Genomic DNA, 127630 nt, shown 5'->3' with positions numbered 1-127630 from the left:
ATTGCTCCTGGCAGGCTCTGGGGACCATATGGGATGGCGGGAATCAAACCCAGGTTCATCCTGGGTTGGCTGTGTGCAAGGCAAATTCTCTACCACTGTGCTATCCCTCCGACCCACACTCATAAGTCTTCCAGGAGTCCTGCATTGTGAGGGCTGGTCTAATCAGTGGCTGTGAATGAACTTGTTCTATCCTATAGATCAAATCCCAAATTGGTAGAATCTTGAGCACAAGTCTAGGAGAAAGGTAGCCAGCTGGGGGACAAAGAAGGACAATGCTAAAATGAGAGTCTACAGGAGAAGGTCCCAAATTTATTTGGCCTTGAGGTCTGGAGTTCAGTGGGTTGGGGGCTTGCCTTACATGAACCTGACTCTGGTTCTATCTCCAGTGTCCTACATAATCCTTTGAACACCTTCAGAGTAAGTTCTGTGTGCAGAGCCAGGAGTAAACCCTGGACATCACCCAAAAATAAAACCAAAAAAATTTATTTGGCTTATTTTTTTTGACGGGGAGGGGGGGCCACACCCGGTGATGCTCAGGGGTTACTCCTGGCTATGCACTCAGAAATCGCTCCTGGTTTGGGGGACCATATGGGATGCTGGGGGAGGGTGGTGTCAAACCGAGGTCCATCCTAGGTTAGAGCTTGCAGGCAGACGCCTTACCACTAGAGTCACCTCTCCGGCCTCTTATTTGGCCTATTGGCCCTCCCTTCAGAAAAAGAAATCACTTAGTGCCCTGAAATCGACCAAATTTTAGTAAGTAAACAGAAAGACCAGTTATATTTGTCCCCAATAAACAAAACAAAAAAACAAAGAACAGCTGGAGAGATAGCACAGCGGTAGTACTGTGTGCCTTGCACGCAGCCGATCCAGGACTGTGGTTCGAATCCCGGCATCCCCTTTGGTCCCCTGTGTCTGCCTGGAGCAATTTCTGAGCAGAGAGTCAGGAGTAAACCCTGAGCGCTGCCAGGTATGACCCAAAAAAACACAAAAAAATACAAAAACAAAAACAGGGCCGGAGAGATAGCATGGAGGTAGGGCATTTGCTTTGCATGCAGAAGGACCGTGGTTCGAATCCCGGCATCCCATATGGTCCCCTGAGCTTGCCAGGATCTATTTCTGAGCATAGAACCAGGAGTAACCCCTGAGCACTGCTGGGTGTGACCCAAAAACCAAAATAAAATCAAATAAAATCAAAGTTAGATACACTTTCTTTGAATGTTTGCTCAGGAAAGGAAAAATTTCACCACTCTTCCTAAAGATAGAAAAAATATATCTGGTTTTGTTTTGATTTTTTTTTTTATTTGTGTGTCACACCCAGCAATGTTTAGCTTACTCCTGGTTCTGTACTTAGGAATCATTCCTGTCAAAGATCAGGGAACAATATGTGGTGCCAGGGATTAAATAGAGCCAGTCATGTGCAAAGCAAGTTCCTGCCTGGGGTACTATCTCTCTGGCCCAGAAAAAAAATATATCTGACAAATATAACTAGTGTGCTTGGAAAAAAAAAAGCCTTTTTTGGTTTTGTTTTTGAGTCACACATACAGTTATACTCGGGGCTTACTCCTAGCTCTGTGATTAGCAATTGCTTGCAGACAATATAGAGTGCCAAAACAATATAGACAACCTAGATTGTCCACATGCAAGGCAAGCACTCTAACTGCTGAGCTAGCCCTCTAGCTTTCTAGCTTTGAATCAAGAGTCTGTGAGTCTTTCTACTTTTGATTATCTCTAGTACAATAAACACTATTTGTTTTGTTTGGTTTTTGGAGGGCGGACACACCTGACCCTGAAGAAGGGTTTCTCCTGGATCTATGCACAGGAATAATTCCTGGGAGGGTTCAGTGGAATAAAGTGGGATAAAGCCCATGCCCGTTGCATACAAAGAAGTGTCCTTACCACTATATTATTACTCTGGCCCCAACTTCACATTTCATTATTTAGTTTCTTCTTTCTCTTCCTTACTAGACTAGGTAGCTAATTCAGTTTCACTGTATGCATGCATGTATGTGTGTGTGTGTGTGTTTATGCCACATCCAGCAATATTCAGAGCTTATGCCTAGCTCTGTACTCAGGGATCATTCCTGACAGTTTTGGGGGACTACATAGGGGACCAGAGTTCAAACCCAGCTCATTATGTTCAAGGCAAGAGCCCTGCCCACTATATTATCACTCTGGTCCCCTGCTTCACATTTCTACTAGTGTTTAACTGAGGGGTCTACTAGAGTAACAATAAACATTTAAGTCTGTGGGGCCAGTTGATGATTAAAAAGGACTGCTGAGGTAGCTTCAAGATGGAAATTGATCCCCAGAAAGATGAAGACATAATTGGAAGCTTGAAACTTTTAGCTTCACTTCCCACCCCAGGGACAGAGAAGGAAGAGGTGGAGTTAATAATGGGCCAATAGAGAATACATGTGTAATGAAGCCACAATAAAAATTCCTTCAACTGGGGCTGGAGAGATACCATGGAGGTAAGGTGTTTGCCTTGCATGTAGAAGGTCAGTGGTTTGAATCCTGACATCCTATATGATCCCCTGAGCCTGCCAGGAGCAATTTCTGAGCATAGAGCCAGGAGTAACCCCTGAGCGTTGCCAGGTGTGACTCCCTCAAAAAAATTCCTTCAACTGAGGCCAGAGAGATAGCATGGAGGTAGGGCATTGGTCTTGCATGCAGAAGGATGGTGGTTTAAATCCTCGCATCCCATATGGTCCCCCGAGCCTGCCAGGAGCGATTTCTTTTTTTTTCTTTTTCTTTTTTTTTTTTTTTTTTTTTGGTTTTTGGGCCACACCCAGCGGTGCTCAGGGGTTACTCCTGGCTGTCTGCTCAGAAATAGCTCCTGGGGGCCCCGGAGAGATAGTACAGCGGCGTTTGCCTTGCAAGCAGCCAATCCAGGACCAAAGGTGGTTGGTTCGAATCCCGGTGTCCCATATGCCTCCCCCCCCCTGTGCCTGCTAGGAGCTATTTCTGAGCAGACAGCCAGGAGTAACCCCTGAGCACTGCCGGGTGTGACCCAAAAAACCAAAAAAAAAAAAAAGAAAAAAAAAAAAAAAGAAATAGCTCCTGGCAGGCACGGGGGACCATATGGGACACCGGGATTTGAACCAACCACTTTGGTCCTGGATCAGCTGCTTGCAAGGCAAACGCCGCTGTGCTATCTCTCCGGGCCCAATGATTTCTGAGCATAGAGCCAGGAGTAACCCCTGAGTGCTGCCAGGTGTGACCCAAGAAGAAAAGAAAAGAAAAATTCCTTTAACTATGGGTTCAGAAAACTTCTCTGGGTGAATGAACACATCACAGGGCTGGAGGAAAATGGCCCCAAGTTCATGGGAAAGGAGCTCTTACACTTAGGCTTGTACCTATAGATCATTTTACTTCAGTCAACTGTTAATTTTTTTTTTTATTTTGGCATCCGGCAACACTCAGGGGTTTCTCCTGGCTCTGCACTCAGAAATTGCTCCTGGGAGGCTCAGGGGACCATATGGGATGCCACAAATCAAACCAGGGTCTGTTTGGGGTTGGACACATGCAAGGCAAATGCTCTACCACTGTGCAATCACTCCAGCCCCCATGTTCTTAATTATAAAAAATTGGGGGCCATGGGGCAGGAGTGATAGCACAGTGGTAGGGTGTTTGCCTTACACAGGGTTGAGGACAGACCCGGGTTCGATCCCTGGCATCCCAAGTCAGGAGTGATTTATGAGTGCATAGCCAGGAGTAACCCCTGAGCATCACCAGGTGTGACACAAAAACTAAAAAAAAAAAAAAAAAAAAAAAAAAAATGGGGGCCAGAGAGATTTATAGCAGGTAGGATATTTACTTTGTGTGGGGCCAACCTGGGTTTATGCTTGGTATTGCATATGATCTCCCAAGCCCCATCAGCAGTGATTCCTGAGCACAAAGACTGAGCACTGCCAGGTGTGGTCCCAAAACCAAAAATAATGAGCAATAAATAAAACAAATGGTATATTTATTGAATTCTGGGAGAATTCTGCACATGGCTGATCCAAGTTCTAACAAGAATGTGAGGATGCTGATTTGTAGTCAGACAGAGTACAAGTTGATATTTACATTTGGCATAAGAAATGAAGGAGCGGGCCCGGAGAGATAGCACAGCGGCGTTTGCCTTGCAAGCAGCCGATCCATGACCAAAGGTGGTTGGTTCGAATCCCGGTGTCCCATATGGTCCTCCGTGCCTGCCAGGAGCTATTTCTGAGCAGAAAGCCAGGAGTAACCCCTGAGCACCGCCAGTGTGGCCCAAAAACCAAAAAAAAAAGAAAAAAGAAATGAAGCAGCGGGGCTGGAGAGATAGCATGGAGGTAAAGCGTTTGCCTTTCATGCAAGAGGTCATCGGTTCGAATCCCAGCATCCCATATGGTCCCCTGTGCCTGCCAGGAGCAATTTCTGAGCATGGAGCCAGGAGTAACCCCTGAGCACTGCCGGGTGTGACCCAAAAAAACCACAAAAAAAAAAAAAAAAAAAAAAAAAAAAAAAAAAAGAAATGAAGCAGCAACAGAGACTGGCATACATCACAAAGAACAAGAACAATCAGTGCTGGTGGGGATGTGGAGAGAAAGGAACTTTTTTTGGGGGGGATGGTTTTTGGGCCACACTTGGTGATGCTCAGGGGTTACTACTGGCTATTGGCTCAGAAATCGCTCCTGGCTTGGGGTACCATATGGAATGCCAGAGGATCAAACTGCGGTTCGTCCTAGGCTAGCATGTGTAAGGCAGATGCCTTAACCCTTGTGCCACTGCTCCAGCCCAAGAAAGGAACTCTTATTCACTGCTGGTGTGAATGCTGTCTAATCCAGCCTTTATGGAAATTAATATGGAGATTCCTCAAAAAATTGGAAGTTGAATTCCCACATGATCTAGATATACCACTCCTGGGGATATACCCTAGAAACACAAAAATACAATTCAAAAATCCCTTCCTCACACCTATATTCATTGCAGTGCTGTTTACAATAGCCAGACTCTGGAAACAACCAAGATACCCTTCAACAGATGAATGGCTAAAGAAACTGTGGGGGGCCGGGCGGTGGCGCTAAAGGTAAGGTGCCTGCCTTGCCTGCGCTAGCCTTAGACGGACCGCGGTTCGATTCCCCGGTGTCCCATATGGTCCCCCAAGCCAGGAGCAACTTCTGAGCACATAGCCAGGAGTAACCCCTGAGCATTACCGGGTGTGGCCCAAAAACCAAAAAAAAAAAAAAGAAAATAAAAAAAAAGAAACTATGGTACATATACACAATGGAATATTATACAGCCATCAGGAGATGAAGTCATGAAATTTTCCTATACATGGATGTACATGGAATCTATTATGCTGAAATAAGTCAAAGGGAAACAGATAGAATAGTCTCACTCAACTATGGATTTTAAGAAAAATTAAAGACATTATTGTAGTAATGCCTAGAGATGAGGGCCAGAAGGTCCAGCTCTGAAACTCACCACAAAGAGTGGTGGGTGCAGTTAGGGAAATAATTACAATAACAACTAACATGACAATGTTAATGAGTGAAAGAAGTAGAATGTCTGTCTCAAATACAGGCAGGGGTGGTGGAGGGGGAGAGGGGTATTGGTGATGGGAATGTTGCACTGTTGAAGGGGGATGTTCTGTTTATGACTGAAACCCAACTACAATCATACTTGTAATCATGGTGCTTAAATAAAAATTTATATATATATATGTATATATATGCATACATATATATCAGAGAACTGGTAGTGTGAGAGGAAGCCCCCACCCAGCTGCTCATAGGAGTGTCGTAAATATTAGAGGATAGTGTAGGGGTTAGGCACTTGCCTTGCACATGGCTGATCTGAGTTCAATTCTTGGCACTACATATGGTTTCCCCTAGCATTCCCAGGAGTGATCCTGATCACAGAGCCAGGAGTAAGTCCTAAGCACTATCAGGAGTGGTTCCAAAACTAAATGTATGTTTAAAGGATAAACACAAAAAATTGTTCTTTTTTTTTTTTGCCACATATGACAGTACTCAGTGTTACTTCTGACTCTATGCCCAGGAATTACTCCTGGTGGGGCATGGACGACTACGTGAAATGCCATGAATTGAACCTAGGTCGGCCACTTGCAAGGCAAGCACCTTACCCGTGTTATATTGTGTGTTATAGGCAAGCAATAGCTATACTATTGCTCCAACACCCAAAACACAACTATTTTTTATCACACTTCCTTCAGTGGACAGTCATGTCTCTGTGAGGAAAAAAAGGCAAGTCATTTCTGAAGAAACACCAAAATAGACCTCTTCCCATCCTCCTGCTTGAGATCACTTCCTACAAAAAATTAAGTTTGATGAAAGAATAGTTGGGATTGAGACAGGAAGATAAATAGGTAAGGATAACGATAAATATTTTCTAAATGCTTGCCATATGCTTGGTGCTATATTAGTAACAGAAATGTAACACTATGGGGCTGTAGCAGTGGTGCAAGCAGTAGGACATCTGCCTTGCATGCGCTAACCTAGGATGAACTGCGGTTTCATCCCCCAGTGTCCCATATGGTCCCCCAAGCCAGGAGTGGTTTCTTTTTTTTTTTCCCCCAGGAGTGATTTTTGAGCACAGAGCCAATAGTAACCCCTGAGCGTCATTGGGTGTGGCCCCAAAACAAAAATATATGTAACACTAAACAGAACAAGCCTTTCTCTTATCCTTGGGAAGCTTAGAATCTAGTAGGAGAGATAAGCATTAACAATCCTGGGGGCTGGAGCCATAGCACAGTGGTAGGGGGTTTGCCTTGCACGTAGCCAATTCAGGAGAGATGGTGGTTCGAATCCCAGCATCCCATAAATAAGTACAAGTGTGTGCTTACCATCTGTAGTAACTATATGAAGAAAAAAAATGCAGTGCAGGGAGCTAAACTAATTTACAGGGTTAAGGGAGGCCAGTTCAAAAGAAGGACATTTGAGCTTGGATCTTAAGGACAATGCTTGTTAACTCTGGGATGATAGTTTGGGTTAAGAGTTTACTAGGAAAAGAGGCCATTCGTGGCCAAGGCCCTGAGGCAGGATAAATTGGAGGACTTGAAAAGCTACTGAGAAGGCTAGATACATAGGGGGATCAGACCAGTAAAATATGAGAAATTATGCAAGTGAAGCAGATTCTGTAGAACTTAAAAGACCTAAAAATTTAGGGATTTGGGGGCCAATGAGGTGGCGCTGGAGGGGGTCGGTGAGGTGGTGCTAGAGGTAAGGTGTCTGCTTTGCAAGCACCAGTCATGGAAGGACCGAGGTTCGATCCCCCAGAGTCCCATATGGTCCCCCCAAGCCAGGGGCAATTTCTGAGTGCTTAGCCAGGAGTAACCCCTGAGCATCAAACAGGTGTGGCCCAAAAAAGCCAAAAAAAAAAATTTAGGGATTTTTAGGTGGGGGATTCTGGAGGTCACACTTGGGTAGTATTTGAGTGAGGGACCATGCAGCCACCTCCCTCTTGTTTTTTGTTTCTTGGACCATCCTCAGCTATGTGTAGGGGTTTCTCCTAGCAATGTTTAGGGGAGTACATGTTGCAGGAGCTGAAACCAGTCACCTATATGCAAACCATGTGGTCAGCCTTTTGAGCTAGTTCTTTGACAACAAATGCTTTGCTTTATTTTATTTTATTTTTATTTATTTTGTTTGAGGGGCCACACCTGGCAGTCCTCAAGGATTGCTCTAGACTCTGAACTCAGGAATTATGCCTGGGGATGCTCAGGGGACCAGATGGAATGCTGAGGAAAGAACCTAGGTTGACCACATGAAAGACAAACACCCTACTTGTACTATAGGACTGTCCCGTTTTATTTCAATTAATGACTTAATTTTGGTTTGGAGCCATACTCACCAGTGACTTACCTCTGGCTTTGTGCTCAAAGATCACTCCTGGCAGTGCTTGGGGGACAATATAGGGTACCAAGGAAAAAAAAACTGAGTTGACCTTGTATAAGGCAAACACTTTAATCTCTATATTAGATCTCCAATTACTAATGCTTTTTATTTAGGTATTTTTGTTTTGTTTTGTTTTGGGGTCACACCCAGTAGCGCTCAGGGGTTACTCCTGGTTCTGCGCTCAGAAATCGCTCCTGGCAGGCACAGGGGACCATATGGGATACCGGGATTCGAACCACCATCTGTCCTGGATCGACTGCTTGCAAGGCAAATGCCCTACTGCTGTGCTATCTCTCTGGCCCTTTAGTTTTTGTATTTTAGGGGAGGGGCTATACCTAGTGATGCTCAGGGTTTTTTTTTTCCTATGTGCTCATCATCATCTGAGATGATGGGGGTCAAGCTCAGGTAGGCTACATGGAAGTCTAGTACCTGTTGTACTAACCCCCATTGGATTGTAATTTGTTTGGGTGATGCCCAGATGCTCAGGGGTTACTTCTGGCTCTGCACTCAGAAATTGCTCTTGGCTTGGAGTACCATATGGGATGCTGGGGATCGAACTGCGGCCATTCCTAGGTTAGCACATGCAAGGCAAATGCCTTACTGCTTACTGTGCCACCGCTTTGGTTGGGTAGCATTTTTTTATTTTTTGTTATTGTTTGCTTGTTTGGGGGCCACAAACAGTATTGCTTGCTGTATTATTGCTCTGGTTCTGCATACTTTATTTTCTAGGTATGAGAAAAATTTTTACTACTGTACTTTCATCACAACTTATGATCTTGTCTTTCTTTCTTTCCTTTGTATAAGGCCAGAAGAGAGACATTGGCTACTTCGACCATCTTTTTTTTTTTTTTTTTTTTTTTTTTTTGGTTTTTGGGCCACACCCAGAGGTGCTCAGGGGTTACTCCTGGCTGTCTGCTCAGAAATAGCTCCTGGCAGGCATGGGGGGACCATATGGGACACTGGGATTCAAACCAACCACCTTTGGTCCTGGATCGGCTGCTTGCAAGGCAAATGCCGCTGTGCTATCTCTCCGGGCCCTTATTGCAGTTCTTGATCAGCTGAATTCAGACACACTTCCTAATAGCAGAATTTGGCTGTTTGGCCTCAACTCCAACTTTCTCCAGCACAATTCCCTTTGCATGGAAAGCGCCTCCAAAAGGATTGGCTTTTAAAGCTGTGCCCAAATACTCTTTCTTGTACTGCTTGTTGTGCTATTTCTGATCTCATCGGTGACTGTGGAGCTTTTTAGCTATATAAAGACCGCAATACTTCTCTATTTGGCCGGCAGCACGAGTCCAAGCCTCTGCATACATTTTCTTGCTTGGTTTGGCTGTGGTGAGTGCAAGGTAAACACTCTATCTGCTGTGCTATTCTTGTGTTGAGATATGTGTAATTGTAATTATAGGAAGCTTTTCTATGATTCTACCATGTTAACAAATCATTTAGAAGAGGTCTCAGCAGGTTTGTGTTTAGCCCACCATCACTGTAGTCATGTCATGCAACTAGGGTGAAGTTAAAAATCAACTAAAAGCCATTTGCAAGAAGTATTTCCAGGCTTGTTATTAGCCTATTATTAATATTTATATGAAACTGCTTTTACATATTATTTTTAATAATTTCAAGTAGTTATTCGTGCTTTATTTTCAACTAAGTGCCTAAGATTCTATAATTTGAATTAACATAATTTTAAACTTCACTTTCTAATGAACTTTATTTTTTCTAATAAACTTTATTTTCTAATGAACTTGTGTCCCATGCTCCAGCAATTTTTATTTTATTTTAGGTTTTTGCGTTACACCGGCAGCACTCAGGGGCCACTCCTGGCTCTACACTCAGAAATCACCCCGGCAGGCTCGGGGGACCATATGGGATGCCGGGATTCAAACCACCGTCCTTCTGCATATAAGGCAAACACCTTATCTCCATGCTATCTCTCCAGCTCAATTTTTAAATTACTTTATTTAAACACTTGTGGTTTACAATGTTGTTTATGATACAGTTATTTTATTACCCCCAGTTACATAGTTGTTCATAATTGAGTTTGTCATACAGGATACAACACCCTTCACCAGTGCACATTTCTTCCTAATCAAATGAATTAGTGGCATTCACACATAAGCTCACCAGGGGCCTTCCTTCCTTCCTGGCTGTTTGCTGGTCAGACATTTTTTCTTTCTTTTTGGTTTTGGGGCCACACCTGGAGGTGCTCAGGAACTCCTGGCTCTGCACTCAGAAATAGCCTCTGGCAGGCTGGGGGACCATATGAATGCCAACGATTGAACCCGGATCCATCTTGAGTCTGTGTGCAAGGCAAACACCTACCACTGTGCCATCAATCTGGCCCCTGTTCACTTTCTTGTGCTACTCCAGTGCTCTCTGGGGGGTTGTTGCACTACTCTTCTAGTAGTGCTCACACAGAAGTCACTGGAGTTTATCCAGAAATCATTTGTGCTTCTAAGGCTCAAACAATAGAGCTACCAGGACATCAGATGCGGGACACTGAGCATTTTGTACCCATGGCAATAGCTTTCTTTTTTTTCTTTTTTTTTTTTTTTTGTGGTTTTTGGGTCACACCCGGCAGTGCTCAGGGGTTACTCCTGGCTCCATGCTCAGAAATTGCTCCTGGCAGGCACGGGGGACCATATGGGATGCCGGGATTCGAACCGATCACCTTTTGCATGAAAGGCAAACGCCTTACCTCCATGCTATCTCTCCGGCCCGGCAATAGCTTTCAAGGCAGATGCTCTAAGACTCTGTGCTACTGGTGCCCAGGGTTTCATTTGGGTTCTGGCCCTAAATCTGCCTGAATTTGAAATATCCTCTACCCTCAATATAATAAAACTTATTCTCAATATTATCTCAGGGAGGCCTATATTTTGTTCGTTTGAGGGCTTACTCCCAGCTTTGTATTCAGGAATCATTCCTGGAGTGCTCAGGGCATGTGGGATGTCCAGGATCAAACTCCAGGTTGGCCATGTGCAAGGCAAGAGTCCCACCTGCTGTACTATTGCTTCAGTCCCTCTGTGAGGTCTATTTTTAATAACTTGCTTATTTAGGGGTCATATCCAGCAGTGATCAGATACTACTCTTAACTCTGTGAGGGAGGGCCATTCCCTGTCGTGTTGGACCCTGTGATATAGGTGATCCGACTTAGATCATGCAGCATGCAAAGCAAGCATCTTCAAGTTCTCTCTCTTCTCTCCTCTCTTTTATTGTTTTTGTTTGTTTGTTTGTTTGTTTTGGGGTCACACCTGGCAGTGTGTTCAGGAGTTCCTCCTGGCTCTACACTCAGAAATCACACCTGGCAGGCTCATTTGGGGGGGCCATATGGGATGCCGGAATTCGAACCACCATCCTTCTGCATGCAAGGCAAACACCCTACCTCCATGCCATCTCTCTGGCCCCATGTGAGGTCTTTTTCCTCGGTCCTTCCTTGACTAGCGCTTGCAAGGCAGACACCTTCCCTCTAGAGCCACCTCGCCGGCCCTGCGAGGTCTATTTTTAAAGCTTACTTATTTGGGAGTCATATCCAGCTAGCTGGATATGTCAGGGGCTAGCTACCCTTAGCTCTGTGACTGAGGGCCATTCCCTGTAGTACTGGAGGACTCTGTGGTATAAGTCATCCGACTTGGATCATGCAGCATGCAAAGCAAACACCTTCAAGTGCTCTCTCTCCTCTCCTCTCTTTCTTTTCTTTACTTTTTTCTTCTTCTTCTTCCTCCTCCTTCTCCTTCTTCCCTTTCTCTCTCTCTCTCCCCCCCCCAGTGCTCTCACGTCAGAAACTTATCTCATTCTCTTAGAAACAGTTTCACAAGGGCTGGAGAGATAGCACGGAGGTAGGGCGTTGGCACTGCATGCAAAAGGCCGGTGGTTCGAATCCCGACATCCCATATGGTCCCCCTAGAGTCTGTCAAGAGCGATTTCTGAGTGTAGAGCTAGTACTGCTGGGTGTGACCCAAAAACCAAAAACCAAAACAAAAAAAATAATAAAAACAGGCTTACACTCCAGAGGCTTGCCTGCACCCACGCAGAGACTTTCCCGAACTTGGGGAGAGAAGTTCCAACGTGGAATTGAAAGTCATCCATACCCCAGTGGATCGAGGATGGCTGTGACAGCCCGCGTGCGGCCCAGGAGGCGTGGCTAGTCTCTATGTCGTCGTGACCACGCCCCTTTGTGGGCGGGCCCGCGTCCGCGCCTGCGCTGTAACGACCGCTTCGCTCCCGGAAGTGGCGGCTCCGGCAGGCGAGCACGGCTGGCTGGGTCTGAGCGGCCGGAGGAGACGCAAGCCCTCGCGGATCTCGCCCATCGCCGCCGTTCGCCATGTCCTCCTTCGACACCAACCCCTTCGCGGACCCCGTGGACGTGAACCCCTTCCAGGTACAGCCCCCCCAAACTCTTTAACTGAGCCTTCCCGGGTGCCCCGAGCCGCCGCCCGGGCCTCTGGCCCCGGAGCCCCGAGACGTGGCGTAGTTGCCTGTCCAATGGGCGAGCGGGGCCTGGAGCAGGTGGAACCGCCGGGGGCGGGGTTCGGTGGCCTAACTTCCCTGGGACCCCCCCCATTCTTCGGGTGGGACTTGGCTGTAATAGGAAGCTCCTGGAATCCATCCACCCTATCAGGGTCCCAGCATTTGCAGGAGGAGCACACACACACACACACACACACACACACACACACACACACACACACACACACATCATGGGGGGTATGGGGGAGAGTCAGGAAAGTGTGGGTGCCCCGCAGTCTTGGGGAGACCAAAAGTGCCCGAGTTCCCTCCCCTCCTCCTTAGGAGGTAGTGAAGCAACATCTGGAGGAAGTGGAAGCAAGATGGAGAAATGTAGGGGAAATCTCTACCCCCCCCCCCTTCACTCCCAAACAGCCAGATTCGCCTGCAAAAAAAGTTTATGGAGAATTTCAGAGTTTTTTTGGGGGGGGTAGGAAAGGGGGTGAAGGAAAATTGCTGAGGGAATCTGAACTGAAAGGTGACCTTGATTAGAAGTGTGCATGTCCTCCCCCCACCCCGGGGGTCTTGCAGGGTGTTGTGTTGTGTTGGCCTTGGTTGGTGTAGGATGGCAGGAGCTTGGAGAGATACTGCCGAGTTGGCCCGACCTTCTGAATCTAATTAGAGGGAGAACCCCAAAGCCAAACCTGTCTCCCTTTGCACCGAGAGCACATGATCAAGATGACACTTCCTCCTCCCTCCAAAGCTCTTGTTTTACTTTGGCTCAAAACCAGTTTGTAGGACGCCTGTTTGTGCCAACTAGTCGTTTATGGGCCTGAGGTTTCTACTCTATCAGAATGTTGCCAGTCATGTGAGTTCATCAGCTAGTGCTTGATTTAAGTTTTGCAGCCTTTCACTTTATTTATTTATTTATTTATTTATTTTTGGTTTTATTTTGGGTCACACCCATAGGCGCTCAGGGGTTACTTTTGGCTCTGCACTCAGAAATAACTCCTGGCAGGCTCAAGGGACTATGTCGGATGCTGGGATTCAAACCAGAGTCCATCCTGTGTTGACTACGTGCAAAGCAAACACCTTACCACTGTGCTAGTGCTCTGGCCCCTTGGTGGCTTTTTAAAAGTTTCCTTGAAGGAGTCCTTCTGGCTCCTCACAGCTTGAGTTTTTCCATCTCCAATCCTAGGTGAAATTTTGTTTACACACACACACACACACACACACACACACACCCCACACACACACACACCCCACACACACACACACACACACTACATCCTTAATGTTTCTTGACAGTCTTTGTAGGGATATTGTTTTATCTAATGCAATTATCTGTATTAGTTCATTAAATAAGAAATATTTGCTTTTCTATTATAATCTGGTAAACTTTTTTTAAACTTCTTTTGGAGGGGGCCACACCCAGTGGTGTTCAGGGGTTACTCCTGGCAGGCTCAGGAGACTATATGACAGGTGGCAAACAGAGGCTCTTTGCCTCTTATCATTATTTTGTATACTGTGGCTCTTTGTCAAGTTTGGATTTTGTTCTGCTGCTTCTGAGGAAGGACCTCTGAGGAGAGATCTCCGAGCGCATAGTCTGTCTCTCATCCCTTGGAAACAACTGCATGGACCAGCGAGTGGGGGGGGGATGGGGGACCCATGTATCACATGTTGTGTCACATCATTGTTAAAATTATATGCTTTTGTGTGAGTGTTTGTCTGTTTTGGCAGGTCACTGCATGGTGTGGCTCTCTGACTCTCACAGTTTAAAATCTTGGCTCTTTGTGTTGAACTTGTTCGCCATCCCTGCTATATGAGATGTCGGCAATCGAACCCAGCCAGGTTGGCTGCATGCAAGGCAAATGCCCTATACTATGCTATCGCTCTGGCCCCTCCTGGTAAAAGTTTTACCTGGCAAATTTCTTTTTTTGTTTGTTTGTTTTAGTTTTGGGGCCACACCCAGTGGTTCTCAGGAGTTACTCCTGGCACTGTGCTCAGAAATCTTCCCTGGCAGGCTTGGAGCACCATATGGGAAACCGGGAATTGAATCACCATCTCTTGGGTTGGCCACGTACAAGGCAAAAGCCCTGCTGCTGTGCTATCTCTGGCCCCTAACTACAAAATTTCTGTCTAACCCTGGAATTGGACTTGGACTGAGGATTGAATAGTCTTTTGGTGTGTGGGCTGTGTGATGATTGGCCTTTATTTTTTGAATGTTTTTTTTTTTCTCTGTCAATCAGAAATAAAATGTCTAGTGCTATCTAACAAGAGGCAGGGAGCTTTGCCATAGTGCTTGTAGCAGGCAAGAGAATTTGCCTGAGTTCTGCCTTAAATTGCTAGCAGCCTGAAAGTCATAAACCGCATCAGCAGCCCCAGAAATGATGGTACAAACTGGGGTGGAAGTCACTTCTGCATTCCAGCCAGATAGCATGTCCCTAGGGCAGCCTCTAGGATATGGGAGGACAGGAAGTAGTTGAAGTCCTGGAAAGAGATACATCTTGTGAAAGGTCCTACACAGGCCAGAAGGCTTACTGGACATAATTCAGGTTCTCCATATCCTGCGATTTTCTTCTTTGTACTTAGCTGTGGGGGAAAAATGTTCAGAGTTTGACTGTGAGACCTCCAAACTCTCCCACCTTGACAGTTGCCCTCCCTCTCCTGAGATGACAGTGTTTGTCTGATGCCTGCCTTGGTTGGCTTATTGGAAGTGGATACCCTTGGGATGACTGTCTGTGAGGGTAACTTCAAAGTCTGTTGCCAGCCTTCTGTGGGGTTATTTTCCATCACTCCAAGGTGGTGGCAAAACTAGACTGGATGCTCCAGGTCTGTGGTGAACAACAAGTAGGACACAGCCTAGAAATCTGAGGGGCCAGATCGATAGTACAGCAGGTAGGGTGATCGCCCTGCACATGGCTGGCCCTGTTTATTTGTTTGTTTGTTTTTCGGACACACCCAGCAATGCTCAGGGTTGCTCCTGACTACACTCAGAAATCGCTCCTGGCAGGCTCGAGAGACCTTATGGGATGCCAGGGATCAAACCCAGGTCTGCATGCAAGGCAAAGGCTCTACCACTGTGCTATAGCTCCAGCACATGACCCAGTTTAATCCTGTGCATCCCATATGATTACCAAGCACTTCCAAGAATTATTATTATTATTTTTTGTTTGTTTGTTTGTTTTGGGCCACACCCTGTGACGCTCAGGGGTTACTCCTGGCTATGCGCTCAGAAGTTGCTCCTGGCTTCTTGGGGGACCATATGGGACGCCGGGGGATCGAACCGCGGTCCGTCCTAGGCTAGCGCAGGCAAGGCAGGCACCTTACCTCCAGCGCCACCGCCCGGCCCCATATTTTTTTAAGAGTTATTCTTTTTTTTTTTTTTTTTTTTTTTTTTTGGTTTTTGGGTCACACCTGGCAGTGCTCAGGGGTTATTCCTGGCTCCAGGCTCAGAAATTGCTCCTGGCAGGCACAGGGGACCATATGGGGTGCCGGGATTCGAACCGATGACCTCCTGCATGAAAGGCAAACGCCTTACCTCCATGCTATCTCTCCGGCCCCAAGAGTTATTCTTTTTATTTGTTTTGTTTTTTGTTTTTGGGTAACATCCAGTGATGTTCAGGATTACTCCTCGCTGTGGTGTTCAGGTTACCATATGGGCAAGGCAAGTGCCCTACCCACCATTCTATGGTTCCAGCCCTCAAGAGTAATTCTTTTTTTTTTTTTTTTTGGCATTTTGGGCCACACCCTGTGATGCTCAGGGGTTACTCCTGGCTATGCACTCAGAAATCGCTCCTGACTTGGGGGACAATATGGGACATCGGAGTTCTAACCGCTGTCCGTCCTAGACTAGTGCATGCACGGCAGATGCCTTACCTCCTGTATCACCACTCCAGCCTCACAAGAATAATTCTTGAAAACAGAGCCATGAGTAACCCCTGAGTACCCACTGGGTATGTTTCAAAACAAATCAAAAACAGAAAAGGTGGGCCCGGAGAGATAGCACAGCGACGTTTGCCTTGCAAGCAGCTGATCCAGGACCAAAGGTGGTTGGTTCGAATCCCAGTGTCCCATATGGTTCCCCCCGTGCCTGCCAGGAGCTATTTCTGAGCAGACAGCCAGGAGTAACCCCTGAGCACAGCCGAGTGTGGCCCAAAAAAAAAAAACAAAAAAAAAACAACCCAGAAAAGGTCTGTTCTGACTCTTTACTATAAAGATGGAGAAATCGACACCTGAGGGAGGGTGGGTGGGACATGCTAGAGAAAGCAGCTGGGGCACAGCAGACAGGGCCCAGACCTGGCTCCATTCCCAGGACATGCTTCTTGGGAGATGTTGGAAATGCATATGTGTGTGTGTGTGTGTGTGTGTGTGTGTGTGTGTGTGTGTGTGTGTGTGTGTGTGGTCTTCCCTGCTAGGGTCATTTTAGGACAGCTAAGGAAAGCACCCCCACATTGAAGACATACTTTTCCTGGAGGGGGGATTTGGGACCATACCCAGGGTTCTCATTACAAGTGTTCTCTGTAGTGGTGGAAGTAATAAATTAGCATGATCCAGTGTACTTATTTTTCCCATGCAGAGATAAAATAATACAAATGATGTGCCTATATATATTTTTTTTTTTGGTCACACCCGGCAGCACTCGGGTTACTTCTGGTTCTATGCTCAGAAATCGTTCCTGGCTGGCTTGGGGGACCATATGGGATGCTGGGATTCAAACCACCGCTCTTCTGCATGCAAGGCAAATGCCCTGCCTCCATAATATCTCTCTGGCCCCTGATACTGTGCTTTTTAATTTTTGCTTTGCCAGAGTTGGACCCAGGCCCTTCACACTTATCACACACACACACACACACACACACACACTCTCTCTCTCTCTCTCTCTCTCTCTCTCTCTCTCTCTCTCTCTCTCTCTCTCACTCTCTCTCTCTCTCTATCACTGAGTCATCTCTGTATCTCTGGCATGTATTCTGCCTTTTTTGGGGTGGGGGTTGGTTTTGGGTCAACCTGGCAGCACTCAGGAGTTACTCCTGCCTCTATGCTCAGAAATCATTCCTGTCAGGTTTGGGGAACCATATGGGATGACAGGATTTGAACCACTGTCCTTCTGCATGCAAGGCAAACACCCTACCTCCACGCCATCTCTTCAGCCCCATGTATTCATTCTGCTTTTATTTATTTTGGTTTGGGGGGAATACTTGGTGATGCTCAGGAATTATTCTTGATAGTGCTCAGGGAACCATATGAGATACCAGAGATTGAACCAGGTGGAATGTATACAAGGCAAGTGCCCTACTTTCTATATTATTGCTCTGACCCCAGTAATATAATTTTATTTATTTGGGGAAGGTTTGGCCACACCCAGCAGTGTTCTAGGACTGTTCCTGGCTCTGTGCAGAGGTCACTGTTGGTGTGTTCAGGGCAACCATATGTGGGGCTGGTTTGGAACAGGAGTCAGCCACATGTAAGGCTTAACCCTGGTATTGTCTCCAACCCCTGTACTATCCATTTAAGATAAGACTTTTTTTTTTTTTTTTTTTTTTTGGTTTTTGGGTTACACCCAGCAGCGCTCAGGGGTTACTCCTGGCTCTATGCTCAGAAATTACTCCTGGCAGACTCAGGGGACCATATGGGATGCCAGTATTCGAACCACCAACCTTCTGCAAGCAATACAAATGCCTTACCTCCATGCTCTTTCTCTGGCCCCTAAGATAAGACTTTAAGTGTGCTTGAGTCATACCAGTTGTGAAAGGTGCTCAGCATTGTGGTCAAAGAAGGAAATAGGGGCCTGGTATGTGGTTCAAGGATAAAGCACATTCCTTGAATGCATAAGATCTGGGTTTGATCCCTGGGACCACCCAGAAAAAGGGTGGAATAAAGAAATTTTGTTTTGTTTTCCTTGGAGGTATATAAAACTTGTTAATCTGAGCCAGAACAATAACACAGCAGGTAGCATTTGCCTTGCTTACAGTTCCAATTCCTGGCATCCTGTATGGTCCCTGGAGCCTGCCAGGAGCTATTTCTGAGCACAGAGCCAGGAGTAACCTATGAGCACTACTGGATATGGCCCAAAAAAACAAGGAAAAATAAAACTTGTTAGTTCTAGTAGTCTTGAATTTTCTTACCTTGTCCCTGTTCTTTGCCATACCCCCCCCCCCACACTTGTTATTTCCAACCCACTCTGATGCCTTTTATGCCTCCTTCCTGTTTGGGTTTAACTTCATTGGGATCATTCAAAAACCTGCTGTAAGAGCTGAGGCTAGAAAGTGAACTCACCTAATGCAGCTAGGGTTTGGACAATTCTATGGAGGAAGCAGGAAACACCACATAGTGTGTTTCTTTACACAACCTCTGTTGGACTCTTGAACCCCAACTCTTGAATTGGGGTGTGTCTGCATTACACATTCTTTATATGTGGGTTCCTATTCTGGACTGATTTAGAAAGCTACTCCCAAAGATTCTCTGAAATGGGCCAGAGAGATAACACAGCGGTAGGGCGTTTGCCTTGCAAGCGGCTGACTCAGGACTGACGGTGGTTTGAATCCCGGCATCCCATATGGTCTCCCATGCCTGCCAGGAGCTATTTCTGAGCAGAGAGCCAGGAGTAACCTCTGAGCACTGCTGGTGTGACCCCCCCTCAAAAATACCAAAAACATAGATTCCCTGAAAGTCTTCTCCAAGAATGAGGATGTGGAGGACAATTTCCTCTTTTCTCTTTTCAGTGGTCTTCTACAAAACTGATGGGCCAGGCTAATGCCAGGACTGATTGGCCCCAGTGTCTGTTCCAAGATTCCTTAGGCAGGGGCGGGAGAGATAGCATGGCGTTTGCCTTGCATGCAGAAGGACAGTGGTTTGAATCCCGGCATCCCATATTGGTCCCCCCGAACCTGCCAGGAGCGATTTCTGAGCGTAGAGCCAGGAGAAACCCCTGAGCGCTGACAGGTGTGATCCAAAAACCAAAAAAAAAAAAAAAGATTTCCTAGGTAGACAGATGACCAGAGTCTGAAGGAAGTTTAGACTGGCTGCAAGGCATCTCTGTAGTTTTGAGCCACCCCACCACATATGATCACTTGCACATACTAACCCCTTTTAGCTAAAAGATAATCTCAATGGGGAGGCTCTGAAATATTGGGGATAGCCAAGATGTGTTCTGATTTCTAGCAGAACTACTTAAAGTCCCAGGGCTTTGTCATTTGCCAAAGAGGGTGACTCCAGCTTGACAAAAATGCTGAACATTCTTTTTTGTTTGTTCTGGCTTGGCTTTGGGATTGGCTTTGTCATTCCTGGCAGTCATTCTAGGACCAGATGCAGTGACAAGGAGAATTGGGGTCTGCCACAGATAATGCCTGCCCTTCATCACTGTACTATCACTGACACCCTAACTGAATTTTGACCCTACACTTCTGTTAAGTTCACTTGGGAGCTGAATGGTATAGGATCATCTGTTTTCAGAGAAAAGGAATTGTTTAACTCAGGGGTCTCAAACTCAATTTACCTGGGGCCGCAGGAGGCAAAGTCGGGGTGAGGCAGTGCCGCATAAGGGATTTCGCGTACCGAATATTCGCAATAAAAAATCGCATTAGTAAGAAAAAAAATCGCAAAAAATCACATTAAACATTTGCATACCCTGAGCAGTTCCATTCGGGGTATGCAAATGTTTATTGCGATTTTTTTCTTACTAACGAGATTTTTATTGCGATTATTCGATAAGCGAATAATCGCGAATACTGCGATATTTGAAGGCCGGCCTCGGGCCACAAAATGTTGTATGGAGGGTTGCAAGTTTGAGACCCCTGGTTTAACTGGAGTGAATGGGAGGTATTTGCAGTCTACTAAGATGATCTGCCCTGAGATAATAGAGGGTGACCAAGACAGCAGGCCGGTTTTGAGGTTTTGAATCCCGAGCCTCTTGCTGCTCTTCCACCTGGGCAGGTCCCTGGTTAATTGGACCTGTGGTTCACCCCAGTTTCTGAGGCCTGGGAGCACTGCTCCCCCCTCAGGATCAGCGGTTGCCTCTGTGGCACAGCAGAGCAGGTCCCATGTATGGTAGAGTGCTAAGGTAGAAAGGACAGGAGCCAGGCAGATGCGGGAAGAGTTTTAGGGAGAGTCCCACCATCACAGCAGAGACCTAGGGGTCTCTCAGGAGACCCTGGGTGTTGCATCTGCCTTTGTTGGGGTACTTGTTTGGTGAGTTTATCTGGGAACCTTTTTGGCTACTTTTTTTATTTATTTGCTTTGGGGTCGCACCTAGTTGCCTAGGTGTCACTCTTGTCTATGCTTGGAGGCTCAAGTGGTGCCTAGAACAGAACCAGGTGTGCAAGGCAAGACCAACTCTGGAGAAATCCCCAGTTCTGTTTCTCGGCTGCTTTGACTTTCTCTGCTTTCTGACTTGTGGGTTTCGGGATGTCCTAGAGTTTAGTTATTTTGTGTGTGTGTGTGTGTGTGTGTGTGTGTGTGTGTGTGTGTGTGTGTGTGTGTGTGTGTGTGTGTGTGTGTGTGTGTGTGCGCGTGCGTGCTTTTGGGTTTGGGTTTTTTTTTGGGGAGGGGCACACCAGGTGGTGTTCAGGGCTTACTCCTGACTGCACTCAGGGATCATTCCTGGCAGTGCTCAAGACTATATGTGGTACTTGGAAATCAAACTCAAGTTGGCCATGTTTTTGTGAGCCATACCCAGCAGTGCTCAAGGATCACGCCAGTGGAGCTCAAGGGACCATGCAAGGTATGGGGATTAAACCAAGTTAGCTACTTAGAGATCCCGAGCACTATACTGTCTCTTCAGCTTGAAGTTCGGTTCTTGATCTTTTTTTTTTTTTTTTTTTTTTTGGTTTTTGGGTCACACCCGGCACCGCTCAGGGGTTACTCCTGGCTCTACGCTCAGAAATCGCTCCTGGCAGGCTCGGGGGACCATATGGGACGCCGGGATTCGAACCGATGACTTTCTGCATGAAAGGCAAACTCCTTACCCTCCATGCTATCTCTCCGGCCCCTCGGTTCTTGATCTTAAGCTCACTTTAGTCACTATAGTGACTTCTTCCACTTCTGGTTCCAAAGCAGCACTCACATACCTCTAGCATCCATTCTATAGAGCTCTTCTCTCACCCTTTCTCTGTGCTGGCAGCCAGCACATTCGTTCCTGTCTCTCTAGTGTGACTCAATATCTTCTCAGATTCACACCGTTCCCGAAATACCTGTTTCCCTTCTGCCTTGTTCACTTACCTATAATTTTTTGACTGGTGCTAGGGATGGAACCCAGGGACAGATACTCTGCCACTGAGCCATATCCCCAGGCACTTGTGATTTCTTACCTTAATGGTCCATGTTGGCACTGATCATCCATCACCCATTCTTGGCATCCCCAGTCACTCATCCTTCCTTCCCTCTGTGCTTCCTCTTTGCCCTAAGAAGGAGCTCTGAATCCATCCCCTTCTTTGCCTCCAGCTGCCACCTGCAGATTCATCCTCCATTGGATTGTTAAATTTCAGCCAAACCAGTTTGCCTTCAACCTTCTCTACACCTTGTTGCCTTGCCTACCTGCTGGCAGAGATAGATGCCTCTGGCACTTCTCCCTTCCTAGATGTCCTCTGGCCCTACCTCCTCAGGCCAGTTCCCTGGAGCCCCACCTCTTTTAGCTCTACAAAGGCTTCTGGAACCTCCAACCATTCTCTTATCTCCAACCTGTGGTTTCTCCTTTCCATGCATATTTTTTTTTTTTGGGTCACACCCGGTAGCGCTCAGGGGCCTACTCCTGGCTCTGCGCTCAGAAATCACTCCTGGCAGGCTCCAGAGACCATATGGGATGCCGGGATTCAAACCACCGCGTCCTTCTGTATGCGAGGCAAATGCCTTACCTCCATTCTATCTCTCCGGCCCTTCATGCATATATTTCGATGTATGTGCTCTAGCTCAAGAGCCCTGACCTACAACTTTATTTTTGTTGTTTTGGGGTTACATCCATTGGTGTTCACAGTTTTCTCCTATCTCTGCTTTCAGGGATCACTTCTGCTGGGAGTGACTGTAAATAGTGTAGGAAATCAAACCAAGGTCTATTTCATGCAAGGCAAGTGCCAAAATCCCAATACTATCTCTCTGGCCAAAAGAAGTCTGTTCTGGAGTATATGGAGTTAGGGAACAGTCAGAGAGATAGTACAGAGGTTAAGGTCCTTACCTTGTGCGTGACCTATCCCAATTCCATCCCTAACAGGCATGATGTATGATCCCCTGAACACCACCCAGAGTGATACCTGAGCATAGAGCCAAGAGTAAGCCTGAACATGGCCAGATATGACCCAAAACCCTCCTTCCCCAACCAAATATTTTTCCTTTCTTCCTCCCCCACAAAAAAGTAATTACTCCCAGCTCGGTGCTTAGTGAACTATGATATTGAGAATCAAAGCTGGACCTCTTTCATACTAAGCTTTCTACTCATACTAAACTTTCTACTCAGCTCTGGCCCAAGTATGTTGTTGGGTTTTTGTTTTTGTTTTTGTTTTTTTGGGCCACGCCCATTTGCTCAGGGGTTACTTCTGGTTAAGCGCTCAGAAATTGCCTATGGCTTGAGGGGACCATATGGTACTTCCTTGGCTAGCACTTGCAAGGCAGACACCTTACCTCTAGCGCCACCTCGCCAGCTCCTGTTTTTATTTATTTTTTAAAGCTCATTAAAATGATAAAGTTCAAAATCAGTTACCATTTTTTTTTCTTCCTGGTTTTTGGGCTACACCTGGAGGCACTCAGGGGTGGTTAATCCTGGCTCTGTGCTCAGAAATTACTCTTGGTGGGGCTGGAGAGATAGCATAGCAGTAGGGCGTTTGCCTTGCACAGCAGATTAGGATGGAGGATGATTTGAATCCCAGCATCCCATATGATCCCCCATGCTTGCCAGGAATAATTTCTGAGTGCAGAGCCAGGAGTAACCCCTGAAAGCTGCCGGGTGTGACCCCCCACCAAAAAAAAAAAAGAAATTAACTCTTGTCTGGGGATCTAACCTAACTGGATCTTCCGCTTGCCAGGCAAACACCTTCCCCGCTTGCTATCACTCCAGCCCAAGATCAATTACCTTTTATTCCCTGAAGACTCATTCTTTCAGAAGGTTCAGTAGCATGATTACTAATATGCCTTAGATATTTCTCCATAGTAAAGGAAAAGCTGTTTTTACTTAAAACTCCTTGTTCCTGGGGCCGGAGAGATAGCATGGAGGTAAAACATTTGCCTTTCATGTGGAAGAATTGTTCGAATCCCGGCATCCCATATGGTCCCCCGAACATGCCAGGGGCGATTTCTGAGCATAGAGCCAGGAGTAACCCCTGAGCACTGCCGGGTGTGACCCAAGAACCAAAAAAAACAAAAACAAAAACCTCGTTTTTTCATACCTTCTTAGTCTTATCACCACCAAAACTCCTTATAGCCGCCTTGCTTTTCATGAGGGTGTATTCTTCATGCTGTTCTTTCCCTCTCTCTTCAGTCCTTACTAAATTCCTTTCATTTCTCAAGCGGCAGCTCAGCTTCCACTTCAGCAGAGCCTGCCTCTGGCTACCTTGGGCATTTTGCCACCTGTTTTCTGGTCTCTGCTGCCTGGCCCTCCTCTAGCCCAGACTTCATCAAGAGCTGTCACTTCAGGGGCCGGGCGGTGGCGCTGGAGGTAAGGTGCCTGCGCTAGCCTAGGATGGACCACGGTTCGATCCCCCGGCATCCCATATGGTCCCCCAAGAAGCCAGGAGCAACTTCTGAGCGCATAGCCAGGAGTAACCCCTGAGCATCACAGGGTGTGGCCCAAAAACCAAAAAAAAAAAAAAAAAAAAAAAGAGCTGTCACTTCTTACCTTGGTTTCTGGGTCCACCCTCTGTGCTATTTCCTCTTTCAGGGCCAGGCCATGACTTTTTTCTCAGTGCCCTCCCCTGGGTGTGAATGGTTTGTAGAGAGTGTGAACAGATGAATGTGGAAGGAAATGGCAAGTGGCTGAGCCCGCCCAAGGACCAGAAGGAGTGTTGAAAGGAGTCTTGGCAGCCCTCAAATGCCAGGCCAGGTACTTTCAGAGCTGCTTTTCTAGAGAGTTCTGGACATGACTGCAGTAGTGGGGAGAGGCTTAGGTGTGCCACTTAATCATGTGGTGAGTTCTCAAGCTTTATTTTTGGTTTTGGGCCACACCCAGTAGTACTTAGGATTTATTCTTGACTGTGCTCAAGGATCATATGGAATCCTGGGGATTGATTTAGGGTTGACTGAAAGCAAGACAAGTTCCCTACTCACTGTGCTGTTGCTCTGGTCTTCCCTTTACACTTTTGTTTATTATTTTTTTGTTGGTTTGTTTTGGGGCCATAACCAGTAGTGCTCAGGGATTACTTCTGGATAAAGATTTAGAAATTACCCTGGCAGGCTTGGGGTATTATATGGGTTGCCTGGGATTGAACCCTGGTGGGCCACATGCAAGGCAAATGCCCTATCTGTTGTGCTATCATTCTGGCACCTTGACACTTATTTTTGAAGAGAGCCTAAGGGCTGTAGCAATAGTACAGTGATAGGGGCCGGCGAGGTGGCGCTAGAGGTAAGGTGTCTGCCTTGCAAGCGCTAGCCAAGGATCAGGACCGCAGTTCGATCCCCCGGCGTCCCATATGGTCCCCCAAGCCAGGAGCGACTTCTGAGTGCATAGCCAGGAGTAACCCCTGAGCATCACCAGGTGTGGCCCAAAAACCAAAAAAAAAAAAAAAAAAAAAGTACAGTGATAGGGCACTTGCCTTACCCATGACTAACCCAGGTTAGATCCCTGGCATCTGATGTGGTTCCCTGAGTACTGCCAGGAACTTGAGCATTGCTGGATGGACTTCAAAAACAAAAATTAATGATAATAAAAATAAATGTCGAATGGACCAGAACTATAGTTAGCAGGCAGGGCATTTGCCTTTGCACAAAGCTGACCTAGGTTCGGTCCCCTAAGTATAGTCCCCTAAATTCCAGGTCTGATCCAAAATCAAAAAATAATTGTTGAGGGTTGGGGAGATGTTCCAAGTGGTAGAGCATGTACTGAGTTGGAGTTCAGCACATGCCAGCACAGAGAGGTGGCACCCTAGTGGTGCCTCTCCCACATGTGGACAGAAGCCTGAGCCTTGTTCTCTGAGCACTGCACCAGGAGTAGCCCTTTTCATTGCTGGGTATGGTCTCCAAACAAAAATTAAAGTTTTGGGGCCAGAGAGATAGCCTTGCATGTGGCCCACCCAGGACGGACCTGGGTTTGATTCCCGGCATCCCATATGGTTCCCAAGCCTGCCAGGAGTGATCTTTGAGTGTAGAGCCAAGAGTAACCTGAGTGCCACTGGGTATGGCCGCAAAACTAAAAAATAAAAGAATTGGGGGCCGTAGAGATAGCATGGAGGGTAAAGGCGTTTGCCTTTCTTGCAGAAGGTCATCTGTTCAAATCCCGGAGTCCCATATGGTCCCCGAGCCTGTCAGGAGCAATTTCTGAGCCTGGAGCCAGGAATAACCCCTGAGCACTGCCGGGTGTGACCCAAAACCACACACACACACACACACACACACACACACACACACACACACACAAACAAACAAACAAATAAATAAATAAATAAAAGAATTGAAAGTTCGTATATATTTGAGAGGGGGGAGAGGAAAGGGTTGTAGCAGAAGAAACTGTAGCAGCAGGACTGAAGACTACTAGTTTTGTGTTCTTGGTCCCTACTGGTAGACCTGGGCTGATGGAACGCCCATCACAGATGGAACCCAGGTTGAGGCATGACAGGTTGTCTGCTGGGGCAGTGGTCACACCCTGTTGTCTTAACGTGTCCCCACGCCAGGCGTGACTGTTTGCTGAATAACGAGAACTGAGCTGCGGCACTTTATCGGTAACAGAGTCGGCAAAGGGCCTGAGTCACTCAACAAAGGAGAGAGTTTTAGGTTTCTCCTTCAGGGTGAAACTGATCTCTTGCCTTTGAAACGCTTGTGTGGCCCACTTATGAGCCAGTCCATGCTCTGCGAATGGGAAGGCCGGCAGCTGCCCTTGATACCCTCCTGCAACTTGTAACTCCAGTTCTTTTCTGGCCTGCCATGTGGCTTTCGCAGTCTGCGTGTTGCCTGCCCTGGGGACTCTCCTCAGGAATCTACTCTACTGCAGAGGGACAGAGAAAGGCACAGAAGTAGCTGTCCTGATCACATGGCCCTAGTCAGTCAGCATAATTTACTCGGCCACACAGCAGTGATGACAGGTGCTGGGATGTGCTGCTGATGAAGCTGTCTGGATCTGGTCCTCCCTGTCTCCCACCAGCAAATCTGGAGACAGACTTCGATTCAGAATGGAACTCAACAACCCCTGTCCAGATGTTAAGCTACACAATTTGTTGCTTTGTCTATATGGTAGGAGTCCCCACATTGCTGCCTCCAGGCAAGGCAGGGAAGCCTGCAGAGGGATTGACCTGTGCAGAAGCAGGACTGAATTGGGGATTGGGTGCCCAGCCCAGAGCTTGTTCACCCCTCGGGTATGCATAAGAAGGACCTCTTTGAACACTAACTCCACACTCCCAATTGGCCTGGCACAGCATCTCTTACCTTTCCCCCTTAATGCAGTGGGTGAGTGTGGGAAGTAGTGCAAATAGTGAAATATGTAGGGGGCTCCCCAAAATCCATCCTCCACATAGCCTGGCTCCTGAGCATAGTTGGGTGTGGCCCTAGTGCACCCCACCTACACTCATAGACACCAGCACCAAGCCAGTAACCCCACATTGTGTGGCCGCACATCACCCAGAGTGGCCCCCAGGCCCCTGAGCTTCACGGATGTGGCCCCTTTAAAAACAAAGGAGACAGGGTGTTGGAGCATTATTACAGTAGTTAGGGCGCTTGCCTTGCATGCAACTGACCAGGGTTCAAACCTGGCTTCCTGTATGGTACCCCAAGCACAGCTAGGAGTAATTCCTGCATGCAGAGCTAGCAGTAAGCCCTGAGCACAGCTGGATGTGGCCAATAAATAAATAAATAAATAGATGCGGCAGACCAGGGCCAGAGTGATAGCGCAGTCAAAGGGCGTTTGTTTGCCTTGCGTGCAGCGAATCCAGGACGGAACTCCTGGTTCCCCAAGCCAGGAGTGATTTCTGAGTGCATAGCCAGGAGTAACCCCTGAGCATCACTAGGTGTGGCCCCAAAACAAACAAAAAGAGACAGGCCACAGAAAGTCTTCCTGGACGAAAATGGCAGGGCCTTGTCTTCCAAACGAGTTCAGATGGAAACTACTGGGTTCTGAATACATTGTATTTTTTTTGTTTGTTTTTTTGTTTTGTTTTTTGGTTTTTGGGCCACACCCTGCATTGCTCAGGGGTTATTTCTGGCTGTCTGCTCAGAAATAGCTCCTGGCAGGCACGGGGGACCATATGGGACACCGGGATTTGAACCAACCACCTTAGGTCCTGGATGGGCTGCTTGCAAGGCAAACACCGCTGTGCTATCTCTCCAGGCCCTGAATACATTGTTGTATTTATTTGAAAAGGATCAAAAAAGGAAGGAAGGGAGGGAGGGAGGGAGGGAAGAGGAAAAGGGAGGGAAAAGAAAAAGGAAAGGGAAGGGAAGGGAAGGAAAAAGGGAAGGGGAAAGGAAAGGGAAGAGGAAAGGGAAGGAAAGAAGAAAGGAAAGGAAAGGAAAAGGAAAGGAAAAGAAAAGAAAGACAAAAAGCACAGGGGATGGGACCAGAGAGATGGAATGGAGGTAGGGTGTTTGCTCTGATGCAGAAGGATGGTGGTTCGAATCCCGGCATCCTATATGGTCCCCCGAGCCTGCCAAGAGCAATTTCTGAACGTAGAGCCAGAAGTAATGCCTGAGCGCTGCCGAGTGTGACCCCAAACCAACCAAACAAGCAAAATACCAGGGGAGCTAAAGCTGGTAGGGTACTTGCCTTGCATGTAGTTGGTCTGGGTTTGATCCCCACCATCCTATATAGTCCCCCAGCCTGCCAGAAGTGATCCCTGAATACAGTGTCAGCCCAGAACACCATTAGATGTGGCCCAAAATACAAAATTAAAAACAAAACAAAACAGAAGAATAGATGCTGTCTGTAAAATTGTTTAAAAAAAAAAAGTGGCTCAGAAAGTTTATCAAGCCTTCACTTATAACCTCTCTCCCTCCTTTGAAGATGAGAGCCTGCTTCCTAGAGCTGAAAGTCTGGGCGCCTTTGAATTCATAAGGTCTTTTCACAGGCCCTGGGGTGGAGCTTGCACAGTCTCATTTGGGATTCCTCTTCCTTTCCAGAAAGAGGAACCAGAGAGCAATTGGCTGTGGCCTGGTTGGGTGCAGGATCTTCCACGGAGGCTCTTCAGAGCTTGGTGGAGCTGCCGTGGCTGCCTGTGTTACCTATGTCCCTGGTATCACTGCTAGACTTGGGACAGCTGGGTGTCGAGGGTGCGCACACTCACTGAAGTTGTCTCCTTCCTAGGACCCATCTGTGACCCAGCTGACCAGCGCCTCACAGGGTGGCCTCTCTGAATTCAACCCTTTTTCTGAGGTGGGTAAACATGTTCTCCTCCTGGGTCCCCTGCTCTATAGGCTAGACTAAAGTCTCAGAGGCATGGAACCTTGATGGAGATAGCCCTGAGACTGTTGTCCTCTTAGGGACGGTTCTGTTGTGAATTTAGGGAAGAACAGGAAGTCACTGATTCCCTAGGCCCTCCCTGAAAAGAGCAGTTGATGTCCATGAGTTCTGGGTTTAGCAAGGCCAGGGATGCTGGCAAGGGTGTCACATGACACTGGCTGTCCTGGAGTTGCACAGGAGCCCAGAAGGTAGTCCCCCACCAAATGGGCTATGTTCACCTGTCCCCACGTGGCCGACAAGGGGTGCCACTCACTTCCCTTCTTTGGTCCATCCCTTACAGACAAATGCAGCAACAACGGTTCCTGTCACCCAGCTTCCTGGTCCCTCACAACCTGCTGTCCTCCAGCCCTCTGTGGAACCAACTCAGCCAAGCCCCCAGGTACCGGTTGCAAATAGTCTTTGGTCGTCTCCTTTCCAGAACTCGCTACATACTAGTAGTGTTACGATCTGAGTTGACACCCATGTTGGCGCTGAAATTCAAGGACCACCTTTGATAATACAAGATGCAAAAGAGAGTTTATTCGGCTAGCCGGGGTCCAAGTGTCATCCAACTTAGGGAGTCTTGACAAGGGCCCTGTCAAATCTTCAAGCGGTTTATATAGAAATCTCAAGCATTAACAGAACAGTTATTTCATTGTATAAATGTCTTAATTCATCACTGACTTTTCTGGCTCAATTTAGTTGTCTAGGGATACTCTGATTCAAACTTTGGTTATTGAGCCTTATCAGATAGAACATTCCAAGTTCACTCAACCTCTAGTTCCTCGTTCCTGGAGGGAACCAACTTTGGCCCCCTGGGTTCAGTAGTTGAACCAAGTAGAGGGAAGGTGGCAGGACACAGGGCTTTAACCCTTGACACTCCTTCAGGGGTCCCCTTGCTCGTCTTTTTGAAGCTGAGATGAATCTTGCAGAGTATAAGTAAAGTCTCAGCCTCCTGGCCATTATCACACCACAAGCTGGGCCTTTGCTTTTTAGACAGCATTTGCCTTTGATGTGCCAATCAAGGTTTACTTGGTTTACTCTCTCGTGCTCCTCAATCTACCCACCTGTCTACGTTCCTACCCACTCTTCCACTCACCACCCATTTTCCCATTCATTCACCCATCTATTTACCTATCCACCCTTACTTATCCATTCCTCCATCCTTCTGTTCATCTGTCTTTCCATGCAACTCCAGGCAGGCTCAGGAGACCATATGGGATGCTGGGGGTTGAGTCCAGGTTGGCCGCATGCAAGGCAAACATCCAACCCTGTACCATCTCTCTAGCCCCTTCACCCAACAAGTCTAGTACTCATCCCTCTACTCTTCTGTCAATCCACTTATCAGCCACCCACCTATCTGTCTATATCTTCTCTCTTTCTCTGCCTACCCCTTCGCCCAACACTAGGGATTTTGTCTGCTCTTCATACCATTACCTTATTGCCTTACACTTGTTCCTTGCTGGCCTGGAGGCACATGACCACAGTGAAGTTGTAGATTGCAACTTCCTGGACAGGCCAACGAGTTCTTGCCTATCTGATTCCTGGCAATGAGCAAACGAGTGCTCAGAGAGGCAGAGGCTACTAGAAGGAGATAGTATTCTCAGAGACAGCTACATGCAGAAACTTTCGATGGTAGGCAAAAGTGAAGCAGTAAGAACCAGCGCCTAGAACCTTTGAAAACAAGAGAAGGGTGCTGGAGCATTATTACAACAGTTAGGGTGTCTGCCTTGTATAGTCTGACCACAGTTCAAGCCCAGCTTCCTGTATAGTCCCCCAAGCACTGTTATGAGTAATTCCTGAGTGCAGACCTAGGAGTAAACCCTGAGCACAGCTGGGTGTGGCCCAAAAGACAAATAAAAGAGACAGATCACTCAGTTGGGGCTAGCTATATTCAGCTGACCTCATAGATTCAGGCAGTTCAGGCTGAGCCTGCACTTTTGTAGCGTAGTCAGTGCTGGGGCCACTTCTGCCCCACTGCTTTGCCTTCCTTCTGTAGTTTTCTTTGCTCTTTGGAGAAGTTGATCTGCAGATGTTCACATCGGCCTGGCCCTTTTCCAGGCCCAGACATCTATCTATAGCCTGTTGGGAGCAAGGCTGGAAGGCCAACCCAGACCAAGCTCCACCCAGCCTCACCAGAATTCCTGGTTGCCCATTCCATGCCCTGCTCTGCTCTGCCTGGGGAAGCTTGGGTTCTGTGAACCGTGAATACCAGGCAGAGCTGGCCAAATCTGAGGGGAAGTCCTGATGCTTCCACCACAGGTCAGGTGGGTCCCACACCCCTGAGCTACACGTCCGCCCAGTGTGCACTCCCCATCTGTCCTAACAAGTGTTTACTGTGTTTCCTTCTCATGTGCAATTACCAGGCTCTTCTTTGAGCCTCAAGGCTTCTGTCTATGTCCAGTTCTCTTATAAGATCTTCCTTTGGGGCCAGAAAGATAGCATGGAGGTAAGGCGTTTGCCTTCCATGCAGAATGTCAGTGGTTCAAATCTCAGCATCCCATATGGTCCCCTGAGCCTGCCAAGGGCGATTTCTGAGCATAGAGCCAGAAGTAATCCCTGAGCACTGCTGGGTGAGACCCAAAAACCAAATAAAATAAAATAAAATAAAAAGATCTTCCTTTGCCCTTAGCCTTGAGTCCCTACCACTGATCTCAGCCTAGTCTCTGGCTCTCCGATTGCAGGCACAGGTTTGACAGTGGAAACAGGACCCTTGTGTAGCAGAGATGGTCAGTCATCTGAGTACTCAGATCTCCCTGGTCTCTATGTGGTGATCTCTTAAAACCCCCCCACAGTTGTCTGGATTCCCCACAGAGGTAGTACCCCTGTGATTTCCCTCTGGTCTTACATCTTGTTGCTCCCTTCAGGCTGTGGCCTCTGCGGCCCAGGCCAGCCTACTACGGCAGCAGGAAGAGCTGGACAGGAAGGCAGCTGAGCTGGAACGAAAAGAGAGGGAGCTACAGAACACAGTGGCCAACCTGCATGGTGAGGGGCAGATTTGGGGCTCAGCAGAATTGGGGATTTGTCCTGAGGGTGAGCAGGAAGGAAGTACAAGAGACTGGCAGCACACTCCTTATGGATTCTTCAAGGGTCCCAGATAGGGTGGGGTTTCCAGATCCATGATTCCTGGCTCATAAGAATGATCCCTTGCGCCACAGAATCACTTAGGACCCCTGGAAAAAAGATGATTGCCAAGAGCTGGAGCACACGATCTGCATGTGGAGAGCCCAGAATCTATCTCCAGTACTGTATTGGTCTCCCCAAAACAAGGCAAAAAGTTTCATCATGCAGTAGCCTCGGGATATAGTTCAATGATTGAGTGCAGGCCATGTGTGTGAGGGTCTGGGTTCGATCCATGGTATTGCCTCACATCACTGAATACCATCCTTAGCACAGAGCTGCAGAATGCGAGATCCCTACCCCAACTACACACTACAGCAGTCACTTAGGTAGGCTGCCTCACTCTTTCCCAGAATATTTGGGATCTATTATCTTAGAGTGATCTTATGGTGGTGTCTCTGGCCCATCATCCTTGCCTTCCCCAATGTACCAAGACCTTGAGTTCCCTGAGCGTACCCCTGGGTGCCCTGGTGAGGCCCATAACCTGGCCCAATGTGCCCATGGCCACATGATAACCTAGGTTGTACTCACATGCTTCCTCTTCCCATTCAGTAAAGGAGAACAACTGGCCGCCCCTGCCTTCCTGGTGCCCGGTCAAACCCTGCTTCTACCAGGACTTCTCCGCGGAGATTCCTGCTGACTACCAGCGCATCTGCAAGATGCTTTACTATCTCTGGATGCGTGAGTTCTGCAGCTGCTTTGGGGGAGGGAACAAGCAGGAGTGAGTGCTTCTGAGCTAGGCTGGGGATCTATCAGTGCACCCACCCAAAGGGCAGGTCAGACCCCAGGTCAGGTGAGGGGGAGGTGTTTCTTTGCCACTAAACGGCCCTCCTACAGTGAGGTTCCAACAGGGTGAAAGACTCAGGGCTGGGCTTAGTACGTGGGACAGCCAGTGAGGTATCTGCTCTGTGTGTGGCTGCAGTGGCTGTGACTCTGCAGGTTCAAATCCTTGCACCAAGAATAGTGACAGCCAGGGCCACTCCTGAGCACAGAGCCATAAATAATCCCTGAGTACTGCCAGGTGTGTCTCCAAACTTCCACCAACCAAAAGGCTCTGCAGTTCTACTGTGGTCCCTCCAGGGCCAGGAAAGAGTTGTATAGGGCAAGAACACATTTCCAAGTATCTGCCCTTGCATGTGTATCATCACCTCTAGGAACTAAGGTTGGGCACTGGGTTTGAGATCCACCCTCAAGGCCATGATTTGGGAGCTGCTTTTGTCTAGGTACAGAGCAAGCAAGTTCCCCTTCTGGGTGAGCTGTGCATTTCTTCTTCAGGGGGCTTGACGAGGAGGGGCACCTTTGGCCACTGCACGAGCCCAGCCCTCTCTCTCTCTCCATCCCCAGTGCATTCCGTGACTCTGTTTCTGAACCTGCTTGCTTGCCTTGCGTGGTTCTTAGCGGACACCAGCAAGGGAGTAGACTTCGGCCTGTCAATTCTGTGGCTGCTTATCTTCACCCCCTGTGCCTTCTTGTGTTGGTACCGACCCATCTACAAGGCCTTCAGGTGAGCAGGGCTGGGATTAGGTGAGTGGATGGCTGGCATTCCTAGCAGCAGGCCAAGGTCCAGACAATCTGGGGCCCCATCCCAAAACAGAATGATGGGGGTATACTCTCACCCATTCATCCCAGTGATAGACAAGCAGCCTTTTCCCCCAACTATTGGGCTTGGAATCTGCTTTAATATTGGGCACAGATAATCACTGTGCCCCCTCGTCATTGCAGGGCCATGTCCATCCTGGGCATGAACAGGAGACTCCTCACCCCCTTTCTCTGGATGTGCCCCTGGAAGCAGGGGACACAGGTCCCAGTGACTTTTCTATCCTTGTCCCTCTCCCAGGACCTCTCAAGCTGTCCCTGAGTGTCAGTATCTGACCAGTTGACCTAGACTAGAAACTGAAGTGTTCTTGTTTTCTGGTGATGCTGGGGATTGAGTTTGAATCTAAGTTTGCAGCATGCCTGGCATAAACCTTACTCTTTTTTTTGGTTTTTGGGTCACACCCGGCATTGCTCAGGGGTTACTCCTGGCTGTCTGCTCAGAAATAGCTCCTGGCAGGCACGGGGGACCATATGGGACACCGGGATTCGAACCAACCACCTTTGGTCCTGGATCATCGGTTTGCAAGGCAAATGCCACTGTGCTATCTCTCCGGGCCCGAACCTTACTCTTCAACCATATCTTTGACTCCTGGTTTTTGTTTTCCCTACATTTGTTCTGTCTGGGTGATCCTGTGGTGTCAAGATGGAACCTGGGGATTTCCCAAGCATATTCTCAGTTCTTTGAATCATCTTCCCCATTTGATTTTGTGAATGTCAGTGGGACTGTCTTCCAGACCCCTGGAGCTTTGGGAATTGTGTCACCAATGCTCCCAGGAAGAGGGGCTGGGGCTGCAGCCAGACCCTGTGAACCACATTTAGGGCAGGCATGAACCCTGAGTAGTCTAACTCTCAAGGACACAGAGATGGAGGTGCTCACCGCTCTAGTTTTTTCCTGTGTTCCTTTCACTTTTTTTTCTCACCCAGGCCTGTGGTCCTATTATTAGATTTAAGGGGTTTTGGCTGAGGTTTTCTTACCTGTTATGAATGTAAGTAAGATTCTAGGTGAAGGCTGTTTATAACAACTTTAAAGCAGTTTAAGGACAGGCTCAGACATTGGCCCCAGGCTGGGGAATGTGACTCAAGGACAATACTTAGTACCTCATGGCTCTTCCTACCCCCAGTACCACCAGGTTTCCCCTTTCTTGGTGACCCCAGTATTACCAAGTGACTCCCCTCCCAAACTGAAACATTGGTCCTTCCATTGGAAGGCTGAACAAGGGAAGCCCCTATTGCTGAGGGTGTCTGACTGTGTTAGACTGGGTATCTGATCTGTGTCTGTAGGGATCATGTGACTTTTCCCAGGAGCCATCTGCTCATCAGTCATAGCTCTTGAGAAGGGACTTCCTTGTGAGGACAGCTGAGGGGGTCCCCAAGCCCTCTCATCATTTCCTGTTTCCTCTCTCCACAGGTCTGACAACTCCTTCAGCTTCTTTGTGTTCTTCTTCATATTTTTTTGTCAAATAGGGATATACATCATCCAGTTGGTCGGTATCCCTGGCCTGGGGGACAGGTGAGGCCAATACCATGTTGAGGGGATATAGCTTTGGGGGTATGGTGGGTATGTGGGGCTACAGAAATACCATCCTGGGCCTGGCTTCTACAAAGGCAGAGAGGCAGGGGGCAGTGGTTGGTGCCATTCAGCCTTTGCTCCAGGTTGTCAGCTGGAGCCACTTACTGTCTTCCCTTATTCATCCCTTTCTGGGGGTCATGGGTGAATGTTCTTGGCCCTCAGCTATTCTGCACTGGACTATACCTCTCTTGTTCCTCCCACCCTTCTACTTGCTCAGACCCCAGACAGGCCCTGGGGACTGCCACTGCTGGTAGCTGCCTTTGCAGACTCTCCTGAACTGTGGCTTTTTCTGAAGCACTGGCATTTCAGCAGCTACTCCTGGACTGCATTGAGCATGTTTTCTGACTTTGGACTTGCATTTTCTTGGTGGGTGCTATAGTCCTCACATCACCTTCTCTCTCCCAAAGAGATGTTGATGTTTCTTTTTTGCCCCTATGCCCAGTGTTTCAGAAAGATGAGGCCGCTGTTCGATTTCTGTCCTGCATGCACTAAGCCAGCAGGTTCAGAGCAATGGGGAGGGTCAGCTCCCTCATACCTGAGACAGTACACACTAACCTCCCTCTGGCTCTTTCTAATCTGTTTTTTTTTTTTTTTTCCTCTTTGACTGATGGTCCTATTTCATTTCCTTTTTTTTTTTTTTTTTTTTTTTGGTTTTTGGGCCACACCCGGCATTGCTCAGGGGTTACTCCTGGCTGTCTGCTCAGAAACAGCTCCTGGCAGGCACGGGGGACCATATGGGACACCGGGATTTGAACCAACCACCTTTGGTCCTGGATCGGCTGCTTGCAAGGCAAACGTCGCTGTGCTATCTCTCCGGGCCCTTCTTTCATTTCTTTGTTTTTTTGGTTTTTTTTTTTTTTGTTGTTTTTTTTTGTTTTTTTTTTTTTTTTGGTTTTTGGGCCACATCCGGCAGTGCTCAGGCATTACTCCTAGCTGTCTGCTCAGAAATAGCTCCTGGCAGGCACGGGGGACCATATGGGACACCAGGATTCGAACCAACCACCTTTGGTCCTGGATCGGCTGTTTGCAAGGCAAACGCCGCTGTGCTATCTCTCCGGGCCCACCCTCTTTCATTTCTTAAGTGAGGTCTCAAGAAAAAGTTTGTGGGGCCGGAGAGATAGCATGGAGGTAAGGCGTTTGCCTTTCATGCAGGAGGTCATCGGTTCGAATCCCGGCGTCCCATATGGTCCCCCGTGCCTGCCAGGAACAATTTCTGAGCCTGGAGCCAGGAATAATCTCTGAGCACTGCCGGGTGTAACCCAAAAACCACAAAAAAAAAAAAAAAAAAAAAAAGTTTGTGATGATCAACTACTGTTTGGACCCTGCACTGGCAGTACTAAGATTTCCATTCTGTTATATTGGTTTTTTGTTTTGTTTTTGCCACATTAGCCCTGTTTGTGGACTTTTCCTGGCTCTGCTTTTAGGGATCACTCCTACAGGGGATCCTATGGGGCACTGAGGATCTAACCGAGGTTAACTACATGTAAGATGTCTTATCCCTATGCTATCTCTCTAGCCCCACGCTTCAGTTATGGTCCTAGCTTTGCCCCTCTTGGCCCTGCAGTTCACCTGGAGGAACTCTGCAGCTTCATAACACCAAGTGGCAGAGAATATAGGATCTCTTTTCTTTTTGTTATTTATGAAATACACATAGCATAAAGATAACCAGTTCATTTACCATTCAACTCTTTTACCAGTCACATAATTCAGTTCAGCACATTCATAGGAGTCTGCATTTGTCATCTTCACCAGAACAGCTTGGATTTATTTATGGATTGGGGGCCACACTAGATGGCATTCAGGACCTAGGATCACTCTTGATGGTGGAGGGTAGAGTGCCAATATGAATATCCTGCACACTAGTCCTTTGAGCTGTTCTGTTACTGCAAAGGGAAAGCCTGAACCATTCAGCAGTCTCTCCCTGCAGCCATCAGTTCTCTGTGTCTGACTTACTATTCTGGATGTTCCCTATAAGTGGAATCAGTTCAACATCTATCTTTTGTGTGCCTAGCTTCTTTCAATTTGCCTACCTTTTCATGGTTCATCTGCATTGTAGCTTATCTCATTCCTCTTCTTTTTTCGCCACATCTGGCTGTACTCAGGGCTTATCCTAATTCTTCTTTCAGGGGATCATTCCTGATGGTACTTGGGGGGGGGGGCATATCAGCTGCAGGAAATCAAACTCAGATTTGCTGCCTGTAAGACAAGCACCCTTCCTTTGTGTTACCTTTCTGACCCCTAACTTGGGTTTTCTTTTGGGGGAGGGTTTTGGGACACATCAGGTAATTCTCAAGGGGTCAAAATAGGGTTTCCTACATGCAATGCAAAACCCTTACTCCAATACTACTTTCTTTTTTGTTTTTATTTATTTATTTTTGGTTTTTGGGTCACACCCAGCAGCACTCAGGGTTACCCCTGGCTCTACGCTCAGAAATTGTTCCTGGCAGGCTCGAGGGACATATGGGATGCCAGGATTCGAACCAATGTCTTCCTGCATGCAAGGCAAATGCCCTAACTCCATGCTATCTCTCTGGCCTCCCAATACTATCTTTCAGACCCCAGTTCATTTTGTTTTATTTTGTTTTGCACCACCCATGGTGGTGCTCAAGTCTTACTTCTTATGCTATTCTTAGGTGTAAAATAAAAATAAAAATTCACGAGTTGGGTGAGACTGCCTCAGGCACTGTGTTTCTAACCCCTTAGGCGGATGGGTCTGATGAAGCAGGGTAGCAGCAGAGAAATGATACCAATCCAGTCAGCACAAGATTTATTGGAGTTAATCTGCTTTATTCTCCATGGCCTCTCACTGCCATAAGCCTCCTCTTTCTGCCCCTGCTGCCTAAACCAACCAAGCTTCTGAGATCAAAGTCACAGCTTCTTAATTCAAATCAGTCCCCAAACCCCAGAGGGGGAAGGTCTAGTAATCAGTTGGGAAGAGGTTAGGGAAAAAGGAAGTCAGGGAAACACTTTTGTTTAGACTTTCACCTAGATTCACCTACACTCAGGGATCACTCCTAGGAGGCCCAGGACTAGGGATATGGTACCAGGTATTGCACCAAGTTGCCTACATACAGGCCAAGCGCCTTAACAGCTCTTTGATCTCTTTGACCTCCATTTATTTTTTAAGTTAAATACAAGAGAGAGCCCCATGAAGGAATAGAAATAACACCCTGGGGCCAGAGAGATAGCATAGCAGTGTTTGCCTTGCAAGCAGCCGATCCAGGACCTAAAGTGGTTGGTTCGAATCCCAAGTCCCCTATGGTCCCTGGTACCTGCCAGAAGCTATTTCTGAGCAGATAGCCAGGAGTAACCCCTGAGCACCACCGGGTATGGCCCAACCCCCCCTCCAATTTAAAAAAGAAAAGAAATAACACCCCAAACTGTGTGACTTCAGAATGGCCCCTGGTGTTATGAAACAGGGTGGTGACATGGCTGACTGGAGGCCGAGAGGCCTCTGGGCCCAGAAAAAGGAGCTGAGGCCTCCAGGAAGGATGTAATGGGGTTAGCTGGTATACCTCCTCTCTAAGCTGGCTGATTTCTATGTGCCAAACCCTGGAATGAGCACCTTAGGATATCCTCAGGTGAAGCAGGGTGCTCACAGTGCCTGAAGATTGGGGAGAAGGTAGGTAGGTAGGGTTAGAAGAAGGCTTCTCCTGGGGCCTGTGCCTACTCTGTCCTCTTTGCCTGTTCCTACAGTGGTTGGATCGCAGCCCTGTCCGTCATGCATCAAAACCTGGCTGTGTCCATCATCATGATGGTGGTGGCCGGCTTCTTCACCCTTTGCGCTGTGCTCTCGCTCTTCCTCCTGAAGCGGGTGAGTCGTGGGTGTGGCCACACACACTTCTGCTGGGCTCCCATGTGTCTCACTGGTCATGCTGCCTGGGTCCCCAGAGTTCAGTGGCTTTCCCCAAGGCAGGCGGGGGGGGGGGGGGGTTCCTGGCTGATCTTTGAGGGCCAGAGTTGGGGTTAGGTTGCCATAAACTCACTTCTGCTTTACCCTCCCAGGTGCACTCATTGTACCGACGCACCGGAGCCAGCTTCCAGCAAGCCCAAGAAGAATTTTCCCACGGCATCTTCAGCAGCCGGACCTTCCGCAGCGCCGCTACATCAGCTGCCCAAGGCACCTTCCAGGGGAATTAGGCTTCCATTGGTGCCACCTTCTGCCCAGATCCTCTCTTAACCTGCCTTTTGAGCTGTACTTTGAGTGGGTGCCTTAACCAAGGGCTCAGCCCTGCACAGACCCCAGGTGGATCTCGCTGTGACCCTTGCCCCCCATCCTCTGCAGCCACCTCTCCCTTCTACCCAAGGAAAAGGGAGGGAGACCAGGGACTTATTTTGTACAAGAGAAAAGAAAAAAAACAACTATCTTTCCTTCTCTGGTGGTAGTTTGGCAGGGTAGGGTCTTTTCATCTTTGTGGAAACAGGAGGCTAAGATCTTCTTCCCCCTCATGACCCGTTCATTCACACACTTCCTCATCTACACACTTGGGATCCCTGGGTGACCGGGGCCCACTCATCTGGTATATTTTTTTTTGTTGATTTGGAGAAATAACACCTTGGCAGTGGTGCTCAGGGCTCCTCCCGGTGGTGCTTGGAGGACTCTGCAGTGCTGGGGATCAAATTCAAGCTTCCCGTGCATAGGTTCCAGGCCTTTGAACAGTTGGAGTTTTTATTTTCGCCAAGGTCTTGGGGAATGTGCACTTTGCCCAGCTGGTCTGGCTTGGTCTAACCTTGACTGCACAGGCCGAGCCTGCAGTGTGAAAGGCCGCCCGCCCTATTTCTTGCCCAAGCTGGAAGGATTCTCAGAGAGAATTCTCTCCCTCTAGGAGAGCTGGAGTGGTCCTGCGGCCATCTTAATTCCCCTCATCCATGGCCTCGGGGCTTGCAGTGCTGTCTGGGTGCTTCCCTGCCTTGTGTTTTTTAATAGACTTGGAGCTTCCCGATCACTGGGGGCCAGTCTTGTGCCTGCTGGGCTCTTCCTGAGCCCTTCCCTCAGACTTACTGAATGTGCAGTGGAGCCCTAGGGATCAGGGTTGGGGGGTCAGGCAGATTGACCCCAAGTTGACTGTTGTCTCTCACAGCTTTTGACGGTTTTCTTGGAAGATGGGTCGGATCTGAGGTGATAGGTATGACCTGGTTTTCTTTTTTTTTTTTTTTTTTTGACCTGGTTTCCTTGATCCGAGGGGTCAAACCTGACCTTGTCTGACCTGACCTTGAGTGCCTTTCTTCTTCCCCCATTACCTAGTTTGTAGTCCCCCACTAACCCCATTACCTACCCTTGGGAGCACCAGGATCAGTCCACAAGTGTTTCCTTCAGCCAGGACTGATGGACTCCCCCTTTCTGGGTGTTCCAGGTTAATCTTCAACTCCCCTCACCTACTGATCCTAAAAGTCTTACAGGGGTGTGTCACTGCCATGTGACCAAGGTTCTCACCCACTGTCTTCCAGAAATCGAGGGCGCTTCTTTAAAAGCTGACCAGCTCCAGCCCTGGACCCCCTACCCCCCCCCCCCCAGGCTGCCACTAAAGGTCATGACCAAGGTTCCCTAAGCCCCTTCAGGTGTTTTCCATGTATAAATGTAAATGTTATGTCTCAATATCTGTGCTTAAATAAAGACATTTTAGAAACACTTGTCCAAAGTCTGGTTTACTTGGAAAAACAGGAATGGCCCATGGGGTGAGGGGCCAGTGATGAGGGCAGCCTTTGGTCCCGTCCTCTGACTGCTAAATAACTGCTCAATAGTTCCTTTGGGGGCCCAGAGAGATAGCACAGCGGCGTTTGCCTTGCAAGCAGCCGATCCAGGACCAAAGGTGGTTGGTTCGAATCCCGGTGTCCCATATGGTCCCCCGTGCCTGCCAGGAGCTATTTCTGAGCAGACAGCCAGGAGTAACCCCTGAGCACCACCGGGTGTGACCCCCCCCCCAAAAAAAAAGTTCCTTTTAGTTTGTGGGTGTTTTGTTTTGTTTTTGGGTCACACCAGCAGCACTCGGGTTACTCCTAGCTGTACGCTCAGAAATCGCCCCTGGGAGGCTTGGGGGACCATATGGGATGCCGGGATTCGAACCACTGTCCTTCTGCATGCAAGGCAAACACGCTACCTCCATGCTCTCTGGCCCCCCTTTTGGTTTGTATTGGGGGGGCAATCCTCAGGGCTTACTCCTGGCTATGCTAGGGGGGAACACATGGGATGCTGGGGTGGGGTCCAGGAAGGGGGACCCCCTCTCCACCTCATGGGCTCAGCGGGGCGCTCTCTCTTTGCCCCCTGGCCCCAACCTTTGGATGATTCTCGGGGAGACAGCCTCGTATTTCTCTCCGCCCAGGGAAGGAAAAGGAGGCGGGAACCCCACGAGCCATACCTGGCGCACCTGGCAGGCGGGGCGGGGCCGGGCCGGGCTGCAGTGCCGGCGGGCGGCGCTGGGGGCGCTGCTGAGCCCTCGCCCGGCAATCCCGGGGCCGGAACCGGGGCGGGGAAGCAGGAAGCGTCGGGGTGCGGGCGCCGGGGCCGGGATGGCGGCGCCGGGCTGGGGCCCCCCGCGGCTGGACGGCTTCATCTTCACCGAGCGCCTGGGCAGTGGCACCTACGCCACAGTGTACAAGGCCTACGCCAAGGTTGGTGCGGGCGTGGGCGCTGCTGGAGCTGGACGCCCGTAGCCACCCCCGGCCCCTAGGAGCAAAACCACCACACACCCCGGTTGGTTTGTTTTGGTTTTGGGGTCACACCTGGCGGCACTCAGGGGTTACTCCTGGCCCCGTCCGCCTTGCTGCCAGTCCCTGGAAAACCAGACCAAAAGTGGGCATCTTCCTGCACGCATGCAGGCCTGGCAGGCGCCCGCCCGGGACAGGGTTCCAGAAGCCTGTCGCCCAGTGAGTTGCACGCATTGCAATGCATCCGAGACAGAGGCTGAGGAACCCCAAAAGTGGGGCGGTGGGTTTCCAGAACCCTGGCCCCAGGGTTCCCGCTAGCCTGGGAAAGGGGTGGTGAGGAGCCTGTAGGAAAGGGGGTAAACTGTGAAGGAGAACCCTCTTCCCCTGTCCCCCCTCAAAGGGACCATTGACACCTGACTCCACCACTTCAGAGAGGCCCAGCAAGCTGGAGCACAGAGTTTGCATGCGTTTGTTTGCTTTCCTGGGTTTGCTTCCCTGCATTGCATGATCCATTGAGCATTGCCAGGAGTGAGACCACCCTGCCACCCCCCCCAAGTACCGTGGGATGTGTGTTCCCCAAACAAAACAACAGCAAACAAAATCCGAGCTGGAAATATAGCACAGCGGTAGGGCCTTTGCCTTGCATGCAACCACCCCAAGATGCACCCGGTTTCCATCCCTGGCATCCCATATGGTCCCCCAAACCTACCAGGAGCGATTTTTGAGCTCAGAGCCAGGAGGAACCCCTGAGCGCCACTGGGCGTGGCACAAAAACAAAAACAAGAAAATCCCCACAGAAGGACACTCGAGAAGTGGTAGCCATTAAGTGCGTGGCCAAGAAGAGTCTGAATAAGGCATCGGTGGAAAACCTCCTAACGGAGATCGAGATCCTCAAGGGCATCCAGCACCCCCACATCGTGAAACTGAAAGATTTCCAGGTGGGGAGCTGAGGGGGGATCCCACAGAGGGGACAGGAGAAGAGGTGCTGAGCCATGCTTCCCCTTTCCCACAGTGGGACAGCGACAACATCTACCTCATTATGGAATTTTGTGCCGGTGGCGACCTGTCCCGCTTCATCCACACTCGCAGGATCCTGCCTGAGAAGGTGGCTCGCGTATTCATGCAGCAGTTGGGTAAAAAGCCTCTGGCCCCGGCCTGCTCCTTTCCTAGGCACTCTGCCTCTCACCCACCTATCCCACACTGCCAGTCCTTGGTGCTTTTAGAACACTCGGCCAGGGGCCAGAGAGATGGCATGGAGGTAAGGCGTTTGCCTTGCATGCAGAAGGACAGTGGTTCGAATCCCTGCATCCCATCTGGTCCCCCGAGCCTGCCAGGAGCGATTTTTGAGCATAGAGCCAGGAGTGACCCCTGAGTGCTGCCGGGTGTGACCCAAAAACAAACAAACAAAAAAACTAAGAACACTCAGCCACCACTAGCCAGGTGTGAAACCCCCTCACTGATAGTTTCCACCCCTGGCTTACAGAGACAGGGAATGTGTCCCCTCTCACCCAGTCTGTGAGTTGAGGAACTCATCAATATCTGTGGCCTAGTGGGTAGGACTCCTTCACTTTGCCAAGGAATATAAGCAGAATCTAAAGGGCTGAGTCATCCAGAGAACATCAGGAAGAGGGGACACTAGCCAAGAAGAGCAGGTAGGACAGAGAGCACCTGGCATGGGAGAAGGGAGCAAATTCTCTATAAAGTACGAGAGCACGTACTAGTGTCTGAGGTGTTCAGTGCTCTGATGAGACCAGATCTGTGGTTTAGGGCTGGAAAAGGCAGATAAAAGCTAAGGTTGGGAGGTGGAAGGTGAGAACTGGCCCCCCTGATCCCTCTCTCTGCTTGGATCCTCCCTGCAGCTAGTGCCCTGCAGTTTCTGCACGAACGGAACATCTCTCACCTGGACTTGAAGCCACAGAACATTCTGCTCAGCTCTTTAGAGAAGCCAATCCTTAAACTGGCAGGTGCGAGTCTGGAGGCACAGGGATGCAAGTTGGGGGGAAGGGGATCAGAGGCCATCCACTGCCGTGGATAGCCATCTCTTGGCAGCTTTGACCAAATGTAGATGATGATAGGCTAGGAGAGCCAAGTTGCTGGAAATACCCACACACCTCCTGACTCCTGCCAAAGCTAATCATTTCGGGGGGAGGGATTTTGGGTCACCCTCAACAGTGCTCAGAAATTGTTCCCAGGGGCCGGAGAGATAGTACAGTGGTAAGGCGTTTGCCTTGCATGCAGAAGGATAGTGGTTGGAACCCCGGCGTCCCATATGGTCCCTCGAGTCTGCCAGGGGCGATTTCTGAGCACAGAGCCAGGAGTAGCCTCTGAGTGCTGCCGGGTGTGACCCATTAAGTACATAGCCAAAAAGATGTCTGTGGGGGCCAGAGAGATAGCATGGAGATAAGGCGTTTTCCTCGAATGCTGAAGGATGGTGTCCCATATTGTCCCCTGAACCTGCCAGGAGCGATTTCTGAGTGTAGAGCCAGGTGTGACCCCTGAGTGCTGGTGGATGTGACCCAAAAACCAAAACCAAAAAAAAGTAATTTTGGGGCCAGAGAAATAGCATGGAGGTAAAGTGTTTGCCTTGCATGCAGAAGGACAGTGGTTCGAATCCCAGCATCCCATATGGTCCCCGAGCCTGCCAGGAGTGGTTTCTGAGCATAGAGCAAGGAATAACCCCTGAGCACTGCCGGGTGTTACCCAAAAACCAAAAAAAAAAAAAAAAAAAAAAAAAGGGTCTGGAAAACCTCCTAATGGAGATTGAGATCCTCAAGGGTTCAGAAATTGCTCCTGTCAGGCTCAGGGAATCATATGGGATGCCGGGAATCAAACTGGGATCTGTCTGGGGTTGGACGCATGCAAGGCAGATGCCCTACCTCTGTGCTATGCCTCTGGCCCCACCAAGGCCGAACTTTTCCCATATTGGACCCCACAGGGTTGTGGGAAGCTCAGAGTCAGGAGTCTATGTAACTGACCAGAATTGGGCTCCAGATTGGTGGTGATATGGAGAGTCTGAGTGAGGAAGGGTGGCCGTGGCCCCTAAGTAGACAAAAGGTAAAGTGCTTGTCCAGGTTCAAAACTCTGTTCCAGGGCCGGAGAGGTGGCGCTAGAGGTAAGGTGTCTGCCTTGCAAGTGCTAGCCAAGGAAGGACCTCGGTTCGATACCCTGGCGTCCCATATGGTCCCCTCAAGCCAGGGGCAATTTCTGAGCACTTAGCCAGGAGTAACCCCTGAGCATCAAATGGGTGTGGCCCAAAAAACCGGGGGGGGGGGGGGACAAAAAAACTCTGTGTTCCATTTGGTTCTCTGTACCTGCCAGAGAAGTAATCCCTGAGTGTTAAATCACCCCATGTGCCGTATCTCCAACCCCAGGTGAAAGAGTCTAAAGCATTGTCATTTATGAAATGATTCAGATCAGGCTGAGGATGAAACACATATAGTCTGGCAATCTTCTGTCTTGTGTGAAAAGTGAGTTGCCGGGGCCGGGCGGTGGCGCTCGAGGTAAGGAGCCTGCCTTACCTGCGCTAGCCTAGGAGACGGACCGTGGTTCGATCCCCCGGCGTCCCATATGGTCCCCCAAGCCAGGAGCGACTTCTGAGCGCATAGCCAGGAGTAACCCCTGAGCGTCACCGGGTGTGGCCCAAAAACCAAAAAAAAAAAAAAAAGAAAAGTGAGTTGCCTGCATAAACGGTCATTTTTATTGAGTAGAGACCACCCCCAGGTGGGAGAGTAAGGACAGATAGCTCAGGCTATCCTGAGCCAGCCCCATTCAGGTTTACATGTAAGACAATCTCTGATTTGGGGGCTGGAGATATAGCACAGCAGTGGGGTATTTCCAGGACAGATGGTGGTTTGAATCCCGGCGGCATCCCATATGGTCTGTCCCCTTTCCCCCACCCCATCCCACCCCTGTGCCTGCCAGGAGCAATTTCTTTTTTTGTTTGTTTTTGTTTTGTTCTTTGGGCCACACCCATTTGATGCTCAGGGGTTACTCCTGGCTATGCTCTCAGAAATCGACCCTGGCTTAGGGGGACCATATGGGATCCTGGGGCATAGCCTAGGCCAGCGATGGCGAACCTGTGGCACTCGAAGGCCTTGCAGCTGGCACGCAGGAAGGTCTGCAGTGAATAAATTTATAAAAAAATTTTTTTTAATTTATAAAATTTATAAAGAGTTTTTGGGGGCCCGGAGAGATAGCACAGTGGCGTTTGCCTTGCAAGCAGCCGATCCAGGACCAAAGGTGGTTGGTTCGAATCCTGGTGTCCCATATGGTCCCCCGTGCCTGCCAGGAGCTATTTCTGAGCAGACAGCCAGGAGTGACCCCTGAGCACCGCCGGGTGTGGCCCAAAAACCAAAAAAAAAAAAAAAAAAAAAAAGAGTTTTTGGATACTAAAATCTTGTTATTTATTTATTTATTTATTTTTTTAGTTTTTGGGTCACACCCGGCAGTGCTCAGGGGTTGCTCCTGGCTGTCTGCTCAGAAATAGCTCCTGGCAGGCACGGGGGACCATATGGGACACTGGGATTCGAACCAACCACCTTTGGTCCTGGATCGGCTGCTTGCAAGGCAAACGCCGCTGTGCTATCTCTCCGGGCCCTAAAATCTTGTTATTAAGGTTTAATTGACGTGCTGGCACTTTGAGGAAATTCTTTGGTTTTGTGCGGCAGTTTGGGCACTCTGGCTCAAAAATGTTAGCCATCACTGGCCTAGGCGATCTGTCCTAGGCTAGCGCTTGCAAGGCAGACACCTTACCTCTAGTGTCACCTCTCCAGCCCCACCAGGAGTGATTTCTGAGCACAAAGCCAGGAATAGCCCCTGAGTGCCACCAGGTGTGACCCAAAAACGAAAAACAAAACAAATAAACCAGGGATGATCTTTGTCTTGACTAAAATAAGGTGTAATCTAATACCTGAGCACTGCCATGTGTGCCCACCCCCTAAATATATATGAAGATGAGGAGAGAGGAGGCAGGGAAGCAGCCATAGCGCCATTGGGTTCTGACCTTGGTGGGCTCTCATCTGCATAGCAGGTGATCAGAGACCTCCCCAAGAATCAGGATGGGGAGGGAAATAGCATGGAAGTAAGGCGTTTGCCTTGCATACAGAAGGACGGTGGTTCGAATCCCGGTATCCCATATGGTCCCCTGAGCCTGCCAAGAGCGATTTCTGAGTGTAGAGTGTAGAGACATCAGTAACCCCTGAGCACTGCCGGGTGTGACCCCAAAACCAAATAAAAACAAAAAGAATCAGGAGGGGGCGTGGCCAGAATACATTGGGGGATGTTCCAAGATGCTGAGGAGGGACGTAGGGAAAAGCAGTTTTACAGGGTGCTGTGAGGAGCCCTGCACTGGCCCCATGGGGTTCTTGGAGCCTAAGCTGAGCCCTGTGGCCGGGTCTCTGCCCGTAGACTTTGGCTTTGCGCAGCACATGTGCCCGTGGGCTGAGAAGCACGTGCTGCGAGGCTCCCCGCTCTACATGGCCCCAGAGATGGTGTGCCAGCGGCAGTACGATGCCCGTGTGGACCTCTGGTCTGTGGGAGTCATCCTGTATGGTGAGTACACAGTCTCTCCTGGACTGGAATTCCCCATACACCCATGCACTCACCCCTGCTCCCCCATATGGGCTGGACAGGCCTTGACCCCGGCACCTCCCAGCTGCCCTCTGCTCCCTTCCACAGAAGCCCTCTTTGGGCAGCCCCCCTTTGCCTCCAGGTCATTCTTGGAACTAGAAGAAAAGATCCGGAGCAATCGGATAATTGAGGTGAGTCGGCCCCGCTGGGCAGCCAGTGGGGTGCTGAGGAAACAGAGACCTGGTTTCTGGAGGCCTCATTACGGTCCCTAGTCTGGCTCCGTCCAGCTCCCCGAGCAGACCTGCCCCAAAAGGGTGATGACCTGAACAAGCCAGGCCCATCCTTCACTCTCCCTCCAGGGCCTCAGATTCTCCATAGGGCTCAAGTGTTCCTTCTGGGCTGAGGGGCTGGAGTCAAGTGTGATTTGGGGGCTCCCTTCCCCTCCTGCAGCTCCCCCTGCGCCCCCTGCTTTCCCGAGACTGTCGGGACCTGCTGCGGAGGCTCCTAGAGCGGGACCCTGATCGCCGCATCTCCTTCAAGGACTTCTTCTCCCACCCTTGGGTAGACCTACGGCACATGCCCAGCGCCGAAAGCCTGGCCCAAGCAGTGAGCAGCCAGTGGAACGGGTGGACTGAGGGCCTCTAGGTGGGTCTATTCCGCCCTGTGGTTCTGCACAAGGTGGATACAACTGCTGGTCTGCCTGTCCACAGACCACCCTGGTGGTGCAGGCCGTGCAAAAGGACCAGGAGGGCGACTGGGCAGCCGCTCTGTCTCTGTACTGCCAGGCTCTAGACTTCTTCGTGCCTGCTCTGCACTGTGAGTCCACAGTCCTGTCCCCCCACCCCGCCCCCACAAATGCTGCTGTGGATTTGAGGGCCTTGCCAGGGCCAGGCCCATCTCATCCAAACCTCTCTTTCTGCAGATGAAGTAGACATCCAGCGAAAAGAGGCCATCAAGGCAAAGGTGAATAGATGGGCTGGCTTCCCTCAGTTCTCTCCCAGGACAGGGGCCCCACAGCTCTCTCCCAGGCCAGCGAGTGAGGAAGATAGGGGCGACCTTCTCAGTTTCTGTTCGCCCACCTGCAGGTGAGCCAATATGTCTCTCGGGCCGAAGAGCTCAAGGCCCTCGTCTCCTCATCCAACCAAACCCTGCTGAAGCAGGGTGCGTCTGCACGGGACTTGCTCCGAGGTAGGCCCCCCTGGGATTCTTGGGCCCCCAGAACTCTAGCCTGAGAGAGAAGCAGGTTGGAGAGCCCCTGGACATAGGTTGGTCTCCACACCTGAGCCCCTCTTCCTCGTTTCAGAGATGGCCCGGGACAAACCACGTATGCTTGCTGCCTTAGATGTGGCTGCAGCTGCCATGGCCAAAGTGTGTAACCTTTGTGGGAACCTCTGTATGTGTGGGGTTAGCTCATGACCCTGAGTGATTGGGGGCCTGTGTGGTTGCAGGAGGAGGACGCTGGTGGAGAGCAGGATTCCCTGGACCTGTACCAGCATAGCTTGGAGGAGCTGCTGCTGCTGCTTGCTGGTGAGGCCAGACCCCTCACTCCCATCTCTGCTCCTGCAGCCCTGCCATGCCCTCACCTCCTACCACCCTGCCCTTAACTCTTAACTACCATGCCCATACTTCCTGCCCCCTTCTCATAGCCCAGCCCTCCTCTCACCTCCTGCTCTCTTTTTTCAGCGGAGCCCCCAGGACGCAGGCGGGAGCTGCTTCATACTGAGGTGCCCCTTGGGGCTGGGGCTGGGGTGGTTGGGGGGCTTCCTCTTCCCTCTCTCCCAGCTTCCATTTGGGTCCTCTGCAGGTTCCCTTGGCCCATTTCTAAATCTGGGTGTCAGAGTTCAGACTTGGTGTGGGGATTAGCCTATGTGTGCCATCAGGCTTGGGGCTGGGGCATCAGGGTCCCACAACAAGAAATCTACTGGATGACTAGCAGTCAGAAAGGTTTTCCGGAGAAGGGAGCAGATCAAGAATTCAAAATGCCAGAGCTAGTACACTGTGAAGGGCATTTGCCATGCATGTAGCTAACCCAGGTATAGTCCTGATCACCCCATATGGTCTCCCGAGCCCATCTAGAATGATCTCAGAAGAGAGAGCCAAGAGTAGGCCCCAAGTACTGCCATATGTGGCCCAAAAATCAAGACAGAACTTAGAAGTCCTGGTGTTGATGGCATCTGTGGGTTCTCGAGAGGACTCATCTTTTTGGCAGGTTCAGAACCTCATGACTCGGGCTGAATACCTGAAGGAGCACATCAAGGTGGGTAGGGTGGTCCCTGGGGGGTGGGTATGTTCTGCCCAGAGCCTCCAGCCCAGCCCCCATGCGTCCCTCCCACTGCTTGCCTTGTTCTGCTCCTACTTGTGGCTCATAGGCTCTTTGTCGATGGCCCCTGCGGCCCCTTGGCTGCCTCTTACCCTCGCTATCTTTGGTCCCACAGATGAGAGAGTCCCGCCAGGCGGCTGAGGCCCTGGACAAGGAGCCGCTGATGGAGTCTGTACGGAGCTGTGAGTGCCACTGGGAAGGCCAGGGCTGAGGGTGGTGTCCCAGAACAGCCTGGACATTGAGCCGTGCCCCAATCCTCACCCCAACAGCTTGTACTCTGCAGTGAAGTCGGGATTGAACAGACCACAAGCCATCTGGAGTTGGGGGACACTCAACCAGAGAGACTCAGGCTGCCTGGGGTATCTTATCACCACCATCACCACCCCATCCCCAGCTTCCCCAGGAAACTTTCAACGCCCCTTTGCTGTGATTCTGGACCAGATTGGAGAAAAGGGGGTCTTCCGAGGAGTCATGTGTCATGTCAGCCAGTTATGATAGGATGCCCAACTCTGGCTGTGAAGGGGAGGGGGCAGGCATCCTGTGAGGGGCGTGTGCTACACTCTCGCCCCCTCCACTGCAAGCCCTGGCCTCCCTCAGAGCCTTCCTTCATTGCACTAGAACAGGCTACACTAAGACCCTCAGGGACCACTAGCCCACAAGATCCCCTTCGGCCCCAGGAATGGCCCTTCCCCATCCGCAAGTGGAAATGTGACTCCAAACTCTGTCTTTGGCCAGAGCAGGCCATCTCTGAGGAGAATCAGCTCACAACTGGTTCCCACACTGGCCCAGGTATACAAGTGAGAGGAGATGGCCCCAAGGGCTGAACAGAGCACATACTGTGTGTGCAGAAGGCCCAGGTTCCGCCCCCAGCACCGCATGATCCCCCTGAGCTCTACTGGGGGTAACCTCTGACCTCTGAGCTGGGAGCAGTCTCCTCCCCACAATCATTGCCCTTGACCATCAGCCCTCATTCATCTCCCTTTGTCCCTCCTTGGGAACATTGCCTCCTGCCACAGAGCTGGATCTGGCACAGAGGACCCGTGAGACAGCCCAGCAGCAGTGACAACAGTGACATGGCCTGCTTCCTCCCCATATTGGGGTCGTGTCTCCCTCTCTCTCTTGTGGGCTGCTGCTACCTCCTCAGCCCCTAACAAGTGCTCTCAGGAGGATGAAGTGACATTAATTGGGAGCAAAGGACACGTAGGTGCTATCCGAGTGCCATCTTTGGGGCGAGTCTGAAGCTACTGGTGACCTTAGGCTTTTCTGTCTGTGAACACTGGTCACATACTTAGTATACGTTGTTGGTTTCTGAATTAAATTATTTTCTGAACCATTACTTTGCTTTTTCTTTGTTTTGTTTTCTTTGGGGGGGGAGTCACACCCAGTCATGCTCAGGGGTTACTCCTGGCTATGCGCTCAGAAATCACTCCTGCCAGGGGATCGAACTGTGGTCCGTCCTACGCTAGCGCGCTCGAGGCAGGCACCTTACTGCCTGCGCCACCACTCCAGCCCATTACTTTGCTTCTTGCCCCTGAAGCAAGAGGTTCAGAGCAGCCCCAGTAAAGGCTGAGTAACCCTGGAGCCGGAGCAATAGCACAGCAGGTAGGACATTTGCCTTGCATGTGGCTGACCCAGGTTCAGTCTTCAGCATCTCATATAGGCAGGCTCAGCGGTAGAGGGTCTCGAGCGTGTGGGGAACCAACTGGATTGTGCTGGTTGTGTCAGTGACCCCCAGGCTCCCTTCAGATAGGCCCAAACCGAAATTTTTTTCTGGGAACCAGGAGAGGAGAGAGTCCCCTTCTCTAGCCCCCTCCCCTGTATCTTCCTCTCTCTTCCAATAAAAACTGAAAACACTAGAATTAAAACAAAGAAGGGGGCTGGAGAGGTGGCGCAAGACATAAGGCACCTGCCTTGCAAGCACTAGCCTAGGATGGACCACAGTTCCATGAGTGCAAAACCCTCTCCCTGAGCCTGCCTGGAATGATTTCTAAGCACAAAGCCAGGAGTAATGTCTAAACACTGCAGGGTATAGCCAAAATAATAAAAAAAGCTTGGGGCTGGAGCAGTGATGCAGTGGTAGGGCATTTGCCTTACACGTGGCTGACCTCGGGCAGTAGTTCTATCCTCTGGCATCCCACATGGTCCCCCAAGCCAGGAACAATTTCTGAGAGCATAGCCAGGAGTAACCCCTGAGTGTCACTGGGTATGGTCCAAAAAATGAAACAAACAAACAAAAAAAGCTGAGTAACCTGGGCCTAGGAGGGATGCCATCCCTCTCCCCTGTGCTCTGGTCCTGACCCAAGATACCTGGCAGGGCCACCAGGATGTCAGGGCTTTTCCTGTCCCACCCCAGACCAGTGTGGGCTTCAGTCTTCCCTTGTCCTTGCCCCAGAGAGGCAGGCCTCCTGCTGGGCTAGAGATGACAGTGAACTGGACCATCTTTAGTGCATCCCCTCAGTATCCCCAAGCTGGGGTCTTTCAAGTGCATTCTTCCCACTGCCATCACCAGGGTTCAGGCTGAAGGATGCACATCTGAGGGCATCTGGGATCCTTCTTGCAGACGGACACTTCCTTCTGCTCGCAGAAAGCAGGCACCCACCTGACCAAATGAGAGATCCTCTGAGCCTAGCCCAACTCCAAGTTTCAAGGGATCAGATTCAGCTTGTTCTGTCCCTACCTGGCCAAGGGGAAGCATTAGGATTCCTGTGTAGATCATCCAGAACCAAGGGCCGTAGTGAAAGCACAGTGATAGGGCATTTGTCTTGCATGCGGCCAACCTGGGACTGACCCAGGTTCCATCCCCAGAATCCCATATGGTCCCCTGAAACTAACAGCGATTTCTGAGCGCAGAGCCAGGAGTGTCCCCTGAAGCCAGTTGCAGCCAACCCTCTCTGAGCAAGCATTGCTATTCCTTGAGGCTGAGCACTAGGGAAGGCAGCAATACCTACCTCCCCCAGACACAGACACAACTCAAAATAGTAAAAGAACAGGGCTAAGGCAATTGCTCGATCTGCTGTCAGTCCTAGTTTAGTTCCTTCCACCTCGTGTGGTGCCCCCAAGCACTGACAGTAGTGATTCCTGAGCACAGTCAGGTGTGGCTCAATAAACAAAAGACCAGGGGTTGGGGCCAGAGAGATAGCATGAAGGTAAGGCATTTACCTTGCATGCAGAAGGTCGGTGGTTCGAATCCTGGCATCCCATATGGTCTCCAGAACCTTCCAGGAGTGATTTCTGAGTGTAAAGCCAGGAGTAACCCCTGAGCGCTACCGAGTGTGACCCAAAAACCAAAAAAAAAAAAGGCCTAGGGTCAGAGCAATAGCACAGTGGGAGTACAGTGGGTAGGTGTTTTATGTGCTGACCAGGGTTTGGTTCCCAGCATCCCATATGGTCCTCCAAGCATACCAGGAGGAATTTCTGAGAGCAGAGCCAGGAGTAATCCCTGAGCATTGCCAGGTATGGCCCCAAAACAAAACAAAGGGCTGGCATAATAGTATGTATAGTGGATAGAACATTTGCCTTGAATGTGGCCAACCGAAGTTTTGATCCTCAGTACCACATTTGGGCCCATGAGCTAGCTAGGAGTGATCCCTGAACTCAGAGCAAGGTGTAAACCCTGGGCTTCTTTTTCTTTGGAAGTACAAAGAGGATATTTATTGTGAACCAATTGTACTCTGAAGATGCATAGTACATAGTAGTGGACCCAGGGGAAAACAATATCTGAAAAATTGGGAGGTTTTTTTTTTGTTGTTTGTTTATTTTTTTTGGGGGGGGCACACCTGGCAGTGCTCAGGGGTTACTCCTGGCTGTCTGCTCAGAAATAGCTCCTGGCAGGCACTGGGGACCACATGGAACACTGGGATTCGAACCAACCACCTTAGGTCCTGGATCGGCTGCTTGCAAGGCAAATGCAGCTGTGCTATCTCTCCAGCCCTGGGAGGTATTTTTTATTCCCTTTTAATTCCTGGCCTCTCCCTCCACTTAGCATGCTCTACCCTTGGGTAGGGGGTCTTCCACTTGAAGTCTGTGGAGTTTGGGGTCCTAAGAGGGCTGTCAGGAGCATGCCTCAGTGATAGACTATGTGCTTGCTTTCACCAAGAGCCTAATTTTCTCTTCCTAGTTAGAGCAGCTCCAGTGGGAATTTCCTATACGGCCTTGCTCAAAGTCCACGGGGCCGGAGAGATAGCATGGAGGTAAGGCGTTTGCCTTTCATGCAGGAGGTCATCGGTTCGAATCCCGGTGTCGTACCATATGGTCCCCCATGCCTGCCAGGAGCAATTTCTGAGCCTGGAGCCAGGAATAACCCCTGAGCACTGCCAGGTGTGACCCAAAAACCACACACACACACAAAAAAAAACCACAAAGTCCAGTGCATGTATGACCACAGTGGGTCTGGTACCACCATGAGCCAGGTGTGGCCCAGAAACTATGAAATAAAAAGGTGAGTTTAAGTTTACAGACTCGGGCCCGGGGAGATAGCACAGCGGTGTTTGCCTTGCAAGCAGCCGATCCAGGACCAAAGGTGGTTGGTTCGAATCCCGGTGTCCCATATGGTCCCCCGTGCCTGCCAGGAGCTATTTCTGAGCAGACAGCCAGGAGTAACCCCTGAGCACCACTGGGTGTGGCCTAAAAACCAAACCAAAACAAAACAAAACAAAAAAACAAAAAACAAAAACAAAGTTTACAGACTCACACACATTTCCCTGAATGCACACATGTACATACATACACAAACACACAAGCATATGCACATATGGTTCCTGCTTAGTAAGGCCAAGGTTACACCCCTTCCAAGCCCAGCCTGACTCCCTGGTTTGCTTGGAACCTTGCATCAATTAAAGAATGGCCATGAGGGTGAAGGGACCACTAGACTAGTAGGTCATCATGCTTCTCACCCCCATCCCAGCTTCAGGAGACAACTTGGGCCCTGTAAACAACATTCCCCCAAATTTCCCCAGAGCGCACGGTAAGGCCCAGTGTCTGAGGAGGACAGAGGAGCAGGGGACAACTTCAGAATTCCAAACCCATCACCACTGGGACCAGCTGGTCCAGGGAGACGCACTACCTTTCTCCTATGCTATAGGGGTGCGCTGGCAGGAGCCCTGACTCCTCACTAGTCTTATTGAACTCCCATTTATTTTGGTGGGGATCAGGCTACCCCTCACTGCCAGAGACCCAAGCTACTGAAGATGGGCCCACGCTGCCATGGTCTGCAGAGGCCTTGCAGGCAAGACTGTGAAAAAATACTTCAAACCTTTTTTTTGTTTGTTTTTTGTTTTTTGGGCCACACTCAGTGACACTCAGGGGTTACTCTTAGCTATGTGCTCAGAAATCGCTCCTGGCTTAGGGGACCATATGGGACGCCAGGGGATCAAATCACAGTCCATCCTAGGCTTGCGTGGGCAAGGCAGACACCTTACCCCTTGCACCACTGCTCTGGCCCCTTCAAACCCCTTTTTATTTATTTATATTTATTTATTTATTTTTGGGTCACACCCAGCAACGCTTAGGGGTTACTCCTGGCTCTACGCTCCTGGCAGACCATATGGGATGCCAGCAGTTGGGATTCGAGCCACTGTCCTTCTGCATGCAAGGCAAACCTCTTAACCTCCATGCTATCTTTCCAGCCCCTCAAACCCTTTCTTAACAGAGAAGCCCAGAGACCTATGACAAACCCTTGGGCCAGGAGAGGGAGAGAGAGAAAAAGAGAGGGAGAGAAAGCTGGGTTTGTGACTATGGTAAGGTCAGGTTAAGGGCCAGGTAAAGGGGAAAAAAGTGTTCAAAGTAAAGGGTAACTAGTTTAAGCATTGTAACTGAAATCAGGGAGAAAATCTATAGCTGAATAGTTCATAGAAACAGTTCAGTCAGATTGCTGATCCAACTGCCTCTTCAAACTGCTACACAACTTCCCAGTAATAATTGAGTAATTATTCTTACAGGGGCAGATCCCTTTTATGGTTGGTGCTGAACTTCTGCTGGAGTAATGTAGGACAAAAACCTCACAGTGTTCATAGGCTACTCCTGACTCCATGCTGGGCTTCTGGCAGTGTTTGAAAGGCCATACAGGGGCCGGAGAGATAGCATGAAGGTAAGGCATTTGCCTTTCATGCAGAAGGTCATTGGTTCGAATCCCGGCATCCATATGGTCCACCGAGCCTGCCAGGAGTGATTTCTGAGCGTGGAGCCAGGAGTAACCCCTGAGCACTGCCGGGTGTGACCCAAAAACAAAAGAAAAAAAAAAAGAAGAAAGAAAGAAAGAAAAAGAAAAAAAAAAGGTAATACAGTGCCAGGAATCGAAACCTGGATTCCCCTGGTCTGCATAGTAAGGTGCCTAAAAACCTGTGGGGATGCTGAAGAGGAGCAGACAGCCATCTTTGGGGCCCTAGAAGAGTACTGGGGGTGGGGGACTGTAGAGATAGCACAGTGAGTAGAGCACTTTTCTTGCACACAGCTGACATGGGTTCAGCATCTCATATGATCTTTTTTTGGAGGAGCCACACCCAGTGACACTCAGGGGTTACTCCTGGCTATGTGCTCAGAAATCACCCCTGGCTTGGAGGGCCATAAGGGACTCTGGGGGATTGAACCGCGGTCCGTCCTAGGTCAGCATGTGCAAGGCAAATTCCCTCCTACCTGCGCCACCCCTCTGGCCCCTATATGGTCTTCTGAGCCCCTTCAGGAGTAATCCTTGAGTGCAGAGTCAGGAGTAAACCCTGAGTACTGCTGAATGTGGCCCCAAAACCAAAAACCAAAGCAAAACAAAACAAACCCCCCCAAAAAAGAGAGAAGGAAGTGAGGTGATGGGAAAGGCCTGAAAATACCCCGCAACTCCCCTCTTGTGTGCCGAAATTTTCTCTGGCCCACAAAAAGGCCTGACTGCTTAGCAGTGGTTTCAACCGCTGGCCACAGCACAGATCTCAAGACTAGAAAGGTCACAACTGACAGCTCTCAGCCATGGTGCTGGGAGTAATTTGAATTAGTAGCAAAGGGAAATTTTGGTGGCAAGTGGCTTTCTCTGTAGCCTTCACATCACAGCAGGTGGGAAAACCCCTCAGAGCACATAGATAGGAGTCCAAGAGGTCTCCCACTCAGCCAGATCTATCCCCTGAAGAGGCCAGGACTATGGGGCAGATATAAGCCAGGAATGGGGCAGAGGGTATAGATGGTGGGACAAGCAGGAACTGCAGACCCAGCAGGTGGTCTGCTTACCATGCCCATCTCTGCCTAAGCCCCTGAGCACCCTCCCCATATTCCAAGAACACATGAATAGGTCATGGCTTCATGAGATTCCAAGAGTGAGGAGCAAGTCAGTGTGGGGACCTAGCTCCCTCCTGCTGTCTGCGTCATGTCCCTGACCGGGATCTGTAAATATTGCCCTCCCCACCTCCACTGGGTTTTGAAGCTGCAAGGGGATGGGTTGTGCAGTTCCATCAAGCAGAATGGCCCTGGAGGGACTGTGCTGACGCAGGCCTAGCTGCTGCCATAATGATGTGCCACACTCCTCACCCCACCTCCCAGCCTAGGGCTCAGACTTGGTTCTCTTCCAGCTCCCAGGAATTAGGGCATGTTGGGATCTTATCCAGTGAACACAAACAATCCCAGAACCATGCAGATACCCCAGGGTGCTGGAGAGATCAGGCCAGTGAGACCCCCACAGCCCAGCCCTCCAGCCTGGGCCTTGGTCTTCTCTAATACACTCTTCCCCATCCTCTCCCTCCCTGCCTGATGCTCCTTGCTCTTACTTACAAAGCACATCCAAGGTGACCCATGTCCTGACACCAAACCCCGTTCTGTCACTTTCCAGGGAAGCTACCAAGAGGGCTGAGTGTTGTGGTGGTTGCAGGGGGCAGGTGTAATATCTACTCTCTCTTTTAGCCCTGGTCATATCTCCTGCTGAGTTTCCTGCACCCCCACAGCCAAGAAGGATGAGATATGAGCTTTTTTGTTTTTGTTTTTGGGTCACACCCGGCAGCGGCTCTATGCTCAGAAATCGCCCCTGGCAGGTACGGGGGACCATATGGGATTTGAACCACCGTCCTTCTGCATGAAAGGCAAATGCCTTAACTCCATGCTATCTCTCTGGTCCCAGATCTGAGCTTTTTTGCTTTCATTTTTGGTCAGTGGATTAGGAGCAGAATCCCAGACCTTCAGACATGCAAGGCAAGCAAGCACCCTAGCCCTGAGCTACAAGGACTCTTTGATTTAAATTCATTGTTATTATTTTGTGCATTTTAGGATTTTAGGGGGAGAGCCACACTTTGGGTGTTGGGAGTCTTTTTTTTTTTTTTTTTTACTTTTTGAGTCACACCCAGCGGTGCTCAGGGGTTACTCCTGGCTCTGTGCCCAGAAATTGTTCCTGGCAGTCTTGGGGGACCATATGGGATGCCGGGAATCGAACCCAGGTGCATCCCAGGTCGGCCATGTTCAAGGCAAAAGCCCTCCCACTGTGCTATCTCTCCGGCCCCATGAGTCATTTTTAGTGCAACAAGAGAAGCTTGTTCCTAGTACTTATTAGGGCTTACTTCTGGCTCTGTGCTCAGGAATCACTGCACGGTCACTCTGACTCACGTTGCTATTTGTGTTCTTGAGCCACACCTGAAGGTGGTCAGAATCTACTCCCGACACTGAACTCAGGAATTCCTCTTGGCGGTGCTCAGGGGAACCATATGGGGTGTTAGAAATGAAACCTGGGGGGCCGGGCGGTGGCGCTAAAGGTAAGGTGCCTGCCTTGACTGCGCTAGCCTCGGATGGACCGTGGTTCGATCCCCCGGCGTCCCATATGGTCCCCCAAGCCAGGAGCGACTTCTGAGCGCATAGCCAGGAGTAACCCCTGAGCGTCACCGGGTGTGGCCCAAAAACCAAAAATGAAACCTGGTTTGGCTGCATGCAAGGCAAGGCAAGTGCCTTACCCATTCTGTTATTTCTCTGGTCCCATTTTTTATTTATTTATTTATTTATTTTGCTTTTTGGGCCACACTCAGTGACACTCGGGTTCCTCCTGGCTCTGCTCTCAGAAATCGTACCTGGCTCGGAGGACCATATGAGACACCAAGGATCTAACCAAGGTCCATCCTGGATCAGCCGTGTGCAAGGCAAAACACCTCTACTGCTGTGCTATCACTCTGGTCCCCTTTTTAGTTTTTTTTTTTTCTTTTTTTCTTTTTTTTTAGGCTAGTCAAGTGAAGCAGTGGGAGTGGAGAAGGAACAAAGAAATCTGTAACTGGCTGTGATCAATTAATCGTCAACACCCCTGCACTCGGACCAGCCCTTTTTTGGTATTTTCATAGAATGAATTACCAGGTCTGAAGAGATACTACAGGAGTTAAGGTGCTTGATTGATCCCCACCACCACATATGACCTTTCTTTTTTTATTTATTTTTTTTTTTTTTGGGCCACACCCGGTGGCGCTCAGGGGTTACTCCTGGCTGTCTGCTCAGAAATAGCTCCTGGCAAACACGGGGGACCATATGGGACACCGGGATTCGAACCAACCACCTTAGGTCCTAGATCGGCTGCTTGCAAGGCAAACACCACTATGCTATCTCTCCGGGCCCCACATATGACCTTTCAATCTTGATCAGGAATGATACTTGAGTGCAGAGCCAGGAGTAAGTCCTGAGCACTGCCGAATTGCCCAGTTTTTTTGTTTTGTTTTGTTTTGTCTTGGGGCACACCCAGCGGCTCTCAGGGTTACTCCTGGCTCTGCACTCAGAAGTTGCTCCTGGAAGGCTTGGGGGACCATATGGAATTTTGGGACTCGAACCAGGGTCTGTCCTATGTTGGCCTTGTGCAAGGCTAATGCCCTACCTCTGTGTTATTGTTCCACCCAGGAATGCCAAGTTTAAAGGGAGTAAACACTCAGAGAGGACAAGGAACCTGCTAAGTCACAAAGCTGTGCTGGGCAGAAGACTAGTCCTACTTCTGTTATATTTCCACCACTTCCAAGAGAAGCAGAGGGACTGGAGAGATAGTACAGCAAGTATGGTGCTAGCCTTGCATGCAGCTGACCAGGGTTTGATTCCTGACATCCCATATGTTCCCCCTAAACTAGTGCTTCTCAATTATTTCCTGTCCTGCCCCCCTAGGAAGAAGAAAACATTTTTCATGCCCACCCCCGCATGACTGTAAATAGTATCTTTATTTTAAAAAACTTTAACCTGCAAAACAAAAATATATAAAATAATTTGAGCTGATTTTTTTTTTTTTTTTTTTTTGGTTTTTGGGTCACACCCGGCGGTGCTCAGGGGTTACTCCTGGCTGTTTGCTCAGAAATAGCTCCTGGCAGGCACGGGGGACCATATGGGACACCGAGATTCGAACCAACCACCTTTGGTCCTGGATCGGCTGCTTGCAAGGCAAATGCCGCTGTGCTATCTCTCCGGGCCCTGAGCTGATTTTTTTAATCAGAGGTGATGTCTGGATTAATGGCTACAATGAGCACGTTTTGCAATGCATAGCTTTTCAAAGTGGGGTTTGAAGCAGGACACAGCAACTCTCATCTCCAGAGACATACAGAGACATAAACACGGGGCTTAGCTTGTTATGACAGTGTTTGCTGAGGTCAAACGTGCCCCCCTTTATGGAGCCTTGCGCCCCCACCCCTGGGGACATGCCCCACTATTTGAGAACTACTGCCCTAAACACTGCAAAGAGTGATTCTTGAGCAAAGAGCCAAGAGTAATCTCTGAGCACTTACCGGAATGGCTCAAAAGCTAAAAAGGAAAAGAGGGACCAGAGAGATAGCATAGAAGTAAGGCATTTGCCTTGCATGTGGCCAACCCAAATGGACCCAGGTTCAATTTCTGGCATCCCACATGGTCCCCCGAGCCTACCATGAGTGATTTCTGAGCACTGAGCCAGGAGTAACTCCTGAATGCCACTGGGTATGACCCAAAAACAAAAATAATGAGTCCAAGGGAAGAGAGTGGTGCTGGCTTGACTATGGTGGAACTGTGGCTCCTCACCAATAGCCTTGGGGCCCAACTACCCTAGATCCATTCCCATTGGCAGCTGCCACCTCCTCAAACCCAGATCAAGCCTACATCAGTTTCATCTGCCCAGACTGAACCTGGTGTTTAGCTGATGTGGGAGTCCCATCTCACTTTGAGTGCAGAAAGAACTTGACCATATTCTTTTTCTGTTGGTGGGGACACACACCTGGCTATGTTGGGGGCTACTTCTGACTCAGTGCTAAGGGTTGCTCTTGGCAGTGCTCAAGGGACCATGTAGTGCTGGGGATAGGATCTGATTCTCAGGGACTGGAACAGTGGCGCGAGTCATAAGGCATCTGCCTATGACTAGCCTAGGACTGACCGTGGTTCAATCCCTCGGTGTCCTATATGGTTCCCCCAAGCCAGGAGCGATTTCTGAGCACATAGCCAGGAGTAACCCCTGAGCATCACCGGGTGTGGCCCAAAAAACAAACAAACAAAAAAAAAAGAATCTGATTCTCCTATGTGCAAAGTCTGCACTTGGCCCTTGGACTCAACTCTCTGGCCGAAGTTTAAACATTCTGTGATGGGCTGGAGAGATAGTCCATCAGTAGGGTATTTGCCCTGCATGCAACCGACCTGGGACGCACCCGGGTTCTATTCCTGGCATATGGTCTCCCAAGCCTTCAAGGAGCAATTTCTGAGTGCAGAGCCAGGAGTAACCCCTGAGCACCTCGGGTGTGACGTAAAAACAACAACAACAACAAATAACCATCCTGTGAGGTTCTAATTTTCTATGAGGCTCAGAGTAAAGAGTAAAGGGCAGGCTACAAGTAGAGTTGAGAGACTATGACCCCCCCTAGATCAGACTCCTCAAAATAAGAAGTCAAAGGCACCTTCGTTTGTAAATTTTATTTTCCACTGAATTGAGGGAGGAGACAGAGCTATGGAATTCAGAGAGTTCTACAGGAACAGAACAGAAATGGTCCTGGGTCCAAAGAAGATCTGAAGACTCCTGGCAACTTTGTCCTTGGCACTTGTCCCTCACACAGAATTGCTCAGCTCCCATGAACGGAGCCCAGAGCACAGGGTCTCAAGGCTTAGGGAGCACACACTAGAAGGGCAGAGGAATGGGGCTGAAGTAATAAACACAATGGTAGGGCATTTGCCTTGCGCACAGCTGACCTGGGACCAATTCCTGGAACCCCAAATGGTCCTCCAAGACTGCCAGGGGTTACTCCTGGCTCCATGCTAAGAAAGAAAAGAAGGAAGGAAGGAAGGAAGGAAGGAAGGAAGGAAGGAAGGAAGGAAGGAAGGAAGGAAGGAAGGAAGGAAGGAAGGAAGGAAGGAAGGAAGGAAGGAAGGAAGGAAGGAAGGAAGGAAGGAAGGAAGAGAAAGAAAAGAAAGAAAGAAAGAAAGAAAGAAAGAAAGAAATAAAGAAGAAAGAAAGAAAGAAAGAAAGAAAGAAAGAAAGAAAGAAAGAAAGAAAGAAGAAAAGAAAGAAAGAAAGGTAATTTGCTGGGAGAGAAAGAAAGAAAGAGAGAAAGAAGGGAAAGAAGAAAGAAAGAAAGAAAGAAAGAAAGAAAGAAAGAAAGAAAGAAAGAAAGAAAGAAGAAAGAAAGAAAGAAAGAAAGAAAGAAAGAAAAGAAAGAAAGAAAGAAAAAGAGAAAGGAAGGAAGGAAGGAAGGAAGAAAAGGAAGGAAGAAAGGAAGGAAGGAAGAAACAGAGAGAAAGAAAGAAAGAAAAAGAAAGAGAAAGAGAGAGAAAGAGTAGAGTAGAGTGGATAAGACCCAAGTTCTGTCCAGCATCTGCCGGCAACTGGGGGAAAAGAGTCCCAGAGAGCTTATGTATATGTTCCAATGTGCCTGCCTCTGCCCATGGCAGGGCTTCTGTGTTCCCTGTGTGTCCCTTCATGTGCAAGATTGGGAACGAGGGGCTGGAGAGATAGCATGGAGGTAAGGCGTTTGCCTTTCATGCAGGAGGTCATCCGTTCGAATCCCAGCGTCCCATATGGTCCCCCGTGCCTGCCAGAAGCAATTTCTGAGCATGGAGCCAGGAATAACCCCTGAGCACTGCCGGGTGTGACCCAAAAACCCCAAAAAAAAAAAAAAAAAAAAAAAAGATTGGGAACGAGACAAGAGGCTCCTTGAGTAGGAAGGGTGGATTGGAGGGCAAGAGTGAGGCAGGCAGGAGAGGAGAGAGCAGAAATCAAGTTCAGGCCATGGGCAAAAAGGGTCCAGGTACCAAGAGGGAGGTGCAGTGAAAGTGAGTGAGATGGGGTCAGGGTCCCTGCAAGTGAACATGGTCTGCATCTTAGGTGGACCCAGCCCCCTGCGAACCCCAATGGGCAGCCCTGGGGAAAGAGTCACATGATGTGGCACTTCTCAGCTGATTGTTTGAGGTCCCCCATGGTGGCCTGGGCCTTGTCCTTGAGGGAGCCAAAGTCCAACCCAGGGAGGCTGGCCAGCTGCCCAAATACTGAAGCCTTCTCCTCCTCTTCTTCAGTGTCCTCCTCTATCATCTTGGCCAATTCCCAGGGCAGCTCCACATCTCCACCAGCCAGTTGAATCTGGCTTGCATCTGTCTCATTCTGGAGGAAGGAAGGAGGGGGGGGAGTAGTAAGTTGACATTTTAGTTTTTTGGGTTTTTTTTTGTTTGTTTGTTTTGTTTTTTGGGTCACACCTGGCATTGCTCAGGGGTTATTTCTGGCTCTGTGCTCAGAAATTGCTCCTGGCAGGCTCGGGGGACCATATGGGATGCCGGGATTCGAACCACTGACCTTCTGCATGCAAGGCAAACTCCTTACCTCCATGCTATCTCTCTGGCCCCTGACATTTTAGAGTGTCCACAGTTTAGAGGGCAAGGAAGAGGCCTAGACCTGGGGTTCAACCCTCCTGTATTCTATTTTTGTTTTTTTTGTTTGTTTTTTGTTTTTTTGGGCCACACCCGGTGACGCTCAGGGGTTACTCCTGGCTATGCACTCAGAAGTCGCTCCTGGCTTGGGGGACCATATGGGATGCTGGGGGATCGAACTTCGGTCCATCCTAGGCTAGTGCTGACAAGGCAGACACCTTACCTCTAGTGCCACTGTGCCAGCCCCTATTTTTGTTTGGTTTTTAGGTAATACCCAGTGGCACTTACGACCTCTGCTCTCAAGGGTCACTCGTGGCAGACTTAAGGGACATATGGGGTGCTAGAAATTGAACCTACAAAAACACACACCTTATCTGCTATACTGTCACTATATAGTCCTAGATTCTTTTTTTTTTTTTTAAGTTATTTGAACCATACCCAGCCCTAGCTCTACCCTCAGGAATCACTCCTGGTGGTGCTCAGGGGACCATATGTGGTTGGTGATCAACTTGGTTCAACCACTTGATTCAGGGCAAGCACTCTACCCACTCTACTATCACTCTGGGCCCCCATAGATTCTATTTTTTTTTTATTTTGGGGCCACATCCAGCTATGTGAAGGACTTACTTCTAGTTTTGGTTCTTCTGGTAATTATGGGGTATGAAGCAGGGACTATGTGTGGTAGGAGGGGTTCTAACCAGGGGTCTCAAACTCAATTTACCTGTGGGCCGCAGGAGGCAAAGTCGGGGTGATCCTTGAGTGCAAAGTCAGTAGTAAGCCTTGAACATTGGGGGGTGTGACCCAAACAACTAAAACAAAACAAAACAAAAAAAGATTCTGCAAACGGCCCACGGGCCATGAGTTCGAGACCCCTGGACTTTACCTGCTGTGCTCTCTGGCACTCAGGCTTCTAGAATCTTGCTCCCCATGTTCCAGTGATCTATGACCCACCCCCAAATTCAATCTTTTTTTTTTTTTTTTGTGGTTTTTGGGTCACACCCGGCAGTGCTCAGGGGTTATTCCTGGCTCCATGCTCAGAAATTGCTCCTGGCAGGCACGGGGGGACCATATGGGACGCCGGGATTCGAACCGATGACCTTCTGCATGAAAGGCAAACGCCTTACCTCCATGCTATCTCTCCGGCCCCCCAAATTCAATCTTTGACCTTTGGACTTGTTGTATTTTCTTTCACCCTCTCTCTCTGAGATGTGGAAGGTTGGATACTTGCCTTCTGAATCTAATCAAAGCAAATCTCTGAGGAGTCAGCCTGAGACCACCAGCTTATTTAATGACTTTAACCACTGGCCACTGACTGGTGCCAAAAATTTCCTGCCCATCTGACATCTGAAAGAAAGATAATGGCTCTACACGGTGGTGGGAAATTTTGTTTTTGGGTTTTTTTGTTTGTTTGTTTTTTTGTTTTGGTTTTTGGTTTTTGGATCACACCTGGCAGTGCTCAGGGGTTACTCTTGGCTCTACACTCAGAAATTGCCCCTGGCAGGCTCGGGGGACCATATAGGATGCTGGGATTCAAACTACTGTCCTTCTGCATGAAAGGCAAACACCCTACCTCCATGCTAACTCACCCTCTGGCCCATGGTGGTAGTTTTTGTTGTTTTTGTTGTTGTTGTTGTTGTTTGGTTTTGGTTTTTGGTCCATACCTGGTGATGCTCAGGAGTTACTCCTGGCTATGCGCTCAGAAATGGCTTGGGGGACCATATGGGTTCATCCTAAGTCAGCTATGTGCAAGGCAAATGCCCTAGTGCTGTGCTACTGCTCCAGCTCCTACACAGTGGTGATTTTTAACCACCAGCCTACACACTGGTGCCAATCGACAGGGGTAAAAAGATTGAAAAGTCTGGGGCCGGAGTTATAGTATAGTGGATAGAACATTTGCCTTGAATGCGGCAGATATAGGTTTGATCCCCAGCATCCCATATGATTTTTTGTGCCTGCCAGGAGTAATTTCTGAGCACAGAGCCACAAGTAACCCCTAAGTGCTGCTAGGCATGACAATAAATAAATAAATAAATAAACAAACAAACAAACAAACAAATAAATAAATAGAGAGATGGAAAATTCTGAGCTTGGGGTCAGAGAAATAACACAGCGGTAGGGTGTTTGCCTTGCAAGCAGCCAATTCAGGATGGACCAATGTTCGAATCCCAGCATCCCCCGTGCTAGCCAGGAGCGATTTCTGAGCACAGAGACAGGAGTAACCCCTGAGCACTGCGAGGTGTGACCCAAAACCAAACCAAAACAAAAAAATGTCTGAGCTCAATCATGTGCCAATAATAGTTACCACTGTGGTGGGCATTGAACTGGTGCTTCTAATTCTCTCCAGCACCCTGGGAGGAAGGGACTGTGATCTCTATTGACCAATAAGGAGAGTGAGATTCAGATCACTAAGTATGAACTTTGCCCAAGACCACATATCTAGGGACTGGAGTGGTGGCACAAGTGGTAGGGCATTTGCCTTGAATGCGGCTGAGTCAAGATAGGCCTGGGTTCAATCCCCAGTGTCCCATATGGTCCCCCAGGCCAGGAGAGATTTCTGAGCACATAGCCAGGAGTAACCCCTGAGCAAAATCGGGTGCGGCCAAAAAAAAAAAGACCACATATCTAGGAAAGGGGTGGCTGGATTTCAAACTCTGCTAGCAGGACCAGATGACACAGCAGGTAGAGTGCTTACCTGGCACATAGCTGACCTGGGTCTGATTCTAGTACCCCATGTGGCCCTCCAAACCCCAACAGGAGTGGTCCTTGAGCACAGAGCCAGAAAAATTGTAAGCCCTGATCAGCATTAGCTGTGGCCCAAAAAAAAACAAAAAACAAACATACTCTCTGGACACAGCACAACTATTCCCTACCCCTCTGTCAGCCCCAGGGCTTTCCAGCTAATCTTCTATCAATGACAGCCAAGACTTCCTCCTCCTACTGGCCTCTGACTGGACACATGTAGTCTATGTTTAGTGCAAGCTTTTGAGGAATTTCCCCTTTCTTAGCTAGGTTAACTTGTAACTCTTCAGAAAAGTAGACTTACTTGACTGGTTTCCCTATTATGAGTCATTCAAAAGACTGGAGTCTCAGGGGCTGGAGAGATACCTCAAAGAACTGAGCTCATGCTTTGCATGTGAGAAACTTGGGAGTGACTCCCTAATGCAGTGAGCTTAGAGGAGCACCACCTTCCAAAAAAGGCAAGTAAATATTTGCTGAATAAGTACCAGTAGATATGATCTTCCAGTTAAAGTACAAGATCAATCAAGCTCTGGAGCAGTACAGCCTGGGACTTCTGTTTCCCCTTAGTATCTAGCTCAGTTACGGGCATTGGTGGGGCTTGTGCTTCATTTCCTTCTTCAGGGTTTAAGAATAAGCAGTTATTGGGGCCCGGAGAGATAGCACAGTGGTGTTTGCCTTGCAAGCAGCCGATCCAGGACCTAAGGTGGTTGGTTCGAATCCCGGTGTCCCATATGGTCCCCCATGCCTGCCAGGAGCTATTTCTGAGCAGACAGCAGAGTAACCCCTGAGCATCACCAAGGTGTGCCCCCCTCAAAAAAAAAAGCAGTTATTGGGGCCAGAGAGATAGCTTGGAGGTAAGGCTTGCATGCAGAAGGTCAGTGATTCGAATACCAGCATCCCATATTATCCCCCGAGCCTGCCAAAAGTGATTTCTGATCATAGAGCCAGGTGTAAGCCCTGAACACTGCAGAGTCTATCTCAAAAAAAAAAAAAAAAGAATAAAGGTACATCTGTGTGGTGTGCTGCTGTGCCCCAGGAAGAGTCCCTCCTAGTTGTATGTCCAATCCAGGGGACACTTTGCTCTCAATGGGCAAACCTACACTCTAGAGCCAGATCTAATGGGCATTAAACTCAGTTTTCAGCAGCTCCAACACTGGTTTCACACACATCCTCAAGTCCCAGCCTCTCTGAGCCCTGTTCCCTGGCTTATGACCTGCAGCTGGACTAAGGCAAACAGCCGAGGGTAATATTGAATCACTGATAGTGGAGTGCAAATCAAAAAAGGCCAAAGGAGGGACTGAAGCAGTGGCACAAACGGTAGGGCATTTACCTTGCACTTGCTAACCTAGAATGGACCGCAGTTCGATCCCCCAGAGTCCCATCTGGTCCCCCAAGCCAGGAGTGATTTCTGGGTACATAGCCAGGAGTATCCTGTGAGCATCACCGGGTGTGACCCAAAAACAAAAAAAAAAAAAAAAAAGGAGGGGGGGAAAAGGAGAGAAGTAGCCTTGACCAGTTACAGAAAATCAAAGAGTCTCTGAGCATATGCTCCCCTCAGTCCTATGCCAGATATCCTTGAACTAATGGATGAGTGAGAAAAGCAAGGAGTGTTTGAGGCAGCTGGATCTCAGAGTTGCCTGCCAAGTAGTCGTAGCTCCTAAACTTACCTTGGGCAGCTGGTACTTGTCTCGGAAATGGCTTCGCAGTATGGCACGCTCAGCCTTCCTCTGCATGAACTGTGCATCCCGCTCCATCCTATAGAACCAAGGACGAAGTCAAAGTGAGGGCTGAGAGCACAAGAAAGAACTGCAAGAAACTGGAGGGTAGGGTCTCTGCATTCTAGCAATGGACTGCAGTGCTATTACTCCATCTGTTTCAGGAGGGGTCTAGGACTTTGCACAACTATTTTTCTTGTCTCTCTTAGTAGCAGGCCTCTGTCATCTCTGTGCTGTTACAGGATGGTGCTTTCAGAGCCAAGGACAGAGGTTCCCATCTCTGTGGACTATAACATGAATCCCTTGTGGCCTCCACAATCTCTCTGATTGTGTTGTGGATTGTAAGGGCAGGAAGAGAATTCAGAGATAAGTCTAAATTTACATCAGGCTCCACTGTCAATTTTGATGTCTTTTTTTTTTTCAACTTTTGTTAAAATACTGATAAGATGGGGCCAGAGTGTTGGTGCGGTGGTAGGGCATTTGCCTTGCATGCAGCTGACCTAGGATGGACTGTGGTTCAATCCCCTGGTGTCCCATATGGTTCCCCAAGACAGGAGCAATTTCTGAGCGCATAGCCAGGAGTAACCCCTGAGCATCATGGGGTGTAGCCCAAAAACAACAACAACAAAAATACAGATAAGATTTTGTAATGGGGGGGGCAGAGAGATAGCATGGAGGTAAGGCATTTGCCTTGCATGCATAGGTTGGTGGTTCAAATCCTGACATCCCATATGGTCCCCTGAGCCTGCCAGGATTGATTTCTGAGCATAAAGCCAGAAGTAATGCCTGAGCGCCACCAGGTGTAAACCCCCCCCAAAATATTTGTAATGGGAAAATAAGTTATTAGAATTTTAAAAAATCATTAATAACTGGCTTTTAGTGATTTATCAGTGTTAGTCTTACCAGCATGAAGAAAGTTTGAGGACCCCACAACCAGTGGTGCTCAGGGTTTACTCCTGGCTCTGCACTCAGGAATCACATCCATATGGGATTCTAGGATCAAACCAGGAACAACTGCATGCAAGGCAAAAACCATACCCACAGCAGCCCTGATTAAGGATTTTTTTTCTTTTTATTCTTTTTTTTTTTTTTTTTTTTTTAAGCCTACAACACCTGATATTCCCAGGCGGTCTCCCATCCAAGTACTAACCAGGCCCGACCATGCTTAGCTTCCGAGATCAGATGAGATCAGGCACGTTCGGGGTGGTATGGCCGTAGACTGATTAAGGAATTTTTTTTTTGGCCACACCCGGCGTTGCTCAGGGGTCACTCCTGGCTGTCTGCTCAGAAATAGCTCCTGGCAGGCACAGGGGACCATATGGGACACCGGGCTTCGAACCAACCACCTTTGGTCCTGGATCGGCTGCTTGCAAGGCAAACACCATTGTGCTATCTCTCCGGGCCCTGATTAAGGAATTTTTAACTTATTGATTTATATGGTATCTTGTTTTTTTTCATGCATCCCCTATTTTACTGAAAAGAAAATTGAGGCACAGAGAGGTTAAGTATGGCTTAAAGCCATAGAGGCAAATTAAGTAAAATTTAAAGACTGGATAGGAGCCTAAACAGCCTAGTTTTGTAGTCCAGCTCCAATCCCACCTTAGCTGCACCTTTGTCCCAGTACTAAGCATACAAATGACCTCTTTCCCAGGGCTGGAATGATAGTACACCAGGTAATGTTTGCCTTGCCAGCCAGGAGTAATCCCTGAACTTCACTGAGTGTGATCCAACCGCCCCCCCAAAAAAAAGAAAGAAAAAGAAAATAATGTTGATAAACCAGCCACAGATATATATCTCTCTAATTCCTCCCTTTGGGGGGGAAAAAGGCATCTTTCCCTAACATTTCCTCATCTCGGTCTGTTTCTGTGGCTACAAGCCCCCTCACTGCACCCCACTGGCTCAGAAGAAGGCCCATAGGGAGACTCTGGCTGTGACCAGATCGGATTAAGGGATTACTTGTTCTCTCGGAAAAGCAAGTGCCCCTAGTCCAGCCCTGCCCCCACTCCCTCCCAGCCTCAGTGTGAATCTGAGGTGGTTATCTTAGATTTGGGATGGGGTACCTGGGAACAACCTAAAAGCACACCCCAGCCCCTTGTCTCCTGGAGAGAAGTGGAAGAGGACTTGGGTTTTAGACTGCTAGGGAATGGAGGGGCTGTTACGAGGGGAAAAGGTAGAGGAATGGAGCCAAGAGAAAACCTCAGAGGAGGGCAGTGCAATAGCACAGCAGGTAGGGCGCTTGCCTCACACGTAGCTGACCCGGGTTCGATTCCTGGCATCCCCCGGGCTTTCCAGGAATGATTCCCTGAGCACCTCAGGGTATAACCCCAAAACAAAAAATAGAGAAAAAGGAGCCCTACTTACTTCTCTTCTACTAGTTGCTTCTGGTATTCCTCATACTCCTCTCGGCTCATGCCCTGGGCTTCAGCAGGGGTCTTGTCCCCATCCCCTTTGTCCTCACCGCCCCCCAGGCTTCCGGTGAGGCTCTTCAGTTGGCCCCCTACCATGGTCTTCACCATGAACGCCATGGTCTTCGCTGGCCGTGCCTCCGGGGAGTGCGATTAGACGTTTCAGCACTAGCTTGCGCGGACAGCTCCAGCCCCGGGCGCACCCCACACGCCTCCTGCCAGCCTCTGCCCAGGCCCGCCCCCAGCTCCCCACTTCTCCTGGCTGGTGGTGTTGGGGCATGCACGGGGCTGAGTCGGCTGCACCACGTGCCCGCTGCCCAGCCTCCTCCATATGCCTCCTTCCGACAAACTCTGCTGGGCACTGCTGGCAAAGGAGCTAGCTGGGAGTCGCTCCCAAGGCGGAAAGGACTGCAACCCTGCATCCTATCTGAGCCCTCCTGTTTCTTCTTTCCTCCCCTCTCAGGCCACAATTTTTTTTTTTGCTTGTTTATTTTGGGGTCACACCCAGCCGCACTCAGGGGTTACTCCTGGCTCTGCGCTCAGAAATCGCTCCTAGCAGGTACAGGGGACCTATGGGATGCCGGGATTCGAACCATCATCCATCCTGTATCAGCTGTGTGTAAGGCAAACACCCTACCGCTGTGCTATCTCTCCGTCAGGCCACAGTTTTTAACTGGGAGTTCCAGCACGGGATACACCTAGCCCTAGACCCTACCTATCACATCCCCTTTCTCCATCTTAGCTGCCTAAGCAACTGCCCAGAGTGGTTGATGTTGGGGCAGGGAGGCAGACCCGAGTGGGACATCCCTGTAATGGCTCCTGGGGCTGCTGGTGGGTCACATGCCAGCCTGGAGAGGGAAGAAAGAGGAGACTGACTGTCCGTGGTGATGCCAGCTGTGTTGAGTGTGGATTTGGGGACAGTTAGGCACTTTGACTCCCTCTCTTACTCGCCTTCCTTTGGGTCTCTTTGCCCCTGTGGAGCCCACCCTTGGGTCCAGAGGTACAGAGGAGGGGCCGGAGAGATCGCCTGAAGGTAAGGCAATTGCCTTTCATGCAGGACAACAATGGTTCGAATCCCGGCATCCCATATGGTCCCAAGTGCCCGCCAGGGGCGATTTCTGAGCCTAGAGCCAGGAGTAACCCCTGAGCGCTGCCGGGTGTGACCCAAAAACAAAAAACAAGGGGCTGGTGAGGTGGTGCTAGAGGTAATGTGTCTGCCTTGCAAGCGCTAGCCAAGGAAGGACCGCAGTTTGATCCCCCAGCATCCCATATGGTCCCCCCAAGCCAGGGGCAATTTCTGAGCTCTTAGCCAGGAGTAACCCCTGAGCATCAAACAGGAGTGGCTCGAAAAACCAAAAAACCAAAAAACAAACAAAAACAACAACAACAAAAACAGGTACAGAGGATGTGGAAGACTTCAGTGAAGTTAAGGTGAAACTGGAAGATAAGTGAGTTTATCAAACCTCAGGGAGAGAAATCTTTAATAAGAAGGGAACACCCTAGAGGCTAAGGTATGAGTAGGAACTGGGTGCTGATAGGAAAAGTGGGTGCCAGCCAACCCCTCCATCCTCACAGACTCTTCCAAATGGTGGAGGGAAGTGGACCTTTGTCCAGGGCTTTGCCGATTATGCATGCTCACTACGAGGAAGGGGCTGTCTTCTGAGCACCCCCAGACTCTTGGGAAATGGAGGTGCAGGACTCAAAGGAAGTCGGCCTGAAGACAAATACTCCCGAAGGTTCTTGTCCAGATCCTGTCTGCTGCCAGAGGAGAGAAGATAGTTATTTGAGCTTCTCACTCCTATGCTCTTAAGATTAGATTCCCACACACACTAGCCCACAGCTTCCCCTGCTCTAGAACCTTCTATGGTTCTCTTCGCCTGCTATAGTTTTTCCCTGGCATTCAAGGTTCATTCCAGTGGCTCCAGCCTGGATCTTTGAACTCCTACATTATCACTATGATTCTCATCACTTCTCTTTTGTACCTCGGCTGTCCTCTCCACCTGAACACACGCCCCTTCTGTAGTCTCTCTCTATATATTGCTGATGCTAGGGATCAAACCCAGGGCTTTACACATGCGAGGCAACTGCTCTACCACTAAGACATCTGCCTGACCCTGCCTTTTTTTTTTTTTTAAAGCAAAGCAAAGCTTTATTTCATCAATCAAACAAGCTACAAACTGACCAATCAGGGCCACCTCCTGCAGGAGGTGACCCCCTGATCCTGCTCTTCTTTTGTTTATTTAATATTTGGGGGGTGGTGTGCTCAGGGATCACTCCTGGCAGGGCTCAGGGAAACAGGAGGTGCTAGGAATTGAACCCAGGTCTGCTGGGTGTCTTTCCCTCTGTATTATCTCTGCCTCTCCATCTTCTTTAAGGCTTAGCACATTGTGCCCTTCCCGAAACCACTGAGACTATACTGATTCTTCTTGTCTTGAAATTCCACCAACACAAACTGTAAGCCCCATTTCTGAGATCTTTAATACACCCAGAAAACAAAATCATATGCTAGGTCTAGCCTAGACTTTGTTCTTTGCCAACTGGAAGGCAAGACCTCTTCCATCCCTTGACTGGGAGAGACACCATGGCCCAGAGCAAGAGCTGTAGGAGAGTGTCAAATGGTAATCAGGGAAGACCTGCCTGAAGTGCACGTAACAGAAGAAGCCCATGGTCTGGATGATCAGGAAGAACAGGAAACTTCCAGGCCTCAGGCATGGGGAGGTCCCTGAGAGTCGGCCTGGAGGGCGGGTGTCCTTGGTTGCTGCTTTCTGAAACACCAGACACTCAAATGTCCTGGATTAGATCTGACCCAAAAGAGGGAGGGGACCTAGACCCTGGGCCCTGTGTAATGTGGGCTGTTTCCCTCTCCCAGGCTCTGCTCTCATCCAAGGCATCCTCCTACCCTTCCCAATTCCCTCAGTGGGAGCATCTGAACAGGCTGGGGATCTGTGATTGTAGGGGATGGTTGAGATGGTGCAACGTCTCTAAATATGAGAAGTAAAGGGGCTGGAGAGATAGCATGGAGGTAGAGTATTTGTCTTGCATGCAGAAGGACAGTGGTTTGAATCCTAGCCATCCCATAAGGTCCCCCGAGCTTGCCAGGAGCGATTTCTGAGCGTAGAGCCAGGAGTAACCCCTGATCGCTGCCGGGTGTGACCCAAAAAACAAAAACAAAAACAAAAAAACAAAAAATATGAGAAGTAAAGAGTAAATGATGGGATGTTGTTGAGGGGAAAGTGCAGAGGTGGGAGCAGGGATATGAATACCTATGTTTTTGAGATATTAGGTACTGAAGGATGAAACAGAGTGAGCCAGGGCCTTAGCACTGGGAGACTGGGTGGTGACAGAGAGGAGAAAGCTACAGGGATACATTCATGCACACAGCCCCCCCAGGTAAGGGTGATCCCCTAAGGGGCCCAGGGAAGTGCTGGGACAAGAGGACTAAGAATTGAGGATCCTCCATGTTATTGCTGCCCCTACCGTCTGCCTCACCACCTGGCCCCGCAGATCCTTCTGCAGGTGGCTCAGGGTCTGTGTCAGCTCGAGGAAGTGATGCTTGGTGCCCACAGGTAGGTAGGAAACCTGGACCCTCGAGACCATCTGAGCAGCTGCATCCCTGTGGGGGACGGAAACCAAAGGAGACACCTCATTGCCTGCCCAGCCATGACCAAGTTTCAGAACCCTTCAGAAATAGCACTTGGGGGGCCAGCAAGGTGGCGCTAGAGGTAAGGTGTCTGCCTTGCAAGCGCTAGCCAAGGAAGGACCACGGTTCGATCCCCTGGCATCCTATATGGTCCCCCCAAGCCAGGGGCAATTTCTGAGCGCTTAGCCAGGAGTAACCCCTGAGCATCAAATGGGTGTGGCCAAACAACAACAACAACAACAAATCCACATCTTCAAATAAAAAAACAAAAAACAGGGGCTGGCGAGATAGCATGGAGGTAAGGTGTTTGCCTTTCATGCAAGAGGTCATCGGTTCGAATCCCAGCGTCCCATATGGTCCCCCGTGCCTGCCAGGAGCAATTTCTGAGCATGGAGCCAGGAGTAACCCCTGAGCACTGCCGGGTGTGACCCAAAAACCACAAAAAAACAAACAAACAAACAAACAAACAAACAAAAGAAATAGCACTTGGGCAGGGACAGGAAGAAGCCTCTTCAAGGGACTACTATTTTGTTTTTGTTTTTTGTTTTTGAGCCACACCCTCTGCACACAGGGGTCACTCTTGGTGGGGCTAAGGAAAATATGGGAGTGCCAGATTTTGAATCTGGGCCAGCCTCCTGCAAAACAAGTGTCCTACCCCCGCTGTACTATCACTCCAGCCCCAAGAATGATCTTGTTTCACCAAACCTTCTTCCTGGATCCTGAAAAAGCTTCAGCTCAGACCAGGGTCACCATAAAGCTGTCTATCTAGCTCATATCCAGACTTCCTGGGCCCTGCCATTAGCCTCTCGAGAATTCATCTCCCTTCCCACTTCCCATCTTCCCACCCTCAGTAGATGCAGGTAGGCGTCCTTGGGGCATCCATATCCAGCTGGCAGTCTCCTTACTCTATGGCATCAGAGTGACCCCAAACCCTTGGGTTGTTTGAGTTGCTCTCCAGAACTGTCATAGAACAAGATTCTGGGGAGCTGGAACAGGGCACAGTGTAGGTGGGACTGCCTGTCTCCTCCCACAGGGCCTGACCCTGAGCAGCCTCCAGGAACATGCCTTCCAGGCAGTTAGGCTTCCACGGACTATTTCCCTGAAGAGCAAGTGGTTGATGGGGCCTTGCCTGAGGGGCCCTGCCCAGGAAAAATGGCTTTTAAACTAGGTCTTCACAAAACAAACAAACGAACAAACAGAAAAACAGAGCAGGATGGATAGTACAGCAGGGAGGGTGCTTGCCTAGCTTGCAATAGATCAGAGTTAGATCCTGGAACCCCATGTTGTTCCCCAAGCTGCCAGGAGTGAGAGCTGAGCAGGGCCAGGAGTAAGCCCTAAGCAACAAGGGTTTTGTGACCAAACAACAGCAACAACAACAACAGTAAGAAAGAACAAGGGTTTGGGAACTGGCTCAAAGGACTAGTCAAGGGCTTCACTAGCAGGAGCTCTGGGTTGGAGCTCCAGCCACCACCAAAAAAGACCCTCTGAGATCACATCCGGGACTAGCACCTGGACATTGCCAAACAAATAAACAAAGAAAACTAATAAAACAATAAAACAGATGGTTGATTTCCATTTCATTACCAGCAACTGCAAGCCCCATTCAAACCCAGCCCCAGCAGGGTGAGAGCAGAGAGGAAGGGGTGGAGTTTGGGGGTGGGGGAAGCCAATGGGCAGAGATTGACTCTTCCCTTTCCCTAAGAGTCACAACCCCTTTTTGCTTACCGAGTCTCCCGGAGTGCCTGGAGCAGGTTCTGCTGACCTTGGAGAAGGGCACTGACTTTGGCAAAATCCTGTAGGAGCACCAGCCTTTTATTGCCCAGGGCTCTTGTCAGAGGCCCCTTCCCTAGAAATACCCGCAGCTCTCTTGGTGGCAGAAGACCTGGATTCCCTGGTCCCCTCATTTTAGACCCTCTGGGCTTCCGAATGACTCCTCTCAGGGCTTACTTCTGGCTCTGTGCTCTGGAATCACCCCTGAAGGTGCTGGGAACTGCCAGAGTTCAAATCTAGGTCGCTGCATGCAAGCAGCTGGGCTTATCCACTGCAGGATCTCACTCTCCTAGATCTGAGGGTGCTTACAGCTCTTCTGCTGGTCACCCCAAGCCCCTTCTTCGGAAGTGGTCTGTACATAAGGAGGCAGAGGCTAATCTGGCACATACACACCCTTCCCACCTCCCACAGGACACAGTCCAAACAGAGCAAGTGCTTGGGTTTCTGCCTGGAGGAAAAGGTGGCAGCCCCTCAGTGGGCAGCTGGAATCCTATGGCAGACAGCCAGGGCTTGAACAGCGACTCCTCAACCCCAACCCTCTGTACCCCAGCCTCAGCTCAAATCTTTTATTTGTTTGTTTGGGTCACACCTGGCCACGCTCAGGAGTTATTCCTGGCTCTGCACTCAGAAATTGCTCCTGGCAGGCATGGGAGACCATATGGGATCCCAGGATTTGAACCACAGTTTGTCCTGGATCGGCTGCTTGCAAAGCAAAAGCCCTACTGATCCCGGAGAGATAACACAGCGGCTTTTGCCTTGCAAGCAGCCAACCCAGCACCAAAGATGGTTGGTTCAAATCCCGGTGTCCCATATGGTCCCCCGTGCCTGCCAGGAGCTATTTCTGAGCAGACAGCCAGGAGTAACCCCTGAGCACTGCCGGGTGTGGCCCAAAAAACAAAAAACAAAACAAAACAAAACAAAAGCCCTACTGATTTGTTATCTCTCCGGTCCTCAACTCAAATCTGGAGCTACAGAGTGCATAGTACTGCTGGCCCCTCTGCCCAGCAGCTAGCATCTTGCCTGGGTTTCAATCTTGACTCAGGGCTGGGCCCCTTGGACCAGGACAGCCTGGGGACAAAGTCAGCATGGCAGCAGAGTTGAAATAAGGATCTGGGTGCATCTGAGCATGAAGCAAGCTGCATGTGAACCGAATCTCATGTGATGCGACATGCAAATTCACACTCAGGCTATTTCTGTCTCTTGCCTAAGGATCCAAATACCTGTCATCTCCTTTTGCGAGTTTTAGCTATCAGTTCACTTGTCCCTTGTGCTGCTGAATTACCCACCCCCCCCCCTCTCCTCCATATACACCCCACCGTGCAGCCTTTCAATTCTGCCCACCTCTTTTACTCCCACCTGGGGAAGGGGGAGACAAGTCACCAAGGGCAGTACTGTCTGCTCCGCATTTTCGCATAAAGGCCAGTGCCCCTAGACCTCTCTATGCTGCTAGAGTAACCTGGGATGCTCCGGAGTCACTCACCCATACTCCTTGACCTGAGGACCCCAGCAGCCGCTTCCATTCTCTGCCAGCCTGGCCCAGCTGTTGGGAGAGTGTCTGGAGAGCTTGCAGGACCTGGCTGTGTCTACGAATTGTGTCCTCTAAGTTGAAGGATTGTTCTTCCCCTGGAGATTTCGACAACACAAGCAGCTCAGGGGCATGAGGTTTTTCAGAGCCACCTTCCAAGGGGGCTTCTTGGAGAGGGATGAAGGATCACCTAAATGATGCAACTTTTGCCTTCAAAATCTTCCCCTGGAGGACCCAAGAGATAACTCAGAGGATTGAGGTGTTTTGCCTGGCAGGCAGGAACCCAGGGTTTTGTTTTGGAACCATACCACTGGGGACGCTATGGTGGCCCCCCAAGCCCCAACTTTTTGGGGGGCCGTACTCAGTGGTGCAGAGGGCTTACTTCTGGCTCTGCATACAGGATTACTCCTGGCAGGTCTCGGGGGACCTTATGAGGTGTCAGGGATTGAACCCCATCAGTTACTTGCAAGGGAAATGCCCTACTCACTGTACTCTCTTCAGCTCTCCCAAAAATTTTTTCCCTAGAAAATATATAGAAATAAGGGCCGGGCGGTGGCGCTAAAGGTAAGGTGCCTACCTTGCCTGCGCTAGCCTTGGACGGACCATGGTTCGATCCCCCGGTGTCCCATATGGTCCCCCAAGCCAGGAGCAACTTCTGAGCACATAGCCAGGAGTAACCCCTGAGCGTTACCGGGTGTGGCCCAAAAACCAAAAAAAAAAAAAAAAAAAAGAAAAAGAAAATATATAGCAAGATATGTCTGGAGGTGGGACACCTGGATCCCAGAGCCTACTTGGGTCCATCTTCTTCAGGCCTCCTCTGCTCTTAGTAAAGGAATTGAGGTCACAAGGGAGGACGACTTGGTGATGCATATGCAAGTCCTTGTCCCCAGACCTACCCCCTTCCTGGCCTTGGAAATTCAGCTCTGGACTCAGGTCCTCCTTGGTGCCTAAGGCCAGTCTTGCCCGAAGTCCTTCCAGCTGCTTCTCCAACCGTATCTGCTCCTCCTCCAGGAAGGGCTGGGGGGAAATCTGAGTGAGGAAGACAGAATGTCTTCAGGACATCCCTGAAGACTGGGGATAACTTCCCATAGCACCTCTTCACCTGACTTTGAGCCCAGTCCCCTTCTTGACTGAACATACATATGCAGCAGGCAGAAAGACCACTATCATGGCTTCCTATAGCTCAGCCTCCAGCCCAGTCTTCAAGGTGCCAAACTTCCACTGAGCCCCTTCCCAGGAAGCAGATCTGCTCCTTCAGGTTCATCCCTTCAGTCACACCTTAGTGCCAGCTGCTGTGTTCCCTCAGCAATCAGGCAACCTGAAGTTCCTGACAAGGCCTGGCCCTTGGGGTCACCATTGACCCAAGGCAGAAGCTGAGGGGGGGGGTAATTCAGAGCAGGGGGGTGTTGGAGCTGAAAGGACAGGTATAGCACCCAATGAATAGAAGCATCTGAGGAGAAATGAGGACTGGGCTTCTTCTCTCAGCCCCCTCAGAGCAGGCAGGCCCAATAGACCTCACCTCTGGACCCCACTCGCTCAAACTGAAGGTCAAGAAGGACAGGACATCATGGTCATCTGAAAAAAGAGGCAGATAAGAGAAGGGGAGACTCTCCCTAACCCCCAGTCACTTAGCCCACACCCCCAAGGCCCTGTGATGCCTGGGGAAGAATGAACAGGATGACTTTGTACAAGTCTTTTTTGTGTGTGTGTGTGTGTGTGTGGTTTTTGGGTCACACCCGGCAGTGCTCAGGGGTTACTCCTGGCTCCATGCTCAGAAATTGCTCCTGGCAGGCACGGGGGACCATATGGGACACCGGGATTCGAACCGATAACCTTCTGCATGAAAGGCAAACGCCTTACCTCCATGCTATCTCTCCGGCCCAACTTTGTACAATTCTTACATTTGTCTTTCTCACTTCATTGGAAAGATGTGAGGGTCAGGCTAGCAGATGCGTGAACTCTGAGGGTGGACCACAGTCAGAGGGGACCCCAGTCTTGAGACAGCTAAACAGTGCTGGGCCAGAGGCAAAACAAAGGAAACTGTAGCCTGGGGGCCTGAGAGATGACATGGAGGTAGGGCATTTGCCTTCCATGCAAAAGGACCGTGGTTCGAATCCCAGCATCCCATGTGGTCCCCCGTGCCTGCCAGGGGTGATTTCTGAGTGCAGAGCCAGGAGTAACCCCTGAGCAAAGCCGGGTGTGACCCAAAAACCAAAAAAAAAGAAAAAACAAAAAAGAAAGAGAGAGAGAGAGAAAGAAAGAGAGGAAGGAAGGAAGGAAGGAAGGAAGGAAGGAAGGAAGGAAGGAAGGAAGGAAGGAAGGAAGGAAGGAAGGAAGGAAGGAAGGAAGGAAGGAAGGAAGGAAGGAAGGAAGGAAGGGAAAGAAAGAAACAAACAAACAAAGAAAGAAAGAAAGAAAGAAAGAAAGAAAGAAAGAAAGAAAGAAAGAAAGAAAGAAAGAAAGAAAGAAAAGAAAGAAAGAGAGAGAGAGAAAGAAAAAGAAAGAAAGAAAGAAAAAGAGAGAGAGAGGAAGGAAGGAAAAGAAAGAGAGAGAGAAAGAAAAAGAAAGAAAGAAAGAAGAAAGAAAGAAGAAAGAAAGAAAGAAAGAAAGAAAGAAAGAAAGAAAGAAAGAAAGAAAGAAAGAAAGAAAGAAAAGAAAGAGAAAGAGAAAGAAAAGAAAACTGTAGCCAGGCTCTGCCACTATCCTCTTCTGAAACTTTCCAGGCATCCATGGCCCAGAGTCTGAAGAGGAAAGTGCTGGCATCATAGCCACCAGTCTCTCCTACTCCTTCCACTGAGTCCCAGATCTCATGATCACCCCTCTGTCACAGCCCTCATCTCCCAACTTGAGGCACTCACAGGGCCCACTTGGGAGCAAAACCTGCTTGTGCTTCACCTCACCCTACTTGAGATTTTCAACAATTGCAGGCACAGAGTTTCCTGATGCACAAGGCCTGGCCTAATGAGGAAGAGCCTGCTCCCCATTCCCTACTGTGGGGTGACACCTTATTTTACCTAAAGCAAAGTTCATCCCTGGTTTCTTTCTTTTTTTGGTTTTTGGGCCACACCCGTTTGACGCTCAAGGGTTACTCCTGGCTATGCGCTCAGAAACCACCCCTGGCTTGGGGGGATCATATGGGATGCCGGGGGATCGAACCGCTGTCCATCCTACCCTAGCGCTTGCAAGGCAGACACCTTACCTCTAGCACCACCTTCCGGCCCCATCCCTGGTTTCTTTATATCTGTTTGTTTACAACTTGTTTTACCCAAAATAAAGGTTATCTTATATGTAAACCTGAGCAGGAAGGCTCAGGATAGCTGCCCCACCTTGGGGTGGTCTCTATACTCAATAAAAACAGTAGAGGCTGGAGAGATAGCATGGAGGTAAGGCGTTTCCTTGCATGCAGAAGGTCGGTGGTATGAATCCCAGCATCCCATATGGTCCCCTGAGCCTGTCAGGAGCGATTTCTGAGAGTAGAGCCAGGAGTAACCCCTAGTGCTGCTAGGTGTGACCCAAAAACAAAAATAAATAAATAAAATAAAAACAATTCTGGCAGGCAGCAGGCACTCTATACAAGGAAGAAGACTGCCAGATTACACGTTTCACCCTCAGCTAGGTTTCGATTATTTCATGGTGACCCTTATTCAGACTTGTTCACTTGGGGTTGGTGTGTGGTGGTGATTTTACACATACTTTCTTTTTTTTTTTTACATTTATTTATTTATTTTGGTTTTGGGGTTACACCCATTTATTTATTTATTTTTGGTTTTTGGGCCATACCTGGTAGTGCTCAGGGATTACTTCTGACAGGCTTAGGGGACAATATAGGATGCTGGGAATTGAACCCGGGTCTGTCCAGGGTCTGCCCATGTAAGGCAAACACCCTATTGCTGTACTATCACTCCGAACCCCCTACTTCTATTTTTTTGTTTGTTTTGTTTTTTGTTTTTGAGTCATACCTGGTGGTGCTCAGGGGTTACTCTTGGCTCTATGCTCAGAAATCGCCCCTGGCAGGCTTGGGGACCATATGGGATGCCGGGATTTGAACCACCGTCCTTCTGCACGGAAGGCAAACGCCTTACCTCCATGCCATCTCTCCGGCCCCCCTCCTTCTATTTTTGTTTGTTTATTTGGGGAACCACACCCCACTGAGTTTAGGGATCGCTCCTGGTAAGCCTTGGAGCATCATATGTAGTTCTGGGGATTAAACTGTGGGCATTTTCTTTTCTTTTCTTTTCTTTTTTTTTGGGGGGGGGTCACACCCAGCAGTGCTCAGGGTTACTCCTGGCTCTATGCTCAGAAATTGGCCCCATCAGGCTCAGGGGACCATATGGGATGCTGGGATTAGAACCACCATCCTTCTGCATGCAAAGCAAACGCCTCATCTCTTATTTTCTATGCTATCCCTTTGTGCCTTTGGTGGTCCCGAGCTTCTCAGAGAGTGCATACAGATTCATTCAACACTGTTCCTCTGCTCTTTCTTTTATTTTTGGGGTGTATAGACACACCCAGAGTACTCAGAGTTCAGCATTCATTCTCAACTCTGTTTGAAGGGCTCTGTGGTGCTGAAGATTGAATGTAAGTCTCTACATTATAAGCATCCACTGAACTATCTCTCTGGCCTTTGACATTTGTTGTTGTTGTTGTTGTTGTTGTTTTTAGGCCACACCTGGTGGTGCTCAGGGTTTACTTTTTTTTTCGGGCCACACCCATTTGATGCTCAGGGGTTACTCCTGGCTAAGCGCTCAGAAATTGCCCCTGGCTTGGGGGGACCCTATGGGACGCCGGGGGATCGAACGGAACCACGGTCTTTCTTTGGCTAGTGCTTGCAAGGCAGACACCTTACCTCTAACGCCACCTCGCCGGCCCCCAGGGTTTACTTTTGACTTTGCACTCAGAGATTACTCCTGGCAGGCTCAGGGAATCATATAGGATGCTGAGGATTGAACCTGGGTTGACTATGTGCAAGGCAAATGCCTTACCCTCTGTGCTAACACTCTGGTCCTCTGGCCTCTACATTTGAGCGGGGGACTGATGATTTAGTGTTCAGATCTGGGGAATCTGGGGGAACTGGGGCCATCACGGCTACATCTGGTAGTGCTTAGAGTCATGGGGTGGTAATAATCAAAATTGGGTCCTCATACATGCAAGGTAAGTGCTCTTGCCCTTTGACTCTTTCTTCCGTTTCATACCCAGCAGTCCTCAAAGGTGATTCTTGGCTCTGTGCTCCTGATGAAGCTCTGGGGAACGATAAGGGATACTAGGGAGCAAACCTGGGTCAGCAGCATGAAGGCAAACACCTTCCCTGCTGTCCTATCACTCCAGCCCCTCCTCTGCTCTTGTTCCTTTGTGCTTACCCACCTGGAATGAAGGTCCTTACCTGCCAGGATGCTGGTGGCTGCAGAGACACCAAAGAAACCTCCAGGGGCCAAGAGCAGGGGACCCACATTGGTGCAGACTTCCTCTGGGTCACTGGGAGTGAGGCCACTGTTCAGGGACACCTGAGATACACAGATAGACTGAATCCCTCAGGGTGGCGTAGGGGGTGGGCCTCTCTGACCCGGTGACTCTGCAGGGTCTATAGGTGTGCAGATAACCCCCGGAGCTGGGAGTTGAAGGTGGTGAGGGGCTTATAACTTGACTGCACAAAATACTGGCTAATGAGGTTCTGGACAAGGAGATGCCAGTGGATGGGTGTGTCTTTTTTGGGGGCATGTCTGTGGGTGGGGTGGTATTGTGGTGTGTCTTTGCTAGGGTAGCTGTGCCTTGTCCCAGGCCAGAGTCTGTTAGGATTATGGGAAATGCAATCCTAGTAACAAGCCTCAGAACCTGCCTTCCCTCCCACGGGGGGAGCTGCAAAAGCACTGGGGCTACTCACACGCAATCTCTGCCCCCAGTAGGTGATCCGTACTCTGAAGGGGTATGGCCGGTTCCGGAAGTCCCGGTGGCAAGAGCCTAGTACTTTTGGGGCTGCCTCCCTGTGGGCATTTGGAACTCAGCCAGGCCAGACACAGGGCTGTTGTCAGGCTTTTGTCAGGTGCCTAATAGAAGATTGTCCTTGCAGTCTACCTTGTGTCTCAGGCAGAGAACAGAAAGGAGCAAGCAGGTTACTGGGATGGCGTTTACCTGAGGGTTCCAGGGACCTCCATCTGATTCCTCTCTGGGGCCTAAGGCCAGGACCACCCCATTCCTTAACCCCTGAGTCTAAACATCCACCATCTCATCACTCCTGCCCTCCCTGAGACCCATGTCTCCTGTCCCTGGGGACCTCTAATCTTTATTCTCTCTCTGCCAGCCCAGAAAGCAGTGGACAGACTCAGAGAGACAATGTGACAGGGAACTTGGTAGCAGAGACAATGGAACCTAAGGGAACTGCCCTTCACCAGTCCCTGTGGAACTGATGTGTCACTGAGGCCCCAACTGGGGAGGTGAAGCGGGCTGTAAGGTTTTGAGGAAAAGAACCAAACCCAGGCCCGAAGAGATAGCACAGCGGTGTTTGCCTTGCAAGCAGCCGATCCAGGACCAAAGGTGGTTGGTTCGAATACCGGTGTCCCATATGGTCCCCCGTGCCTGCCAGGAGCTATTTCTGAGCAGACAGCCAGGAGTAACCCCTGAGCATCGCCGGGTGTGGCCCAAAAACCAAAAAAAAAAAAAAAAAAAAAAAAAATGAACCAAACCCGAGGGGTCCTGAGTTTCTCAGGGTACAGAGACATACAGTGTGGCCAGATTAGAGAATCTGTCACTGTCCCCTTTGGCCAGGGTAAGGGTGATCGAGAATGCTGGCTCTGATCTCTGGCCATTTATTAATTAGCACATGGGTTTCCGGTCTTTAAAATGCAAAGGAGGGGCCGGAGAGATAGCATGGAGGTAAGGCATTAGAGTCCCAGCATTCCATATGGTCCCCCCGAGCCTGCCAGGAGTGATTTCTGAGCTTGGAGCCAGGAGTAACACATGAGCGCTGCCAGGTGTGACCCCCCCAAAAAATTAATTTTAAATGCAAAGGATAATTGAAGTGACCTCATAACCTTGTTATGAGAGTTCATTCAGACACTGCATGTTGACTGCCTGGCTCGGTGCCTGGTACACAGTCAGGTCCGCTCCATTAATGCCAACAATTATTCTAATTGTTATTAGCTCAGAGAGGTTTGCAGAGAGACAACTTACTGGCCCGACTACTGGGGACGGGCGGGTCAGAGGCGGAGGCACTTCAGAGGTGCAGGGAGAAAGGAAGGTGCCTAGCGAGCTCAGCTATGGGACTGCAAGCAAGGCATCTCCTATCTTTGGACCTTCAAGACCTTATCTCTTATGGAAGCCAACAATGCCCCTTCTGAGTGTCAGGGATCAGATGAGCAGAGGAGTTTGGAAAATCTCCACCTCACACTGCAGCATTTGGACCCTGTCTGCTCCCTCAAGCCCGAGGGCTGCTGCATTGAATTAACTGAGGCCTCTGTGTGAGGTCCCAGGAAAAATCCCTGGACTCTGGGACCTGCTGGGAGACAAGAGAGGCAGGAGGTTCTCTGAGGCAGTAGGGGGTGACCGCTGAGCTGAGCTCCTCCCAATCCTGAGAGACTGTGGCAGTGTGGTCCAGACAGACTCTTACCTAAGAGGCTCTGAGGCACTGAGTCGGTCTCCCACCAGCACGTGGATGGCAGGACTACTCTGTGGGGGTGACAAGTGCTGTTAGCTGGGGATGCCGGGCTCAGAGGAAGGGCCAGAGCAAAGCGAGCAGGGTCCAGGCAGGGGTACACCACTCACCAGGGGGTCCCCCGCTGAGGAGTCAAAGAGGATCCCAATGCCATCTGGGGAGGCCGGTCCCCCCAGCATAGTGCTCCTGGAACCTCGGTCCTGAGTGTACCACACAGCCTGCAGGCACTGGCTGCTCAGTCAGGGTCCTTCTGCATGGAACCCGGACTCACCCCCCCCCTCAGCCAGGACTGGGGTGCACTCACCATACCCCGGGCTCCCTTGCGCCCTGGTCCGGTGATTCGCACCTGCACCTCCACTTCCCAGGCAGAGAAGAAAGCAGGCGCCCTGCTCCAGACAGCCCCACTCCGGTTCCTCAGAGAGGGGGCCAGCCGCACCTCCTCCAGGCCTGGAATGGCATCTGTGGGTGGCACAGATCAGGGCCTGGACTCACCTGCCCCTGCATCCAGGAGTTCTCCTTCATTGCTGAGAGCTGGACTCCGGGAGGAGGGCTGAGGCCAGATCAAGGCCTGCCTTTGTTTTGCTTTATTTTGTTTTGGGGTTTTAGCCCAAGCCTAGTTGTGCTCAGGGCTAACTCCTGACTCTGTGCTCTGTGGGGCTTGAGGGACCATATGGAGTGCCGGGATTGGAACCTGGGTCTGCGGCCTGCAAGGCAAATGCCTTAACTGCTGGACTATCTCTAGACCCAAGTCTGCCTTTAAATGCAGGTGGCTGGGGCCGGAAAGATAGCACAGCAGTAGGGCATAGCATTTGCCTTGCAAGCAGCCAATCCAGAATTGACAGTGGTTCGAATCCCGGCATAGCATATGGTCCCTCATGCCTGTCAGGAGAGATTCCTGAATGCACAGCCAGAAGTAACCCCTTTTCTGTCTCTGGTGAAAACATTGGGCCCTGGTGGTTAGGGGCATCCTGTCAGAATGACTATCAGCTTTCTGAGGCGAGGAAAGCATGAGAGATGAGTAGGGGTGGGGGGGCACGGCTGGGAACAGGGGTGAAGAATATACTGGGCTGAGAACAGAAAGGTAGAAAGGGAGAAGAGACTCAGGCAGTCGTGGCAGGATCCAGGGGAAGGGAGATCAGAGGCTCCACCACCCCCTCCTGTGACCTCCACACCCATCTAGCCTGCCAGCCTGGCACTTGGTCCAGAGCCCAGTCCCTGCCAGGACTTCCCAGGGACAGCTAATCCTGCCCTGTTTGCTCAGCAGAGACAGGCTAGGATGGGGGTCCAGGTACCTTGACAGCCTCTGTGCATCTGAAGGGACTTAAAGGTAACAGGAAATGACCCCAGCTGTGACATTGGAGCTAGTCCAATGTGGACTATGGGCTCCTTGACTGGACTCAGTCTGTGTCTGGACGGACACTGAAGGGAATGAGCAGGGGCTGATAAAAGGATGCATGAGTGAGTGGATGTAGACAGCAAGCAGATGGCGGCATGATCCTGGAGAAGGGAATGTGTGGGGCAGTGAAGAACAGCCCTCTTGTTTCCCACTGTACCTGGAAGGGCTGGGCTACAGACCCAACTGCCAGGGTCTCATTCCTTTTCAGACTGTGGTTCTGGCTTTGGTCACACTTTGGCCACTCTGACCACTTCCGTTTTAGCTACCTTGACATACTTGGCCATCTGCTTTCTTCCTTTATTGCTTGGCCTGCTGAAAGGCTAGGACCCACACCTGACTTGGCTCCAAAAGGTGGCAGCCCTCATATCACACATGTCCCTGAACTTGACCTAGAGAGCTTATGGCTGGACCATATGCAGGCAGGAGAGGTACTGCATGGCCCTTGAAAATCTTCAGGGACTAGTCCCCATGCATCATTGGGTATGGTTTCTCCACATAAGCCAGATCCCTGAATTCATTTTATGCCCTAACTCCAACTATAAGCCAAGGGACAAGGCCTTGAGTTTCATCTTCAATCCCACATAACCCCAATCCTACACACTTTCACCCCTAACCCATCCCACACTGCAGGGGTGGTCCTGGTGGGCCCTGAGCATGGAACAATAGGTAAGACGCTTGCCTTGGGCCCAGAGAGATAGCACAGTGGCGTTTGCCTTGCAAGCAGCCGATCCAGGACCAAAGGTGGTTGGTTCGAATACCGGTGTCCCATATGGTCCCCCGTGCCTGCCAGGAGCTATTTCTGAGCAGACAGCCAGGAGTAACCCCTGAGCACCACCGGGTGTGGCCCAAAAACCAAAAAAAAAAAAAAAAAAAAAAAAAAAAAAGACGCTTGCCTTGCATTCAGCTAACCCAAGTTCAATTCCTGGCATCCCATATGGTTCCCTGAACCTACTGTGAGTAAACCCTGAGCCCAGCTGGGTGTGGCCCCCAAAACTAAAACAAATAAACAAACCAATAATAAAATAGAAATGCATTTGGGGGGCCATACCCTGCAGCACTCAGGGGTTACTCCCAGCTCTATGCTCAGAAATCACTCCTGGCAGGCTCAGGGGGACCATGTGGGATGTTGGGGATTGAACCCAGGTCAGCTGTGTGCAAGGCAAATGCCTTGACCTGCTATGCTATCACACTGGTCCCAGAAATGCATTAAAAAAAAATCATTTTTGAGCAATGTCTCATAGCAGAATCTGGGTGGGAAGGTCTTGCACCCACACATGTGGCTAAGATGTTCTTTCAGTTTTGGCACTGGACTACCCAGTTGTTGTGAGCTATGAGTTGTGCTCCAGGCAGCACTCCATTTTTCGTGGAACCCCACAAGTCCACCTGTGTGGAGTCCAGGGAGCAAACATTTGCACTGTTACCAACTATTTCAAGTCTCTGTGTATGCATGTATGTGTGAGTTTATAAGCATGTGTATGAGTGTGAGTCTTCCCAGACAGAGGCAGGAGGAGATAGAACCCTAGAAGGAGGGAAGCTTATAAAGGTGGGTCTGGAGAGAAGCCTGGAGTGGCCCTGCCACCTGCCCTGGGCCTGGCCCACTTCTGCGCAATGGCTAGTGCTGGAAGATCCATTCCCCAGCCCAACACTCTAGCACCCCTCTAGTCTTCTGAGACAACCCCTCACCTCCGTGATGACTCCAGAAAGGTATCCCAGCACTTGGTGATGCCAGCTGTGGGCCTTTGAAGCTGAACTTGTACTCAAACCTTCGATGTGGAGGAAGGCCCTCCTCACGACTGTGGGGCATCAGGATCAGAAGGAGGAGAAGGCAGATCAAAGGCTCAGGGCCCCCTACTCCCAGTGGCATGCTGAAGGATCTGGAGTTTGCTTGGTCCCGACTGCTTTCGGAGCTGTGTGGCCTGGGAGAGCCCTGAGGAGGTGGGTGGTGGTAGCTGGGGAGCAGCCAGGAGCTAGGTTTGGGCACTGTCCTCTCCTCCCTCCCTCCCAGCACACACATCCTGTTCCTCCTTAGCCTAGTCTTACCTCACTGTGTGTACATGTGTGTGTGTGAGCATACTATGGACACCGAATCAAGCTCTGTGCCATTTCCCAAACTCCCCTCAGTTGCAGCAGGACCCCAGAACAGACCCAGTGGACCTACTTCACCCAGACAGGCCCTCATGTCCTGCTTCCTTCCTTTCTTCCTTCCTGCTGCTTGCCCTGCCTCCTGCCCTACCTGACTTCCTCCAAGCATATATATCACACATGTGAAGACAATATAAGAAGAGAAGAAGAAAGGCACCCTTAAAAGACAGAACAAGGGGCTGGAGCAATGTAGGGTCAGCATGTAGGGTCCCTGCCATGCATGCAGGCAACCCAGGTTCAATCCTTGGCATCTCATAGGATTCCTAAACTCCAGTAGGAGTGATTCCTGAGCACAGAGCCAGGAGTAAGTCTCTAGCACAGTTGGGTGTGGCACCCGCCCCCACTCCAAATAAAAAAACAAGATAGAACAAATCAGTGGTGCGTGGACCTTGCTTGTAGCTTAATATTTACCAACCACAAAGCTGGAGTGGTGGCACAGCAGTAGGGCGTTTGCCTTGCATGTAGCTGACCTAGGATGAACTGTGGTCAATCCCCTGGTGTCTCATATGGTCCCCCAAGCCAGGAACAATTTCTGAGCACATAGCCAGGAGTAACCCCTGAGCATCACCAGGTGTGGCCCAAAACCCTCCCCCCAAAAGTTACCAACTAACTGTAAAGAAAAGGAGGTGATTGGATCTAGTCCAATCTTACAGTCCAGCACCAAACATCCATAAAAAGGGGTCCACCCCTTTAAATAAGACCCTAATTGGGACTGGCTGGCTGTGTCGGCTGTGTCTAGAAATACCCTCATCCCAAGACTGATGTAGATAGAGAGTTGGTTGGCAGTTTGAAGAGACAGTTAAAGTGGATTGAACTGTTTCTACCCCTGACTACTGCTTTTCTCCCTAATAAGGACCTTTGTTTACTTTCGACTGTATCTTTTTACTTTACCTGGTTCTGAATCTGCCCTTACCCTGGTCTCAAATCCCATCTCTCTCTCCCTCTCTATCTCTCTCCTGGGCTAGGGATTTGTCATAGGCCACTGGGCTTCTCTAATAAATAAAACTGGCATATTTGTCAGAGTCTTGCTTGCAAGTCTCATGGACTCCAGCAGCATGGGCCCATCTCCTGCAGATCAGCCCTGACAATTGGAGTTTGTTGTTTTGTTTTGTTTTGTTTTGGGGGCCACACCTAGTGGTGCTCAGAGGTCACTCCTGGTTCTGCACTCAGGCCACTCCTGGAGGTGCTTGGGAGCCATATGTAGTGATGGGGATCAAACCAGGTTCCACTGCATGCAAGGCGAGAGCCTTATCCTTGAACTCTGGCTCCCTCGTTGTGCTGTTTAAAATCCCAGCAGGATTAAGTTACTGCTGCTTTAAAAATTAATTAACATCAAGGCCATAAATGGAAGCTTTTTGGATGTGCTAAATAAAAATAAAACCACTCAACTTCCTTTCTCAAAGCTAATCCCACAGCTACCTCCTGCTCACCTTCTCAACCTCACTGTGGGAAGAGAGGTTCCCCCATCCCCCTTAGTCCTTCCTGCTCCTGCCCTGCCACTCTAGGAAGGCCCCACATGACCTCTGTCCTCTGTACCCTTAGACACTTCCCATTCTGCTCTTTCTTCCCTTAAGTGCTGTTGACCTTTTGGCTTTGTCCCTGGGGCCTGTTCCTCAAGGCTAGATCGGAAGAAGCTGGGCTAGGAGAAACTGCTCCTTCCCACCCTCCCCACTTTCCCTCTTCAGGACACCAAGCCAGGTGTGAGCATGCCCCAGACTTCATGCCTCATTGCTGGCTGTCAGCTCCTAAGCCGCAGCCCACAGGCTTGATGCAGTCTCTCTGTTGGTTGTCACATCACACGTCCAAAGCAAACTTTTCTCCAGCCTCTAAATCTCTCCTATCCTGGTGCTCAGAGCTCAGGGCACCCCCTCATCGATTAGATTCAGCAAACCCCCCACTGACTTTGCCCCCTCCCCTCATCAGCATCAACAAGCCACTCTTCCTATGTTTTCCCTGATTCTTTTTTGTTTGTTTGTTTTTGGGCCACCCCCGGTGACGCTTAGGGGTTATTCCTAGCTATATGCACTCAGAAATCGCTCCTGGCTCAGGAGACCACATGGGACACTGGGGATCGAACCCAGGTCGGGATGTTGGGTGTGGGCTGGGCAGGGCAGGGCTAGCCCAACACTGGTGCTGACAGGCCCTGTGGGCACACCCAGGCATAGACATGAGCCTGGGAGGGGGGGATTCCTGGGTCAGCCGCATGCAAGGCAAACGCCCTACTGCTGTGCTATTGCTCTGACCCCTTCCCTGATTCTTGATTATTTCATCTCTCCAAGTCCTAGTCTCATCATCTGGGAGGTGAGATCAATAATTGTCTCTCTCCAAGGGATGTTGGAACATTGCAGGAGGTATAACACCTCTGGGAGGACAGAGAACAGGACCTGGTGTGGCAAGGGCTCAGTGCAATAGGACATCTTACTCTTTACCCACTCTCAGGCCATATCTGTCATCTTGTATTCTGCTTGACTGTTTCCCCGCAGATTGGTTTGTTTTGGTTTTGAGACCACACCCAGCTGTGCTTAGGGATCACTCCTGGCAGTGCTGGGGATCAGACCTAGGTCATCTGCTTGTTAGGCAAGTATAGCCTTACCCTTTCCTAGCTCTCTGGTCCAATGCCTCACCACTTTTGGCCAGGCAGAGCCTATCCTTGCCAGGAATAGCCTCGCTCTCTACCTTCAAGTGTCTGAGAAATCACCTCGTCTGCACCTGTGATGACACACAGGATGGAGCAGGGGTGTCCTCCTGCTTTCTGGGCTCTCACTTGAGTCCTGGGTGATTTCTGAATCAGTCTTAGAACACTTGAGGGTAAGAATACTTTTGTTCAACATAATAGGCCCATGACCATCACAGAGAAGTCAAAGATGAGAAAAAGGGAGGAAATGAAAGCCAAGCCTCGGAGCCAATGCCAAAAAACTGGCTGGGGAGAGGAGGAAGGGGCTGGAGAGATAGCAAGGAGGTAAGGCGTTTGCCTTGCATGCAGAAGGACAGTGGTTCGAATCCTGGCATCCCATATGGTCCACTGAGCCTGCCAGGAGCAATTTTTGAGCATAGAGCCAGGAGCTACCCCTGAGTGCTGCTGGGTATGACCCAAAAAACAAACAAACAAAAACAAAAAACAAAAACCCCAAAAGAAAACAAAACTGGGGGGGTGGGGGCTGGAGTAGAAACAGGAGCAAAGGGTGAAACATTAGGCTGTCCAGGGACCCTATAGCTGCCCTTCAGTCCCCTCACGTGCTCCTATCCTCTCATGTCACCCCTGAACCTGCCAAGCGTAATCAGGCACCCTCCCTCCTTCCCTCCCTCCCTCCCTCCCTCCCTCCCTCCCTCCCTTCCTTCCTTCCTTCCTTCCTTCCTTCCTTCCTTCCTTCCTTCCTTCCTTCCTTCCTTCCTTCCTTCCTTCCTCTTTTCCTTTCTTTCATTTTTGAGCCACACCTGGCAATACTCAGGGGTTACTCCTGGCTCCACACTGAGTAATGACTTAATCACTCCTGGTGGTGCTTGGGGACCAGATGGGATGCCACGGATCGAACTCAGGCTGGCAGTGTGCAAGACAAAACACCCCGCCTGCTATATTATCTCTCTGTTCTCTCTTGGCAGCTTTCTGAAATGGAGCTACTGGAGATCAGATGTTCCCCACCTCCATTCAGGAATCAGGAAAGCTGAAGTTTCCCCCTGTCTCCCTGTTTGTACCTATGCTCTGGATCCCAGCCCTGTCCTGCTTTCTTTCCTTTAGGACCCCGCCTCCCTATCTGGCTTCTGGTTTTCAGCTCTCAGTAGATCCTCTCTCTCTTTCTCTCTCTCTCTCTGGTTTTTGGGTTACACACAGCATCACTCAAGGGTTTCTCATGGCTCAGCACTCAGAAATCGCTCCTAGCAGGCTTGGGGAACCATATGGGATGCCGGGATTCGAATCACCGTCTGTCTGTCCTGGATTGGCGGCATGCAAGGCAAACGCCTTATCGCTGTGCTATTGCTCTGGCCCTAAGTAGATCATCTCTTTTTTTTCTTACTCACTCATGACTGGGTGTGCTGCTTCTGTGGGTGACCCTTCCCATGCACCTCCTGCTCCCCCATCCATAGAAGGATCTTGGAGGCATTTCTCAAAACTGTGGACCTTTCCTTAATGGACACTGCTTCTCTGGAGCCTCATCACCTGGGGTCCACCCCCACACTCAGGTTTACCAGGGGCCAGGAGCTCTTGGCAAACCCTTTTTTTGGGGGGGAGGTACTCAGGAGCTACCCCTGGCTATACACTCTAGGGTGCTTGAGGAAAAAAATGTGGTACTGGGGTTGGCCTCATGTAAAGCAATCATATTAACCTTAAAAATTTATCCTATCAAAAAATATTTTATCCTGAGGGAGCTGGAGAGATAGTTACAGCAGTAGGGCATTTGCTTGCAAGAGGCCAACCCAGGATCAATGGTGGTTCGAATCTCAGCATCCAATATGGACCCCCTTGCCTGCCAGGAGTGATTTCTGAGCAGAGAGTCAGGAGTAACTTCTGAGCTCCGACAAGTGTGGCCCAAAAACAAAACAAAAAATTGTCCTGAGGGTAGGGCTGGAGCAATAGCACAGAAAGTAGTTTCCCTTGCATATGGTCAACTAGGGTTCAATTCCTGGCATACCATATGGTTTCCCCCAGTCAGGAGTGATTTCTGAGTTCAGAGCCAGAAGTAACTCCTGAGCACCACCAGGTGTGGTCCCAAAAACCAACCAAACAAAAGATTTATCCTGGGGGGGCTTGGAGTGATAGCACAGTGGGTAGGGCATTTGCCTTGCACACGGTTGACCTAGGATTGGTTGACCTAGGATTGATCCCCATAATCCCATATGCCAGGAGTGATTCCTGAGTACAGAGCCTGGAATAACCCCTAAGGGCTTCTGGGTCCCAAAACAAACAAACAAAAAATCTGGCCTAGAGCTATATAGTTATAGGGTAGGGCTCTACCTTATATGCAACTGACCTAAGATTTGATCCCTGGCATCCCACATAGTCCCCTGAGCATTGCTAGGAGTAATTCCTGTGTGCAGTCAGGAGTGATCTCCAGATGTGGCTTCCCCCCAAAATTATCCTTTAGAGGCTTGAGCAGGTTGGGCACTTGCCTTGTACATGACCAAGTCAAGTTCAATCCCCAGGATCCCATAGGGTCCCTAGTCTGCCAGGAGTGATTCCTGTGTGCAGAGTCAGGAGTAACCCTAAGAATATTAGGTATATCCCCAAAACATGATAAAACAATTTATCTTTTAGATAGGACATTTGCCTTGCACATGACTGACCTAGGTTCAATCCCTGACATCCCATTTGGTCTTCAGATCCCTGTCAAAAGTGATGATTGAGTGCAGTCAGGAATCTTAGCATTGCTAGAAGTGGCCCACAGACTAAAAATAATTATCTATTATATTTAAAATATTTTCTGGTGTCACATCCAGCAGAACTTGTGCCAGCCACATGGATCGCTCCTGCAGCACCCAGGAGTGTGAATCGAAGGGTCAAGCTTGCAGTGCTGGGTGAGAGTAGCATATGGGGGTGGTGTGGGAGTCAGGGTCTCTTGCAGGCTTGCCATGTTTTACTTGAGTGCACTCCCAAGTTCTCTGACGTCCTTTTTTCCTTTCCTTGGCCTCTACTCAAGAGAGCTTTGAGGACCATGTGGAACACTGGGGAGCAAACATGGATCAGCAATGTGCAAGGCAAATATCCACTGTACTCTCTCTAGCCCTTCAGCCTCTCTGCAGAGCTCCCCCTGGGCTTTTATTTTTTGTGGAAGGTGTGGGTTTGGTGCTCAGGGGTTCCTGTGGAGCCAGGAATTCAACCCTTGGACTCAGCCTCCCACATGTAAAGCTTTTGAGCTCTCTTCCTGGCCTGATTCAGGGGGTCTTTGCTGCTTCTTCCTAAGACCTGCAGGCCCAGACCTATGGCTTTAGTTCAATTCATTGCTCTCCCCTTCACTCTCTAGCTCTGGATTCGAACACTCTACCCAGCACTTCTTGCCAATTCCAAAGGCAAAAACTCTAAAACCCTCATGTCCTTAGTAGAAATAAGTCTGTGGGCCCGGAGAGATAGCACAGCGGAGTTTGCCTTGCAAGCAGCCGATCCAGGACCAAAGGTGGTTGGTTCGAATCCTGGTGTCCCATATGGTCCCCCGTGCCTGCCAGGAGCTATTTCTGAGCAGACAGCCAGGACTAACCCCTGAGCAACGCCGGGTGTGGCCCAAAAACCAAACACCAAAAAAAAAAAAAAAAAAAAAAAAGAAATCAGTCTGTGGCTTTGCCTATCCCTGACATCCATCCTGTTAGCCAAGTCATCACTGTGGATGCTCTCCTCACACATACCCCCCTCCCCCCCCCCCACACCTAGAACCAACTCAGTCAGGGTTTTGTTATTGTAGGAGGCACTTCCAGTGGTGCTTAGGGCTTACTCCTGGTTCAGTGTTCGTTCCTGGCGGTGCTCAGGGGTCTATGCAGTGCTGGAATTTCAAACCAGTTAGCTACATGTATCTTAAGAACCCCGACTGCTGTACAAACATTCTGGCCCCTCCGTCAGGTTTTGGACCTGTAGACCATATCTAGGACTGACCCCAGTATTCTCACATGCAAAGCATGACATGTCCTCTGTCTTCTCAGCCCCATTGTTCTGGGAGTGATGGAGCTTGAACTATAGCCAGCAATGACCGTATGCAGGGACTGACTATACATGGTACCAGGGAATGAGCTGGGGTTGGCTGCATGCCTTAACCAGGATTGTCTCTGGTCTCATTTTACTTTACATGTAAAATGTAAATGGGGCTCTTCTACATGGGGCTCTTCTCCATGCTCCCTCAGCCCCAGTAGTCAGGGCACCAGCTCCCCTAACCTTCATGCTGAGAACCATAGCCTCCCCCCTCCAAACTCTTCATCTTGGGCTCTGTTCTCCATCTTTTTGTTGGTGGTGGTAGTTTTGGGGCTGTATCTGGCAAAACTCAGGGGTTACTCTTGGTTCTGCACTCAGAAATCACTGTTGGCAGGCTCCATATTCTCCCTGTCTTAAGAGTTGGCAGCAGGGGCCCGCAGAGACAGCATGGAGGTAAGGCATTTGCCTTGCATGCAGAAGGATGGTGGTTCAAATCCCAGTATCCCATACGGTCCCCCGAGCCTGCCAGGAGCGATTTCTGAGCCAGGAGTAACCCGAGCACTACTGGGTGTGACCCCCACCCTCCCAAAAAAAGAGAAGAGTTGGCAGCAAGCAGCTTTCCTTGTCTCAGCCACTCAGACACTTTGCCCATGTTCAGTCTACCCCATGCCCATCCCTCCTTATCTGTCCAATTTCAGTTCATACATTGCCTCCTCTAGAAAGCTGCCCCTGATCTGCAGTTGGGGTCAGCTCCTTAAATACAGGCTTCTTTCCTTGCACTCATGTTTGTCAGTCTGTAGCATTATCTTGCCAATGGTGAGCTCCAAAGGGACTCACTGTTGAACTCCAGACCTTACAAATAATATTGAGTCATTTGTGTTGAATCAATGGTCTGGTTTCAAAGGACGAAATTGGGCTGTGTGCAGAGGAAGACAGGAGACTGCTGTCTTGGGAAGGGTTGGCCCAAGGGAGTACAGTGGGTAGGGCGTTTGCTTTATACACAGCTGACTCACCTTCCATCCCTGTCATCCTGAATGGAGCCAGGAATAAGCCATGAGCATCACCAGGCGTGGCTCCAAAAAAACAAACAAAATCTTGGGTCTTGCTCTCTGGGTCGATTCAATTGGTTTCAGGAACCCCTGACTTTCTGCCTGAAAAGTGGAATCCCCCTTAGGAGGTCTACACTGCAATGTTCCAGGGATTCTGCCTAAGGGGAAGTTGTGGTTGGCCCTCACAGTACCCGCTGCCCCTACTGGGTTCCCTGAGTGCTTGGAGGTTGATGGCACAATAGCAGTGATGGCTCATGCTCAGATCTTCTGCCACCCTGCAGGGTTCACAGTTTCAGCTCCCACTGACCAGGAGGTCCCCAACCTCACTGTGTCCCTATTCTTGATTCCAGCCCTCTTGGTGTCAATGGCTTGAACACGGCAGAAGCTGATCCCAGAGCCAAGGAAGGCCAGAGCCAGGCAGGGCCTTGTTAGATGGGCTGGGCTGAAGTGGGCTCCCCCACGCCCCAAAGACACAGAACACGAATTCGTGCAGCTGACACAAAGCGGCTACACCCCTGGCCGTGCTCCCCACCGGTCACAAGGGCAAGCAGAGCCCTGCGGACAGAGACAGGGGAGGACAGACGGCAGGGGCCGTGCAGGAGGGCCAGGCAGGCAGCGGTGCCCTCAGGGGATGGTTTATTTATCCTTCTCACAGAGACGGGCAGGCGGACGGGTGGATGGCACACAGACTCCTGCCTCGGGCGCATGCAAACAGTGCAACATGGTCAAGCGCAAACACAGGGCGACCGAGGCGACAAGGGAAACAGGACACGGACAGGGCCAGCTTGGGGGAGTGGGTCCCAGCCCTAGTGGGCAGGAGGGAAAATAAGATTCGTACTTCTTGTAAAATGCCCCATGTGCTGGGTACTTTCTTTCTTCTTATCTTGAAAAATAATAAAAAATAAACACATGGGGGGAGGGGGAAATCTCAAAAAAAGGAACAAAATTCTAAGAAGATGAGAGAAGGGAGACCAGGGAGACCAGGGAAAGCTCCACCACTGTGGTGGGCTCAGGGCCGGCCCCCTCTCTGGCCCCTCAACCCTTTGGCAGGTCCACGGGAGAAGGAGCCAGGCCTAGACGGGCAGGATCCTTGGGGCCGCCGGGCTCAGTCCAGGTCCGACCCTGCGAGTGGGGCACCACGTCCACTCGGTGCAGTCTGTGGGGTCCGTTCCCTGCCCAGGCGCGGGACACACCCGCACCGTGCAGCGGCTCACAAGGCCTGGTGTTCGTTCGACACCCCGAAGCTGCATGGAGGAGCTGGGCGGCCGTCACAGATGCAACTCATGTGTCTTGATGTGCTGCAGCTGCTCTCGAAGCTGCAGGAAGGAGGGCCTGACTGCAGGGTCCAGGTGCCAGCACTTCTTCATGACTTCGTAGACGGCGGTGGCACAGCCATCCGGGGCGTCCATCTTGTAGCCCTTCTCCACACGAGGGACAACGTCCTTCAGGGGCTATGGGGGGGTATGGGGCGTGGTTAGTGGACATGAGGGTCCAACTGGGGGGGGGATAAGCCTCCTCCACCCAGACCAAGTCCAGGTGCGGACCAGACTGGACCAAAAAAATTACAACCACTCGAGGAAGTGCCAACACTCACAATTCTTGGGTAAGGCACTCGCCCAAAGGAGTAGATTTCCCAGAGGAGGATCCCGAAACTCCACACATCAGACTTGGTGGAAAATCTCTGCCAGGTGGATGTGAGAAGTAGGGTCAGGGCTTGGGGAACTGGTGGGGAGGGGCTGGTGCTCTCAAGCCCTGAGAGGGGGCCATCACCCACCTTTTCTCTCAAGGCCTCTGGGGCTGTCCATTTGACAGGCAGCTTGCCTGTGTCTTGGGTGCTGGAGGCCTCCTTGGTGAGGCCAAAGTCGCTGACCTTGGCCACATTGTCTTCAGATACCAGCACATTGCGGGCTGCCAGGTCCCGGTGCACAAAGTTGTTGCTCTCCAAATACTCCATGGCCTCACACACGTCCCTGAGGGCGAGCCGGCCACCAGAGACCCCTCAGACCTGGCTGAGGAGTGGGACACCCCTTCCGACCCCCTGGAGTTCCTTCACTCACAGCGAGAACTTGAGGAGACAATCTCCTCCAAGCACCGACCGACCGCGAGACCGAAGGTAGTCCACTAGGCTTCCCTGGGGAAAGACAGACAGACCCCCATCCCGGCCCCACAGATCAGACCTGTCCTCTAGTCTGGGAACCCCTGGGGACAGTGTGAGGAGAGGGGAGCACGCTGCAATTCTGGGCCAGTCTGTGTGCTTGTGTTCTGGGGTCCACATCAAACTGTGCTCAGGGGTCACTCCTGGTGATGTTCGGGATGCCCAAGTCAGAAGTCAGTTGCCCTTATTCAAGGCATGTGCCCTCCCACCATGGTACTGCTCTTTGTTTTTTTTTTTTTTTTTTTTGGTTTTTGGGCCACACCCAGTAACGCTCAGGGGGTTACTCCTGGCTATGTGCTCAGAAGTTGCTCCTGGCTTGGGGAACCATTTGGGACACCAGGGGATCGAACCGCGGTCCGTCCAAGGTTAGCGCAGGCAAGGCAGGCACCTTACCTTTAGCGCCACCGCCCGGCCCCCATGGTACTGCTCTTTATGAGACTCCTAACTCAGACTGAAACTACCAGTGTATGTCTGCCTCCTTTGCATTAGAGAGGAAGATGGCTGTACTCCTGGTCCAAGGCCATAGGGAAAGGATGAGGAGCTGAGAGACAAGAGGCTCAGTGGTCAGGGGTGAGGGGCAGAGGGGCAGCCAGGCCGAGAGGGCTGATGACATGCCTACCTTGGCCATGTACTCCGTGACGATATAGAGCCCACTCTTCTCCTCCACAATCACGCCCAGGAGCTGCACCAGGTTGCTATGCCGAAGTTGCCTGGGGTGAGGGGGTTAGAGGTTATGTCCTAAGAAACCTTTTATTGGGGCTGAAGAGATAGCATGGAGGGTAAGGCATTTGCCTTTCATGCAGAAGGTCATCGGTTTGAATCCTGGCGTCCCATATGGTCCCCCGAGCCTGCTAGGAGCAATTTCTGAGCATAGAGCCAGGAGTAACCCATGAGCGATGACGGGTGTGACCCAAAAACCAAAAAAACAAACAAAACAAAAACCTTTTATCTCCTCCTCCTCCTCCTCCCCATTTCGTCCTTAATGTTAATGCCCCTCTGCTCCAGCTCACTCACGTCATGACTGAGGCTTCAGCCAGGAAGGCCTGGGCAGTGGCATCATTCTTGATGCACTTGACAGCAACTTTGTTCCCTCGGTGATCTCCCAGCATCACGTCTGTGGGGAGAGAGTGAATGGATCCTTGGCACTCCCTGGACCCCAGAAGAGGCCTGCCCAAGGTGCCTGCCCACTGCAGCTCACCTCCAAACTCTCCTTTCCCGATAGTCTGCAGCAGCTTCAGATCCTTCATGTTCAGTGCCCAGCCACCTGTAAGGATGAAGAGGGACACTGTAAGTAAGATGGGGGCTGAGGTCAGAGCTCGGGTCACCAGGATCACACAGCAGACGGGGCTCAATGTGTGTGCAAGCCCCTGAAGGTGTTTCTGTTGGGGGGGGGGACTGCTCAGGGTGCTCAGGGGCGATTCTTAGTGCTACTTGGGGAAAGCAGAGAATAGAAGAGGGGTGGGCCACATGCAAAGTGAGTTTCTCATCCCCGCACTCTACTCTCCCTCCTGCTTGGTCTTTAGAGGTTCTAGACACAGCTTCTGCCAGAGAGGCTAGATAGGCAAACGAGCAACACTCACTGCGAAAGAATTCATCCTGGGCTGCCACCGTGCCCTCCATGACCTTTGGCTTGATGAGGCGCGTGCAGAGTCCATCTGCATCTGAGGTGTAGTGCTGGGGAGAGAATCTGGGCACTTAGAACCAATTCCTGGGGCCCCATAAACTGAGAACACGCACTGCCCGTCTCTCACCACCAGAGAGCAGCAGAGATTGGTCCCACCAGAAGAGGAGGACTCCCCATTTCCGGCAGGGGCTCAGGGAGACTCACCACCTCTCCCCCCAGGCCTCCAATATGCAGGTGCTCAACAGAAGCCAGGCTGTTCTTACCAACTCTGAGCCTCCCTAACATCCGGGGCAGAGGGGCCCATCCAGGAGCTCAGTCCAGACACTAATTACTAGAATCTGGCAGGTGGCAGGGGCTGTTGGGATGTCGGGTGTGGGCTGGGCAGGGCAGGGCTAGCCCAACACTGGTGCTGCCAGGCCCTGTGGGCACACCCAGGCATAGACATGAGCCTGGGGGGGACTCTGACCCTAAGTCACAGGCTCAGGAGGAAACGCTAATACACACCCGTTTGGGTATGTTGTTGTGAGGGACGGAAGGAAGGAAATTCTGAGCTCAGTTAGTCTCGCCTGGGCACCTCCAGGTTATAACTGTTGTGACCTTAGGAGGTCCCCTTACCGCCTCTGAGGTTTCATTTCCTGGCCTATAAATCAGGGACAGCACAGCCTCCAGGGGTGGCCCAAGCAGGCTCTGAGATCAAGCTTGTGGCATCACAGCAGATGCTCCAGAGGCACAGAGGCCAGGTCTGCTTACCTCCACCAGCTGCATGAGGTTCTCGAAGTACACTTCCTCATCGATGCTCAGCTTACTGGCGTGGTACATGATGCGGTAGTGCTCCACCTTGCCCTCACAGCTCACGCACAGCGTGTAGTCCCCGGGGTAGTTGGTGCTCTCCCGCACCAGGAAAAGGCCCGTCTCTGGTGGACACAGCAGCCGCTCCGCCTGCTCGCGCGTGATCTTGCCGTGGAACCAGCTGTGGGGCAGCCACACCAGGGGTCACTGTGGCCTGATGGTGCTGACCTGGGTCCCATCAGCCTTTCTGCACTTCTATCAGGCTGCCTTTGCTGAAAAGCTCTGTCCGTGTCTCCCTCTGACAGTGCTCCCATCCCTCCCCTTCTGAGACTGGGTCCTCATCAACCACCCTCACAGAAGCCTTCTGGACGTCTCAGCCCCTTACTCTGGCTCTTCCCTGCTTCCCTGACTGTCCCCAGGGCTCCCTGCCTCCCTCCCCGGGGTACTCACGGCATGAGGCTGAGCTTGGTGCCTGCCTTCACACCCTCCCGCTTCTGCACGTAGTTGGCGGGGATGATGCCCTCACGTCCCACCTTATTCTTGGCTTTGTACCAGTTGGGGTCCTGTAGAAAGGGCAGTTGGGACCAACTCCCAGGTCCACCCAAGGGGAGTCCCCAAGGAGAAAAGGTGTGGGGCGAGGGCCCCATTTACCTTGGTGACAGCTACAATAGTGAGCACATCGCCTTTGCAGAAGGGCAGGTCCTGCTCAGCCGTGCCATGGAAATTGTACTTGGCAATGCACTCTGTACCGGATGGCCAGGCGGCCTGCAAGGTGGGACAGGGCAGGTGGGTGCAGTGGCCTGGAGCCCTCGGTCCCCCTGCTGGCACAACCCTGCCTTATGCTTATAGCCTCCTGAGAAGCCTACAGGATCCTGAGCATAGTTCTCTCCCCCAGAGAACTTGGGGTTCCTGCCAGCTGAGTCGATCCCTCTCGAGGACAATGTTAACAGTGTATCCCAAATCTGGGTCCGGGAGTGGGGGCCTCCTCCTCTCCTCTTGGCCCGGCACCTCGCCCCTGATACCTGTATTGCCGACATCCTCTCAGAAGGGCTGGTGTCCCTGTGTCACAAGAAGGTCGGCCCGTCACTTGGTACCATGAGAGCTGTGGGGATAGGGGACTCAGGAAAGGTGTGCGAGGGCACCTCTCTCGCAATCCTTCCCCTGGGGCTAGGAAATGGTGACAAAGGTGTCCAGGACAGAGACTTGCACCCTAGGTCCCTGTCTCAGAAGGGAGAAGGCAGACACTCAAGGGATAGAGGGATACTCACCCTCTGCACTCATGTATACTCAGACCTGGTGGGTCTGATGGCCCACCAGGAGGAGTGCTGGAAATGCCAGGGCACATGTACCCCAAACCCCAGAAGGTGCCGCTGACTTGCAGAAGGCTCCTGTCTCCACAATAGGCCTGGCAGCCCTGTCACTGACAAAACCCAGCTCAGGTAAAGTCTCTGAACCTCACATACAGCAGTGCCACAACCTGGTATCCCCACTTCTGAGCACACCCAGGGTACCCCCCAGAAATGTGAGCCCCAGGCTGGGCAGTGTGTGGTGGGAGAGTCTCAGCACAGAACACTGCCCAGCAGGGGCAGCTGAGGTCTAAACTACCACCAAGGTGCACCTTAGCCAAAAACAGCCCAGAAGCCAGCTGTGCACAGTGTAGTCTACATCTGCACAAAATGCAAAACATGGCCGAACGTGGGGAATGTGGTCAACAGAGGACTAACGGATTGGTAACATGCAGGAGGGGCACACTTCGGGTGGATGTATCTCCTCCACAGAGCTGACCCTCCCTGCAGTCATTCAAATAGACACACACACACACACACACACACACACACACACACACACACACACAAGTTCAAAGGGGTGGTATGGAGATCACAGAGATGATTTGAGTTGGAAATGCATATTAAAAATTTGAATAAAGTTTTCAATTTTTATTTAGTCTGCTTAGTTCATCTGTATCATTTAAAGATGTGTTCCAGAGAATAAAAAAGAAATTCAGACCTAGTCTCATTTTTCATTTGCCACATGACCGTGGGAGATTTGCCTATTAATTGGATTTAAACTATCCACCAATATTTAAACTATCTACCAAAGTAAAAAATTAACATATTTCCTCCCCTTCTCAGGACCAGGAAAGTGGAGGTGGGGATGGGGTTCAGCTGGACTCCTGTTTCTTTTTGGGAGCAATTCTCAGGGTTTGCTCCTGGCTCTATGCTCAGAAATTACTCCTGGAGAGGCTGGAGGATTATACTCCTGGAGAGGCTGGAGGATAGAACCTGGGTCTTACACATGCAAGGCAAACACTACCAGTTGTGATCTCTCTAGCTGCCTATTTCTGTTTGTTTGTTTTGGGTCACATCCAGCAACACTCACGGGTTACTCCTGGCTCTACACTCAGAAATCACTCCTGGCGGGGCTGGAGAGATAGAATGGAGGTAAGGTGTTTGCCTTTCAGGCAGAAGGACCTTGGTTTGAATCCCGGCATCCTATATGGTCCCCTGTGCCTGCCAGGGGTGATTTCTGAGCCTAGAGCCAGGAGTAACCCCTGAGCACTGCCGGGTGTGATCCAAAAACAAAAACAAAAAACAACAACAACAAATAGAAATCACTCCTGGCAGGCTCAAGGGACCATATGGGATGTTGGGATTCGAACCATCGAGCTTCTGCATACAAGGCAAACGCCTTACCTCCATGTTATCTCTCCGGCCCTCTACTGCCTATTCTGTGTCCCATCTTCCTCTTGTAGCTGGAGACTACTGGGCTAATCTTTTTTTTTTTTGTTTTTGTTTTTGTGCCACACTGATGACGCTCAGGGGTTACTCCTGGCTATGTGCTCAGAATCGCCCCTGGCTTAGGGGACTTTATGGGATGCTGGGGGATCGAACCAGGGTTCATCCTAGGTTACGTAAGGCAGACGCTTTACAGCTTGCACCACCGCTCCAGCCTCTAGCTGCCTATTTTGTTTCTTTGAAAACCCTCTTGAAACTGAGGCACTGAGACCCAAGATTTCTCCCTGGCCAGAGCCTTAGACCTACGTGGTCAGCAACTATCCCGGGATATGAAGTGATCTAGAAGGACAGAGTTCAAGGGTGGCTCCTGGAGAAGGGGGAGCTCACTGTGTAGAAAGTGGAGGCAGAACGGGGGCTCAAGCAGGCACTAAGGAAGCCATGGAGAGGAGGATGCTGGGGGCAGCTCCTGCCATCTGGGGTGTGGAGACCCCAAGTTTCCAGACTCTATCTCTAAGCACCTGACAGTCTGTTGCAGGGGAGAGTTTCAGGCACGGCTATTTGACATTAGCTTGCAAGGTGCCAGGAGCTTCAAGTCCAAAAGGAGGAGTGAAGGTTTGGTTCCGAGGGGCCACTAGGCCCCTGTGGTGGGGAGCAGCCATGCATGGGCCTTCCTCTGAAGTCAGTTCATAGAAGATCTGGGGTGTAGGGGCCAGAGCAATAGCACAGTAGGAAGGGTATTTATTTGTCTTGCACACTGCTGACTCAGGTTTGAGCCTCGACATTTCATATGGTCCTAGAACCTGCCAGAAGTAATTTCTCAGTGCAGAGCCAGGAATAACTCCTGAGCACCTCTGGGCTGCTGAGTGTGGGACCCCACCCCCCCGCCAAAAAAAAAAAAAAAGCTTATGGCTGGAGAGACAGTCCACTGGTAGGGCCCTTGCATATGCTGATACCCTGGCTCAATCCCTGGCACCCCAAAGGGTTCCCAAGCTCTGCCAGGAGTGATCTCCCCTCAAATAACAAAACAAAAAACCCTAAAGTTCTTGTTTCAGGGCTAGAGAGGTTGCTGCATAGGCTTTGCATTCAGGAAACTGGGGTCGATGCCCAGCACCACGTGCCCTCTGAGCAGTACTAGTAGCATCCCAGAATATAGATCCTGGAAGTAATCCCTGAACACCACCAGGTGTGGTCCCAAAACAATATATTTCTTTTGGGGTGAGTGACTCAAGCCTTATTAAGTGAAGTGCCCTCCCTCTGCATGGCAGGGAGATGGCTGCTAAGCCAGCAGGCTATAGTGGCTGAGCAGACTGAACCCATACACACCTGCTCTCCTGCCCTGCCCTGTAACAGGGTCCCACATATAATCATGGCACGCCTGCCCCCAGCAGCAATCCCTCAACTGCCATTTAGAGATGAGACTGGTGACACCCCCCACATTCGAACTCACATCACCACTCGCCCCCGCAAATATGGGGGCCAGAACTGGGCATCAGCCATAGGCAGCTGGGGCTCTTATGCCCATTTCACAGACACTATCTGGGGCTCATGCCACGCCAGCTCAGCAGAAGTTGTTCAGGAAGGGAGGGGGAGCAGCCCAGGTTAGAACTGGGCTGGGGGGCCGGAGAGATGGCACAGCGGCGTTTGCCTTGCAAGCAGCCGACTCAGGACCTAAGGTGGTTGGTTCAAATCCCGGCATCCCAAATGGTCCCCGTGCCTGCCAGGAGCTATTTCTGAGCAGATAGCCAGGAGTAACCCCTGAGCACTGCAGGCTGTGGCCCAAAAGCAAAACAAACAAACAAACAAAAAACATAAAAAAACAAAACAAAAAAAACTGGACTGGGCCCCAACCTTCTGAACCGGGGCTCTGTAGGCTCCCAAGTCCAGGTTCCCAGTTCCTCCCTGCAGGAGGGTGCAGGGACTCAACTCCCTTAGTCACTCTCCCGGCTGTCAGTTTGCAAACACTCCCTTGCAGGCCTGCAGCTGCTGCCACCTCCCTAGCGACTTGATGATAATAATAAAAAATAATAACAGGTCCTTTGCTGAGCACTTACTGAGTGCCAGGCCTGGTCCCTGACGCATCACATCCTTTAATAACTTCAAGGGAGGCTATGGTCATCCCCATTTTACAGATGGGGGCTCTGTGGGAGGTCGAGAAGCAGAGAGAATGCTCCAGTGGACATCCTGAAAGGCTCAGGCTCACCCCGAGACCGAGTCCCTAGCCAGTGCCAGTGCTGTGTTTGGGTTTCCAGGCCTTTAGATATGGGTGAAGCCAACAATGAGACCCAGAGTCAGAGTAGGCTTAGACGAGCCCTGATCCAGATGGGAGAGAGAGGCAGGGACTGCTGCCCTTTAGCCTCCAGCTGCTCTCCTCACCATGGGTTGGTGGTACTCTACCTCTTATCCCAGACAGATGCTGTGTCCAGGATTCACGCACCCATTCCCAAATAGTCTTTTTGGTTTTTGTTTTTGGGTCAAACCTGGTGATGCTCCTCACAGGTTCAGGGGACCATATGGGATGACGGGAATTGAACCCAGGTCTGTCCTGGGTTGGCTGCGTGCAAGGCAAACACCCTACCTCTGTACTATCTCTCCGACCCCTCCCAGATAGCCTTATGCAGCTGCCCAGCCATGGCCCTTGCTTTGTCTCCTGCAGGAGCACCTAGGTAAGGAATGGGACTGCCCAGTGGAAAGCTAGTGATGGGCTTGGCCCTGGTTCATTCCTGGTTCTGCTACCCATGTGCTGTGGGGTCCTGGAAAAGCCACCTGCCCACCCATGCCCAAACTTGCTAGCCCTCTGGCAGCCTGGCTAGAACTACTTCCCATCTGCTGCCTCCTCCTTACCCTCTTCACCCCATCCCAGAAACCAGCTTGTAGCTTACCACGGCAGCTGAGATCCACTTCCAGGGCAGGCACACCTAACTGTGGGGAATAGCCCCTGTGGGTCTGGGCAGGAGGTGGCACAGGGCCTCTATGACCCCTCCTGAACAACAAAGTAGTGATAAGAAGAGTCCTGGAGAGACCGAAACAATAGCACAGTGGGGGGCGTTTGCCTTGCAAAGGTTTCATTTCCAACATCCTATATAGTCCCCAGAGCCTGCCAGGAGTAGTTTCTGAGTGCAGCCGAGCTGTATGACCCAAAAACAAAAACAAAAGCCCTCTGGAAGAAAGCTACAAGGCCTAGTGGCCACAGGCCAGGAGAGCTGGGGGAACCGACCAGAACATCCCTGTGATGAACTCAGTGAAAAGGATGGAATGCACAGAGTGAGAAGTTGGGGGGGGGGGGGCAGAGAGATAGCATGGAGGTAATGCAGAAGGTTGGTGGTTTGAATCCCAGAATCCTATGTGGTCCCCCGAGCCTGCCGGAAGCGTTTTCTGAGCATAGAGCCAGGAGTAACCCCTGAGCACTGCCAGATGTGACCCCAAAACCAAAACCAAAAAAAAAAGTTGTTGTGAGGGGGGCAGGATGGTGAGCAAGATCCCAATTATCACCCCAAAGATAAACGAGAGAACAAAAAAGCACCTCTCAATAGGGGAGCCCTGGCAGATGCCTTGTAACCAAGAGTCCAGACAGGAGCTGCCTGAGCCACTTCTGGGGAGCAGGGAGCAGGGTCAAGTCCTCTAGGGGGTGCTGGGGTATTCCAAGGTACCAAAATGATGCTGAGCAGGGCCTCCATAAATGGCCTAGACATATTTTTTTTTTTTTTTTTTTTTTTTTTGGTTTTTGGGCCACACCCGGTAACGCTCAGGGGTTACTCCTGGCTATGCGCTCAGAAGTCGCTCCTGGCTTGGGGGACCATATGGGACGCCGGGGGATCGAACCGCGGTCCGTCTCCTAGGCTAGCGCAGGTAAGGCAGGCACCTTACCTCCAGCGCCACCGCCCGGCCCCTTAGACATATTTTTTGCTTTTGGGTCACACCCGGCAGTGCTGAGGGACAGTATGGGGTGCTGAGGATCAAACCCCAGTCAACCATGTGAGAAACCAAATGTGTTCAGCACTTGTGTTCTCTCTCTAGCCCAGGCCCAAAGGCTTCAAGTTCGAGGTGCTGTCCTCAAGGACAGAACAGACACAACTGTGGGGTCTGCTTCAGCTTAAATAGGATCGTAAAGGAAAAGGACACAACAACAAAATGCTAATTAGGTAAGATGGAGGAGGTGAGAACTAACCTTGCTGCAGTAACCGTTTCGCAATAACCCTTTATATTAAATTACCATGTGGTATACCTCTTAAACGTACACAATATTATAGGTCAATTAGATCTCAATAAAGCTGGGGGCTGGGGGTTAGAAAAGGCACGATAGTATTCAAGAAGGGATCCCGACTCAGAGGCTGAATCAGAAGGAAGAGTTGTAAAAAAAAAATCATTGGAGGTAATTAGGGAAATGAAGCTGTCTAGGAAACATATGGAATATGTGTGCTAATCTTCCTTTTCTCTTTCTTGTTTTTTGGGCCACACCCAGCAGTGCTTTGGATGCGGTTCCTGATGATGTCAGGAGCATGTAGTGCTGGGGCGCAAACCCAGGCCCTGCAAGCCAAGCATGTGCTCAATCCACCGAGTCATCTCTTCGGCTCAAATGATAATTTCCTTAAGTGTGATCATAGTATTGATTATGCAAAACTAGAGGTGACTAGTTGGGGTGAAAGATAGGATACCTCAGATAAATCAGAAAAAAAAAAAAATCCAGGCCAGCGAGGTGGCACTAGAGGTAAGGTGTCTGCCTAGCAAACGCTAGCCAACGAAGGACCGTGGTTCGATCCCCTGGCGTCTCATATGGTCCCCCCAAGCCAGGGGCAATTTCTGAGCACTTAGCCAGGAGTAACCCCTGAGCATCAAACGGGTGTGGCCTGAAAAACCAAAAAAAATCACGGGTGGGAGACAGTGGATAGAGCTCTTGCCATGCACATGCCAACCTGTGGTGTTTTTTTTTTTTTTTGGGGGGGGGGTTCTACATCCAGTGGTGTTCAGAGCTTACTCTAAGTTCTGCTTTCAAGGGTTACTCCTCTTTTTGTTGCTCTTTTTTTTTTTCTTTTTCTTTTTCTTTTTTTTCTTTCCAGCCGACCCCACCCCACCTTTGTTGCTCTTTTGTTTATTTTGGGCCACTTCAGGTGATGCTTGTGGGTCCAGATGGGATGCCAATGGGAAGGGGAATGTCGAAGCTGTGTAAGCCATGTGCAAGGCAAACACCCTTCCTGTTGTACTATTGCTCTGGCCACTCAGGGATCATTCCTGGTGAGGCCTGGGAGACCATATGGACCACTAGGACTGAACCCAGGTCAGGCACACTCGAGGCAAGCATACCGTTTCTCTGGCACCTCAATTATTAAAGCCACGCCTGATGGGTAACTCATGTGCAGGGCCAACTTATCCATTATGCTCTCTCCAGCCCTCCAACCTAGGTTATCCCCGGTTTCATATTCAATACCATATGGTCCCCAAAGTCCCACCAGGAGTGATCCCTGACACAAAGTCAGAATGAAACCCTGAGCACTGTCAGGTGTGGCTCCCCAAACAAATAACAAACCCAAAAAACCACATATACACTGACTCTCGGTAGACAGGAGAAGTGATAACGTCGTGACCAGCACATATGTTAAGGAGTGGCGGGTTTGGGTAAAGGATATGTGGGGTCTTATCATACTTATTCCAGCTTCTTGTCGAGCTTGAGATACACAAAATAGAAGGCAGTGAGGAAAAGGGCTCACTAACAAGAGGCCATGGAAGTGAATGACCTATAATATTATGGACTGCTTTTAAAGGGATTGTTTAAGTTAGCCCTCAGATCAGAACTGCACAGGTTCACAGATTATATGTGAAAGAGGAAGCCAAGCGCATACAGTCTCTGGGAGGGGGTGTTTAAGTAAGTATCAAGTTCAATGGAAACTTACTTTTCGCTATCTGTCATTTTGCCTTCCTTTCTTTATTCTGACAAAAATGACACTCAGCAGAACTGAGGCGGATATCTCAGAGCCACTCCTGGGGGTGCTCGACCCAGAGGAGCAGACTCCTGGTTCAGTGCTCAGCACCCCTTTAGGTGGGGTACCTTCCATTCTATCCTAAGCTTTCTCCCCTTTCTGGGTAAAACCACAAACAGAAGATCATAAATAAGTCACTTTGGGGATCCTATATCTTCTGAGGTCCTGGTCACCCTGGCCCTACCCGGGGGGAAGCAGCCTCCACTCAGCAGCTAGCCTGGTTGTGGAGAGTCGGGGCCTGAGCCCTGTCGCCTTGGTGGGGTGCAGAGGGGCTGGTTGTGTGGACACTGAGAGACACAGTGAATGAATCGAATGAATGAACAAAGGCCAGGCCCTTGCACTACACAGAAGGCCCGAACCACCACCAGCAGCAAGCGCTATATTTAACCCCGTGGGATAGCAGCTGTGCCCCTAGCTCAGGGGCTAGCAAGCAGGCAGGGGCTCTGGAATGCTGTGATGCCTCTGCTTTCTGCTCACTTCCTGTCCCAAACTCTGTTCCCAACAGCCTTTGCGCTGGGGTCTCGGGAACAGGCTGGGCATTGTGCCTGAGTACTGAGGTCAGAGGCCACAGCCTCGGGCGGGCCCTTCCTGGGAGACCAGGCTGGCAAGTGTGGGGGTGAAGGGAGACCTGGGAGCCAGATACTCTCGGGCCGCCCTTGCTCTGCTGAGGACAGCAGCAGAGCAGACCCTGCCACTGCCAAGCATGTGTTGGGGGGGAAAACCAAGGGGCTAATCCCTGCCCCTGCCAAAACCCCACTGCTCAATGGGGCGTGGGAGCCTCAGCGACTGTTTACAACCAGCTAAAAATACACGCCAAAAAGGGAAGTGCACCAGAGACCTGGGGAACTCAGGCCATGGCCCCCAGAGACCAGCCTTGCCACAGGCCCCAGTAGGAGCCGGCAGGGGCAGGGGGTAGGGGCAGGTCCAGCTGGTTCCTTCATTCTCTGAGCCAGCGTTTCACCAGCCTCACCTGTGCTCTTGGTGTGCAGCCCCAGGCATGCTGAGTGGGATGGTGAAGGAGGGAAGCGCTCAGGAGGTCCTGTCCACCAGGAAGCACCAAGAACTCTATTCCTATACTCCCCACCCTGGGCCTCCTACAAAGCACCGCCCCCGTTCCTGTGCTTCTGGGGGCTGGACATAGCCCAGAAATAAACAGACAAGCCAGGATGGACCACCACTAGGAAGATGGAAAGGAAAGAGGAGCTGGGGGGAGGATAAGCAGAGGAGAGATAGATGAAACTGGGAAACATATGGCAGATTGAGCCACGGGAAGATCTTTCATTGTGAGCTAACAGACCAGAGAGGAGGCGCTGGATGGAAATCCACTCCATGGAGCCTTTGAGCCCTCGTTGAGGACGGGCAGTGGATCAAACTGTGACTGGGCCCGCCCTGTGCCAGGCCTAGACCTGAGCGTGGCAGGGAGGGGCGGGCCGGCCCCTCTGCAGCTGGGCTGGCAGGTTCAGCAGCAGGAAAACCAGCCCCACCTGTGGTTCAGTAAAGGACAAAAAAAAAAAGAAACAAAACAAAGCATGGGGGGGGGGCTAAGGGGGGCCAGAGTGACTGCACAATGGGTAGAGCATTAGCCTAGCACGCGGCCAACCTGGGTTCGATCCCTGGCATCTCAAATGGTTCCCCCCAAGCCTGCCAGGAATGATTTCTGAGCACAGAGCCAGAGTAACCCCTGAGTGCTGTCAGGTGTGGCCAAATAAAAACCACTAGGACTGTACTGGCCACACACAACAGGCTGGTGGGGCAGAAGGGCTCCTGCAGACTCAACATGGCTTCTGCAAGGACAGCTTGGGGGTGGCAGACCAGACACAGGTCCCTTGGACAGATCCAAACCTGGCAGGGGGTAAGGACAGGCTAGGACAGTCCAAGTCAGGAACCAGGAGCAACAAACAGCACAGCAGGGAGGGTATTTGCTTCGACACAGCCAACCAACCGGGATTCCATTCCCAGCACCCCACCCCATATGGTCCCCCAAGTCTATCAGGAATGATCCTTCAGTGCAAAGCCAGGAGTAATCCAAGTACAGCCGGGTGTGGTCCAACCCCATAAAGGAAAGGTCTTTGTGGGTTCCAGACAGCGATGCCCAGCCCTAACAGCACCCCTACCCCAAGTGGAGGGGCAAGTTCCAGGTCTGAAACATGAAGAACCTAATTACAGCAACTCACTGGGGGGTGTGTGTGTTCTTCTGCCACAAAGCCTCCTCGGTGGGACGTGTGTGTCACTGGATTGTGTATATGTGTGTTTTCTGCCCCCAAGCTTCCTTAGTGGGACCGGAAATCCCCATCTAGCGGTTTGGGAGAGAAGGGGGCTGGAGTGAAGGAGGGTGTGGAGCCTCCACCCCCAGGCACAGCTGTGGCCTCACTCCTGGCCCAGAAAAGGACTTCTAATTACTGCTTAGGAGCCTAATTAACACACACAGTGCACTGGGCAGCACGGGCCTCCTCCAGGGCTGGATCCCCCAACCCTGAGCAAAAGGCAGAGGTTTTGCATCTTCATTTGTCTACATTTACAAGTGGCTTCAGAGCTGGCCTCCAGCAAGCCTTTCAGGATCTGGTTTCCTTAGTCACCTTTCAGGTGGGGCCAGAGCTGCCTTGAACTTTGGCCCTCCTAGAATACAGGGCTCTCGGGGTCAGGCTAAGACCCCTCCATCCCCCACCCAAGATCACACAGGCCTGCTATTTACTTGGGGAGGGGTGATGTCTCACATGGTCCCACCAGCAAGCTGGCCAGCCCAGATTGCCAGGCCTGGTTACTTATCCCCTGAAGCCCCAGCCAGAGACTGCTGCAATGAAAACTTGGGGCAGAAGAAGCGCTAAGACGGCCATGGGATGCCCAGAGGCAGGCAGGAATGGGAACATAGACCTGCCTGAACTTGATCCAAGAAAACTAACTCTCCCAGCCAGCCCCTGGCCCCTAACTCCAGGGCCAGCTGGAGTTCACCAAGCACTCGGACAGCATTGGGGAGGAACAGAGATGGGCCAGGACGAACCTCCTGTTTTGGCACCAGAGGTCATACAGTCCACAGGCCACAACACAGAGACCTGTGTCCAGAGGGGAACCCTTGCTCTTCCTCCTCCATGGCTGAGCTGCATGGCCCTCTGCTCCAGGAAGCCCTCCAGGAGCTCCAGCCTCTAAGTTCCCATCACCAGCCTTGCCAGGAAGTCAGAACCACAGACCTCCTCTTACTGGGTCTGCTCAGAGGCTGGTGGCTGCCAAGGGCCAGCACCCGCTCTTGGGGTTCCTTCCTCATTCTCCCTCACATCTGTCTGTCTTCCGGCACACAGCTCAGCCTGGGTGAGGTCTGGGTGCTCGGCTGGGCAGGGCTGAGAGGCTGGGCAACCAAGCATCAGATGACACCCACCCAAGGGGTGGGGGTGTCAGGGACTCACAGCCTCTCTTGGCTGCTTCCTTCAACTCCGGGCTCAGACCACGAAAGGGGGTGGGGGGCGCGGAGGGAAGCTGCGGTTGAAGGCTGAGCCCCAGTGAGGCACTCAGAGCTCGCCCGTGCACGCTGCAGCTCCCCCCTTCTCAGCGCCTCAAAACCAGGAAGAGAAACCGAGCTGCAAAAAGGGCATGCTGGGTTTGCAGGGGGCCCCCCCCAGATGTTTGCTCCAGCTGCTGGACAAACCACCTCAGTCTTAGGGCTGAACAGCAGGGAGGGTGCTAGCCTTGTAAGTACTCAACACAGATGTGATCCTCAGCTTCCCACTGGGTCCAATGAGCATCGTCAGGAGTGATTCCTGAGTGTAGAGCCAGGAGTGACTCTGAGTATCTCCAGGTGTGGCCCCAAATGAAAATAAATAAATAAATAAATAAATAAATAAATAAGCCCACCTTATTCCTTGCTACTCTCAGCTTCCCCATGGGAGAAAAAGGGGATGGTGTCCCTGGTCCCAGTCCTACCCCTCACTGGTGGAGTGCTCCCCATCACTCCCCGGGCTCCGGCCTCTCCCTGGGAGCAGGGGGTGTGCCGCAGTCTGCCTCACCCCGCGGGAGCACACCAGCTCTTCCTCTACCAGCTTTTTATTTTTAGGTCTGAATTTGACTTTAATCATTACTTAGCAGATTCTATTTCCAGCCTTTGGATGGAGGGGCCCACAGGAGAGTGGGGCAGGAAACAGTGCTCCAGGCCTCCAGGCTTGGTCCCTAACCAAGCAGAGGTTCAGGAAACATCCAAGGTCTCCTCTGAAATGGGAGTCCCCACACTGTGACCTCACTGCTGCCCAAGAGGATAAGGGAGCAGAGTAGGCATATGTCTGGGAGCTTCACGAGCCTGCAGCTCTGTGGGCCACTATGGAGACCCTGCCTACTGGAGTCAACCTAGGGTCCATGTTGCTTTGGATCCCAGGAGGGTCACACTAGGTCTATTCCCATCCCCCTGCTTGCCAATGGCCTGCAGACGGCTGCCAGCGACTCTGGGCTCCAGCAGCTGAGCAGAGTGGTAAGGATGTCTGGAATACACTCAGGTTAGACCAGGGATCCCTGCCTGAGAGACGACACCTTGAATCCAGGGCCCAAAGAACCATCCCCATCTCTCCAATTCCCACTGCATGTTCCCAACCCTACCAGGTCACTGATAAGGGACATAAGATGGAGCTGGTAGGGTTGTGCCTGGAGAGATATTGAATAAGATTCTGGCTCCAGGATCTGGTTCCCTGGGAGACTCCAGAGTATCTGCCTCTCCCCAACAGGCCCTCAAAGTAGCGCATCTCTGTCTCTGCTCAGACTATGGGGCCGGCCAGCAGCCCAGCTTTCCACAATCAACCCAGGCTTGGGTCAGTCAATCACATAGTGGGATGGCGGCGGCGAAGCCAGCAGGGAGCTCAGGCCTCCCCTGAGGACAAGAACCAGGCTTTGAGAAATGCTTGGTGATCTGGAGCAGCCTCAGTCAGCAATGCCAGTGGTCAGGGATCTACTCTTTTGGGGATTAGTCAATACTGTCTTCACACTCCCCAAGGTGCAGCAGTACCCCACCAGCCACAGAGAGAAAGTAGGCTCTGAGATGACCGATCCCCAGCTCCCTCTACTCTGTCCTGATAGGCTGTGGTGGGGCTGGAGCCCATGCCAGATGAGGTCCATGTGGCCTAACCCACCAGTGGGCACAAGAGCAGCAGATGGAAAATGACCCACAGACACCAATGAAAGAAGAGTTGGGCATGATCGCTGGGGCAGAGCTACGGAAACATTCTGTTGCTCCCGTAGGCCACATTCACAGACACAGCTTCAGACAACGCCATGAACATGTTGAGTGTGGAACAGTGTCATGGCACACAGCAATCAAGTGACAACAGCGGGAGCAGGAACCTGAGTGCCGGAACTCCTGCCTGCTGGTGCATAAGGTGTGAGCAAGTCACTTCAGTTCTTCCTCTCCCAAGGCTTGGTTTCACTCTTCCCTAAGTTAGGGAAGCGAATACCTACTATTTTTACCCCCCAGGGAGCTCCCAAGCACTGTCCTGGGACCTGCCTGTCCCCCCTCCCCCATGTGACTCTGGGACACACACGAAACCAAGTCTGTGAGTGGCCTTGCAGCTCCCGGAAGTTGCTTCTCAGACTACTTCTTGCTACCTGGACAAAACTTCTCTGTTCTGTGGGCACCAAGGGTCAGCACTCTACACTCCTTCCAAGGAAAGAGCCTGGCTGGACATGGACTGGCCACAAAGCACATCACACTCTGGACCTTGGGCTCTAGCCCTGGCCTATCCTGTGCCTGCTCCAGCCACAGTCTTCAGCTCAGGGTGGCACAATGTCTGAGGAACCTTCCTCTGTGCCTGCCTCACCAAGGAACCTAACAAATGTTCATTCCTTCCACAGAGGACAGTCCTGAAGCTCGTCACTCTTTACCAGCTCCTTGAGAAGGAAGGGAGCTACATGAGTGGAGGTTCCAACCCCCAAAACTGTAGGACAATGGTAGAACACCATTGTAGAACACCAATGGTAGAACACCGGATGTGCCAGCGGCTTACAGTGGCCCTGCCACTCCTCCAGTCTCTAGCTGATTCACCTTGTTCTGGCCGAGCCCACCATCAAAGATAGTGGGACCATAGGATGTGGGGACTGTGGACTAGGGCCCTAGAGACGGACTCCCACTGTCCCCACTCTGCCAAGGATGCAGGTTCTTCTGTGATGAGACTATGACCTTCCCCACCCTGATCTCACTTTCTCAACAGGGCTGCTCCTCCTGCCTGGGACGAACGGGTCGGAGGAAGGAAAGGGGTTCCTAGAGGGGACTCCCACCTAACACACTGGCACAACCCTGCCAGGAGTCCCATTTCGTGCCCAGAGAAATCTCATGGCTGGAACCATGCATGCAGCCTTGAGGACAGACCCAGGCAGAGAGGGTAGCCGGAAGCTTGCTCCATCCTCTCTGGCTCTCTGCAGGGGAGCATGTGCTCACCCTACAAGACTCCCCTGGGCTAGGCTGAGTGGACGGGGGCACTCTAGGGTTGAAAGTGCCTGGCAGGTCCTCTCCAACCATAGCAGGCCAAGTCTACAGTGTTGGGGACAGGACAAACAGTCTAACTTGCTGAGGCTCGGGAATGTCCACTTCCGTCTGCCAGTTCAAGTCCAGAGACAGAACGAACAGGGATGAGTCCCTGGGTGAAGCTACGATATCAGAGGCCAGACACGCCCCTCACGGGCACCTGGGGACAGCAACGGGGGCATACTGCCAGGCATGGAGGGGGGGGGTGGTGCATGCAGAGCACTAGTGCCTGTTAACAAGGCAGCCCAGAGCAGAGGTTCTGCCCAGCCCAGTGTCCCCACCCTACAGTTCAGAGGTGCCTGGGTTTGGGCCTGCTGGCCTGGAAGGCCGCGGTGACTGGCTCCAGGGAGTGGCCAGGCCCTGAGCTGCCAGCAACAAGGCAGTACAAGGCAGGAGGACTAAGTTCTTCAGGGGGACCCTGAAGAACCTGCAAGGGGGGGGGGGGTCCTAGGCAGAGAAGAGCACTGGCCAGGAGGCCCACACGGGCAGTAGTAGTAGCAGCAGCAGCAGCAGCAACAACAACAACGAAGTGCAATAGCAACAAAGTCCTGGGGTCTGGGGAGGTGGGCCCCAAAAGGCCCTCCAGGGAGAGAGGGCCCTTACTCCCACCACCTTGCACAGGCAGGAGCCTGGCTGGGCTGTCAGCGACTCCTGGGAGAATTGGAACTCGGGGTGTGGGGTTGTCAAGGCGGTGATGGCCAGACAGACAGACAGACAGACAGACAGACAGACGGACGGACGGACGGACGGACGGCCAGCCACTCACCTCTCGGGGCGCTGCGGTCCGGGCCACCTCCCTGCGGGGGGCAGCATCAGCGGCTTGCAGGCCGATCCATGCGGCCGAGGGGGGCGCGGGCAGGGGCGCGGGGGTCCCCGGGGCCGGAGGGGTGGGGTGGGTGGGGTGGGTGGGCCTCGCTCGGAGGGAGACACAGCGGCCGCGGACAGCCCTGGCCGGGCCGGGGAGGGACCAGAGGCGGAGGCAGGGGCGGGCGGGGAGGAAACAATGTAGCCGCCGCGTCGGCCCGCGCACAGTTCCGCTTCCCACCGTGGCCGGAGGCTGCCGGGGATGCGCGATCCGGGAGCGCCCAAGGGTGGGGGTGCCCGGGCGGGGTCCCCGCGCTGGGCTCGGCTCGGGCTGCTGCAGGGCGATCGGGCTCCCGGCCGGCCAGGGGCCACTGCCGCGCGCGCTCGGGCTTGCAAGCGGGACGCCGCCGGGTGCACGGGAGGCCCGCGCGGTGCTCTGGGCTTGCAGCGGCGGCCGCGCTCGCCTGGCCCCGGGAGGAAGCTCGCAGGCCCGGCGGGAGGAAGCGCAGCGCGGCCCGGATCCTCCGCCCGCGGCAGCGCAGCGCGCCTGCGCGAGGGGGCCTGCCCGGCCGCGCTCGGCGGGGCGTGGGCCCGGCGGGGCAGCGCCTCCTGCCGGGCGCCGGGGCTCGCTGCAGGGGGGTGTGTCCGCGCCGCGCCCTGCCCCCACCCGCCGCGCCCCAGGCTCCAGAAAGGCCTTCCTCTTGATGGCGGGGTCCCGCATCGCATCAGCCGGCCCCTCCGGCTGATGTCCCCCTCTGAGTCCGCGCTGGACACGGGTTCTCTCCCCCCAGGCCCGAAGAAGGAGCAATTGAGACTAGGCCTGTTGGGGGGTGCACTGGAGGTCTTACTGGTGGGGTTTCAGGGTTCTGCCATCTATCTACCCATTCATATGGCTTTCATTCCATGCTTTTCTTTCTTTTTCTTTTTCTTTCTTTCTTTCTTTCTTTCTTTCTTTCTTTCTTTCTTTCTTTCTTTCTTTCTTTCTTTCTTTCTTTCTTTCTTTCCTTTTCTTCCTTCCTTTCTTCCTTCCTTCCTTCCTTCCTTCCTTCCTTTCTTTCTTTCTTTCTTTCTTTCTTTCTTTCTTTCTTTCTTTCTTTCTTTCTTTCCTTTCTTTTTTCTTTCTTTTCACACCAGGTGACGCTCAGGTGCCATCTACCCATTCATGTTATTCATTTCATGCCTCTTTCTTCTTTCTTTCTTTCTACCCATACCTTTCTTTTCTTTCTTTCTTTCTTTCTTTCTTTCTTCCTTCCTTTCTTTCTTTCTTTCTTTCTTTCTTTCTTTCTTTCTTTCTTTCTTTCTTTCTTTCCTTTCTTTTTTCTTTCTTTTCACACCAGGTGACGCTCAGGTGCCATCTACCCATTCATGTTATTCATTTCATGCCTCTTTCTTCTTTCTTTCTTTCTACCCATACCTTTCTTTTCTTTCTTTCTTCCTTTCTTTCTTTCTTTCTTTCTTTCTTTCTTTCCTTTCTTTTTTCTTTCTTTTCACACCAGGTGACGCTCAGGTGCCATCTACCCATTCATGTTATTCATTTCATGCCTCTTTCTTCTTTCTTTCTTTCTACCCATACCTTTCTTTTCTTTCTTTCTTTCTTTCTTTCTTTCTTTCTTTCTTTCTTTCTTTCTTTCTTTCTTTCTTTCTTTCTTTCTTTTCACACCAGGTGACGCTCAGGTGCCATCTACCATTCATCCTCTTTCTTCTTTCTTTCTTTCTACCCATACCTTTCTTTCTTTCTTTCTTTCTTTCTTTCTTTCTTTCTTTCTTTCTTTCTTTCTTTCTTTCTTTCTTTCTTTCTTCTTTTTTTTGGTTTTTGGTTTTTGGGTCACACCTGGCAGCACTCAGGGGTTACTCCTGGCTCTATGCTCAGAAATCGCTCCTGATAGGCTCGGGCAGTGGTCCTCAAACTATGGCCCGCGGGCCACATACTGTATTTGTATCTGTTCTGTTTCTTCATTGCAAAATAAGATATATGCAGTGTGCATAAGAATTCGTTCATAAGCTTTGTTTTTACTATAGTTAGACCCTCCAATGGTCTGAGGGACAGTGAACTGGCCCTCTGTTTAAAAAGTTTGAGGACCCCTGGCGGGGACCATATGGGATGCCGGGATTCAAATCACCGTCCTTCTGCATGGAAGGCAAATAAATGCCTTACCTCCATGCTATCTCACCAGCCCCTCTTTCTTTCTTTCTTTCTTTCTTTCTTTCTTTCTTTCTTTCTTTCTTTCTTTCTTTCTTTCTTTCTTTCTTTCTTTCTTTCTCTTTCTTTCTTTTTTCCTTCCTTCCTTCCTTTCTTCTTTCCGTTCTTTCTTTCTTCCCATTCATATATCATTCGTTTCATACCTTTCTTTCTTTCTACCCATTCATATGTCATTCATTTCATGCTTTTCTTTCTTCCTTTCTCTTTCTTTTTCTTTCTTTTCACACCAGGTGACGCTCAGGTGCCATCTACCCATTCATGTCATTCATTTCATACTGTTTCTTCCTTCATTTCATGCTTTTTTCTTCCTTCCTTCCTTCCTTCCTTTTCTTTCTTTCCTTCTTTCTTTTTTCATTTTTTTCTATCTTTCTTTCTCTTTCTTTTCACACCAGGTGACGCTCAGGTGCCATCTACCTATTCATGTCATTCATTTCATACTTTTCTTTCTTTTGTTCTTCATTTCATGCTTTTCTTTCTTCCTTCCTTTTCTTTTTTCTCTTCACACCAGGTGATGCTCAGGTGCCATCTACCCATTCATGTTATTCATTTCATGCCTCTTCTTTCTTTCTACCCATTCATTTCATACCTTTCTTTCTTTCTTTCTTTCTTTCTTTCTTTCTTTCTTTCTTTCTTTCTTTCTTTCTTTCTTTCTTTCTTTCTTTCTTTCTTTCTTTCTTTCTCCCCTCCCTCCCTCTGTCCCTCCCTCCCTCCATCCCTCCCTCCGTCCCTCCCTCACTTCCTTCCAGAAATTGCTCCTGGCTTATGGGACGCCCGGGGATCGAACCGTAGTCCGTCCTAGGGTAGCTCACTCGAGGCAGATAGATGCCCTACGTCTTGCGCCACCGCCTTGGCCCCTCATTTCCTGCTTCTGATAATGTGACTGCCCCAGTGTGGAAGCGGCTAGGAGAAGCGCTTCGCGACTGACTGTCCAGAACTTCTCCGCCACAGAACTTTGGGTTCAGCAAGATGATGGCAAAGAAATGATTGATAGTAGTAGAGGGATTGTGTATATATAGGTTTCCTCCACCCCCAATCCCCCCAAAATTAGAAAAGATGGGGGGAGGTTTTGTGCACAAACATCGCAGCACTGGACCCCTGGCAGAGGGAATAGCAGGACATGGGCAGGGAGTGGTCAGAAAGCTCCGGGACTGGCTAGACTGGGACTAGCTTCCAGCTGCACTGAGAGTCCAGGAGAGTGGGGCAAATGGTGTCCCCGCTGGCCAGAGGGACAGAAGAGAACTATCCCAAGAACTTCGTGGCATTTTCTTGGACTTTCAGCCTGGAAGTAATAAGGAAGTTGTCAGCTGTGTGACTTTGGGAAAGTGACTTAACCTCTCAGCACTTTAGTTTCCCTACTTGGTAACATGGAGAAAATAACAGCAACCTTGTTTCCTAAAGTTTTCTGGAGAGGAAATGAGTTCATAAGTTTCAAGTGCTAGGGGCTAGAGCGATAGCACAGCAGTAGGGTGTTTGCTTTGCAAAAGGCAATCTAGGACAGACCTTGGTTTCATCCCCCAGCGTCCCATAGGGTCCCCCAAGCCCGGAGGAACTTCTGAGCGCATAGCCAGTAGTAACTCCTGAGCGTCACAGGGTGTGGCCCCAAAACAACAACAACAACAAAAGAAGTTTCAAGTGCTTAGTATTTAGTGACAAGCCCATGAGTGGCCAGTGGGGCCTCCTTGCTCATAAGGAGCAGAGATAGGCTCTTCTGAGCTGTAGTCACAGTGTGTGAGGGCAAAGCACAGATCGTGGCAGGGAAAACCAGTGACTAAGAGAGAGGAGGCATCAGAGCCCTTCCTAGGGCAAGGCCCGAAGGAACAGTCAAGAAAGCCTGGGCAGGACAGGAGTGATAATAAAGGAGGGAGGGAGGGAGGGAGGGGGCCCGGAGAGATAGCACAGCGGTGTTTGCCTTGCAAGCAGCCGATCCAGGACCAAAGGTGGTTGGTTGGAATCCCGGTGTCCCATAGGGTCCCCCGTGCCTGCCAGGAGCTATTTCTGAGCAGACAGCCAGGAGTAACCCCTGAGCACTGCCGGGTGTGGCCCCAAAACAAAAAAACAAAGGAGGGAGGGAGAGAGAGAGAGAGAGAGAGAGAGAGAGAGAGAGAGAGAGAGAGAGAGAGAGAGAGAGAGAGAGGGAGGGAGGGAGGGAGGGAGGGAGGGAGGGAGGGAGGGAGGGAGGGAGGGAGGGAGGGCAGGAATGCCATGGGAAAAAATCATGGATTTGAGGGTTCAAGTCTCAAAGTGAAATCTCAGCTAGTTCACTTAACCTGCTATACTACTCCTCAGGCCTATTTTCTTACGGTCTCTGAGCTGTTTCCTCTGTAAGATCAGGCTCACCAGACTGATGACTAGATTCAACAATAGTTTGGGGGTGAGAGACATGAGGTGGGGGAACTTTCCTCAGCTCTGCTGGTTTCCCTTTCTTTCCCCGCGGTTAAGATGAAATGATAAAGTGGGGCCCAAAGAAAGGGCAGCCCTGAGTCTAAAGGGAAGTGCCTCAGCGGAGGCTTCTGGAAAGAAAAGTTGACATCTGGTCTCCCCTGGTGGATCCTTTCCAGCATAATGGGAAATGTGTGAGAATCTGGAGGAAAGGGAACTAATTGTAGTGCTCTCATTCCAGTGCCAGTTTTTGTTTGTTTGTTTTGTTTTGTTTTGTTTTGTTTTGTTTTTGAGACACACCCGGCAGTGCTCAAGGGTTACTCCTGGCTCTATGCTCAAAAGTCTCTCCTGGCAGGTTCAGGGGACCATATGGGATGCCGGGATTCAAACCACCCTTCTTCTGCATGCAAGGCAAACACCCTACCTCCATGCTATCTCTCCGCCCCCCCCCCTCCGTTTGTTTTTTTGGTGTTTTTTTTTTTTTTGGTTTTTGGATCATACCCAGCAGCGCCCAGGGGTTACTCCTGGCTTTACACTCAGAAATCCCTCCTGGCAGGCTCGGGGGACCATATGGGATGGTGCCAGGATTCGAACCACTGTCCTTCTGCATGCAAAGCAAACGCCTTATCTCCAGACTATTTCTCTGGCCCAAAAATTTTGTTTGTTTGTTGTTGTTGTTGTTGTTGTTTTGGTTTTCCAGTGCCATTTTTAAAACTGACCCTTATTCTCTAAATTCCCCACCCCCAACCCCTGCCCTCAAACACTTCTGACTCTTCCCCTGGCATGAGGTGGCCCCAGGTGTGACCTTTGGAGTCAAATAAACTCGACTTTTGAATCCTGGCCCTATCTCTTCACAGAGAAGTGAAATGGATGTTTTAACTTCCTTGAATCCTAGCCACAGAGCCTAGCCACAAATCCTAGCCACAAATCAATGAAGGGTCCTGCCCCCCTGGAATGATTCTCTCCTGGAAGAACTCTCTCTCCCACAGCAGAACTGATGGGTCAGCAAGATGATCACAAAGAAATGATTAATAGTAGTGAAGAGATGGCGTACAGGTTCCCTCCCATGGGTTCCGTTATCTCCCAACCTCACCATCCATCCACCCATTCCTTCATTCACTCACTTCATACCTATATCCTGGCACTGCTGCTGTGCTGAGTGGATGGGAGAGCAAGACCACCCATGGCTCCTGTCCTCAAAGGATCAGGCAATAAGACATTCTGAGGCCGAAACGATAGCACAGCAGTAGGGCGTTTGCCTTGCATGCGGCTGTCCCAGGACGGACCTCAGTTCGATCCCTGGCATCCCATATGGTCCCTCTAGCTAGGAGCAATTTCTGAGCACAGAGCCAGGAGTAACCCCTGAGCATCAGGGAGGCTGTGGCCCTCCCCCCCCAAAAGACATCTTATTCTGTGAGATACCAAGGGCCAGATAGGAGAGCAGTGAGGAACCTCGAGAGAGGGGCAGAGCCTATAGGACACTGTAGGCCAGGCATCCATTTTAGGGGGCCATTCCCTGGCAGGAATTTAACCCAGTGCTCTGGCACACAAAAAGTGCTCTCCAGCCCTTTCCATTCTCTTCCTGAGGGGCAGGAATCTTATACAAGTTCTATAAGCAAGCAATGGTGGGAGTAGCTGAAAGATTTCTTTCTGTTTTGTTTGGGGCCACACCTGGCTGTACTCAGGACTTACTCTGGTGATCACAAAGATTACAAATGATTAATGACAATGATTACAAATGATTAATTACAATGATTAATCATTTCTTTGTGATTACTCTGGGCCCTACACTCTAAAACCACTCCTGGTGGTGCTCAGGGACCCTATGAGATATTGGGGATCAAACCAGGATGGGATGCATGCAAGGCAAGAACCCTATCCTCTGTGCTATCTCTCGAACTCCTATTATTTCTTTTACAAGGGTTATCCCCAGTGTGCTGGAGGAGCGACCCAGCAATGAGATACCCCCCTCCACAGGACCTGCAGACTTGATGGTTGATATTTGGTTATAATAGTGCTGGGGGTGACCAGGGTTGCAGCTGGCAGGTGTGGTAGTGGTGGAAGAAGCATGCAAAGAATATGGGTATCTCATACTCATATGGGTATGAGATTCAGAGATTCACACACACTAGGCATGTGCTCTGCCACTGTTGCTGTCTCCCCAGCCCTGCTAAAGAATTTGTTTTGCTTTGTTTTTGTTTTGGGGCCATACCTGACAGTGCCCAGGGGTTACTCCTGGCTCTGCACCCAAGAATCACTTCTGGTAGGCTCAGGGGACCATATCGGATGCCGTGGATCTAACCTGGGTTGATGCATATTACCTGCTCTTCTGTCTTACCTGCTCTTCTGTTTCTCTGGCCCCCTCCTGAAGAATTTGAAGCAGAGAGTGATGTGATAAAAAAATGCAGGTAGTTGTGTGTGGGGAAGTTAATGCTGAGGAATAGGCTTCACCTGTGTATCAAGCGCTATGGAGCTGGGGACAGAGCGGAGGTGCAAGTGATAAGGCACATGCTAACATAGGTCGGACAGCAGTTCAATCCTCTGGCATCCCATATGCTCCCCAAATCCAGGAGCGATTTCTGAGCACATAGCCAGGAGTAACCCCTGAGTGTCAAAAACCCCTGAGTGTTTTTGAATGTGGCCCAAAAACAAACAAAAAAGAGCTATGGAGCTGGGCTAGAGCAATAGCACAGTGGGTAGAATATTTGCCTTATATGAGGTTGACCTTGGCGTGATACTCATATGGTCCCCAGAGCCTGCCAGGAGTGATTTTTTTTTTTTTTTTTGGTTTTTGAGCCACACCCGGCGGTGCTCAGGGGTTACTCCTGGCTGTCTGCTCAGAAACAGCTCCTGGCAGGCTCGGGGGACCCTATGGGACACCGGGATTCGAACCAACCACCTTTGGTCCTGGACTGGCTGCTTGCAAGGCCAACGCCGCTGTGCTATCTCTCAGGGCCTGAGTGATTTATTTTTCTTCCTTCCTTCCTTCCTTCCTTCCTTCCTTCCTTCCTTCCTTCCTTCCTTCCTTCCTTCCTTCCTTCCTTCCTTCCTTCCTTCCTTCCTCCCTTCCTTCCTTCCTCTCTTCCTCCCTTCCTCCCTCCCTCTCTCTCTCCCTCTCTCTCCCTCTCTCCCTCTCTCTCTCCTTCTCTCTCTCTCCCCCTCCCTCCCTCCCTCCCTTCCTCCCTTCCTTTCTTCATTCCTTCCTTCCTTTCGTTTTTTGGGTCACATCAGGCTGTGGTCAGGGGTTACTCCTGGCTATAAAATCGCCCCTGCCAGGCTCAGGAAACCATATGGGATGCTGGGAATCGAACCAGGTCCCTTCCAGGGTGGCAGAATGCAAGGCAAGTGCCCTATGGCTGTGCTATTTCTCTGGCCCCATGAGTGATTTCTGTTATTTTTACATTTTTTAAAAATTCTTTTAGTTTTTGGGCCACACCCAACTGCGCTCAGGGCTTACTCATGGCTATGTGTTCAGAAATCCCTCCTGGCAGGCACGGGGGACCATATGGGATTCGAACCACCATTGATCTTGGCTCGGCTGGCCGCTGGCAAGTCAAATGCCCTATCACTGTGTTATCTCTCCAACCCCTCCCCCAAAGTGATTTCTGAGTGCAGCGCCAGGAGTGCAGGCCACTGGGTGTGGCCCCAAACCAACCAAACAAACAAAAAACAAAAAAAATAAACTATGGGGAAACCCTCAGATTGAGAGGACCAAGGCCTCCCAGAAGAATCAGGCAGATGTGAGGATCTCTTGCTGAGGCAGAAAAGTCTGGAGATAGTAGGGCAGGAGCAGGGAAGCTAAAGAGCTGACCTGTGAACAAAATGAGTTTAAGACACCTTAGAGTTGGCCAAAACAATAATTCAGTGAGAGGGCATTTGCCTCGTATGTGGCCAATCTGGCTTTAATCCCTGATACCACATATGGTTTTCAGAGCACCACCAGAAATGATTTCTGGATGCAGAGCCAATAGGAAAAACCATAGAGTACAGAGGAAATAAAAAAAAGAGAAAAGACATCTGAGAGACATGATGCCTTGATGCTGCTCACCCATCCACCTGAGAAAAAGAATAAGAAAAGGGGAGATTTGAGTGTGAACCCTAGTACAAAAGGCAAGTGATCCTAAGCACAGAGCCAGGAATAAACACTGCTGGGTGTGGCACAAACACTGGAGGGAAGAAAGAGAGAAAGAAAGCAAGAAAGGGCCTGGAGAGATAGCACAGCGGCGTTTGCCTTGCAAGCAGCCGATCCAGGACCAAAGGTGGTTGGTTCGAATCCCGGTGTCCCATATGGTCCCCCGTACCTGCCAGGAGCTATTTCTGAGCAGACAGCCAGGAGTAACCCCTGAGCATCGCCAGGTGTGACCCAAAAACCAAAAAAAAAAAAAAAAAAAAAGCAAGAAAGAGGGCCGGAGAGATAGCATGGAGGTAAAGCGTTTGCCTTGCATGCAGAAGGACAGTGGTTCGAATCCCAGCATCCCACATGGTCCCCTTAGCCTGCCAGGAGCGATTTCTGAGCATAGAGTCAGGAGTAACCCCTGATGCTGCCGGGTGTGACCCCCCCCAAAAAACAAAAGAAAGCAAGCAAGAAAAGGAAGGAAGAAAGGAAGGAAGGAAGGAAGGAAGGAAGGAAGGAAGGAAGGAAGGAAGGAAGGAAGGAAGGAGGGGAGGGAAGGGAGGGAGGGAGGAAGAAAGGGAAGGAGAGAGGAAGGAAGAGAAGGAGGGAGGGAAGAGAAATATTCAGAAGGAGATCTTCTGAATAGAATCATTTTAGAAATTGGAAGGAAGTGCTCGCTTCAGCAGCACATATACTAAAATTGGAACGAAACAGAGAAGATTAGCATGGCCCCTGTGCAAGGATGACACGCAAATTTGTGAAGCGTTCCATATTTAAAAAAAAAAAAAAGGGCCTGGAGAGATAGCACAGCGGCGTTTGCCTTGCAAGCAGCCGATCCAGGACCAAAGGTGGTTGGTTCAAGTCCCGGTGTCCCATATGGCCCCCGTGCCTGCCAGGAGCTATTTTTTTTTTTTTTTTTGTGGTTTTTGGGTCACACCCGGCAGTGCTCAGGGGTTACTCCTGGCTCCATGCTCAGAAATTGCTCCTGGCAGGCACGGGGGACCATATGGGACGCTGGGATTCGAACCGATGACCTCTTGCATGAAAGGCAAACGCTTTACCTCCATGCTATCTCTCCAGCCCCGCCAGGAGCTATTTCTGAGCAGACAGCCAGGAGTAACCCCTGAGCACCACCGGATGTGGACCAAAAACCAAAAAAAAAAAAAAAAAAAGAAAGAAAGAAATTGGGAGGAAGGGGCCTGAGAGATAGCTCAGCGGTAGGGCATTTGCCTTGCACACAGCTGATTCTTGACAGATTTTGGTTTGAATCCCAGCATCCCATATAGTCCCCTGAGCCTGCCAGGAGCGATTTCTGAGCGCAGAGCCAGAATTAACTGCTGGGTGTGACCAAAAACAGCCAAAAAAAAAAAAAAAAAAAAAAGGAAGAAATTGGGATAAAAAAAATTCTTTTTTTGGGTTTTGGGTCACAGCCAGCAGCGCTTAGGGGTTACTCCTGGCTCTATGCTCAGAAATCGCTCTTGGCAAACTCGGAGGACCATATGGGATGCCGGGATTCGAACGACCATCCTTCTGCATGCAAGGCAAACACCCTACTTTCATGCTATCTTTCCGGCCCCAAAATTGGGAGGAATTTTAAGAGGCTATTCCTCCCAAATATATATATATATATATATATATATATATATATATATATATATATATATATATATATATAGGCACAAGTCTTTTCCCCAAAAGATGGAGAAAAGGGAGAATGCAAATCCATCTCCCACTACCCTCGCCCCCGGGCTTGCTGATGATTGAAACCAACTGGGCTGGCAAGACTGAACTGGTCCAGGAACCAGAGTCCAGCAGGTAAGGTACTTGCCTTGCATGTGGCTGACCAGGGTTCAATCCCTGACATCCCATACGGTCCTCTGAATATCTCCAAGAGTGATCTCTGAGTGCAGAGCCAGGAATAACCCCTGAGCATCACCAGTTGTGCCCCCCCTAAAATAAAAAACATAAACATAAAAAAAGCCTGAGCTGGTCATGGGTGTTCACAAACCTAGGGCATAAGACAGAAGGGAGATGCAGTTCCCAGGGCCTCCTCCCACTCCCCGCAGCCTAATCTCTCCCCTTCTCCCCTCCCCCTGCCTCAGCTCTCAGAAGACAGTTTAGAGAAACTGGTGTGAAATAGTTTGAAACTCAGACGGCCTGGGCGGTCCCCCAGTCCCCTGGGGCAGAAAACAGGAAGCCAAGATTAAAGGCAGATTTCCAACAAAGTCCCCTTCAACTTCCTGCAGA

The 127630-nt window shown here is 50.5% G+C and overlaps 5 protein-coding genes and 2 non-coding genes across 10 annotated transcripts; 3 read left to right on the top strand and 4 right to left on the bottom strand.

Annotated features, from left to right (window-relative positions):
• The first annotated feature begins 12110 nt into the window (after nt 1–12110).
• Nucleotides 12111–39633, top strand: SCAMP2 (secretory carrier membrane protein 2). Of its 2 annotated transcripts, XM_049778258.1 has the most exons (10): nt 12111–12261; nt 28750–28818; nt 29186–29342; nt 30440–30519; nt 31752–31869; nt 32557–32685; nt 33349–33508; nt 35009–35110; nt 38867–38984; nt 39176–39633. In XM_049778258.1, the coding sequence occupies exons 1-10, from the start codon at nt 12205–12207 to the stop codon at nt 39308–39310; spliced, it is 1125 nt and encodes a 374-aa protein (XP_049634215.1). In that variant the 5' UTR covers nt 12111–12204; the 3' UTR covers nt 39311–39633. The 2 variants fall into 2 exon arrangements, with proteins under 2 accessions (XP_049634215.1, XP_049634208.1); XM_049778251.1 differs by lacking the exon at nt 30440–30519 and having other exon boundaries at nt 29186–29284.
• Nucleotides 39634–41657: 2024 nt separating this feature from the next.
• Nucleotides 41658–50265, top strand: ULK3 (unc-51 like kinase 3). Of its 3 annotated transcripts, XM_049777891.1 has the most exons (16): nt 41658–41779; nt 42613–42753; nt 42828–42948; nt 43675–43779; nt 47222–47365; nt 47492–47574; nt 47834–47989; nt 48094–48199; nt 48306–48346; nt 48469–48571; nt 48687–48751; nt 48832–48910; nt 49067–49107; nt 49593–49640; nt 49819–49885; nt 49973–50265. In XM_049777891.1, the coding sequence occupies exons 1-16, from the start codon at nt 41678–41680 to the stop codon at nt 49987–49989; spliced, it is 1419 nt and encodes a 472-aa protein (XP_049633848.1). In that variant the 5' UTR covers nt 41658–41677; the 3' UTR covers nt 49990–50265. The 3 variants fall into 3 exon arrangements, with proteins under 3 accessions (XP_049633848.1, XP_049633846.1, XP_049633847.1); XM_049777889.1 differs by having other exon boundaries at nt 47222–47574; XM_049777890.1 differs by lacking the exons at nt 49593–49640; nt 49819–49885; nt 49973–50265 and adding an exon at nt 49460–49513 and having other exon boundaries at nt 47222–47574.
• Nucleotides 50266–62834: 12569 nt separating this feature from the next.
• On the bottom strand, nt 62835–70464 carry CPLX3 (complexin 3). The gene is made up of 3 exons (XM_049778521.1): nt 70301–70464; nt 67892–67979; nt 62835–63222 (listed from the first exon to the last, which is right to left on the bottom strand). The coding sequence occupies exons 1-3, from the start codon at nt 70462–70464 to the stop codon at nt 62998–63000; spliced, it is 477 nt and encodes a 158-aa protein (XP_049634478.1). The 3' UTR covers nt 62835–62997.
• LOC126029783 (5S ribosomal RNA) lies at nt 69041–69159 on the bottom strand. Its single transcript, XR_007503050.1, has one exon. It is a non-coding gene; the product is annotated as a 5S ribosomal RNA (ribosomal RNA).
• Nucleotides 70465–71969: 1505 nt separating the features above from the next.
• Nucleotides 71970–88302, bottom strand: LMAN1L (lectin, mannose binding 1 like). Its single transcript, XM_049770171.1, has 12 exons — nt 88004–88302; nt 85229–85383; nt 84974–85142; nt 83158–83273; nt 82660–82780; nt 78799–78854; nt 78176–78308; nt 77235–77377; nt 75710–75777; nt 73834–73957; nt 72978–73109; nt 71970–72095 (listed from the first exon to the last, which is right to left on the bottom strand). The coding sequence occupies exons 1-12, from the start codon at nt 88182–88184 to the stop codon at nt 71970–71972; spliced, it is 1524 nt and encodes a 507-aa protein (XP_049626128.1). The 5' UTR covers nt 88185–88302.
• An 8768-nt stretch (nt 88303–97070) lies between these two features.
• On the bottom strand, nt 97071–116774 carry CSK (C-terminal Src kinase). Its single transcript, XM_049777973.1, has 13 exons — nt 116653–116774; nt 101712–101791; nt 101341–101454; nt 101140–101252; nt 100651–100870; nt 99857–99950; nt 99475–99540; nt 99291–99390; nt 98896–98986; nt 98179–98252; nt 97896–98091; nt 97716–97802; nt 97071–97572 (listed from the first exon to the last, which is right to left on the bottom strand). The coding sequence occupies exons 2-13, from the start codon at nt 101724–101726 to the stop codon at nt 97390–97392; spliced, it is 1353 nt and encodes a 450-aa protein (XP_049633930.1). The 5' UTR covers nt 101727–101791; nt 116653–116774; the 3' UTR covers nt 97071–97389.
• Nucleotides 116775–126053: 9279 nt separating this feature from the next.
• LOC126025111 (U6 spliceosomal RNA) lies at nt 126054–126160 on the top strand. Its single transcript, XR_007501162.1, has one exon. It is a non-coding gene; the product is annotated as a U6 spliceosomal RNA (small nuclear RNA).
• Nucleotides 126161–127630: the final 1470 nt, after the last annotated feature.

This window comes from Suncus etruscus, chromosome 1 (assembly GCF_024139225.1).
Source record: "Suncus etruscus isolate mSunEtr1 chromosome 1, mSunEtr1.pri.cur, whole genome shotgun sequence".
NCBI lineage: Eukaryota > Metazoa > Chordata > Mammalia > Eulipotyphla > Soricidae > Suncus > Suncus etruscus.
The sequence above is the reverse complement of the archived record's forward strand: the minus strand, read 5'-3'. Positions and strand labels throughout refer to the sequence as shown.

What these genes read in the sequence shown, in the direction of transcription:
- ULK3 (XM_049777889.1), top strand. Translation starts at nt 41,678, where the DNA reads ATGGCGGCGCCGGGCTGGGGCCCCCCGCGGCTGGACGGCTTCATCTTC. An exon ending in AAGAGGCCATCAAGGCAAAG is followed by an intron (nt 48,347 to 48,468) that starts GTGAATAGATGG and finishes GCCCACCTGCAG; the next exon opens with GTGAGCCAATATGTCTCTCG. An exon ending in TGCACGGGACTTGCTCCGAG is followed by an intron (nt 48,572 to 48,686) that starts GTAGGCCCCCCT and finishes TCCTCGTTTCAG; the next exon opens with AGATGGCCCGGGACAAACCA.
- CSK (XM_049777973.1), bottom strand. An exon ending in ACCAAGCTCAGCCTCATGCC is followed by an intron (nt 100,871 to 101,139) that starts GTGAGTACCCCG and finishes GCTGCCCCACAG; the next exon opens with CTGGTTCCACGGCAAGATCA. An exon ending in CAGAGGCCTTGAGAGAAAAG is followed by an intron (nt 97,803 to 97,895) that starts GTGGGTGATGGC and finishes TCCACCTGGCAG; the next exon opens with AGATTTTCCACCAAGTCTGA.
- CPLX3 (XM_049778521.1), bottom strand. Translation starts at nt 70,464, where the DNA reads ATGGCGTTCATGGTGAAGACCATGGTAGGGGGCCAACTGAAGAGCCTC. An exon ending in AAGCAACTAGTAGAAGAGAA is followed by an intron (nt 67,980 to 70,300) that starts GTAAGTAGGGCT and finishes TTGGTTCTATAG; the next exon opens with GATGGAGCGGGATGCACAGT. An exon ending in ACAAGTACCAGCTGCCCAAG is followed by an intron (nt 63,223 to 67,891) that starts GTAAGTTTAGGA and finishes TCCTTCCTCCAG; the next exon opens with AATGAGACAGATGCAAGCCA.
- SCAMP2 (XM_049778258.1), top strand. Translation starts at nt 12,205, where the DNA reads ATGTCCTCCTTCGACACCAACCCCTTCGCGGACCCCGTGGACGTGAAC. An exon ending in CACAGTGGCCAACCTGCATG is followed by an intron (nt 31,870 to 32,556) that starts GTGAGGGGCAGA and finishes CTTCCCATTCAG; the next exon opens with TAAAGGAGAACAACTGGCCG. An exon ending in CGCTCTTCCTCCTGAAGCGG is followed by an intron (nt 38,985 to 39,175) that starts GTGAGTCGTGGG and finishes TTACCCTCCCAG; the next exon opens with GTGCACTCATTGTACCGACG.
- LMAN1L (XM_049770171.1), bottom strand. Translation starts at nt 88,184, where the DNA reads ATGCCACTGGGAGTAGGGGGCCCTGAGCCTTTGATCTGCCTTCTCCTC. An exon ending in TGGCCCTTCCTCTGAGCCCG is followed by an intron (nt 83,274 to 84,973) that starts GCATCCCCAGCT and finishes GGCCTGGCTGAG; the next exon opens with TTCCAAATGCCCACAGGGAG. An exon ending in TTTCCAAGGCCAGGAAGGGG is followed by an intron (nt 77,378 to 78,175) that starts GTAGGTCTGGGG and finishes CGAAATCTCCAG; the next exon opens with GGGAAGAACAATCCTTCAAC.